Genomic DNA, 114115 nt, shown 5'->3' with positions numbered 1-114115 from the left:
GGGCTGAAGTGGTGGGGAGGGGTGGGGGAAAAGGCAGAAAACTGTACTTGAAAGACAATTAAAAAAATTGTAAATAAATAAATAAATAAATAAATTAAAAAATTATTCTTATTAAGGCGAAACTCCACTTGTACTTTAATATTATAGTTCACAGGAAGAGATGCAGGGTGAATGCAAAGTCATTTAGAAACAAATTCCTACTTTGCCAAATGGCAAAAATTCAGCACAACAAAGTATCTCTAAACCAATATACAGCAAGAATCACTTACAGGGTGAGACAGCATTAGAATATATATGAAGGGAAATATCCAAAATAAAAAAAAATTTTAAAGATTTTATTTATTTAATTTTAGAGAAAGGGGATGGGATGGAGAAAGAGAAAAAGTGAAACATCAATGTGAGAGACAAACATTGATCAGTCACTTCTCATACAGTCCCTGACTGGGGACCTAGCCTGCAACCCAGGCATGTGCCCTGAGCCAGAATAGAACTGGCAACCTTTCACTTTGTGGGACAACACCCAGTCAACTGAGCTACACTGGTCAGGACACAAAATAGAGTTTTTAAAAGGAAGGCTTATAATGATAAAATCAGGGAAGGAAAGGGAGAAAGGAAGATGCACCAATGAACACACAATTTAATTCATTAACATAGATTTGCACTTTATTGTAATTTTGCATCCTGAGATAATAAAATTTTATATCTGACAAGTAAATGATGACAGAAGCAGCAGTGAAAGTTTCAGAGAGGCAGGTATTCTTCAATTTGGCACAGCTGTATATAGGTTGAGTTCTTGCTTGGGGGTTACTCCAGAACTCAAAGAAGAAAAATGAATTCATTCCACAGGCTATGTAACAATACAAGAGATGCACTAAAGTTCTTGGTTTTCATGGACATAGCCACTTTTATTCTTTTCTAATAACGTTGTCCCAACAGGAATCCTCTATCAAAAAGTAGAAATCCTAGGTTTTTCAAACTGTTGTTTTCATCAATGCCTGCTTCCTGGCTACCAGGATTTCTTGTTTTTGCAGCCTAGACTCATATTTACATGTGGTTAGTCCAAGAATGGCAAAGTAGCTTGTAGATTATATAATTTCAAACATTTCTAACTTGTTTCAAAGTCCAGGCATTAAAACAATTTTATACTACTTGCTTACTAGAAAAATGGCAAATTAATAAAAAGCCAAGGTAAATGCAAAGAAAATAAGCAGGAATAAAAGGAATTTTGAGAAACTATTGTTGTGACACATCACACTGAGTTTATACACAGAACTACTTTGAGACTCAGAAATTGATATTTACTCTAATGCTAGAACATGACATTTTAACATTTTGCACATTTGCAATCCTGTGTGTGTGTATGCTTTACAAATACACACCCGAATACATTAGCTTGATTATAGAATCCTGAAATAAACAAACAAACAAAAACCTGAAGGCAAATTCTAACACGAAGTTATATAGTCCAATCTAGCCAAAGTACATGAATGCATACAATCTAGCATTTCATTATTTAGGGATTAGGGTAAGCAACCTGTGGAGTCAAATAATCTTAGTTCCTTTATAAAAGTGGCTCCCAACATTTCACCATAAGAATTCTTTTACTATTCCTCCCTCATTTTTCAAGTATTTTGTTTACTAAATTGCATGTAACAGGTTTTCTCATTTTTTATTAATCAAAATCATAACTGCCATTCACAGCTTCAGATCAGTGTGTGATAACTAGTATTAGACAGAACTGAAAAAATACACATAAAATATGTGGAAATTCATGTTGTAGTTGGCCTGTGCAACAGAAATATTCTGAGTAAATATGATTTCTAGTATACTTTTGAAATATTGAAAAAAGTTCAAGGATGCCTTTACTATTGTCTTCATCTACCTCAAGTTGGGAACCACTAGTTTATAACTACCTGCTTTTCTTCCCTAAATCGAGTGTTAACCCAACCTAATATAACATAACATATAATTACCCATGTTAACACATAGGGGATTGACAAAAGTCACTACTGAAAAACAGATGAATTGTAACACTCATTTTGTAGAGTTTGACTGAGAAAGAAAACATATAACATAGATTTAAAGCAATATATTTTAAAATTACAAAATTATGATATCCAGTATATTTTCCAGTGAACTTCAAAATGCACATTAATATATGAAAATATCCTCAATTCCTCTGTGAGGTAGGTCCAGATTATTGTCCCCACTTACACAAGGAGGACATGAGATACAGAGGAATTAAGCAGCATACTAAGAATTGAACCAACCAGAAGTGACTTGGGTTTAATTCCACACCACTTTCCTTTCTAATATTATCAATTTGTTCCAATGGATCTTTGTGAGGATATGGAGCTTATTAAGTCTCTGAAACAATATTGTATAAGATATGAAACTGTTTTTACATTAATGTCAAAGTAGATCCTTCCATATCTCCACTGTTGTTACAGTTATAATTCTTGTCTGGATACCAACTACATAGTCAGATTCCATATAGGCAAAGACCACAGACCTCAGTCCTCAGTTCCTGTGGAATTACATTCATTCTCACTACCATATAGGGCTGAGGTCTAGCAGGCATCAGGTTCTTTAAGTCTGTGTGATATAACTAACATATCAGCTAGGAGCCAGTTGGTGAATCAAACTTTTACTGTGTGCAAGGCACTGTGAGAGATCCTACCAAAGGTAGTAGATCTGAAAAAATCATTCTGAGATTCTATAGGGTAAAAATTTCCTAAGGATTCTTAGAATCACAAAATGTGATTAGGTAATTTTTAATTTTCTGTCCACCTCTAGGTTCAACCCCATGATTCTATAGACAAAGAGGTTGGCGTGGAATTTAAGTGACTTTCCTGGAGCCCATAAGATTAGATTATTTCTTCATATAGTATGAATCTGACAGAGTCCACAGAAAATGAAACATATTCTCAGGTTGCCATTATCAAAATGAAAAGGCAGGCTCTGAATCACAAAAGAGAAATTTGGGGCAAGATGAGAATATCTGTCTATCTCTCAACCAATCAATCATTTATTTCTATCCTTATTTTTAGTTCATGTATTACATAGACAGGTAATGTTAACAAACCCATTTCTTTTCTGTGGAAAATTTCCCTGCAGTTCACCATTTAAAGGAATATGGATAATTTGAAAACTGTTGCAAAATGGATTTTTAAATAAGAATTTTATAGGCATAAGATGACCTAATTTCAATAAATTTGAACATTTTACCACCAAATTAGCAAAAAAATATACCACTGTTTGAAACTCTTCCCATTAAATGTGTGTGTGTATGTATATAATTTCTACATCCTCTCAGTCAAAGTCAATTCTAATGAAATATTGTTTAAGTAGTGAGATTGGATTTTTGTAAATGGTGCTTTACTTGTAAACAAAATCAAAATGCTAATGATGTTTAAAACTCATACATTTTTAAAAAGCCTATTTATTCAAATGCTTAGAACTTCACTCCAATTACTAAAAAAACACATAAATTTCATTGGAAGTGGTAGAGTACTAATATTAATACAGTTTAAGTGAACAGACATTAGTGTTTATAGTTCATAATAATAAGAATAGTATGTCTATTAAATACTTAGGTGGGTTTTGGTGGGGCTTCAATCCAAGACCATTGTTACTTGAGAACCATGTTAAATTATATCTTTTTTTTTACATTTTATTTATTTATCTTTAGAGAGGAAGGGAAGGAGAGGAGGAGAGAAATATCAATGTATGGTTGCCTCTCATGAGTCCCCTGCTGGGAACTGGCCCGCAACCCAGGCATGTGCCCTGACTGGGAATCAAACCGCGATCATGTGGTTCGCAGGCCCGTGCTCAATCCACTGAGCTACACCACCCAAGGCTAAATTATATCTTTTTTAAAAAAATATTTATTTATTTATTTTTAGAGAGAGGGGAAGGGAAGGAGAAAGACTGGGAGAGAGACATCAGTGTGTGGTTGCCTCTAATGTGTCCCCCACTGGGGACCCGGCCTGCAACCCAGGCATGTGCCCTGACTGGGAATTGAACCGGGAACCCTTTGCTTCACAGGCCCGTGCTCAATCCACTGAGCCACACCAGCCAAGGCAAATTATATCTTTACTAGCATTAGAATTAAACTAGTTTTGAAAGTGACTGATAGTCTTGTTCTGTAATATGCTGTCACTAATAGATCACATGACTGGGGAAAACAAGGAAAAGGGGATTTAGGTAAGAAGAAGAAATATAATGTGTCAGTGAAATATACTTAGTTGAAAAGATGGTATTTTAAATCTAATGTTTATCATTTCATCCATTATGCTTCCTTCCACATAAAATTGTTATATTTGTTCAAAAAAGACAAGGCACTTCTCCATCTATTTCTAACATTTGACTACAATGGTCTCTGTCCTAAATTAACATGAAGGGTTAAAAGGGAACAAACAATAGCTGAAGAAGATTCAAGCTTATTTCATTTTATATACAATTTGGGTGTTTAAAAGGGTAATGGAGTGGAGATGCATAAGGGAAATTTAGAGAAGAGCCAGTTTTAGCGTGCAACCTTAAAGCTTTATGAAATTTGTATGCTTTGGCAAATACGTGTTATTTTCTCTGGAAATGACCATAGCAGATTTCGTAAAGGACTATGCAGCAAAGAAAATCAAAATTACTTTCTTCAAAAACAACTTTCACAAAAATATTTTACTAACTTGATGAAAACATATGAGTATATACTATCCCTAGGATAAAAGAAAAAGAGGTCGATAGGGGAGGAATTAATGACCACACAGCATGGTGTGTCATTTCAGCATTCACTTTTGCCAATTTCATTGAAAAGAAAACAGCCCCCTACAAGGCACTCCCAAACACACAAATGTTAATCAGCCTTGTCCAGAGGCAAATAGTTTGAAAAAGGAGTCATACAAGAAAGTAAAAAAGAACCCTGGATATTTTTGGAGTAGTTCAAGAAAATAAGATGAGTCAACCAGCATAATGATCAATAAAATAATAAATTTAAGAGCGATTAGAGGTTTTAAAATTAAGTTTATATATACTGGCGCATAGTTTTGATAACAAATACTACTGTCACTTGAATTATACTCTGTCACCTCCAGATGCATTTTATTCCTGTCTCAATATTTATATCATGGAAAGCCAATTCACTACTTTCTGCTATTCTTTGAGTAAAACCAAGTGTTTTACTCATGTATTAATATACATGGTAGGAAAATTACTATGACCATCACATGACTAATTTCTAAGTTCATAGGAAAAAATAAGATTTTATGGGTTGACACATAAAAGTATCGCTTGACACATTCTATATTTAGAAATTAGTGATAATTTGAAATTTTGTATTATTTTGCAAATCAATTTTGGTATTAAACTGTGACAGTTTGAAACATAAACCTGATGATATTAGCTGGAACATAAAGCATAGATACAATTTTTCCCTGACCTTAGCTATAAAATAAGACATTTGGTATGCATTTTCAGAGGTTTCCACCTTGTCTATAAAAATACACCTTCAATTGTGCAGCAGAGAGACAGATGATATTTGCAGGCACACGCAACATATGAAAAGTTAGATTCTCTGTGGCCAGGTGTCATGGCAATGGGACTCTGCAGAGGGAAGTGAAAATGTGTTTATGAAAAAATTATAGTCACACATTAAACAGGGTTTCTTTTCCCTCTTCTATTACTGGTATAAAACTGTCACTACCAAAGTGGGCATAAATTTTACATGGTTTTAAAAGGCCTGACTTTGTACGAAGAAATGATTCTTCTTTTCACTGGGAAAAATGTTTGCTCAAAAAAACTTTACTAAAAGCAGTAAGAGTAAGTTGATAAATAAAATATTATAATTTTATTTTTAGCACTAGGAATTACAAATAATGCCTACATATAGGCAGTCATTTGCAATTGAATTAACACAATTTAGAGCTTTTTTATTATGTTAAAAACTCAAATTCTAGAAGAATTGGTGTAATGCTCTCATTTATCCTTTTAAAAAAGATTTTATTTATTTATTTTTAGAGAGGGGAAGGGATGGAGAGAAGGAGAGAAACATCAATGTGTGGTTGACTCCCATGCACCCCCTACTGGGGACCTGACAACCCAGGCATGTGCCCTGACTAGGAATCGAACCAGCAACCCTTTGGTTTGCAGGCTGGCACTCAACTCACTGAACCACACCAGCCAGGGCTGACATTCTTTTCAAAAAATATTTTCTTTCTTTATCTTTAAAGAAAGGGGAAGGGAGGGAGGAAGAGAGGGAGAGAAATATTGATAAGAAAGAGAAACATCAATTGTTGCCACTCACAGCTGGGGACCTGGCTGGCAACCTAGGCAACCTAGGCATGTGCCCTGACTGGAAATCTAACTGGTGGCCCTTTGGTTTGCAGGACAACACCCAAACCACTGAGCCACATCACTTATCTTAATTGTGAGGAGAAATAGAGACATATGCACATACCAATGAAAAGCTTACATGTGGGGTGAATTTATAAACTAAAATATTTTCATCTATATACTTATCTTTCCTTCATGGACACAGACAACAGTATGGTAATTACCCGAGAGAAGGGGGTTGGGGGGAGGTAGAAGAGGGTAAAGGGGGATGAATGGTGATAGAAGGAGACTGGACTCTAGGTGATAAACAGTACAATATACAGATGATGTATTGTAGAATTATTACAAGTACTTGCCTTTCCTTATTAATAATATCCAAATATTTAAAAAATCCTCAAAAATAAGATTAAGAATATTGTATTAATTGTGATTTACCCACCACATACATATTCTTTAGGTACAACTTTTCAATGGGCTTTCTCTTTCCCAAAGTAGAATATTAGAACCCCAGAAGGGCATTAGCAGTGGCTTTCATGGGGGTCTAGACACCATCTAAGCCATTTGAAATTTCGAAACACTCCTTACAGCTGACAATTGCGTGTATTTTCAAATGCAGAAAAGGAAACATTAAGGAAAATAAATGAGAATAGTGAGGCTGTAAAATGTGTCAGATGCCAAATGAATTCTTTTGGGGGTGGGAATGGAGGACAAAATGGGAATTACCGAATTAAATGGAAAAAAATCAGGGTCTTGGTTTCAGGTGCAATGCAGAGTATCTTAGACAGTGATTTCAGTTTTAATCAACTCATTGCAAAGGGCAACCCTGTCTTACAGTTGAAATTTTTCGCATACTTATTATGGCTTTGCCATACAACAGCATGTTAACAATCTGTACATTTAAAAGGATGCTTACGAACTTCATTCATATTAAAATCTATGCAGAATTGTTGGCAATACAGTAAGAATAATATTAAATTCTGTAAACCATGGCATATCACATTTTACATTATGCAAAGAGACAATATTTACAAGTCTTTAGGAGTTTAAATATTTTATCCACTAACATAAATGATAATTTAGCTAAATGCAGGACAAAACCAGTGCTATTAATTGCATGTCCTTTGAAAGCAGATAAGAATAAAACCATTTCTAAAAGCTACCAAAAGCTTCTTTATGTTTGTTCAATAAGGGATTACAGAGCATTAAAGTAGCCTAGAAAAATGATGCGTATTTAGAAACAGTGAGTATGAAAATTATAAGGCAGCATGCTCAAAACAAGTTTTCGTTTTTTTTAAAGCCAGTATTAATGACTTATCTTTAATAACAACTATACATATTCACATGTGTGTATTTACTTAAAAACTGAGAGTGCAAAACACAAGCTTCGTTTAACAAAAAAAAAAGATGTGCAAATTTTCTCTTTAAACTAACACAAATAAAAGAGTGAGGAGACTATTCTACCATTCTAAAGAAAAAGTTGGAGAGAGCAATGAGACCATCTTCATTCCAAGATCACCTACAAGGCACTAAGGGTAGGAAATGACAGGTAACACAGAAGTGACTGATTAAAATTCCTCAGTCAGGTCGGAATATGGGATATTTTGGTAAGAATTCTATTAGTATTACCTGCAAAATAAAAGCAGACAACAACATATTGACAAAATAATTTTCATTTACTATAACTTATATATAACCCAGAAAGTCTATAATCATTTTTCTTGTACAATAAAGTATGTGAAATATATAAAACAGTTATAAAAAGAATTTGCCACACATTTTCATTAGATAATAAATTAAATAAAAAACGTTGCACCATAGCAACAGTTTTTATTATCTGATTTACAATAACTATTTTTTAGGTACAAAAAAGTAAACCCCATTACATTATTATGTCCTTCCATACCTTCTCTGCACCCCGACTTTTTTTTTTAGCAAAGTGGAATGGATTAAAATTGTGCTATCCAGATTAGAAAAATTCCTTTATCTATATTACAACTATATATTTTTCAGTTAAAGCTGCTATTTGGTTGAGTATTACTATCTTTTGCAAGTCGTTAATAAAAAATAATAGTGTCCAAATGGATTGATTAAAATATGTTAATTAAAGGTTTGAAAATATAATTATGAAAACCTAAGATATTTATGAACGTTTATAAATTTAACACATAATTTTATAATAGTAGATTTTAGGGTTGTGGTCCTTTGTACATTTTCTCCGCAAAATTATGAAAAGTGGGGAAAGATATCATAATAATCATTATTTAGGAAATGAAAATGCAATATTTATTATTAAATATATACTACATGGCAGCAACTTGAAATGAATAAATTTCATATTCTTTTCGATGTTAATAATGCAGAATTTGTCACATTGGTTATATATGAATTTATGTTTTATGATTAAGATGCATAGCTTTCAGTAAAAAAAAATACAGGGCCCAGCACAAATAATGCTCCTTTTTATTACGTAAAAATCTCTTATTGCAAAATCATAAGCATGTGATTCTGGAACATAGCAATATCACATTCAAGCACATCATATGACAAAATGTTCAAATTGTTGTCCATCTCTTGTGAGACATTCATGGACCCTACCAACCACATTCAGCCAAGCCTTACTTCTGCCAGATCCTGTATAGAAACTAAGGCTTCTTCACTAAAAGTTAAATATAAGCTAAGTTAAAAGAAAGTCAGAAAAATAAATACAGAATTCAGAAGTCAGTTCCTATGTTATACAAGTTTTGACAAGGTTACATTTAGAAATATTTTGTTCAACACTAGCTGTGCCCATCACCGTATGCAACAGTTTGCACCTATGTTGAAAGATTAAGGTTGTGCAATATTTTCATCTGAGCACATTAGCTGAGATTTTTCTAAGATCTAAATAGTTGCTAGCTTTCAAGATATTTTATGTTGGCTACAAATATAAAGAAGGTGAAAGAAAATCCTCTATATCCCAACTGACAAAAGTTCAGGATGAGGAGAAAAACAGTAGAAAGATGATTTGACAAATGATAAACAAGGCAAAATGTAACAATTAGAATGGGATCCAAAAAAATTAAATTAAAAACAACTGCATACTTACATACTCCATCATATTGCTAGTTTCACATTTCCTTTTAGTCAACTTCCAGTGTAAAGCAAGCTAGGAAAGTACAGTTTGTTAAGAATTTTGATATTAAGTTATACTAATAATTACCTTTACATTTAAATAAATTCCAGAAAACAATCTAGGAATAAGTATAAGATCTAAATCATAGCATTTTAAATTACTTGGTAAAGAATATACACTAAACATTCAGTATTCTCTAATTCATTCTTTTGTGGCCTGAGAAATTCCCACTTTTTCAATTTAATAATACAAATAAATGAATGGGGCACTTATTTGTTTAAACTTCTTACCTTGTGATATAATCTGTTATTTTCCCACTCTAACAACTTCTGAATTGATCTTCTGGTCTGAGAGAAAGAATCAAGACTTTGTTATGAGATGACTTGAGCAGCTTTGTAAACTATGTGTACCTATATTTTTCTGTTTACTTGTAAGATCCCATTATTTTCTCCTCTTGTTTTTCTTATTAGAAATCAGAAACAAAACAAAACAATGTAACTGGCAGAAACTGCCAAAAGAGGAGCAATATTTTGAGTCGTTATACTATTATAATAAGATTGTCCTTTCTCCCTCTCATATACAGGGTCCAACACAAGTAATGCCCCTATTTTATTACACGAAAATCTTTCATTACAGTTCTGGCTGGTGTGGCTCAGTGGATTGAGCACTGGCCTGGGAACCAAGGGGTCACCGGTTTGATTCCCAGTGTGGGCACATGTCTGGGTTGTGACCCAGGTCCCCAGTAGAGGGTGCCTGAGGCAAGCACCCATGAATATTTTTCTCCCTTTCTTTCTCCTTCCTTTCCCCTCTCAATAAACTAACAAACAAATAAACAAATAAATAAAATCTTTAAAAACTCTTTTATTACAAAATTATAAGCATGGAATTCTATAACAGAACAATATCACACTCAAGCACACCATATGACATTTTAGGTGAAACATTTGAATTGCTGTCCACTTCACGAGAGACATTCACGTACCACCAACTACATTCAAGCCTTACTTCTGCCAGGCCTTGCATAAAAACACACACATACACGAATATGTGAAATTTGAATATATGCATTTAAAAATGGAATATGTACAAATTAGTGAATTATGAGTTCATTCACTAAATTATTGTGAAAACATTACTAATACTGCTAGAAGTCCATTTATAGATTTAATCTACATTTTCATGTACTTTTTCACAGGGCTACTTTTTCAATATGCATGCAGTATGCCAAGTTAATCCAGTTTCTCACAGAAAAACTTCCTATCAGATCTCCTGGCACAATGTCTGGCATACAGCAGTTAGTCAGGGTCTACAGGTTCAATAAAAGCAAGTCAATATATATATCAAAATTTCTGAAAAGAACATGTTAAAAACTGCCAGTCAGAAACTTGTATTGAGAGGGAAAAACATAAACAAAAGAAGCAGCACTGTAGTAAACAGAAGGACAGAGGCTAAGTTTCCCCATTTGGAGTGCATATATTTTGTAAGGAGAAAGAAAAGTTTTCAAAATACTTGAAAACATTAAAGTACAATATTACTAGGCATTTTTATTCTTATTTGAAGAGTTTTATAAAGTTCCTGGTAAAAAGGTCAGTAGGCATTGTTAAATTTTAAAACTACTCCCTAAAATTAAATGATTTACAAATCAGACTATATCTGAGGTGATTTCCAAAGCACCAACACAAGAAATTATTCTAACTGTTCACCTATATAAGTTAACAATCAATGGCAACAATACCAGCTAGAGTTTTACCATGGGGACTTTGTACTTGACAGAATCTCTTTAAACAAAATCAAATAGTTAACAAAAAAAAGAGATTAAATTAGTAATTATAAATCTTTCCACCAAGTAAAACCCAAGCCCAGATGGCTTCAATGAGGTATTATCCTAGGTAAAGAAGAAATAGTACTATGAATATAAATACAAAATTCTCAACAAAACACCAGCAAACTGAATCTACCAACATGTGAAAAAGATTATATGTCTGGACCAAGTGGAATTTATCCAAGGAACAAAAAATTACGTTGATATAGTTCATTATGTTAACAGCATAAAGGACAAAAACCACATGACCATACTTATTAAGATTTAGAAAGCTCATCAAGATTTAGAAAAACCACTGGACAGAAATGCTATATCCACTCATAATAAAAATCCTAAAAAACAGAAATAAAAGGAAACTTCGTCAACCTGATAAAGGGCATCTATGAAAAATCTACAGCTAACATTCATTCTTAACAGAAGGAGACTAAATGTTTTCCTCCTAAGATTAGTAACAAGATGTCTCCTCCCACTAATTTTTTTCAACATTGTACCAGAAGTTATAGTCACAGTAACTACACAAATACAAAAAATAAAAAGAATCTAGATAGGAAAAGAACAGTGAAATCTTCATCTGCAAACAACATGATCTTTTATTAAAAAAACCCTTAAGGCATCCACTAAAACACTACTAGAACTAGTAAGTTCAGCAAGTTTGCAAGAAATAACATTGGTATAGGTAGAAATATGGATCCAATAATCTTCACGCCATGAAGTTAACACCTGAAAATATGTTATATTACATTGCAAAGAGGCCTTAGGAGGCGTAATTAAAATTACTAATAGTTTGATTTTAAAATAGAGAGATTACCCTGGATTGTTTTGGCAGACCTAATGTAATTCTATGAGTCCATAAAAGCAGGTAATTTTTTTCTGGCCGATGGAAGGATAGTCAGACAGGTTTAAAGCATAAGAAAAACTTGAATCACCATTGCTGGCTTTAAGATGATAAGGGCCATATAGAATATATAAGAAATGGTTCCTGCCAAAACCTGAATGAGCTGAGAAGCAAATTCTTTTAAAGAATATCCAGAAAGGAATGCAGCCCTGCCAATAACTTTATTTTGGCCTTGTGAGATCCTAGTAAGAGAACCCAATTGAGCTACACTATGTCTAGACTTTTGACTGTTAAATAGTAAAAGGGTGTTGTTTTAAGCCATTAAGTTTGTAGACACTGGTTACACTAGATGGAAAAGTAATACAAGGGTCAACATACAAAAATCCATTGTATTTCTTTACACTTAGGAAAGAACAATCTCAAAGCAAAAGCAAAAAGGCAATGCAATTCACAATAGAATTAAGAATAAACTATTTATGAATACATTTAACAAAAAGTGTAAAATCTGTGCACTGAAAACTAAAAAAAAATTGCTAAGATGAATTAAAGAGTACATAAATAAATAGAAAGATATTTCATGTTCATGAATCAAAAACATTTACAACGAATGGTGCTGGTAGAATTAAATATCCAAAAGAAAAATGATAACTCAGAACTCTACCTCATACCATTCACAAAAATTAACTCAAAATGGACCAAAGACCTAATTGTAAGAGGTGAAACTTTAAAACAAATAGGAGTAAATCTTTGTGATAAGTCAGGCAAAGTTTTCTTAGATGTGATATAAAAAGCACAAAAAATTTAAAAGTAAGAAATTTTACTTAATTAAAATGCAAAACATGTGTGTGTAAGATATACCATCAAGAAAGTGCGACCTCTTCCCCATGGCTATGTGAAGACCTTTCACAAAAGAAATTAAGAAAACAATTACATTTCCAACAGCATCAAAAAATAAAATAATAATAAATTGAGGTAAGCAGGTAAAAAACATACACAAAAAAGTATACAACACTGATAAAGACATAAATAACTGCAAAGACAACTTGTATTCGTGGATTGGAAAATTTAATGTTGTTAAGATAACAGTATTATCCAAAATGGAATGCCAAGATTGCAGAAGATTAGAATTTTTCTTTTTTTAAAACATATTTTGTTGATTATGCAATTAAAGTTGCCCCATTCCCCCACCCTTTAGTCCCTACCGCCCTGAACACTCCCTCATCCACATTCCCCCCTCTTTAGTTCAAGTCCATGGGTCATACATGTAAGTTCTTTGGCTTCTACTTTTCCTATATTATTTTTTTTAAAATTTTATTTATTTATCTTAGAGGGGAAGGAGAGAGAGAAAGAAATATCAATGTATGGTTGCCTCTCGTGCGTCCCCCGCTAGGAACCAGGAACTGGCCTGCAACCCAGGCATGTGCCCTGACTGGGAATCGAACCGCGATCATGTGGTTCGCAGGCCCGCGCTCAATCCACTGAGCTACGCCAGCCAGGGCTTCCTATATTATTCTTAACTTCCCCTGTCTATTTTCTACCTACCATCTATGCTACTTATTCTCTGTACCTTTTCCGCCTCTCTCCTCCTCCCACTCCATGTTGATAACCCTCCATGTGATCTCCATTTCTGTGGATCTGTTCCTGTTCTAGTTGTTTGCTCAGTTTGCTTTTGTTTTTGTTTTAGGTGTGGTTGTTTTTTTAAAAATATATTTTATTGATTATACCATTACAGTTGTTCTATTCCCCCTTCATTCCCCTCCACTCTGCACACCCCCTCCCTCCTCTACTTTATGACGTCTCTCAAGTTCTTTAGATTCTGTATTTCCCCTACTATTCTTGCCCTCCCCCCATCTATTTTTTTACCTATAGTCTATACTACTTATTTTCTGTATCTTCTCCCCACTTATCCTCCTCCCACTTCCCTGTTGCTAAACCTCCATGTTTTCTTCATTTCTATGGTTCCACTCCTGATCTAGCTGTCCTCTTGGTTTGCTTTTGTTTTAGGTGTGGTTGTTAGTAACTGTGAGTTTGCTGTCCTTTCACTGTTCATATTTTTTAGCTTCTTTTTCTTAGATAAGTCCCTTTAACATTTCCTATAATAAGAGCTTGGTGATGATGAACTCCTTGAATTTGATTTTATCTGAGAAGCACTTTATCTGCCCTTCCATTCTAAATGAAAGCTTTGCTGGATAGAGCAATCTTGGCTGTAGGTCTTTGGATTTCATGACTTGGAATACTTCTTTCCAGCTCCTTCTTGCCTGTAAGGTCTCTTTTGAGAAATCCGCTGACAGTCTGATGGGAACTCCTTTGTAGGTGACTGTCCCCTTATCCCTTGCTGCTTCTAGGATTCTCTCCTTCATTTTAATCTTGGCTAATGTAATTATGATGTGCCTTGGTGTGATCCTTCTTGGGTCCAACTTCTTTGGGACTCTCTGAGCTTCCTGGATTTCCTGGATATGTATTTCCTTTGCCAGACTGGGGAAGTTCTCCTTTATGATTTGTTCCAATACATTTTCCACTCATGGCTGTTTCTTTCCCCCTTCTGGTACCCCTATAATTGGGGTGTTGGAACATTTAAGGATGTCCTGGAGGTTCCTAAGCCTCTCCTCATTTTTTTGAATTCTCATTTCTTCATTCCTTTCTGGTGGGATGTTTTGTTCTTCCTTCTGGTCCATTCCATTGATTTGAGTCCCAGTTTCCTTTCCATCACTATTGGTTTCCTGTGCATCTCCCTTCATTTCAATTAGTTTAGCCTTCATATGTTCCTCTAATTTGTGACTATGTTCCTCTAATTTGTGACTATAATCTACCAGTTCTGTGAGCATCCTGATAAATAGTGTCTTGAATTGCACTTCTGAGAGGCTGGCAATTTCTCGGTCGCTTAGAGTTATTGGCTCTGGGACTTTGAGTTCTTCTTGCACCATCTTTTGGGCTGTTCGTGCCTGTTCCATAGCAGGATCGGAGCCCTAAAGTGTTCACTAGAACAGGGCAACTAGGTCGCTGGGTTGTGATGCTGTATGTGGGGGCAGGGTCAAAGAGGGACTATGGCGTCCTGTCTGCTGCCTGCCGTCGCGGCCCTCACTGGTGCCGCAGTTGCTGCCATCACCGGGCCCACGCGTTTCGTCCCACTGCACGCGAGTGTGCCACTGCCGTCAGCCCTCACCCCCTGTGGCCTGCGTGACTGTCTCACTGTGCGCGAATGTGCGACCTCGGTCAGTCTGCCCCGCACCCCAACTGGTTCTGGGCTGCCTGTGCGCCTGGGTCGGAGGACCTGTCCTGCCCGACCCTGCTCGCTGCTGGCTCCGCCCCTCTCACCGTTCCCGTTGAACAGTTAGATGTAGTCGGACTTCCGTATAATTCAATTTTCTGTCCTTTGGTTGTGTCTTTGTTTCTCCAAACCTTTGTTGTATTCAAACTTGGTTGTGGGAGAAGGCACAGTGTTTCCACCTATGCCTCCATCTTGGTGGAAGTCCTTGATTACCTGTGTTTTGAACTGTGTATCTGATAGGTTGGCTATCTCTTCTTTGCTAAGTTGTCTTTTTTCTGTAGCTTTGAACTGTTCTTTTATTTGGACCATTTTTTGGTCTCGGCTTGCCTGCTGTGTAGTTGGGGGTGGAGCCTTAGATGTTCACCAGGGCGGGGCATACCTCATTGCTGCCTTGTGACACTGTATGAGGTGGGGGTCCGAGAGGGAACAATGGTACTTGCTAAGCTCTCTGCCAGATTTCAGTCACTTCCCCTATTACCCACAAACAAATTGGTCCCTTCTGGTGCTGATTCCTGGTAGAGATGGCTTGTGTACATTTTAGGAGCCCATGGGTCTCTCCAATGAACTGTCCTGCAAGGCTGGGAGTTTCTCCTGCCACCACAACCCTCACAGGTGTTTTCAATGAGTGGCATGAGGCTTTCTTTCCCTGCGCTGGAACCCCGCGTTGTGGGTCTGATTCGCACCAATTGTTTCTTCTGTTTATCTGCATGCGAATGTTGGACCACTGGCTCCACTAGTTACTGACTTGCGGGCCAGGCACTGCCTTGTGCACCCTGACCCTCCAGCTGCTGCACTGCGTGCCATGGTCCGCCAGCCACTGCCTTGCTGTGAGTCCTCTCTGCTCGCCTGAGTGTCTCTGCCCTTCCTACTGGTCTGGATGAATGTTTATTCTTTAACTTCTTGGTTGTTGGACTTCCATACAGTTCGATTTTCTGTCAGTTCTGGTTGTTTTTTTTTTGTTTTTGAATTGTTGTCCTTCTTTTGGTTGTGTGAGGAGGCACAGTGTGTTTACCTATGCCTCAATCTTGGCCGGAAGTCTCTAATGTGGATTTGCCTTAGACTGCCTTCCAGAACCAAACTGAAAATAAAAATAGGAAGATCCAAGATGGCAGAGGAGTAACTACAAGCTACACTATCTCCACTCTGGACCAATCTAGAATTATATCTAGGTTGTAGAGAAAGTATCCTGAATAACCAACTGAACACTAGTTGGAGAAAAGCCTTATAAGGACAGACAACAGAATCCATTACACCACAGCCTGACTTGTAGGGAGTTGGTGGAGGCACGAGAGGTCTAGTTGGGCACCCATGGGTGGCAGCTGAAATTCCAGAAGGATACTTCAGTAGCTGGGGAGCTCCCCGTGAGAAGTGTAGAGTCTAAAGCTCAAGCTGGGTTCCCTAAGCTACAGCACTAGAGCCAGAAAGGAACGTAGATAATATCCAGCTGTGAAAAGTAGCAGGGTTTGTATCTGTCAGGGAGAAATGACTGTATGTAAACAGCCTCTTAAAGGGCCAATGCACAAAATTTCATTTGTAGCCACTTACCCTGGGCTCCAGAAGAAGGAGAGAAGAGTGGATTAGAGACATGTGAGGACAGTGTGTGGTTGGTGGCACTGGGGAGGGAACTGAAGAAACAGCCTCCAGGATCCCTGTGCTGAGTCATTCTCCATAGTGCAGAAGCTACCTTTCTCAGGCAGAGCACTCCCCTCCAAGTAGAATCAGCCTGAGTGGAAGCAGGAGCTTTGCCTACAGGAATTACTCTGCCCTACCCTGTGGAGCTTAATTGGGGCTGCTGATTACAGCTTAAGGCTATATCACTGATAAATTCAACAACTAAGGCAGAAAATACAAAGCAGCAGCCAAAATCGGAAGACAAAGAAACAGATTCCAAATGAAAGAACAACAGAATTCTCCAGAAGAAGAACTAGATGAAATGGAGGCAACCAATTCATCACATAGAGAGTTTAGAGTGATGATTATAAGGAAACACAATATCATGAAAAAAAGACATAGAAACCATAGAAAGGCCAGTCAGAAATAAAGAACACGATATCTGAAATAAATAATACACTGGAAGGAATAAACAATAGGTTACATGAAGGAGAGGATCAAATCAGTGATTTGGAAGACAAGGTACAAAAAAACACCCAAGCAGAGCAGCAAAAAGAAAAAAGAATTTAATTCGGTTGAGAGCCCACTGTAGTAACCATAAATGCCATAGGACCCCACAGAAAAAAAAAGAATTTTAAAAAATGAGGAGAGTTTAAAAAACATTTTGGACAACATTGAAGTATAACAACATCCACATGATGGGACTACAAGAAAGACAAGAGTGCAAACAAGGGATCAAAAACCTATTTGCAGAAATAATGACCCAACACTTTCTTAATCTGGTGAAGAGATAAGACACACAAATCCAGGAAGCTCAGAGAGTCCCAAACAAGTTGGACCCAAAGAGGACTACATTGAGACACATCATAATTAAATTGGCAATGCTTAAAGACAAGGTGACATTCCTAAAAGCTGTAAGAAAAAAAAACAAGTAGTTACATACAAGGGGATACCAATTAGACTGCCATCTGATTTCTCAACAGAAACTTTCAGGCCAGAAGGGAGTGGTGTGAAATATTCAAGGTGATGAAAAGCAAGGACCTACAACCAAGACTACTTTACCCAGGAGGGCTATAATTTAAAATCGAAAGAGAAATAAGGAGCTTCCCAGAAAAGAAAAAGCTCAAGAAGTTAACACCAAACCAGTACTGCAACAAATGTTAGAGGGCTTGCTTGAAGAAGAATTAAAAGAGAAAGAAAAAGAAAGGAAAATAGTCTAACAATAAAATGGCACTAAACATGTATCTATAAATAACACTTCAAATGTAAATGACTGAAACTTTAATTAAAAGAAACAGGGTATCTGAATGTATAAGAAAACAAAACCCAAATATATGCTGCCTCCAAGAGACTAATCTCAGATCAAAAGATACACACAGACTAAAAGTAACAGAATGGGAAAAGATATTTCATGCAAATGGAAAAGGAAAAAGAAGCTGGGGTAGCAGTACTTATACATGACAAGATAGACTTTAAAACTAAGGCTAGTAAGAGAAAGAAGGACACAACATAACAAAGGGAACAACCAACAAAAGGATATAAACCCTAGTAAACATTTAGGCACCCACCATAGGAGCACCTAAATATGTAAAGCAAATCTTTTTTTTGTTTTTATTTTATTTTATTTTTTTAATTTTTTTCTAGACTTTATTTATTTATCTTTAGAGGGGAAAGGAAGGAGAAAGAGAGAGAGAGACATCAATGTATGGTTGCCTCTGGTGTGTCCCCTGCCGGGAACTGGCCCGCAACCCAGGCATGTGCCCTGACTAGGAATCGAACCTCGATCATGTGGTTCGCAGGCCCGCGCTCAATCCACTGAACAGGGCTGTAAAGCAAATCTTAAGGGACATAAGGCAGAGAACAACAGAAATACAGTCACAGTTGGAGATTTTAAGACTCTATTGACTACAATGGATAGATCTTCCAGACAAAAAATCAACAAGGAGTCAGCAGCCTCATCTACACTCTAGATCAAATGAATTTAATTGGTATCTTCAGAGCATTTTACCCCAAAGCAGCAGAATGTCATACTTCTCAAGTGCACATGGAATGTTTTCTAGGAGAGACCACATACTAGGACCCAAAACAAGTCTCAATGATTTCAACACGATTGAAATCATGTCAAACATCTTTTTGGCTACAATGTTATGAAACTAGAAATCAATCACAAGCACACTGAAAAACATGCAAAGACATGGAAGCCAAATAACATGCTACTTAACAATGAATAGGTCAACAAAAAGATTAAGGAAGAAATCAAAAGATACCTTGAAACAAATGAAAACAAGGACACAGCAATCCAAAATCTGTGGGACACTGGGAAAACAATCCTCAGAGGAAAATTTATAACATTATATGCCTACCTCAACAAAACAAAACAAAACAAAACACAAGAAAAAGCTCAAATAAACAATCTAACTTTACACTTCAAGGAACTTGAAAAAAAGAACTGGAGAATTCTGGCCAAGATGGAAGCGTAGGTATAAACCCTTCACTTCCTCTCAAAACCAAAGGGAGGATAACAACCAATCTAAAATCAAGAAACAACCAGAAGCACCAGAACATCAAACTGCATGGAACTCCGACAACCCTGGAATTAAAGAAAAAATCAACCAGAACAACCAGATTGGTAAGGCAGATCCCACTGGGTGGGTGACTTAGAAAAACTGTAGCAAGGTGGCTGAGAGGTGGGGCTGACTGCCAAGCTTGGTGGAGCCTCGCAGAAGGGACTGACTTAAGGGGGAGAGTGAGACTCAGAGCTGACTGTGGGCTATGGTTGGAGTTGCAGCAGTGGGAGATACTTCCAATCTGACTCAAGATTCTGTTGGAAAGTGCGCTAGAGATGAGCAGGCGAGCTGCATTGCTTCCTCTCTGGCCCTTCCCCCGCAGGCAGTATAGCAAAGAGGGTTGCCCCGTCTGGGTAAATACCTAAGGCCCCACCCCTTACAACTTAGCAGGTGTGCCAAGACAAAGAAATATGGCCCAAATGAAAGAACACAGAAAAACCTCATAACTAAGCAATGAGGATATTGCCAACCTATCTGATGGAGAATTTAAAACCCTGGTTATAAAAATACTCACAGAACTGATTGAGCTTGGTTGAAAAATGAAAGATACCCAAAATGAAATAAAGCAAAATATTCAGGGAACCAACAGTGACAAGAAGGAAACCAGGATTCAAAGCAATGATCTGGAACAAGAGGAAGAAATAAAAACCCAACTGGATCAGAATGAAGAAACAAGAATCCAAAAAAATGAAGAGAGGCTGAGGACTCTCTGGGACAACCTGAAACATTGCAATAGCTGAATTATAGGGGTACCAGAACGAGAAAAGCAACAGCAAGAAATTAAAAACTTATTTGAACAAACAATGAAGGAAAATTCCCCCAATCTGGCAAAGGAAATGGACTTCTAGGAAGTCCAGGAAGCTCAGAGAGTCCCAAAGAAGTTGGACGCAAAGAGGAACACACCAAGGCACATCATAATTACATTACCCAAGTTTAAAGATAAGGAGAGAATTCTAAGAGCGGCAAGAGAAAAGGAGACAGTTATCTACAAAGGAGTTCCCATAAGGCTATCAGCTGATTTCTCAAAAGAAGCCTGACAGGCAAGAAGGGGCTGGAAAGAAGTATACCAAGTCATGAAAGGCAAGGACCTACCTCCAAGATTGCTCTCTCCAGCAAAGCTTTCATTTAAAATGGAAGGGCAGATAAAGTGCTTCTCAGATAAGCTCAAGTTCAAGGAGGTCATCATCACCAAGCCCTTATTATAGGAAATGTTAAAGGGACTTACCTAAGAAAAAGGAAGATAAAAAATATGAATAAAATGACAACAAACTCATAACTATCAACAAATAAACCTAAAAGAAAAGAAAAACATCGAAAACAAAAACTAAGCAAACAGCCAGAAGAGGAACAGGATCAGAGAAACAGACATCACACACAGGGAGTTCAGAGGGGAGTGGGAAGGAAGGAATAGGGGGGAAAAGGTACAGGGAAGAAGAAGCATAATTAGTAGGCATAAAATAGATGTGGAAAGATAAAAATGGTATAGGAAACAGAGGACTCGAAGAGCTTATATTTACAACCCATGGACATGAACTAATGGGGGTGGAATGCTGGAGGGTTGGGGGGCAGGCTGGAGGGGGGATAAAGGGGAAAAATCAGGAAAACTGTAATAGCATAATCAATACAAAATACTTGAAAAAAACAAAAAACAATCAAAGCCTAAAGTGAGTAGAAGGAAGGAAATAATGAAGATCAGAGAAGAAATAAATTAAATAGAGTCTAAAGAAATGATAGAAAATTTCAATGAATCCAAGAGCTGGTTCTTTGAAAAGATAAGCAAAATTGAAAAACCTTTAACCTGACTCATCAGAAAAAAGAAGAAGGAGGACCCAAATAAATAAAATCAGAAATGAAAGAGGAGAAATAGTAACTGACACCAAATAAATACAAAAGATTGTAAGAAAATATTGAAACAAATACATGCCAAGAAACTCGACAACCTGGACAAAATGGATAAATTTCTAGAAACATAAAATCTTCCCAAACTAAATCAGGAAGAATCAGAGAACCTGAATAGACAGATAATACCTAGTGAAATTGAAGCAGTGATTAAAAAAAAAAACCTCCCAAGAAACAAAAACCCTAGACTGGATGGCTTCACAGGCCAATTTTACCAAACATTCTGAGAAGAACTAACACCTCTACTTCTCAAAATATTTCATAAAATTCACAGGAGGACAGGCTCCCAAATTCATTTTATGAGACCAACACTATCCTAATTCCGAAACCAGATAAAGACACTACGAAGAAAGAAAATTATAGGCCAATATCCCTGATGAACAGACACCAAAATCCTCAGCAAAATATTAGCAAACCAAATGCGGTAATGCACTAAACAGATCATACACCATGATCAAGTGGGATTTATTCTGGGAATGCAAGGTTGGTACAACACTCACAAATCAACAATTGTGATAGACCACATAAACAAAATGAAGGATACTAACCACATGATCCTATCAGTTGATACAGAAAAAACTTTTGACAGAATCCAGCACCCATTTATGATAAAAACTCTCAGCAAAGTGGGACTAGAGGGAACATACGTAAATATAATAAAGGCCATATATAATATACCTACTGATGGCATCATACTCAATGGGCAAAAACTACAAGCGTTTCCAGTATCAACTCTTGCCTCAAAGAGCTCCCTGCCCCAGAGGAACTTTGAGGAAAAAAAACCAAAACAACTGCAAGCATTCCCATTAAGATTGGGAACAAGACAGGGATGTCCATTTTCAATGGGCAAAAACTACAAGCGTTTCCAGTATCAACTCTTGCCTCAAAGAGCTCCCTGCCCCAGAGGAACTTTGAGGGAAAAAACAAAACAAAACAACTGCAAGCATTCCCGTTAAGATTGGGAACAAGACAGGGATGTCCATTTTCACCTCTCTTATTTGACACAGTACTGGAAATTCTGGGCAAGCAATCAGACAAGAAGAAGTAAAAAAAAATCATCCTAATTGGAACAGAAGAAGTAAAAGAGTCATTACTTGCAGGTGACATGATACTGTACATATAGAATCCCAGAGATTTCACCAAGAAACTACTAGAACTGATAAATAAATTCAGCAAAGTAGCAGGATACAAAATTAATATCCAGAAATCAGTTCCATTTTCATATGCCAATAATGAACTAACAGAAATGGAAATTAAGAAAACCTATTTACACTTGCTTAAAAAAGAATGTAATACCTAGGTATAAACCTAACCAAGAATGTAAAAGACCTGTACTCATAACATTGTAAGACACTGAAGAAAGAAACTGAAGAAGATACAAATAAGTGGAAGTACACACCATGTTCATGGATAGAAATAATTAACATCATTAAAATATCCATATTCCACAAAGCAATCTATAGAGTCAATGTAATTCCTATGAAGATTACAATCATGTATTTTACAGAACTAGAACAAATATTTCAGAAATTTATACAGAACCACAAAAGGCCCTACAAAGGCCTTTTTGTGATCCTGAGAAAGAAGAACAAAGTTGGAGGAATCATGCTGCCTAATATCAAGCATTACTAAAGGGCAACAGTAAACAAAATAGCATGGTACTGGCATAAAAATAGACACATAGATCAATAAAACAGAATAGAGAGCCCAGAAATAAACCCACCCTTTATAATCAATTAATATTTGACAGACAAAGCAAACACATACTATGGGATAAAGATTGTTTATTCAATAGATGGTTTGGGGAAAATTTGATAGATAATGTGCAGTAATATGAAACTTGACCACTGTCTTATACCACACACAAGAATAAACTCAAACTGGATGAAAGGCTTAAATGTTAGGCCCCAAACCATAAAAATCATAGAAGTAAACATAGGCTTTAAAATCTCAGACATTGCTTGTAGCAATATTTTATTGAGTATGTCTTCCTTGGCAAGGGATACAAAAGAAAAAATAAACAAATGGGACTACATCAAACTGAAAATTTTTTGCACAGCAAAGGAAATCAACAAAATGAAAATATAACCCACTGAATGGGAGAACACATTCGATGATATATCTGATAAGGGGTTAATATCCAAAATTTATAAAGTACTTACAAAATTCAACACCCCCCTAAAACAAACAATTTAATTAAAATATGGGCAAAGGACCTGAATAGACACTTCTCCAAAGAGGACATACAGATGGCCAACAGATATATGAAAAGATGCTCAACAGCACTAACCATCAGAGAAGTGCAAACTGAAACCACAATGAGATACCACGTCACATCTGTCAGAATGGCTATTATCAATAAATCAACAAACAAGTGCTGTCGAAGATGTGGAAAGAGGGGAATCCTTTTGCACTGTTGGTGGAAATGCAGACTGGTATAGCCACTGTGGAAAGTGGTATGGAGATACCTCAAAAAATTAAAGATGGATCTGTCATTTGACCCAGTGATTCCACTTCTGGTAATATATCTGAAGGAACCCAAAACACTAATATGAAAAAACATAAGCACCCCTATGTTCATTGCAGCATTATTTTTAATTGCCAAGACAGGGAAACTGCTCGTGTCCACCAGTAGATGAGTGGATGAAACATCTATGGGACATTTACACAATGGAATACTACCCAGCCATAAAAAAGAAAATTTTACCCTGTGACAGTATGGATGGACTTGGAAAACATTATGCTAAAGGGAAATAAGCCAGTCATACAAAGAGAAATATATGATTTCACTCATATGTGGAATTGAATGAATAATATGAACTAACAAGGAAAATGGGGACAGACTCATAGATGGAGAGAGAGCAGGATGACAGCTAGTGGTAGGTGGAGGTTAGGGTGTGGAGGGATTGAGCAAAAAGGAAAAAGGACTCATGGACATGGACAACTGTGGTGACTGTTGGGGGGAAATATAAGGGAACTAAATGGTAATGGGAAAAATCAATCAAGGTTAAATAAAAAAAGAAAAAAAGGCAAACATCCACCTGAAATAAACAACTGAAGACTACCTGGGGAGGAGACACTTAACCAAGGATGGGTAGAAACCACCTCAAGACTGGTAGAAAGAGCAGGGATGCAAAAAAGCACTGGGATTGCTCTTGTGGCAGTGGGCTGAGTTGGCCAAATGGTTGCGGCAGTTTCTCTCAGAGAGATTGAGCCTGGTCCTCAGACTGGGCTCTCAAACACGTATCACCAATGTTGGGAATCAACCCCCATGCAGCATCCAGCAGTGAAAAGCCCTAAAATTTGTGCCCACTGGAGAGAGGGAGCCCTCTGGACAAAAAGCCACCTTTTTAGTTTTTCTTTTTTCCTCTCTTATGTTATAAGGAGCCAATGCACAGGTTTTTTGTTCCCAGCCACTCATCTTTGGCACGGGTGAAGGAACAGCAGTACAGTCTCGAGCCACATGAGGAGAGTCTAGAGTGGGAGGCTTGGGGGAGAGGTATGGGGAAACAACTGCTGGGTTCAGGTGCTAAGACATACCTCCATACCACAGCAGTCATTTTTCTTGAAAAGAGCAAGCCCCTCCCAGGGGAAAGACAATTACCCCACTTTGTAGAAATTCAAGCCCCTGGATTCCTCCAAGCCCCATCCTCTGGAATTCCACTCACCACACCCTCTGGAATCCTGCTTGTCCACCTTGCATCTTTTTTTAAAAAATCAAAAACAAATTTTTCTTGTCATCCCCCAACCTGTATCTTATCTCCTAAGATATCTCCTGTATCTTATTGCCTTCTGAGGCAATAGTAACATAGGTGGACTTAGGGGTGTTAGACTGGCTTTAGGGTATGGTCATCCCATATACTTTTCAAGGAACCAGGGTGGTGCTTCCCTTCATGAGAGAGCCTAGGAACACCCTCTGGGCTCTGGAGGCCCCACTTGCATTCTTACTAGGGGCTTGGCTTTGATGAGTTCAGGGAAATAGTAAGGGACAGACTCAGATGTGTGGTGCAGGGATTGGGGCACACTCCCACCAGCTTCCTTGAAGTCTACAGGGTACCCTCCATCAGAGATGAAGAGTTCTCATCCTCCCAATCCCATAAGAGGCCTTTGCAGAAATAAACGAGTCACTGGCTAGACTAAGACTAAAGGCAGGACCACAGGCAGAAGCAGGTGGATTTGGTTCCTTTAGTTCTCTGGGTCATTAGTTGACCTACCCCTGGGCCTTGTGCTGATAAAAAGCCAGCCTTGCAGAGCAGCAAGGCCCATCCTAGATGCAGCAAAGCCCAAAGGAGACAGCTACAAACTGTGGATTGCTTGTATCTTCAAACGGGCTGGTGAGGACTAAATGTAGACAGCATCTAACATTGGCTTACAGCAGCTTCAAACAACCTCAGAGTAGTATCCAGAGGGAGAACCCAGCAGACAAGCACTAAACTCTGCTGAGACAAATTCCATTTCGTTCTTTTTCATCATTTTTCTTTTGCATAGCTTTGTATCATTTTTCTCTTTTAAAAAAATTTTTATTATTCCATTATTGTTGTCTCCATTTTCACCCCTCCACGCCTTTCCCACCCCTCCCATCCCTGCCTCCCACCTTCAAACCTACCCTCATTGGCTTTGTCCATGTGTCCTTTATACATGTTCCTTGATGACCCTTTCCTTATTTTCCCCCATTATCCCTCTCCCCAATCCCTTCTGGTTACTGTCAGTTTGTTCTTTACTTCAACATCTCTGGTTATTTGCTTATTTTTTTTCTTATTTTCTCTAATTCTGTAGTTTTAAATGTATGCTATTCTTCCCTTTTCTTACTTCATTTTGCCTTTTTCCTTCCTTATGTTTTTAAATTTTTCTTTTTTCTCTTTCTTTGATCTTTAGTGGAGATTCCCTGTTTCTATTCCTTATTCTTTTTTATGGTTGTTTTACAACATTATTTCTCTTAAATATATCATGTGTACCTTTCCATGCACATCTTACCTCATTTAACTTTGTACATTGTTTTTGTGATATGACTATCTACGTTTTATTTACTTTTAATAATTTTATTGATTATGCTATTACCTTTGTCCCATTTTCCCCCCTTCACTCCCCTCCACCCTTCACACCCTCTCCCACCCACATCCCCCCACTTTAGTTCATGTCCATGTGTCATAAGTTCTTTAGCTTCTACATTTCCCATACTATTCTTGCCCTCCCCCTGTCTATTTTCTACCTACCATCTATGCTACTTATTCTCTGTACCTTCTCCCCTCTTCTCCTCCTCCCACTCCCCTGTTGCTAACCCTCCATGTGATCTCCATTTCTATGGTTCTGCTCCTGATCTAGCTGTCCTCTTGGTTTGCTTTTGTTTTAGGTGTGGTTGTTAGTAACTGTGAGTTTGCTGCCCTTTCACTGTTGATATTTTTCATCATCTTTTTCTTATATAAGTCCCTTTAGCATTTCATATAATAAGGGCTTGGTGATGATGAACTCCTTGAACTTGAGCTTATCTGAGAAGCACTTTATCTGCCCTTCCATTTTAAATGAAAGCTTTGCTGGAGAGAGCAATCTTGGAGGTAGGTCCTTGCCTTTCATGACTTGGTATACTTCTTTCCAGCCCCTTCTTGCCTGTCAGGTTTCTTTTGAGAAATCAGCTGATAGCCTTATGGGAACTCCTTTGTAGGTAACTGTCTCCTTTTCTCTTGCTGCTCTTAGGATTCTCTGCTTCTCTTTAAATTTGGGTAATGTAATTATGATGTGCCTTGGTGTGATCCTTCTTGCGTCCAACTTCTTTGGGACTCTCTGAGCTTCCTGGACTTCCTAGAAGTCTATTTCCTTTGCCAGATTGGGGGAATTTTCCTTCATTGTTTGTTCAAATAAGTTTTTCACTTGTTGCTCTTCCTTTTCCCCTTCTGGTACCCCTATAATTCAGATGTTGGAACATTTAAAGATGTCCTGGTGGTTCCTAAGCCTCTCCTCATTTTTTTTGATTTCTTGTTTCTTCATTCTTTTCTGATTGGATGTTTCTTTCTTCCTTCTGGTCTACTCCATTGGTTTGAGTCCCAGTTTCCTTCCAATCACTATTGGTTCCATGTACATTTTCCTTTATTTTACTTAGCGTAGCCTTCATTTGTTTATCTAATTTGTGACCAAATTCAACCAATTCTGTGAGCATCCTGATCACCAGTATTTTGAACTGTGCATCTAATAGGTTAGCTATCTCTTGCTGGCTTACATGTATTGGCTCTGGGGGCTTTGATCTGTTCTTCCATTGAGCCATTTTGGGGGTGTCTGGTCTCACCTGTTATGTAGTGAGGGGCAGAGCTTTAAGTGTTCACCAGGAGCCCTAGCTGGTGTAGCTAAGTGGATTGAGTGCGGGCCTGCGAACCAGAGGATCGTGGTTCGATTCCCAGTCAGGGCACATGCCTGGGTTGCAGGCTGGTTCCCTGCAGGCCAACTCCCAGCAGGGGATGCAAGAAAGGCAACCATACATTGATGTTTCTCTCCCTCTCCTTCCCCTCTAAAGATAAATAAATAAATAAAATCTTAAAAAAAAAGTGTTCACCAGGGGGGTGCAATCCACGTCCACTGGGTTGTGACACTGTATGTGGGGGCGGGGTCAGAGAGGGAACAATGGCATTTGCTCTGCTCTGTCTCAGATTTCAGTCTCTTCTGCCACTTCCCCCAAACAAATTGGCCCTCCTAGTGCTAATTTCCATGTGGATGGGCTTGTGTATGTTCTAGGACCCTTTGGGTATCTCCAACGAACTCTCCTGTGAGGCTGGGAGTCTCTTCCACTGCCTCAACCTCCACAGGTGTTTTCAATTGGTGTTTTGAGGTTTTATTTCCCTGTGGTGGGGCCCTGGATTGCATGGTCTGTCTCTCCAGTTTCACCTGGTTTATCTGCACGCTGCCGGGTCAGCCAGGCACCCTTTGCACATCTCTGGGTCTGCCAGCTGCTGCCTGCAGGGTCTGCCCACTGCTGTCTTGCGTGCCCAGGTCCATCAGCTGCTCCTTTGCATGCCCAGGGCCCACAAGCCACTGCTTTTTTTGCCGTGACCCTTCTCCGCCTGGCCACCTGACTCTGCCCTTCCTATGGGTCTGGATGAATGTGTCTATTTTAACTCTTTGGTTTTTGGACTTCTGTACAGTTCCATTTTCTGTCAGTTCTGGTTGTTTTTTTGTTTCTAAACTTTTGTTGTCCTTAGTTTGGTTGTGCGAGGAAGCACAGTGTGTCTACCTACACCTCCATCTTGGCCGGAATTTCTACTCCTTATTCTTATTGTCTCCTTCCTCTACCCATTCAAAATCATTTTTTCTTTCCTTTGGTCATCTCATATTCTTTTTTTCTTATAATATTCTTAGTGTTCTTCCACCTTCATTGTTCTTTGCTCTTTTGTCATTGATTTTGCTGTTGTTATTGGGGTTTTTTTTTTTTTGCTTTCATGGGTTTTGTTTTCTGTGCTATTTTGTTTTGTTCTGTAAGCACCTTTACAACAGTGTACAAGACGTGTTGGGGACTGAGCCTCTCAGACAGCCAGATGGTGGGGAGAATGCACCAACAAATGGGCCAACAACAATCAAGAACTAAGTATAACAGGAGAGCACACATAAACCACATAAAGGGCATTCCTAGAGCATCCAGCTCAAGAGATCAAGGAGACTACATTACTGAGTCCCATGGACTCCTATCACATGAGGTCACTCCCCAAAGACAGGGAGTCATAACAGATCTATCTAATAAGCAGAAACAAACAAAAAGAGTCAGCTAAAATGGGGAGACAAAGAAACAACTCCCAAACTAAAGGAAAGGAGCTAATTGAAATTGAGGCAAGCAATTTATCAGACATAGACTTCAAAGTAATGGTAATAAGGATGCTCAAGAAACTTAGTGAGAATTACAAGGAAATTAGTGGGAGCTACATCAGACTGAAAAGGGCCCTGGCTGGTGTAGCTCAGTGGATTGAGCATGGGCCTGCGAACCAGACAATCATGGTTCGATTCCCAGTCAGGGCACATGCCTGGGTTGCAGACCAGTTCCCAGCAGGGGACACATGAGAAGCAACCGTACATTGATATTTCTCTCCCTCTCTCCTTCCCTTCCCCTCTAAAGATAAGTAAATAAAATTTAAAAAAAAAGAAAAGGGACACAGACACCATAAAAAGAACCAGCTGGAAGTGTAGAGTGAAATATCTGAAATGAAGAATACACTAGAAGGAATTCAAAGCAAGCTACATGAAACAAAAGATCAAATCAACGATTTGGAGGACAAAGTAGAAAAAAACACCCAGTCAGAGCAACAAAACAAAACAAAAAAGACTTAAAAAGGATGATGATGGCATAAGGGAACTTTGGGACAACATGAAACATAATAATATTCACATAATAGGGATACTAGAAAGAGAAGAAAGTGAAGAGGGATAGAAAATCTGTTTGAAGAAATAATAAAAGAAAACTTCCCTAACCTGTACAAGAGGCAGCCACACAACTGATGTTTCTCTCCCTCTCTTTCTCCCTCCCTTCTTGTGTCTCTGAAAATAAAGAAATTTTAAAAATTCAAAAAATCAAGTGGAATTCTGGAGTTGAGGAGTACAATAACTGAAAATAAGCAACTCAGTATAAGGGTACAAAAGTATATTTGAACAGGAGCAATAATCAATGAAGAGAGACCAAAAGATAAGCAATATCAACAATACAAAGAAAACAGAAATGGTAAATATCATTAAGTGTACCAAAGGGGAGTGTATATTGAGAGTACAGCATCAAGACAAGAGCAAGAATAAAATAAAAGAAATATTTAATAAGTCTTGGCTGGTGTGGCTCAATGGATTGCGTACTGGCCTGTGAAGTGAAAGGTCCCTAGTTGAAAGCATGTAAGAGACAACCAATTGGTGTTTCTCTTACACCTCCATGTTTCTCTTCCTCTCTTCCTCCCTCCCTTTCCTTCTCTCTAAAAAACAGAAATAAAAATTTAAAAAAGATTTAATTAAATGATGACAGAAAATTTCCCAAATTTAATGAAATATATTTATCTACACATCCAAGGAGCTCAAGAAAGTCCAAGTAGGAGAAATACAAGATGATTCATAGCAGAAACATTATGGTAATATGTTGAAAACCAAGAAAAAATAGAAAATCTTAAAAACAGAAAGATGTAAAAGACATTACTTATAAGGAATCTACAATATAATTAATTGTTGACTTTTCAGTAGAAATAATGTAGGGCACAGAGAGTGAAAAACCAAACTGAAAATGATGAAAGAAAGAAGTCTATCAACCAAGAATCCTATATGCATCAAATTAACTTAAAAATGAAGGTAATAACATTTAGCCATGTAAAGAGCGTGGAAGTTGTGTCTCCTGTCCACACATCAAGAAAAAAGAACCTGAGCCCTGGCTGGCGTAGCTCAGTGGATTGAGCACGAGCCTGCGAACCAGAAGATCGCGGTTCAATTCCCAGTCAGGGCACATGCCTGGGTTGCAGGCTGGTTCCCTGCAGGCCAACTCCCAGCAGGGGATGCACGAAAGGCAACCATACATTGATGTTTCTCTTCCTCTCTCCTTCCCCTCTAAAGATAAATAAATAAATAAATAAATAATCTAAAAAATTAAAAAAAAAAAGAAAGTGCCTTAGAGGTTCCTTTAAAAAAGAAAAAAGAACCTGAACATCAAAATCAACAACTTCTCTCAGATAGAGAAGTGAGGGCATAGGACACAACAGTGATCCCTGAATTGAAGAGATGGACAGATGGATACGAAGAGGCACAATTTATCAGAGTAGAAATGGAGGAAAGGAAAACTGTGAGAACCAGGTCTAGGGTAGAAGAATCTGAACTTTAATTGATGAATTGCTGGAAGTTCAGCAAGGAAAAGCTTGAGAATTAAAAATTCCAAGAGGGCCCAGTCTTGGAGGAGACTCCCACACCTTTATGAGTTTTATTACCTGGAGCCCTATCAGGTTCTCATAGCGACTTGAGAAAAATGCCACTGTCTTTCCACTTTTAAATATGTCCAGAATATTCTCTTAATGAAGCCTGCTCTCAAGGTAAACTATTGTAGCTACTGGGGTTTCACCAATGCCTAACCAATCTTGGGAAAGTAAAATATACAACTCCATCACCTTCTAGCTTTCTTGACCCACCTAAAGGGGAAAACAAAACAAAAGAGAATTAAGACGCACTTGTGAAGGTCACAGCTCACTAAAAAACTTAAGCCAAATCATAGTACTATCCAGTTCCCCAACACATCACCAAAACATCAATAAGGGTATTTTATAATACAACCGAAAGAACTGTGGATCTCAAATGAGATCTCTAGGGAAATCTGAAAAAAAAAAGGAAGAAAGAAACAGAAACAGAACAAAAAAAGGCCAGATAAAAACAAGGATATCAGGGAAACTTTAGCTTCCAACACTGACAGCTATACTAAATAGTAAACACAGCCAAACTCCTAGCCAGACAAACACAAAATCTTATTTTAAAAGCCTATTTACTTCAGTACATTATGTGTAGCTTTCAAACAAAAATGACAAGTCATACTAAAAGACAAAAGAAAGCAGCCTTGACCAATGTGGCTCATTTGGTTGGGCATCATCCTGCAAAGTGAAGGGTCACCATTTTGGTTCCCAGTAAGGTCACATGCTTGGGTTGTGGCCTGGTCCCCAGCTGGAGCAAGTATGACAGGTAACAGATAGATTTTTCTCTCATGCATCTATGTTCCTCTCCCTCTCTTTCTCCCTCCCTTCCCATCTCTTTAAAAATAAATAAAATCTTAAAAAATAAAGGCAAAAGGAACCATCTGTAAACAAAGAGGAAGCATCAGAACCAGGCTCAGAAATGGCGAAGATGTTAAAATGATCAGACTGGAGATATAGATCAACTAAAACTAATATGCTATACACTCTAATGTAAAAAGTGGACAATATGAAAGAAGAGATAATGTTAGCAGAAACACGGAAACTATAAAGAAAATGAAAGGAAAATGGCAGAAAATTTAAATATCATAACAGAAATAAAGAATGCCTTTGATGGGTCCATCTACAGATTGAACATGGCCAAGAAAACTATTAGTGAAGGTTGAAGATATATCAATAGAAATGTCCAAAACTAAAATAAGAGTAAAAAACAGAAAAATGAATAGAATATCCAAGAACTATGATAAAATTACAGAAGGAGCAATAGATAAATGACAGAAATACCAGAAAGTAAAGAGAAAAGACCAGAAGAAATATTTAAATCAATAAGAGAATTTCTCAAAATAAATAAAAGGCAACAAACCGTAGATAGAGGAAGCTTAGAAAATACAAAGCTGGATAAATAACTCCAAATCTACACCAACTGATCTTAATATTCCAAGTGAAGAAAATCAAGGAAAAACCTTGAAAGAAGGCAAAGGGGAAAAATACCTTACATACAAAGGAGCACGGATAAGTTACATTGAGCATCTCTTTAGAAATCAGGCAAGCCAAGAAGAGAGTGGAATGACGTACAGTCATATGCCACACAACAACATTTTGGTCAATGATGGACTGCATATATGACAATAGTAGACCATATAGCCTAGGTATGTAGTAGGCATACACCACTCTAGGTTTGTGTAAGTGCACTCTATGGTGTTTGCAGAACCAAGTTACCTAATAACACATTTCTCAGAGTATATCTCCATCGTTAACAACACATAACTGCATTTAAGTGTTAAAAGTAACACTGATGTAATAAGGTACTTGCACTAACTGAAAAGTAGTATTGTGTTACTTGAAACTGGATCTGGATTGCTTATAAACATATGTGTACTGTAAAATCAAATCACTTATAGTGGGCAAACATTTAAAAAAAGATAAAAAAGCTCTGGCCAGTGTGGCTCAGTTGCTTAGGCACCATCCCTGCAGGGTGAAAAGTTGCCAGTTCAATTCCTAGTCAGGGCACATGTGTGGGTTGCAGTTTGGTCTCAGTTGGGATGTGTGCAAGAAGCAACTGACAGACACTATCTCTCACATCGATGTTTCTCTCCTGTTTCTCTGTCCCCTCCCTTCTCTCTAAAAATAAATAAAATCGTTAAAAATAAATAAATAAAAAGATAAAAATGTAGGATTACTGATATGCTAAGGTAGTATAATAGATAATATCATATGAAATACTCAACTGATCCAGAGAAGGTCGAAAAAGACTAGAAGCCAAAAATATAAACAAAAGCCAAGATAAAAGAATAGAAAAAAACAGACATGGCAATTATTTCCCAAGTTTATCAATAATCACAATATTTCAATTAAAAGACAGAGACTGTCAGAGTGGACCCCAAAATAAGACTCAACTATGTGTTGTCTACAAGAAACCCATTTTGAAAGTAAAGACAAAATAGACTAGACTGTCAGTATAGATGGCAGTGTAGGCAAACATGGCTCGCCTCTTTGCACAACAACATAAAAATTACAACTAAAATATAGAACTATCAGTAAGAATAGTCAGAAACCAAGTAAAATCGAAGTCTGACAATTACAGAATTAAAGAAACCACACCCACTCAGATTGGTAAGAGTGGTGCAGATGTGGATTGGGCTGGTCCCACATCCACACGTGGTGAATAAAAATTTGGCAGAGATATCTTGGGAGTGAGGGTTCCCAGCCCCACACCAGGGCTCCCAGCTCAGGGTTCCAGTGCCATGGAGATAAGTCCCCACAACTTCCTGCTGCACAAACCAGGGGGAATTGAGTTGGTGGAAGAAACTGCTGGAGCCCTAAGCAGTTCCTCTTAAAGAACCCACACACAGATTCACCTACTCAGACTCACTCCCTCTGTGCTCCAGCACTGGAGTGGCAGCTTGAGGGGCACCAGAGGCATGTAGGAGGAAGCTGAGTTATCTGGCATCAAGACCAGCACAGCCATTGTCCCTTTTCTGGGCAATCTCCCACAGAGCTGGCAGGCTGATGCCCATCTGAGACTCCATCAACCTGACTAACACTGTTTGACCCACTTTGGAGATCCCCAGAGATGCTGCCCCACACAGTGTAACAGGCCCACCCAAGCTGCTTTTCCATATGAACATAATAGCTGGTCTTGGCTCATGCTTTATACTTCCTAAATCCTCTCAAAAAAGAAGCGATTGCCCTCAGTGAGCCCCAGGCCCAGCAGCAGCAGCTGCCAGCCTAGATTCACTGCTTCGCTTTGCCTGGGAATCTACAAGTCCAGCGCAAGTAGCGACCATCTCAGATTGCATTATAGCTCAGGCAGGGTGGCCGGGGGCAGAACACAGCTGGGGGCTGACCTCAGCTTGCACCACCCAGGGAAACCCCAGGGGGGGTGCACCCAGTGGACAGCTACAGACATTGGAACACCAACACCCTGCCCCTGTGGGACATTCACAGCATTCTGGGTCATAAAACATGTCTTAACATATTGCAAAAATAGAAATCATACAATACATGTTCTCAAACCACATTGGAAGTAAAATAGAAACCAATAACAGAAAGATAGCTGGAGAATTTCAAAACACTTGGTGCTTAAATAGCATACTTCTAAGTAATACATGGTGCAGGAAGAAATCTCAAGAAAAAAATTAAAAATAATTTGAATTAGCCCTGACTAGTGTGGCTCAGTGGGGTGGGTATCCTTCCACAAACAAAAAGGTTGCCAGTTCGATGTCCAGTCAGGGCACATGCCTGGGTTGTAGGCCAGGTCCCTGGTTGCAAGAGGCAATCGATTGATGCTTCCCTCATTCGATGTTTCTCTTCTCTTTCACCCTCCCTTCCCTCCTCTCTCTAAAAATAAAAAAATTGTTACAAAATTAAAAACAGAACTGTGTTATGACCCACTGATTCTAACTTCTGGGGATTTATCTGAAGAACCCCAAAACAATAATTTGAAAGAATATGTGCACCCTTATGTTCACTGCAGCATTACTTACAGTAACCATGATATGAAAGCAACCAAAGTGCCCATCAGCAAATGAGTAGATAAAAAAGCAGTGGTACATACACACAATGGAATATTACTCAGCCATGAAAATGAATGAAATCTTACCATTTGTAACAGTATGGATGGACCTAGAAGTTATTTATGCTCAGTGAAATAAATCAGCCAGGGAGACAAATACCATATGCTTTCACCTACACGTGGAATGAAGGAACAAAATAAAGGAATGAAACAGAAACACACTCGTAGATACAGAGAGAGAACTGGTGGTTGCCAGAGGGGAGGGGATGTTGGGACATTGGGTGAAAGAGGTACGGGAACTAAGAAGCACAAATTTCTAGCTACAAAATAGTCATGGGGAAGTAAGTAAAGCATGAGAAATATAGTTTGATATTGTGATAAATATGTAAGGTGGTAGTCAGGATACTGGAAACATCAAGGGGAACACTTTATAAAGTATATGATTGTATAATCACTAAGGTGTACACCTGAAACCAATTCATAATAAAAATATAAAGACTCCACCAAGAAACTACTAGAACTGGTCAATGACTTCAGTAAAGTATCAGAATACAAGATAAATATTCAGCAATCATTTCTATTTTATACACTAATAATAAACTATCAGAAAGAGACATTAAGAAAACAATCCTATTTAAAACTTCATTAAAAATAAAATACTGAGGAATAAATTTAACTTAGGTGGTAAATGACCTGTACTAGGAAAAGTATAAATATATGACATTAACGAAGGAAATTAAACAAGATACAAATAAATGGAAGCATATACTCTGCTCAAGGAAAAAGAATTAACTTTGTTAACATGTCTATACTACCCAAAGCAATCTACAGATTCAGTGCAATCCCTATCAAAATACCAATAGTGTTTTTCACAGAACTAGAATAAGTATTCCAAAGTTTATACAGAACCACAAAAGACTGCAAATAGTCACAAAAACCTTAATAAAGAACAAGTTTGGAGGTATCACAGTACTTTTTAATCAAACTGTACTATAATGCTATAGTAATCGAAAGGGCATCGAAGTGCCATAAAAAAGACATATAGATCAATATACCAAAATAGAGAATTTAGAAAGATGCCCGCACTTTTATGTTCAACTACTATATGACAACAGAAGCAAGAACATATATTGGTGTAAAAACAGTCTACTCAAAATGGTGATGGAAAAACCGGGAAGGTATGTGAAAAAAAAAAACTACACTAAAACTTAAGTGTAAGACTTGAAATAGAAGAAAATATAGGCTGTATATTTCTTTTTAAAGTATATTTTATTGATTATGCTATTACATTGTCCCATTAGTTGTCCCATTTTTTTCTCCCCTTTATTCCCCTCCGCCCTGCACCACTCCTCCTACCATCATTACTATCTCTCTTTAGCTCATATCCATGGGTCGAATATATAAGTTCTTTGGCTTCTCCATTTCCTATACTACTTTTAACCTCCGCTGTCTATTTTATAGCTACTATTTATGCTTCTATTCCTGGTACCTTTCCCCACATTCTCCCCTCTCTCCGTCCCTGCTGATAACCCTCCATGTGATCACCATTTATGTGATTCTGTTCCTGTTCTAGTTTTTGCTCAGTTTTTTTGTTTTTGTTTTAAGTTCAGTTGTTGACAGCTGTGAGTTTGTTGTCATTTTAGTGTTCATATTTTTGATCATCTTTTTTTCTTAGATAAGTCCCTTTAACATTTCATATAATAAGGGCGAGGACTTCCGGCCCAGATGGAGGTGTAAGTAGAAACACTGTGCCCTCTCCCACAACTAAATTTAAAGACAGCAAAGTTTTAGAAACAAAAACACAGCCAAAACAGTCATAACTGAACTGTACAGAAGTCTGACAACAATGAACCACCCAGCCAGACCGGTAAGAGGGGTGGAGTCAGCGGGGGAGCGGGGTTGGGCTAAAAAGATCATTCTGTCCTACCGACCCAAGAGCGAAGGCAGCAGAGTCGGTTGGTGGATCCCAGGCGTGGGGTGGCAATGGGAAGACCCAGTGAGGGCGTAGGGTGGCTGGCTGACTGTGGTCACACATTTGCGCACAGATAAACCAAGCAAAGGAGCGAACAGTGAGACAGATCCCTCAGGCTAGGGCCCCAGCGACGGGAATTAGAGCCTGAAAGCACCAACTGGAAAGACTTTCTCGGGGTCGAGGGGCCGGGAGAGGCTCCCAGGCTCAGAGAGTTCATTGGAGAGACCCATAGGGTCCTGGAGAGTACATGGGCCCACACAGAGGGGCCCAATTTGTTTGTGGGAAGCTGCAGAGGGGACAGAAATCTGAGAGAGTGAAGCAGAGCAAAGCGCCATTTTTCCCCCTCTCTGACCCGGCCCCCACATACAGCATCACAACCCATCAACTGGGTCGCCTGGCCCTGGTGAACGCCTACGGCTCCGCCTCTCATACATAACAGGTACGAACAGAACAAACATTATGACTCAAGAACAGCTCAAAGCCCCAGAGCCTGTAATTCTAAGTGACCAAGAAATAGCCAGCCTTTCAGATGTACAGTTCAAAACACTGGTGATCAGGATGCTCACAGAATTGGTTGGCTAATTTTAGCCACAAATTAGAGGAACATATGAAGGCTAAACTAATTGAAATGAAGGGAAATGCACAGGAAACCAATACTGATGGAAAGGAAACTGGGACTCAGATCAAGGGAGTGGACCAGAAGAAAGAAAAAATGACCAAACAGAAAAGAAGGAAGAAACAAGAATTCAAAAAAATGAGGAGAGGCTTAGGAACCTCCAGGACATCTTTAAACGTTCCAATATCCGAATTATAGGGGTACCAGAAAGGGAAGAGGAACAGCCATAAGTGGAAAACTTATTTGAATAAATAATAAAAGAGAACTTCCCTAGTCTGTAAAAGGCAATAGACTTACAGAAAATCCAGGAAGGTCAGAGCGTCCCAAAGAAGTTGGACCCAAGAAGGAACACGCCAAGGCACATCATAATTACATTAGCCAAGATTAAAATGAAGGAGAGAATCCTAGAAGCAGCAAGAGATAAGGGGACAGTCACCTACAAAGGATTTCCCATCAAACTGTCAGATGATTTCTCAAAAGAGACCTTACAGGCAAGAAGGGGCTGGAAAGAAGTATTCCAAGCCATGAAATCCAAAGACCTACAGCCAAGATTGCTCTGTCCAGCAAAGCTCTCATTTAGAATGGAAGGGCAGATAAAGTGCTTCTCAGATAAGGTCAAATTCAAAGAGTTCAGCATCACCAAGCCCTTATCATATGAAATGTTAAAGGGACTTACCTAAGAAAAAGAAGATAAAAAATATGAACAGTGAAAGGACAGCAATCTCACAGTTACTAACAATCACACCTAAAACAAAAGCAAACCAAGAGGACAGCTAGATCAGGAGCAAAACATAGAAATGGAGATCACAAGGAGGGTTAGCAACAGGGGAGTGGGAAGAGGAGAAGGGGGGAGAAGTTACAGAGAATAAGTAGCATAGATGGTAGGTAGAAAATAGACAGGGGGAGGGCAGGAATACTATGGGAAATACAGAATCTAAAGAACTTGTGACACATGGACATGAACAAAAGGGGGGAATGGTGGGGGAAGGATGTGTAGGGTGGAGGGGAGTGAAGGGGGGAATGGGAAAGCTGTAATGGCATAATCAATAAAATATATTAAACAAACAAACAAAAATGTCAAAACCATTTCATATAGTAAGGGCTTGGTGATGATGAACTCCTTTAACTTGACCTTATCTGGGAAGCACTTTATCTGCCCTTCCATTCTGAATGAAAGCTTTGCTGGATAGAGCAGTCTTGGATGTAGGTCTTTGGATTTCATGAGTTGGAATACTTCTTTCTAGCCCCTTCTTGCCTGCAAGTTTTCTCTTGAGAAATCCGCTGACAGTCTGATGGGAACTCCTTTGTAGGTGACTGTCCCCTTACCTCTTGCTGCTTCTAGGATTCTCTCCTTCATTTTCATCTTGGGTAATGTAATTATGATGTGCCTTCGTGTGTTCCTCTTTGTGCCTAACTTCTTTGGGACTCTCTGGGCTTCCTGGACTTCCTAGAAGTCTATTTCCTTTGCCAGACTGGGGAAGTTCTCCCTTATTTGTTCAAATATGTTTTCCACTTGTTTCTCTTCCTTTTCCCCTTCTGGGACCCCTATAATTTGGATGTTGGAATGTTCAAAGACGTCCTGGAGGTTCCTAAGCTTATCTTTTTTTTTTTTTTTTGGAATTCTTGTTTCTTCATTCTTTTCTGTTTGGTTGTTTTTTCTTCCTTCTGGTCCACTCCACTGATTTGAGTCCCAGTTTCCTTTCCATCACTATAGGTTTCCTGTGCATTTCCCTTCATTTCAATTAGTTTAGCCTTCATTTGTTCCTCTAATTTGTGACTAAAATGAACCCATTCTGTGAGAATCCTGATTACCAGTGTTTTGAACTGTGTATCTGATAGGTTGGCTATCTCTTCGTTGCTAAGTTGTATTTTTTCTAGGGCTTTGAACTGTTCTTTCATTTCGACCATATTTTTGTCTTGACGCGCCTGTTATGTAGTGAGGGGAGGAGCCTTAGGTGTTCACCAGGGCGGAGCCACCCAAGTTGCTGGGTTGTGATGCTGTATGTTGGGCAGGGGTCCGAGAGGGAGCAATGGCGCTTGCTACGCTCTCTGCCATATTTCATTCCCTTCTGCCGCTTCCCGCAAGCAAATTGGGCCCTTCTGGTGCTGATTCCCATGTGGGTGGGTTTGTGTATTTCTAGGACCCTGTGAGTCTCTCCAACCAACTCTTCTGTGAGCTGGAAGTTTCTCCCAACACCTCGACCCCCCACAGGTGTTTTCAATCAGTGTTTTGAGGCTTTGTTTCCTGGACCTGGGGCCCTGGACTGTGAGGTCAGTCTTGCTCCCCAGTTTCCCTTGGTTTATATGTGTGCAAATGTGGTACTACTTGGTCCACCAGCCACCTTGTGTGCCCTGCCCCTGCACAACCTGCCACCTGGCTGGGTCTTCCAGCTGCCACCTACATGCCTGGGGTCCACCAGCTGCTGCCTTGTGCACCCAGGGTCTGCCATCCACCCTACTGCGAGCCATTTCCTTCCTGGCTACCCTCCTGCTGGTCTGGATGAATGTGTCTATTTTAACTTCTTGGTTGTTAGACTTCCGTACAGTTCAATTTTCTGTCAGTACTAGTTGTTTTTTGTTTGTAAGTTGTTGTTGTCCTTATTTTGGTTATACAAGGAGGCACAATGTGTCTATCTACGCCCTCATCTTGGCCAGAAGTCCTAATGTTCGTCTTGTAGGATGTGTGGAGTGACAAGACACTGAATCCTGGGAGCATTGGTCTTAGGTTTCTCTTTTAAAATATTTTATTTATTTATTTTTAGAGAAAGGGGAAGAGAGGATGAAAAAATGTGAGAGAAACATTGATTGGTTGCCTGTCACATGACCTCAGCTGAGGACCTGGCCCACAACCCAGGAATGTTCCTTGACGGCGAAGTAAACCAGCAACCTTTTAGTTCGTAGGTTAGCATTCACTGAACCACACCAGCCAGGGCAGTCCTAGGTTTCTTACCATCTTTGTTGAGGGGCTTTCTTACAATACATTGGTAGACATCATATTTTGAGAGTTTAAAAAGTTTGTGGATTCTGCTAGCTCTTTCGAGCCCCAGGTGATATTGCAAAGTAGTATTTATGAGACTAGAAATATCTTCCCCCCTCTTTTCTATAGTGCTGAAGTTTGAGAACACTGAGATTGGCATTCACACTGCAACTCTGAACAGATCTGAGCTTTCTCTCTCTAGTCCTCCTTGATCTATAACAGGAATGCCCCTTAGCAGCAGATGGATACAGCCAGGGGTCAAGATATCCTGCTTCATGGGGAAAACTTGTTTGTCATTCCCATCACTGATTAGAACCATATAACCCTTCCGTTCTTCACCCAAAGCATCAGCAACTTCTGTGGCCATATACTTCTCATAAAAGGTATGAAGTTTGCATCATAGTCCACTTCAATAAGTTTCTTGCAGCCATTGGCTGGAAAAGAGATGTTCAGCTTCATCCTGAAGCAGCAGACGACCTCCAAGACTCCATGAAAAAGGGCATAACCTTCTTTTTAATGGAAGAATTTGTGATTTAAGAATATACTGATACCTCAACATCAATATGAATTCTTCATTAACCAAAGTAATGGGTAATAGGGAGAAATCACAGCACCAGTATCAATTTCATTTTCCATTGAATATTCTATCAGAAGTACTACTAATAAAATCACATGATTAAAAAAATAGCTTCTCTTTAGTTCAGGCCTTGTGAAGAAAGTATTAATAAACACACAAAGAGTAAGCAGTTCACCAGAAAAAAAGATAGATCCTGGATAATATTAAAATGGAAAAAATCAGTTCTTAAGTAATTGAAATGGACTATATTTGTGTGATGAAACATCCAAATATAATTAATGTATATTGAAGCATTATTTTTAATGCATATTAAAATAATGGGGGTGGATAGGAGTTATTGATTTGTAACTTTAAAAGATATGAAAATTTGGGGAAAAATTTATGTTGTCATTTTTTAACTTATAGAAAGAAAGTATTTTGAGAATATTGTACATGCTTTGACAAACAAAAGACTAAGCTATATTTAAAGTAAAGCTCCGACCTAGTAATACTTACCAAGTGAATTAATAAAATGTTTAATTTTTCCATTCAAAAAGCTATAGGTGTGAGAGTATTTTATTATTTTTTAAAGTAGTCATTCAAAATAGCAGGAGAAAGATGGAAAGGAAGAAATGAGTACATCTTTGGAATTTTTTGGCCTTTATGAAATAACTGCACCACTAATTAATTATACCCCCAAGAGGTGCTGTGATTTTAAATATAGTTCAGTAGGTTAATTGTTATTTAAAAGTTTAAATAAAAATCATCATTGTGGTACTGGGAAAAGAAATTTAATCAAAATGAATTAATTTTCCTCACTGGAGTCAATTAAAAAGTTCAAAGATATTTACCTACTGGGGAAAAACATTATAAGACTATAGTAAAATGGTAAGAAGATGAGATTAAGATAGTAGCCTTAAACTGTGACAAAACTAGCAATGTCATATTGAATGTTGTTTTAACATGTTCGAAACTAAGCAGATTCCAACCCCCCACAAACTTTTTAGTTTGCTCTCACTTCCAGCATCCTTCAGATCAGAAGAATTTCTCCCATTTACATGTAGCTTGGAAATGCTTTAAATTACAGTTTGGGGTTTTGTGAAAAGAACAAGTAGCCTAATTATGTATATTTATTTAAGTACTCCACTAACATTACTCTTATTTAAAATGATAGGAACTCATATGAAGTGACAAAGCATTGATAAAGACTAGTCAAATTTCTTAATCTCTCTGTTCCAGAGCTTATCTCTCAAATGAGGATAGAACTGTTGTCAGAATTAAATAAATCATACAACATACTTGGCATATAGCTAGTGTTCAACAAAGATCAGTTTTTATCATTATTGTACAATAAATGGTTACTCACTCTTTTGTTGAGACAAATAACAGGCCACAGGCTGCAACCCAGTGTGCAACAACAGCAGAGACAGCCACATAGCAGCCATTTCACATTGATTGGGAGAGCCTTTTTCAAACACGCATTCACACGGCCAATGCTGGTCTTAAACTCTTCCGGGGCAACCTATAACAAAGGTACAATCTTAAAAGGTTGTGGGAAACTTTCCACTATTTATATCTAAACCTAAAGAAAATGTTTGTCTTATTACAAATATTTTAAGGAATTACAGGTTCAAATATATTTCTTCTCTACCTTCCCCAATAAATATATATTACATACTCCTCCTGGATGACATGAGAAAGCAAAAACAATACAATTTCATGTTTACAGAATTTATTCTGATGTTCGAAAACAATCTTCTGAAATTACCAACAATAAAATGACAACAATAAAATCGGTGGTAAAGGATACTCATCAAGCAGTTTTCTTACCAAATATTCTCAATATTAAGGCAATATTATTTACAGTTTCCAATCACTCTGACTAGCAATTGAGTAAGAGCATAACCTATATACTACCAGAGGAAATGGAATTAAAATTAGACTCAGCAATATTCTTGGATAAAGATTAAAAAGACAACTCTCAAACCTTTTCACCCTGGCAAATTTGCAACATAATAATTTTAACACTTCACATTATTTCCATTGTTTGTAGGTAAAAGCTACACTAATAAAAGTCTGAGGTGATTACATGCAAGGACTGTCCTAAGACATAGCTGGGTTACTCTCGGTCAGCCAGTCAGAGGAAAGGACCCACCAAAGAATGATCCAAACCCAATTACAACCAGAGAGCCAACAAAAACAGCAGTCACTGTATATAGGGCACCCCAAGAGCATCATGATCAGGAGATCAAGGAGACTGCACCACTGTATCATACAGGTTTCCTACTATGGAAGTCTACACCGTGAAAACAGGGCGTTAAAGCAAATCAATCTAACACACAGAAACAAATAAGAGTCCCCCCCTAAAATGGGGAGACAAAGAAAGAATTCTCAATAGAAAGGAAAGGAGGAGTCTCCAGAAAGAGTGCTAAATGAAATAGAGGCAAGTAAGCTACAAAACACTGAGTACAAAATAATGGTTATAAGGAAGTTTAATGAGCTCAGTGAGAATTACAAAGAACTCCAGGAAAGCTACAAAGAGCTTACTGTGAACTATACCAGCATGCAAAGGGGCATAGAAACTCTCAACAAGAGCCAGGAGGAAATGAAGAATACAATTTCTTAATTGAAGAACACAGTAGAAGGAATTAAGAGCAGGCTAGATGAAGCAGAGGACTGAATCAGTGAGCTGCAGGACAAGGTCCAAAAAAAATTCACAGAGCAACAAAATGAAAAAAAAAAGAATGAAAGCGGTTTAAGAGAGATGCAGGACAACATAAAACACAATAATATCCATATCACAGGAATAACAGAAGGAGAAGAAGAGGAAGGGATAGGAAACCTATTTGAAAAAGTAATCACAGAAAACTTCCATAATGTGATGAGAGAAAAAGTCACGCAAGCCCAGGAAGCACAGAGGATCCCAATCAAGATGAATCTGAAGAAGCCATGTCATATTAAGACATGTCATAATTCAAATGGCAAAATTTAAGACTAAGAGAGAATATTAAAGGCAACAAGGGAGAAAGAGTCAGTAACATACAAGGGAGACCCAATTAGGCTATCAGCTGATTATTCACCAGAAACACTACAAGCCAGAATGGAATGGCAATAAATATTCCAAGTAATAAGTAAAGGCCTGCAACCAAGACTACTCTACCTAGCAAGACTCTCATTTAAAATGGAAGGCAATAAAAAAGGAGCTCTCCAGATTGAAAAAAAAAGACTAAAAGAACACACAGCCTCCAAACCACATTGCAAGACAGGCACAAGGAATGGTTTTAAAAAAGATGAAAACAGAGAGAGGGAGAGGAATGCAAGAACAAAGGGAAAATGGCAATGAATAAGTATCTAACAATAATAACCTTAAATGTAAATGGATTGAGCGCTCCAATCAAAAGACACAGTTGAATGGATAAGAAAACATGACCTGCTATATGCTGTCTACAAGAGAATGACCTCAAAATAAAAAACCTACAAGACTGAAAGTGAAGTGATGGAAAAAAATATTCCAAACAAACAGTCCTGAAAAAAAAAGGTGGGGTAGCAATATTTATATCAGACAAAATAGACTTCAAAACAAAGGCCATAAAAAGAGACAAAGGATGACACTACATAATGCTCAAGGGAATACTCCATCAAGAAGATATAAACTTTCTAAACATATATGCATCCAACACAGGAGCACCAAAATATATAAGGAAAACTTGGACGACATAAAGAAAGATATTCATAGCAACACACTCATCATAGGGGATTTTAATATCCTATTGTCAACAATGGATAGATCTTCCAAGCAAGGAATCAGCAAGGATATTGTAGCATTGAACAACACTCTAGATCAAATGGACTTACTTGATATATACAGAACATTTCACCCCCCCCAAAATCAAAATGTACATTCTTTTCAAATGCACATGGAATATTTTCAAACATAGACCACATCATAGGACACAAAACAGCCTCAACAAATTCAAGAAAATTGAATTCACATGAAGCATCTTCTAGATGACAATGGCTTGAAACCAGAATCCAACATCAAGGAAAAAACCCAAAACATTAAAATTCATGGAGACCAAATAACATGCTATAACATAATGAACGTGTTAACAATCAGGGAAGAAATCAAAACTTTCTGGAAACAAATGAAAATAAACACACAACAGTTCAAAACCTATGCACACAGTGAAGGAGGTCCTGAGAGGGAAGTTCATAGCATTACAGGCCTACCTAAAAAAGATAGAAGCATTTAAAATAAACAACATAACCTTAAATCTACAAGAACTACAGGAGCAACAACAGAGCGAGTAGAAGGAAGGAAATAACAAAGATCAGAGAAGAATTAAATGACATAGAGACTAAAAGTACAATTCTAAGGATCAATAAATCCAGAATCCAAACAATCAAGGATTCTTTGAAGAGATAAACAAAACTGACAATCCTTTAAGCAGACTCATCAAGAAAAAAGAGAGGGGCCAAATAAATAAAATCAGAAACAAAAGAGGAGAAATTACAACCAATACCACAGAAATACAAAGGATTGTAAGAAATTACTAAGAAAAACTATATGCCAAGAAATTTGTGAACCTGGCCAAAATGGACAAATTTCTAGAAACATATGATCTTCCAAAACTGAATCAAGAAGAAACAGAAAGATTCTTGGGAAGATGGCGGCGGAGTAGGACAAAGGATTTTGCTTCCCCCCACGCACCAGAGAAAAACTGGGCTAATCTTCGGAGGAGCGCAGTGGACAGCCAAAAGGGACCCAGCATATAGGAAGGTAGGACTCCAGAAATTGGAAAGGACTCTGAATGACCAGATGGTGAGGAGAGGAGATGACTGCAGGTCAACAAGATCTGAGGGAAGAGTGAAGAGGCTGCAGGCCCTCCTCCGGGCTGCACCATGGCCTGGGCCAGTCTACTTCGGTCTCTGGGAACCGAGCACTGGCAGCAAGGACCTTGGGAGAGAGCCAGTCATCAGCTCCCTCCCTACATGGCCTGGTGCAGTTTGAAAAACGCCAGGAGACATCTGTTTGCCTGGAGTGTCAGAGAGAAGAGTGGGCATTAAGAAGCAAACCAGAGAGCTTTGATCACCCATTGAGTCAGTCTGTGGTCACCAGCTTGGGAGAATTGAGAGTCTACCATGCGTTCTCCCATAGCACTGGGAAAGGTTCGCACCCAAGCCTGTGAGATCAGGGAAGCCTGGCCGGGAGTGTGCATCCAAACCCCAGGCCAGGACCGTGAAATCTGGGGAAAAATCAGCTCTCAGTGGGATGCTGGGGAGAGGCACCAGTCTGGATCTTGGGAGAGCACTGGGGAGACCGGCTGAGTTCACTGAGAAGGGAGAAAGGCCACACCAATCGCCTCTCAGACTGCTGCAGCTAGTGTGACCAGAAGAAAGGGTTTGACCAGCTGGAAACCAAAAGAGGTTTTTTTTCTTTTTTAAAGAAATGATCTTATACAGAGGATCCAGAGACATTATGAAAAGATGCTCGATATCGCTAGCTATCAGAGAGATGCAAATTAAAACTACAATGAGATACCACTTAACACCAGTCAGAATGGCTATCAGAAAGAAAGAAACAAACAACAAGTCCTGGAGAGGTTGTGGGGAAAAGGGGACTCTGGTTCACTGTTGGTGGGATTGCAGACTGGTACAACCACTATGGAAAATAGTACGGAATTTTCTAAGAAAACGAAAAATGGACATGCCTTTTGACCCAGCAATTCCACTCTTGGGAGTATATCCCAAGAACCCTGAAACACCAATCCAAAAGAACCTATGCACCCCGATGTTCATAGCAGCACAATTCACGATAGCCAAGAGTTGGAAGCAACCTAGATGCCCATCGGTAAATGACTGGATCAAAAAACTATGGTACATTTACACAATGGAATTCTATGCTGCAGAAAGGAAGAAGGAACTACTACCCTTTGCAACATCATGGATGGAATTGGAAAGCATTATGCTGAGCGAAATAAGCCAGGCAGTGAAAGACAAATATCATATGATCTCACCGTTAACAGGAATCTAAACAAACCAAACAAGCAAGCAAAATATGACCAATGACACTCAAATATGGAACAGACTGTCAGGGTCCAGAGGGGAGAGGGGAGAGAATCATAGGGGAAAGGGGAATGGACTCACATGAACAAGTATAAAGGACACATGGACAATAACTAAGGGTGGGGGGCGGAAAGGGGAGGGAGGTGGGGAGCATGGGGTGGGGGGCGGGCAGGGTTGGGAATATAAGACAGAAACCTGTACTTGAACAAGAATTAAATAAAAATTATATTAAAAAAAGAAATGATCTTTTATTATTTTAACTTCATTATTATTTTACCTTTCAATACCTTTACCTTCTTTCATCTTATTTTTTTTATTCCTTCTTCCTTTCTTTCCAAACCTAACAGTTTTTCCTCCATTCTCTGCCCTTTTTTTCTCCTTTCTTTTTGTCCCCCTCCCCCACCAAGTGAGACAAAAGACTTGGAATGGTGAAAAGACCAGAGCTGCACTCAAAGAGGGGGCATCCCAACAGTAGAGACAGAAAGACAAAATTTATTTGCTATAACAGGAAAACTACAAGTTACTACATATTTGTATTTTTTCATTATTTTTACATCTTTTATTTTAATAGTATCTCTGTATTCCTTCTCTTTCTGTATAGTCATCTTTACCTTGGCTGGATATACTGCATCACTTGACAGGTTTCCCCTGTCCCATCAATCATAGTGTATTGCTAATTTACTGTCCTTTACTTCCCCTTGCCCAGTTAGCACAGTATTGAAGGTCCAATACTTCCCAATCTTGGTAAATCATAGATTCTGTCATATGATTGTTGCTCTAACACTACTGTAAATAATAGTTGTTACATACGAGTGTAAATACTACACAACACCCCCCCAGATCTTAGCCCATTTCATTGTTGCCTGAACTATAATACTGTAGTGGTTAACTCTATTCTCTCTCACACTACACCTATTTACCATCCTTTATTCTCACCTTTCCTCAGAATCTGACCTCCCTCAGCCTTGCTCCTTTCTAGATCCAAACCACAAACCTTCCTTCCCCAACAAGAGCCTTATCTTCCTTCTATCCTTTCTAAAAAGTGGCTAGCTGGGTTGAAGATTACAGTAATTGCTGTACAAGTCAGGGGATCACCTATGTCTTCTCTACTGGCTGCTACTGTAAATATCATAGAATACTCTCCTGCTGTCATAAACAAGTTTACCTTCCCCTCCAACTGATCTAAAAAAAAAGCGTAGGTGAAAGCGGTGAACACCAGGATACCCAAAGGAAGAGGAAAACCAAAAACAAAGGAACCATCAACAGATCAGAGGAAGGGGAAGGAGGGAGTGGAAACCACAAAAACCTCAACCCAAGACCTATTGGGAAATACAACTAAACAGCAGAGAAACTACCCAAGGCAAACAACTGAAAAAGAGCAAAAGAGAATCCTCAAAACCCTGTACACACAGAAGAACTAGTTTCAATGCAAACCGCCCTCACCAGCACAGCAAACTAAAATGGGTAGTGGACAGAGGGACCATCAGTTCACTAGCTGGTGGGAAGGACCCACAAAAAAGACTCAGAAACAACAAAAACCCAAAGACAAACTCAGAGCAACCATAAAGGACAGCCCCAAACCAGCAAGCTGGGGACATCAAGGAGACTACACCACTGAATCTCACAGGAATTATACCACAGAAGTTCACACCATAAATCCAAGAAGTCAAAACAAATCAATTTAAGAGCTGAAGCTAACAAGAAGAGTCTCACAAATCATGGGAAGACAAAGAAACAACCTCCCCCAATGAAAGAAAGGGAGGAAGCCTCAAAAAGAATGTTAGATGAAATAGAGGCAAGTCAGATACCAGATATTGAATTCAAAGCACCGGTTATCAGGAAGTTCAAAGAGCTCACAATGAACTACTAGAAACTACAGGGGAGCTACAATGAACTCACCGCAAACTATATTAACATGAAAAAGGAAATAGAAACAATCAGAAAGGGCCAAGAGGAAATGAAGAATACAATTTCTGAACTGAAGAACATAGTGGAAGGAATCAAAAGCAGGATCGATGAAGCAGAAGATAGGATCAGCGAGTTGGAGGACAAAGTAGAAAAGAACTCCCAGAGAGAGCAAGAAAAGGAAAAAGGGATCAGAAAGAATGAAGTAGAATTAAGAGAAATGCAAGACAATATGAAATGTAATAATATCAGAATAATAGGGATACCAGAGCAAAGGATAGAAAACCCATTTGAAAAAGTAATGATGGAAAACTTCCCTAATTTAATGAGAGAAAGTCACACAAATCCAGGAAACACAGAGAGTTCCAATCAAGAGGAAACCAAAGAGGCCCACTTCAACCCACATCATCATTAAAACAGCAAAATTCCAAGAAAAAGAGAGAATCTTAAAGGCAGCAAGGGAGAAAATAGAAGTAACATTCAAGACAGCCCCAATAAGGTTAGCTACTGACTTCTCAATGGAAACGCTCCAAGACAAAAGAGAATGGCAAGAAATATTCCAAGTAATAACAAACAGAGTCCTCCAACCAAGGTTGCTTTATCCAGGAAGCATAGATATCTTCAATCAAGACAGAAAGTCAAATAAAGAGCTTCCAGGACAAAAGAAGTTTAAAAGAATAAACCTCCACCAAACCAGCTCTGCAAGAAATACTGAAAGGTCTGTTTTCAGGAAAGGAAGGAAAAGAGAGAGACAATGAGAAGCACAGGTATAAAAATGAAAATGAATAAGCACCTATCAATAATAACCTTAAACATAATTAGAATAAATGCTCCAATCCAGACGTAAAATAGCTGAATGGATAAGAAAGCATGACCCACACATTTGCTGCCTACAGGAGGCCCACCTGAGGACAAAAGACCTACACAAACTAAAAGTGAGGGGCTGGAAACAAATTTCCCAAGCAAACGGACAGGAAAAAAATCTGGGGCAGCAAGACTCTTATCAGACAAAATAGACTTCAAAAAAGGGCCATAAAAAGAGACTCAGGTCACTTCATAATACTCAAGGGAAGAATGCACCAAGAAGACATACACATTGTAAATATATATGTATCCAACGTAGGAGCACACAAACATATAAAGAAAATCTTAGAGGACTTCAAGAAAGATATAGACAGCAACACAATTATAGTTGGGAATTTCAACACCCCACAGTCAAAAATGGACAGATCTTCCAAACAAAATATCAACAAAGATATTGCAGCATTAAATGACACCCTAGATGAAATGGACTTATCTGATATATATAGAACCCTTCATCCCAAAGAAGCTAAATACACATTCTTTTGAAATGCACATGGAACATACTCAAAGATAGCCCAATGTTAGGACACAAAACAAGCCTCAACAAATACAAGAAAATTGAAATCATCGCAAGCATTTTCTCCGATCACGAGGGACTGAAACTGGAAACCAACTCCAAAAGACCCAAAACAATCAAAGTCATGGAGATTGAATAGCATGCTATTAAACAACGAATGGGTCAAGAATGAAATTAGGGAAGAAATCAAAAAGTTTCTGGAAACAAATGAAAACGAACTCACGACAACCGAAAACTTATAAGACACAGCAAAGGCAGTCCTGAGAGGGAAGTTCATAGCAATACAGGCCTACCTAAAAAAGATAGCAATATTTCAAACAAACAACCTAACCCTACATCTACAAGAACTTGAGAAACAACAACAAAGACAGCCCAGAGCAAGTAGAAGGAAGGAAATAACCAAGATCAGAGCAGAATTAAATGACATAGAGACTAAAAGCACAATTCTAAGGATCAATGAATCCAGGAGCTGGTTTTTTGAAAAGAGAAACAAAAGAGACAAGCCTTTAAGTAGGCTCATCAAGAAAAAAAGGAGAAAGAACTCAAATAAACACAATCAGAAATTAAAGAGGAGAGATTACAGGTGACACAACAGAAACAAAAGGGTTGTAAGAAATTACTATGAAGAACTGTATGCCAAGAAATTTGAAAACTTAGGTGAAATGCACAAATCTCTAGAAAAATACAGTGTACTAAAATCTAATGAAGAAGAAGCAGAAAGCCTGAATAGACCAAAAACAGCAAATGAAATTGAAGCAGTAATCAAAAATCTCCCGAAGCACAAAAGCCCTGGACCAGATGGTATCACAGGAGAATTCTACAAAGCATTTAAGGAAGAGCTAACCCCTAATTTTCACAGGCTATTCCAAAAAATAAAAAAATGATGGAAGACTCCCAAACTCTTTTTATGAAGCCAGCATCAACCTTGTACAGGAAAATGGCGGCGGAGTAGGATGGTGGGACTCCAGTTCTCGTACTCCTGGGAGAAAGTCCTGGCAGATCTACTGAGGAACAGCGTAATCAATTCCCCAACCAACAATTCCCCAGCATTTGTGAAAATAAGAGACCAGAGATAGTGACGGACCAGACAGCTACAGGTTGGTGGGGTCTCAAGGACGTCAGCAACGACGAGGCGGCCGGGCCCAGAGCCCTGGGCTGGCCAGTAAAGACCTCAGAGCTGCTGCTGCCACAGCAGTCGGGTCCCAGAGGCTTCCATCTGCCCCCAGCGACTGGCGTCTGCCACAGAGTACGCATCGGGACCCTGGCACCTGTGAGTAAAGACAAAAGCGGCAGCGGCAGGGCCGAAGGCCCTCGGCCAGCCCGTAATGGCCTCAGAGCCGCCGCTGCTGCCGACTTAGGGGTGTAGAGGCTTCCGTCTGTGGCCAGCGTCGAGGCCATCTGCCACGTAGGACTCATCGGGAGCCTGGCACCCAGTGGAGCCTTGGGCCGGCTGCGGGGTGCTTGGAAGACAGCTGGCTCCCTCCCTCCCCATCTAGGTGGGGCTGGGTGGCCGAGACCTGTCTGCCTAGGTTTGCAGGTAGGGTGGCAAGGACAGGGGGCCATGTTCACTTGAGATCTCTGTTGCCCCCAGCCCGACATCCCGTCAGCCCACCAGCCGGGGAAATTTGAGAGGAGCATTGTCCTAACCGGTCGAGTTGGTGATTCGGCTGGACTAAGAGGCAGGCTTTCTGAAGAAGTTTTTATTGCAAAGTGGACTGAGGTGTTCTCTTGCAAAGGCAGCTTGACTTGCTTCTCACCCAGCCACAGGACTGGGAAGGACCAGTACCAGATCCGGTGGTACCCAGGCAGCCTGTGGGGTGGGCGGGCGCCTGCATTCCAGTTTGGCAGCCTGGCTGGTGCACGGGTGTCCAACTGGGCGTACAACCCAGCCCACAAAGGGGTCCTGCTGAACCCAGAAAAACCAGATTGGAAGGGTTGAAACCAACAAGGGAGGGTTTTTTTCTTCTTTTTTAAAAAATATATTTTATTGATTATTCCATTACAGTTGTTGTTTTATTCCCCCCTCCCCTTCATTCTCCTCCACCTGGCACACCCCCTCCCCCACCATTCCCCTCCTTTAGTTTATGACCACGTGTATCATATATATTTTTTAATTTTATTGTTGCTGTATCTTTCAGTACTTTTCCTCTCCTTTCTTTTTTCCTGTTTTAGTCCTTCTTCCTTTCACCCCAAACTTATTGCTTTTTCCTCACTTCTCCTGCCCTTTTTTTGGTGTTTGTTTGTTTCTTGCTTTCTATACCACTGTAAATACTCCTCAACACATCTCTCAGGTCTGAGGCGACTATACAGGTTCCTGAATTCTATTACTGTAGGGATTAACTGTATTTGCTCACATGCTATGCCTATTTACTATTCCTTACTCTCACCTTACCTCAAAATCTGACCACCCGCAACCTCACTGCTTTCTGGATACAACTCACAAGCCTTCCCTCCCCAACAAGAGACTTATCTTTGGTCTATCCTTTCTTAAAAGTGGCAAATTGGGTTGAAGATTACGCTTAACACTATATATAGCCTAAATATCTTCTATCTCTTCTCTACCGGCTGTGACTGTGAATATCATTAAATACACTCCTGCCGTCATAAACCATTTTACCTCCCCCTCCAACTGATCACACACACACAAAGAAAGGAGTAGGTGGAAGAGGAGAACATCAAGATACCTGCAGGAGACTGCACCACTGAATTTCTACTACACAACAGGTATTCTACCACAGAAGTTCACGCCATAAACCTAGGGAGTCAGAACAGATCAATTTAAGAAGCTGAATCTGACAAGAAGAGTCTCATAAGCAATGGGAAGACAAAGAAACAATGCCCAAATGAAAGAAAAGTTGTAAGTCTCAGAAATAATGTCAGATGAAAGAGAGGCAAGTCAGCTATCAGATATTGAATTCAAAGCACTAGTTATCAGGAAATTCAAATAGCTCACAATGAGCTACCAGAAACCAGAGGGGAGCTACCAGAAACTAGAGGGGAGCTAAAATGAGCTCTCCGCAAACAATATCAACATGAAAAAGGAAATAGAAAATATCAGCAAGGGACAAGAGGAAATGAAGAATACAATTTTGGAACTGAAGAACACAGTAGAAGGAATGAAAAGCAGGATCCATGAGGCAGAAGATCAGATCAGCGAGTTGGAGGGCACAGTAGAAAGAATCTCCCAGAAAGAGCAAGAAAGGGAAAAGAGGCTCAAAAAGAATGAAGATGGACTAAGAGAAATGCAAGATAATATGAAACGTAATAATATCCGAATAATCGAAATACTAGAAGGAGAAGAAGAACAAGGGATAGAAAACCTATTTGAAAGAGTAATGATGGAGAATTTTCCTAATTTGATGAGAGAAAAAGTTACACAAATCCAGGAATCACAGAGAGTCCCATTCAAGAAGAACCCAAAGAGGCCCACTTCAAGACACATCATCATTAAAATGGCAAAATTCCAAGACAAAAAGAGAATCTTCAAGGCAGCAAGGGAGAAAAAGGAAGTAACATATAAGGGAGCCCCAATAAGGTTAGCTACTGACTTCTCAATGGAAACACTCCAAGCAAGAAGAGAATGGCAAGAACGATTTCAAGTAATGAGAACCAGAGGCCTACAACCAAGGCTACTTTACCCAGCAAAGCTCTCAATCAAGATAGAAGGCCAAATGAAGAGCTTCCAAGACAAAAGAAGTCTAAAAGAATATGCCTCCACCAAACCAGCTCTACAAGAAATACTAAAAGGACTGCTTAAAAAAAAGGAACGAAAAGAGAGTGACAGAGAGGAACTCTGGTACAAAAATGGCAATGAATAAGTACCTATCAATAATAACCATAAATGTAAATGGATTAAATGCTCCAATCAAAAGACATACAATAGCTGAATGGAGAAGAAAGCATGACCCACACATATGCTGCCTACAAGAGACCCACCTCACATCAAAAGACCATCACATACTAAAAGTGAAAGGCTGGAAAGAAATTTTCCAAGCAAATGGACAAGAAAAAAAAGCCGGGGTAGCAATTCTCATATCAGACAAAATAGATTCCAAACAAAGGGCCATAAAGAGAGGCCCAGAAGGTCCCTTCATAATACTCAAGGGAAGAATTCACCAAGAAGACATTAACATTGTAAGTATATATGCACCCAACATAGGGGCACCCCAATATATAAGGAAAATCCTAGAGGACTTCAAGAAAGATATTGACAGCAACACAATTATAGTAGGAGATTTTAATACCCCACTGTCAAAAATGGACAGATCTTCCAAACAAAATATCAACAAAGATATAGCTGCACTAAACAACACGCTAGATGAAATGGACTTGACTGATATATATATATAGAGCCCTTCATCCCAAAGAAGCTGAATACACATTCTTTTCAAATGCACATGGAACATTTTCAAAGATAGACCACATGACAGGACACAAAACGAGCCTCAACAAATTCAAGAAAATTGAAATCATACCAAGCATGTTCTCTCACCACAAGGGACTGAAATTAGAAACCAACCCCACAGGAAAAAACCCTAAACACCCCAAAGCATGGAGACTGAATGGTATGCTATTAAACAACGACTGGGTCAAGATTGAAATTAGGGAAGAAATCAAAAAGTTTCTGGAAACAAATGAAAATGGACTCAAGACAACCCAAAACTTATGGGACATGGCCAAGGCAGTCCTGAGAGGGAAGTTCACAGCAATACAGGCTTACCTAAAGAAAATAGAAACATTTCAAACAAACAACCTAATCTGATGCCTGCAAGAACTCGAGGAACAACAATAAAGACAGCCCAGAGTAAGTAGAATGAAGGAAATAACCAAGATCAGAGCAGAATTAAATGACATAGAGACTAAAAGCACAATTCTAAGGATCAATGAATCCAGGAGTTGGTTTTTTAAAAAGATAAACAAAATAGACAAGCCTTTAAGTGGGCTCATTAAGAAAAGAAGAGAGAGGACCCAAATAAACACAATAAGAAATGAAAGAGATTACAACTGATACCACAGAAACAGAAGGGATTGTAAGAAATTACTATGAAGAAATGTTTGCCAAGAAATTTGAAGACCTAGGTGAAATGGACAAATTTCTCGAAAAATATAATCTTCCAAAACTCAATGAAGAAGAAGTAGAAAGCCTGAACAGACCAATAACAGCTGATGAAATTGAAGCAGTGATCAAAAAACTCCCATCACAGAAAATCCCTGGACCAGATGGTTTCACAGGAGAATTCTACAAAAGTTTTAAGGAAGAGTTATCCCCTATTCTTTACAGACTATTCCAAAAAATCCAAAATGATGGGAAACTCCCAAACTCTTTTTATGAAGCCAGCATCATCCTAATTTCAAAACCAGACAGAGAGACAACAAAGAAAGAAAATTTTAGGCCAGTATCGCTGATGAACATAGTTGCTAAAATCCTCAACAAAATATTGGCAAACCGCATCCAACAATACATTAAAAAGATCATTCACCATGACCAAGTGGGATTCATCCCAGGGATGCAAGGATGGTTCAATATTCACAAATCAGTAAATGTAATGCATCACATAAAGAAAAGCAAAGACAAAAATCACATGATCGTATCAGTAGATGCAGAAAAAGTTTTTGATAAGGTACAACACCCATTCATGATAAAAACATTCAGCAAAGTGGGAACAGAGGAAGCATTCCTCAATGTAATAAAGGCCATATATGAGAGACTTAAAGCCAACATCATATTCAACGGGCAAAAATTAAAAGCTTTTCTGCTAAGATCAGGAAAAAGACAACGTTGTCCACTTTCACCATTTCTATTCAATACAGTATTGGAAGTTTTAGCCACAGTGATGAGAAAAGAAAAGAAAAGAAAAGAAAAGAAAAGAAAAGAAAAGAAAAGAAAAGAAAAGAAAAGAAAAGAAAAGAAAAGAAAAGAAAAGGCATCCAAATCAGAAAGGAGGAAACAAAACTGTCATTGTTTGCATATGACATGATAGTGTACATGGAAAATCCTATAGACTCTACCAAAAAACTGCTCAAACTAATGAATGAATTTGGCAAAACAGCGGGTTACAAAGTCAATATCCAGAAATCAAAGGCATTTTTGTATACTAATAATGAATCAGCTAAAGCAGAAATCAAGAAAAAAATCCCATTCGATATAGCCAAAACAAAAGTAAAATACCTAGGAATAAAGCTAAGCAAGGGGATAAAAGACCTGTATGCAAAAAACTACACAACACTGAAGAAAGAAACCAAGGAAGACATAAACAAATGGAAACATATACCATGTTCATGGATTGGAAGAATTAACATCATCAAAATGTCCATGGTACCCAAAGCAATTTTCAGATTCAATGCAATAGCTGTTAGAATACCAATGACATACTTCACAGACATAGAGCAAACACTTCAAAACTGTATATGGAACCATAAATGACCCCAAATAGCAGCTGCAATTTTGAGAAAGAAGAACAAAGTAGGAGGGATCACAATACCTGACACCAAACTCTATTACAAGGCCACTGTAATCAAAACAGCCTTGTAATGGCATAAAAACAAGCACATAGACCAATGGAACAGAACTGAGAGCCCAGAAATAAACCCAAATCTCTATGACCAATTAATATTTGACAAAGGGGAAAGCAACATAAAATAGACTAATAATAGCCTCTTCAACAAATGGTGTTGGGAGAACTGGACAGCTGCATGCAAAAAAATGAAACTCGAGCACCAACTTACACCATAAACCAAAATTAATTCAAGGTGGATAAAAGACTTAAATATAAGCAGTGTCACCATTAAAATCCTAGCGAACATTGGCAAGAAATCTTATATATTTCATGCAGCAACATTTTTACTGGTATGCCCCTAGGGCAAGGGATATGAAGGAAAGAATTAACAAATGGAATTCATCAAAATTAAAAGCTTTTGCACAAATAAAGAAAACAGTATTAAAATAAAAAGAGAACCAACTGTATAAGAAAACATATTTGCCAATGACACCTCAGACAAGGGTTTAATCTCCAAAATATACAAATAACTTACACGACTCCCCTCCAAGAAGACAGGCAACCCAATTAAAAAGTGGGCAAAGTACTTGAACAGACATTTCTCCAAGGAGGACATACAGAGGATCCAGAGACACATGAAAAGATGGTCGATATCGCTAGCTATCAGAGAGATGCGAATTAAAACCACAATGAGATACCAGTTTATACCGGTCAGAATGGCCATCATAAACAAAGCAACAAACAAATGTTGGAGAGGTTGTGGAGAAGAGGGGACCCTAATCCATTGTTGGTGGGATTGCAGACTGGTACAACCACTTTGGAAAGCAGTATGGAATTCCCTCAGAAAACTAAAAATGGACCTGCCTTTTGACGCAGCAATTCCACTGCTGGGAGTATATCCTAAGAACCCTGAAACACCAATCCAAAAGAACCTATGCACCCCAATGTTCAGAGAAGCACAATCTACAATAGCCAAAGGCTGGAAGCAACCTAGGTTCCTGTCAGTAAATGAATGGATCAAAAAATTATGGTACATATACACAATGGAATTCCATGCAGCAGAAAGAAACGAGCTCATACCCTTTGCAACATCATGGATGGAACTGGAAAGCATTATGCTGAGTGAAATAAGCCAGGTGCTCAAAGACAAATACAATATAATCTCACATTTAACAGGAAGCTAAACAACAAAACAAACAAGCAAGCAAAATAAAAACAGAAACACTGAAATAGAGAACAGGGCGACAGTGACCAGAGTGGAGAATGGAGGGAATTTGAAGAGGAAAAGGTGAAGAATTTAGAGGAACTAGTATAAAGGACACATTGACAACAACTAAGGGGTGTGGAAATGGGAAGGATGTGGGGAGCACTTGGGGGGTGGGCTCAGATGGGAGTAAAAGACTGAAAACTGTAACTAAACAATAATTAAATTAAAAGAATTAAAAAACCCCAAAATATTAGTACAGAACTTAGGGTGAGAGGATGTTCAGGCGTGGGGACTCAAGGTAATGGAAGTTCAGCACCATGTAGGCCATGACTACAGTTTTGATTTTAAGGTTGGGTAGTGGATCAATGATGTTAATAATATCTTAAAAAAAAGGAAAGAAACAGAAAGCGTGCATACTCCAATAACAATTAGTGGAATTAAAGTAGTAATAAAAAAACTCCTAGCACACAAAATCCCTGGATCAGATGGCTTCAGAGGCAAATTTAACCAAATACTTAGGGAAGAGCTAACACCTATCTTTCTCAAACTATTCCAAAAAAAATTCAAGAAGCAGGAAGACTGTTTAACTTTTTTTATGAGGCTAGTATTATCCTAACTCCAAAATCAGGTAAAGACCCAACAAAGAGAGAAAACTACAGGCCAATATCACTGATCAACATAATGCTAAAATTCTCAACAAAATATTAGGAAACCACATGCAGCAAAACATGAAAAAGATCATCCATGACTAAGTGGGATTCATCCCAGGGATTCAAGGATGGTATAATATTCATAAATCAATAGGTATAGTATAGAACACAAAGTAAAAGCAAAATACACATGATCATATCAATAAGTGCTGAAAAGAATTTGATAGAGTATGGCATGCATTTATGATAAAAACACTCAGAAAAGTGGGAGTAGAGGGAGCACACTGCAACACAATAAAGGTCATCTATGAGAAACCTACAGCCAACATCATATCCAATGGGCAAAAAGTAAAACCTTTTCCACTAAGATCAGGAACAAGACAAGGATGTCTGCTTTCATCACTTCTTTTTTAAAAAATTTTTAAAAATATATTTTATTGATTATGAGATTACATTTGTTCTATTCCCCCCTTCATTCCCCTTCACCCCTTCACACGCTCCCCCACCATACCCCCCTTTAGTTTATGACCACGTGCCTCAAGTTCTTTAGATTATACATTTCCCCTACTATTCTTGCCCTCCACCCTGTTTTCTACCTACCGTCTATGCTACTTATTTTTTTATTAAATATATTATTTATTTATTTTTAGAGGAGAAGGGAAGGAGAGAAGGAGAGAAATATCAATATATGGTTGCCTCTCATGAGTCCCCTGCTGGGAACTGGCCAGCAACCCAGGCATGTGCCCTGACTGGGAATCGAACCGCGATCGTATGGTTCACAGGCCCGCGCTCAATCCACTGAGCTACACCAGCCAGGGTATGCTACTTATTTTCTGTACCTTCTTCCTCCTTCTCCTCCTCCCACTCCCCTGTTGCTAACCCTCCATGTGATCTTCATTTCTATGGTTCTGCTCCTGATCTAGCTGTCCTCTTAAGTTTGCTTTTGTTTTAGGTGTGGTTGTTAATAACTGAGTTTGCTGTGCTTTCACTGTTCATATTTTTCATCTTTTTTTATATAAGTCCACTTAGAATTTCATATAATAAGGGCTTGGTGATGATGAACTCCTTGAACTTGACCTTATGTCAGAAGCGCTTTATCTGTCCTTCCATTCTAAATGAAAACTTTGCTAGATAAAGCAATCTTGGCTGTAGGTCTTTGGATTTCCTGGCTTGGAATACTTCTTTCCAGCCCCTTCTTGCCTGTAAGGTCTCTTTTGAGAAATCCGCTGACAGTCTGATTGGTACTCCTTTGTAGGTGACTGTCCCCTTATTCCCTTGCTGCTTCTAGGATTCTCTCCTTCATTTTGGTCTTGGCTAATGTAATTATGATGTGCCTTGGTGTGTTCCTTCTTGGGTCCAACTTCTTTGGCACTCTCTGAGCTTCCTGGATTTCCTGGAAGTCTATTTCCTTTGCCAGACTGGGGAAGTTCTCCTTTATGATTTGTTCAAATAAGTTTTCCACTCGTGGCTGTTTCTTTCCCCCTTCTGGTACCCCTATAATTCGGGTGTTGGAATGTTTAAAGATGTCCTGGAGGTTCCTAGGCCTCTCCTCATTGTTTTGAATTCTCATTTCTTACATTCTTTTCTGGTTGGATGTTTTGCTCTTCCTTCTGGTCTATTCCATTGATTTGAGTCCCACTTTTCTTCCCATCACTATTGGTTTCCTGTGCATTTCCCTTCATTTCAATTAGTTTAGCCTTCATATGTCGCTCTAAATTGTGACTATAATCAACCAGTTCTGTGAGCATCCTGATGAACAGTGTTTTGAACTGTGCATTTGAGAGGCTGGCTATTTCCTGTGCGCTTAGAATTATAGGCTCTGGGGCTTTGAGTTCTTCTTGAGACATCATTTGCACTGTTCATGCCTGTTACGTATCAGGATCGGAGCTGTAGGTCTTCACCAGAGCTCAGCAATTCAGTCGCTCAGTTGTGATGCTGTACGTGGGGGCGGGGTCAAAGAGGAGCAAGGGCGGTCCCTTCTGCCGCCTCCCGTCGCTGTGGCTGCAGGCAGCTGCCACCGCCACTAGGGCCCACTCGTTTCGTCTCACTGCATGCAAATGTGCCACCACCGTCAGCCCTCCACCACTGGGGCCTGTGCGGTCCGTCTCACTGTGCATGAATGTGCGACCGAGGTCAGTCTGCCCTGCACCTCGACTGGGTCCGCGCTGACTGCATGCCTGGGTCGGGGGATCTTTCTGGCCCGACCCTGCTCCGCTGCTGGCTCCGCCCCTCTTACGGATCTCGGTTGAATGGTAGTTTTTTTCGGATTTCCATATAGTTCAATTTTCTGTATTTTGGCTGCATTTTTGTTTACTAAAACTTTGCTGTCTTTAAACTTGGTTGTAGGAGAAGGCACAGTGTTTCCACCTATGCCTCCATGTTGGTAGAAGTCTGCTTTCATAATTTCTATTCAATATAGTATTGGATGTCCTAGCCCATAGTGATTATACAAGGAAAATAAATAAAAGGCATCCAGACTTGAAAGGGGGAAGTAAAACTAATTATTTGAAGATAACACGATGCTGTACATAGATCCTACAGGTTCCACGAAAAAACTAGTCCATCTAAAAAGTGAGTTTGGCAAAATTTAGGGTAGAATGTCAGTATTCAGAACTCTGAGGCATTTTTGTATACCAAAAATGAAGTATCAGAAACAGAAACTAGGAAAAGAATCCCATTTACTATAGCAATAAGAAAAATATTCAACCAAGGAGGCAAAAGACCTGTACTCAAAAAACTATGGAACACTAAAGAAAGAAATTGGGACTTCCGACAAGATGGAGGCATAGGTGGAAACACTGTGCCTTCTCCCACAACCAAGTTTGAATACAACAAAGGTTTGGAGAAACAAAGACACAACCAAAGGACAGAAAATTGAATTATACGGAAGTCTGACTACATCTAACCGTTCAACGGGACGGTAAGAGGGGCGGAGCCAGCAGCGAGCAGGGTCGGGCAGGATAGGTCCCCCGACCCAGGTGCGCAGGCACCCGGAATCAGTTGGGGTGTGGGGCAGAGTGACCACGGTCGCACATTCGCGCACAGTGAGACAGACCACACAGGCCCCAGGGGGCGAGGGCTGACGGCGGTGGCACACTCGTGTGCAGTGGGACGAAATGCGTGGGCCCAGTGACGGCAGCAGCTGCGGCACCGGTGAGGGCCGAGGCGGCAGGCGGCAGACAGGACGCCATAGTCCCTCTTTGACCCCGCCCCCACATACAGCGTCACAACCCAGCAACCTAGTTGCCCTGCGCTAGTGAACACCTTAGGGCTCCGATCCTGCTAGGGAACAGGCACGAACAGCCCAAAAGATGGCGCAAGAAGAACTCAAAGTCCCAGAGCCAATAACTCTCAGCGACCGAGAAATTGCCAGCCTCTCAGAAGCACAATTCAAGACACTATTTATCAGGATGCTCACAGAACTGGTAGATTATAGTCACAAATTAGAGGAACATAGTCACAAATTAGAGGAACATATGAAGGCTAAACTAATTGAAATGAAGGGAGATGTCCAGGAAACCAATAGCGATGGAAAGGAAACTGGGACTCAAATCAATGGAATGGACCAGAAGGAAGAACAAAACATCCCACCAGAAAGGAATGAAGAAATGAGAATTCAAAAAAATGAGGAGAGGCTTAGGAACCTCCAGGACATCTTTAAACGTTCCAACATCCGGATTATAGGGGTACCAGAAGGGGGAAAGAAACAGCCACGAGTGGAAAACTTATTTGAACAAATAATAAAGGAGAACTTCCCCAGTCTGGCAAAGGAAATAGACTTCCAGGAAATCCAGGAAGCTCAGAGAGTGCCAAAGAAGTTGGACCCAAGAAGGAACACACCAAGGCACATCATAATTACATTAGCCAAGACTAAAATGAAGGAGAGAATCCTAGAAGCAGCAAGGGATAAGGGGACAGTCACCTACAAAGGAGTACCCATCAGACTGTCAGCGGATTTCTCAAAAGAGACCTTACAGGCAAGAAGGGGCTGGAAAGAAGTATTCCAAGTCATGAAATCCAAAGACCTACAGCCAAGATTGCTTTATCCAGCAAAACTTTCATTTAGAATGGAAGGACAGATAAAGTGCTTCTCAGATAAGGTCAAGTTCAAGGAGTTCATCATCACCAAGCCCTTATTATATGAAATGCTAAAGGGACTTATATAAGAAAAAGAAGATGAAAAATATGAACAGTGAAAGGACAGCAAACACACAGTTATTAACAACCACACCTAAAACAAAAGCAAACCAAGAGGACAGCTAGATCAGGAGTGGAACCATAGAAATGAAGAACACATGGAGGGTTAGAAACGGGGGGTGGGAGGGGGAGAAGGGGGGAGAAGGCACAGAAAATAGCATAGATGGTAGGTAGAAAATAGACAGGGGGGAGGGCGAGAATAGTGGGGGAAATATAGAATCTAAAGAACTTGATACACGTGGTTATAAACTAAGGGGGGGGAGAATGGTGGGGGAGGGAGTGGGCGGGTGGAGGGGAATGAAGGGGGGAATAGAACAACTTTAATGGTATAATCAATAAAATATATTTAAAAAAAGAAACAAATTAAGGAAGGTAGAAATAAATAGAAGCATGTACTGTGTTGATGGATGGGAAGAAAAAGTCATTAAAATGTCCATACTACCCAAAACAATCTATAGATTCAATGTAATTCCTATTAAAATACCAATGACATGTTTCACATATTTAGAACAAGTATTGGAAAACTTTGTATGGAAACAAAAATGACCCTGAACAGCTGCAGCAATGTTACCAAAGAAAAACAAAGTAGGAGGGATTACAATACCTGTTATCAAACTATACTACAAGGCCACTGTAATCAAAACAGTCTGGTACTGGCATTAGAACAGACACAGAGATCAACGGAACAAAATAGAGAGCCCAGAAATAAAACCATGTGTCTATGGTCAATTAATATTTGACAAAGTGTAAAGAAGCATAAAATGGAGAAAAACAGCCTCTTTAACAAATGGTGCTGGGAAAACTGGAATAGTACATGCAAAAAAGAAAGAAAGAAAAGAAAGAAACGGGACCACCTACTTATACTATACATCAAAATAAACTCAAAATGGACAAAAGACTTAAATATAAGCTGTGACATTATAAAAGTCCTGGAGGAAAACACAGGCAGTAAAATTTCAGATATCCCATGTAGCAATATTTTCACTGATACATCCTCTCAGGTAAGGGAAATAAAGGAAAGAATTAACAAATGGGACTACATCAAAATAAAAAGCTTCTGCATGGCTAAAGAAAACATTACCAAAATGAATAGGAACGAACTGTATGTGAAAACATATTTGCCAACGATACCTCAGACAGGGTTTGATCTCCAAAATACATAAAGAACTCATATGACTCAGGAACACCAGAAAAAAAATCCAATTAAAACATGGGCAAAGGACCTGAACAGACACTTCTCCAAGGAGGACATACAGAGGGACCAGAGACATATGAAAGGATGCTCAGCATCAGTGGCCATCAGAGAGATGTCAATTAAAACCACAATGAAATACCACTTCACACCAGTCAGAATGGCCATTATTAACAAATCAACAAACAAATGCTGGCAAGGATGCAAAGAAAAGGAAACCCAAGTGTAATGTTGGTGGGAATGCAGACTGGTGCAGCCACTGTGGAAAACAGTATGAAATTTCCTCAGAAAACTAAAAATACAACTGCTTTTTGACCCGGTGATCCCACTGCTGGGATTATACCCTAAGAATCCTGAAACACCAATTTAAAAGAACCTATACACCCCAATGTTCATAGCAGCACAATTTACAATAGCCAAGTGCTGGAAGCAGCCTAAGTGTCCATCAGCAAATGAGTGGATCAAAAAAACTATGGTACATTTACACAATAGAATTATATGCAGCTGAAAGAAAGAAGGAGCTCCTACCTTTTGTGACAGAATGGATGGAACTGGAGAACATTATGCTAGAAGTCTAACATAATAAAGAAAACAAACAAATGAACAAAATAGAACCAGAGGCATGGAAACAAGGAAGACAGTGACAGGGATATTGGGGAGGGGGATAAGGGAAGAAAGAAGGAGACAGGCCTACTTAAAGAAGAAGTATTATTGACCTGTGGACTTGGAGAACAGGGTGGGGATTAACTGTGGAAGTTGGGGTGGGGTGTGTATAGAGCAAGGGAGAGCAACAGGAGAAAATTAAGAAAACTGTAATAGAACAACTTAAAAAAAGAACTGGTCTGCCCTGGCTGGTGTAGCTCAGTGGATTGAGCATGGGCCTGTGAACCACACAATTGAGGTTTGATTCCCAGTCAGGGCACATGCCTGGGTTGTAGGCCAGTTCCCAGCAGGGGACGCATGAGAAGCAACCACACATTGATGTTTCTCTCCTTCTCTCCTTCCCTTCCCCTCTAAAAATAAATAAAAATGAATTTAAAAAATAAGTAAATAAAGAACTGGTCTAAAAAAAAAGGACTGGTCTTAGGACTCAGCATAAAATGGCTTCACGATTGATGTAAAATCTGAAAAGTCACTATATGAATTTAGTATTTTTTTGTTAAATCCTCACCCAAGTATATCTTTATTTATTTTCTTTTAATTTCTAAATGTATTTTATTGATTATGCCATTACAGTTGTCCCATTTCCCCCCTTCATTCCCCTCCACCCTGCACCCTCCTTGCCCATCATTTCCCCCCTTTAGTTTATGTCCATGTGCCACAAGTTCTTTAGATTTTATATTTCCCCTACTATTCTTGCCCCCCATCTATTTTGCTCCTGCCATCTATGCCAATTATTCTTTGCACCTTCTCCCCCTTCTCCTCCTCCCACTCCCCTGTTGCTAACCCTCCATGTGATCTCCATTTCTATGGTTCCACTCCTGATGTAGCTGTCCTCTTAGTTTGCTTTTGTTTTAGGTGTGATTAATAACTGTGAGTTTGCTGTCCTTTCACTGTTCATATTTTTTATCTTCTTTTTCTTAGGTAAGTCCCTTTAACATTTCATATGAAAAGGGCTTGGTGATGTTGAACTCCTTGAATTTGACCTTATCTGAGAAGCACTTTATCTGCCTTTTTATTCTAAATGAAAGCTTTGCTGGTTACAGCAATCTTGGATGTAGGTCCTTGCCTTTCATGACTTGGAATACTTCTTTCGAGCCTTCTTTCCTGTAAGGTCTCTTTTGAGAAATCAGCTGACAGTCTGATGGGAACTCCTTTGTAGGTGACTGTTCCCTTACCTCTTGCTGCTTGTAGGATTCTCTCTTTCATTTCAATCACCGTAATGTAATTATGGTGTGCCTTGGTGTGTTCCTTCTTGGGTCCAACTTCTTTGGGATTCTCTGAGGTTCCTGGATTTCCTGGAAGTCTAGGTCCTTTGCCAGATTGGGGAAGTTCTCCTTTATTATTTGTTCAAATAAGTTTTCCACTTGTTGCTGTTACTCTTCCCCTTCGGGTACCCCTATAATTCGGGTGTTGGAATGTTTAAAGATGTCCTGAAGGTTCCTAGCCTCTCTTTATTTTTTTGAATTCTTGTTTCTTCATTCTTTTCTGTTTGGCCATTTTTTCTTCCTTCTGGTCCACTCCATTGACTTGAGTCCATTTCCTTTCCATCACTATTGGTTTCCTGTGCATTTCCCTTCATTTCACTTCGTTTAGCCTTCATTTGTTCCTCTAATTTGTAACTAAAATCGAGCAGTTCTGTGAGCATCCTGATCACCAGTGGTTTGAACTGTTCATCTGATAGGTTAGCTATCTCTTGCTGGCTTAGAAGTACTGGCTCTGGGGCTTTGAGCTGTTCTTCTGGTTGAGCCATAATGTTTTGGTCTTTTCGTGCCTGTTAAGTATGAGGAGCGGAGCCGTAGGTGTTCACCAGGGTGGGGCGACCCAGTCACTGGGTTGTAATGCAGTATGTGGGGCAAGGTCAGATAGGCGCAATGATGTTTGTTCCACGCTCTTTCTTGGATTTTGGTCCCCTCTGCTGCTTTCCGCAAGGAAATTGGGCCACTTTGGTGCTGGTTCCAGGATATGTGGGCTTGTACCCCTTCTAGGACCCTGTGGGTCTCTCTAATGAACTCTCTGTGAGCCTGGGAGCCTCTCCCGGCACTTCGACCCCTGAAAGTTTTTCCAATTGGTGCTTTTAGGCTTTAATTCCTGGCCCTGGGGCCCTGGTTTGTGCAGTCTGTGTCCTGCTCACTCCTTTGCCTGGTTTATCTGTGACTGTGGTCAGCCAGCTGCCTTGCGCCCTCACTGGGTCTGACCATTGCCACCCATGCCTGGGATCTGCCTACCACCACCTGCATGGCTGGGTCGGTGTGGCTACTTTTTCCTGCTCGACCCCGCTCCGCCAGCCACTGACTCCACCCCTCTTTCTGGTCTGGATGAATGGTTCGTTGTTGTCAGACTTCCATACAGTTCAATTTTCTGTCTCTTGGTTGAGTTTTTGTTACTAAAACTTTGTTGTCTCTAAACTTGGTTGTGCGAGGATGCACAGTGTTTCCACCTATGTCTCCATCTTGGCCAGAAGGAAGTGTCTGAATTTAGTATTTTTAATTGCTACCCCCATTCCTGGTAGTAGCTGCTTGTGCTTCTTTGTAAACAATGACAAAGTAAGTTCAAAGGCAAGAGCATAAGGCATAATTATATTTACACCAAAAATTGTGTTGGAAGGTTACAGAGTTCAAAAGTATACTAAAGATAGTTTGATTTCAGTGAAATCATATTTTTAAATCACAAAATTATTCCCTTTGATTTAGGAAGCTGTCAGACATGGAAAACAGTATGGACTTTCCTCAGAAAACTAAAGAAGGTTAATCTGCCTTTTGACCTGGCAATTTCACTGCTAGGATTATATCCTAAGAACCCTGAAACACAAGTCCAGGAGAAGCTCGCGTCCATCTGCGGGAATGGGTAAATTTAAGGTCCATCGAGTTCGCTGCTTATGTTCCATCAGGGATCCACTGTGTGGCTTACAATAACCAGTCAAACAGATTGGTTGTTTCAAGAACAGATGGTACTGTGGAAATTTTAACTTGTCACCAAACTACTCTCAGGAGAAATTTTTCCCAGGTCACGAGTCTCGAGCTACAGAAGTTCTGTGTTGGGCAAAAGGACAGCGACTCCAGTGCTGGACTCTATGGAGATATTATCGAGTATGATTTACAGGCATTAAACATCAAGCATTCCATGGATGCCTTTGGAGGACCCATCTGGAGCATGGCTGCCAGCCCCAGTGGCTCTCAACTTTTGGTTGGCTGTGAGGATGGATCTGTGAAACTGTTTCATGTCATCCCAGACAAGATCCAGTTTGAAAGGAATTTTGATCGGCAGAAAAGTCGCATCCTGAGTCTCAGCTGGCATCCCTCTGGTACCCACATTGCAGCTGGCTGCATAGACTACATTAGTGTGTTTGATGTCAAATCAGGGAGTGTAAGTGAAAGTGTATCAAATGGGGTGTGACCTTTTTGTCCGATGGCACTGTCGCAAGTGTGGACTCTGCCGGGAGGGTGCAGTTCTGGGACTCAGCCACTGGGATACTTATGAAGAGTCATCTCATCGTAAATGCTGATGTGCAGTCCATCACCGTATCCGATCAAGAAGACAGTATTGTGGTGGGCACAGCCGAGGGGACAGTATTCCATTTTCAGCTGGTCTCTGTGACTTCCAACAGCAATGAGAAGCAGTGGGTGTGGACAAAGCCATTCCAGCATCACACTCACAACGTGCGAACCATGGCCCACAGCCCACAGCACTGGTATCTTGAGGCACTGCCACCCACTTGGTCATTCGTCCTCTCATGGAGAAAGTGGAGGTAAAGAATTATGATGCTGCTCTCCAAAAATCACTTTCCCCCATCGACGTCTCATTTCCTGTTCAAAAAAGAAGCAGCTTCTCCTCTTCCAGTTTTCTCATCACTTGGATCTCTGGCGATTGGGATCTACAGTTGCAACAAGAAAGCATGGGGATACCCTTCCACTCTCTAAAGATGCAGATCATTTACTGCACCTCAAGACAAAGGGTCCCAAGAGTATTATTTGCAGCTGTATCTCCCCATGTGGAAGTTGGATAGCCTATTCTACAGCTTCACGTTTTTTTTCTCTGTCAGTTGCATTATGAACATGACAACATAAGCCTCCAAAGGATTTCCAAAATGCCAGTGTTCCTTCACTCTGCTGTTCATATTTTGTTTTCTGAAGATTCAACAAAGCTCTTTGTGGCTTTAAACCAAGGGTCTTTGCCTGTCATTCGGCTGTTGGAAGGAAGCTTTAAGCACCTGCATACTTTTCAGGCTCAGTCAGGGACAGTGGAATCCATGTGTCTTTTGGCAGTTAGTCCAGATGGCAGTTGGTTGGCTGCATCAGGCACCAGTGCTGGAGTCTATGTCTACAGCCTAAAACGTCTAAACCTTCACTGCACAGTTCCTACTTATAACTTCCCTGTGACTGCCATGGCCATTGCCCCTAATAACAACAACCTTGTCATTGCTCATTCTGACCAGCAGATATTTGAATATAGCATCCCAGACAAACAGTATACACAGTGGAGCCAGACTGTCCAGAAGCAGGGGTTTCATCACCTTTGGCTCCAAAGAGATACTCCCATCATGCACATCAGTTTTCATCCCAAGAGACCAATGCACATTCTTCTCCACAATGCCTACATGTTCTGCATCATTGACAAGTCATTACCTCTTCCAAATGACAAAACCTTGCTGTACAATTCACTTTCTACCATGAATGAGTCAGATGTCATCAGGAGGTGCACAGCCCATGCCTTTAAAATTTCTAAGATATATAAGCCTCTACTCTTCATGGATCTTTTGGATGAAAGAACACTCGTCGCAGTAGAACGGCCCCTGGATGACATCATCGCTCAACTGCCACCACCCATCAAAAAGAAGAAATTTGGGGCCTAAAACAGGGCACTCTCTGTGCCCTTCCTTGAACTGTTCTGCCCTATTTCTTTTTGCCAGTCACACTAATAAAACAAAGTTATTCTTGAAAAAAACCCACCAGTCCAAAAGAACCTATGCACCCCAATGTTCTTGGCAGCACAATTTACAATAGCCAAGTGCTGGAAGCAACCGGAGTGTCCATCAGTAAATTAATGGATCCCAAAACTATGGTACATTTACACAATGGAATTCTATGCAGCAGAAAGAAAGAAGGAGCCCCCACCCTTTGCGATAGCATAGATGGAACTGGAGAGCATTATGCTAAGTGAAATTAGCCAGGCGGTGAAAGATAAATACCATATAATCTCACTTTTAACTGGAACCTAATCAACAAAACAAGCAAGCAAGCAAAATATAACCAAAGACACTGAAATTAAGAACAAACTGACAGTAACCAGAGGGAGAGGGGATGGGAAAATGGAGGAAAAGGGTGAAAGGTTTACAGGAACAACTATAAAGGGCACATGGACAAAACTAAGTGGGGGTGGAAACAAGGGAGGGAGGTGGGGATCATTGGAGTAGTGGGGAGGGGTGGGGTGAAAAGGCAGAAAACTGTACTGAACAACAATAAAATTCAAAAGCATTTAATAAAAAAAGAGAAAGAAAATACATTAAAAAAGAAAGCTATCAGACAGTAAAATCTAGGAGAAAAAAATCCAGCATCTGATTGTGGAAGCAAAACTTATGAAACTGTTAGGAAAAAGAAGCTGTTGTAAAATAAATCCCCAATTAGTATGTTTGGTATAAAAAATAGTTTTACAATTCTTCTAAGTAAAAGTATACTATAGGAGTCAATTTATTATATTTTTATCTTTTAATCAAACCTATAAAACATATACCTATTAGCAGATGTTGGAAAGATGTATGACTACAGAACTGAGCAGTATCATGATTAAAATGTCAATTGCATTAGTTTTATTGGAATCATTTGTGCCACCCAATAAGATTAATTGCTTAACTTATAAATTTAATTTTCTTCCTACTATGTTAACTAACATTTGTGAAATTGTGAGGCTCAAGGTTTGTATTTACATGGGTAAATTAATTTTGTATTCCATGTAGATGGTTGGCAATATGACACAGAGTTAATGAGTAAAAAGAATTCCAATTAAAAGACTAAATTTCCAAGGTAGATATGAAAATAAATTCAGAGAACTATGACTTATTACTGAAAATATTTTTTTAATCTATTTAACTTTTGTTCAAGTACAGTTTTCTTTCTTGTATTCCCAGCCCTGCACCCCCCCAGTGCTCCCCACCCCCCTCCCATTTCCGCCCCCCACCTTAGTTATTGTCCATGTGTCTTTCATACTTATTCATGTGAGTCCATCCCCTTTTACTCTGTGCTTCTCTCCCCTCTACCCTCTGGTCCCTGTCAGCCTATTCTGAATTTCAGTGTCTTTGGTTACATTTTGCTTGCTTGTTTGTTTTGTTGTTTACATTCCTGTTAAAGGTGATATCATATGGTATTTGCCTTTCACCGCCTGGCTTATTTCGCTCAGCATAATGCTTTCCAGCTCCATCCATGATGTTGCAAAGGGTAGGAGCTCCTTCTTCCTTTCTGTAGCATAGAATTCCATTGTGTAAATGTACCATAGTTTTTGGATCCAGTCATCGACCGATGGGCATTTAGGTTGCTTCCAACTCTTGGCTATTGTACATTGTGCTGCTATGAACATCGGGGTGCATAGGTTCTTTTGGATTGGTGTTTCAGGGTTCTTAGGATATACTCCTAGCAGTGGAATTGCTGGGTCAAAAGGCACGTCCATTTTTAGTTTTCTTAGAAAATTCCATCCTGCTTTCCATAGTGGTTGTACCAGTCTGCAATCCCACCAACAGTGGACTAGGGTCCCCTTTTCCCCACAACCTCTCCAGCACTTGTTATTTGTTTCTTTGTTTATGATAGCCATTCTGACTGGTGTTAAGTGGTATCTCATTGTGGTTTTAATTTGCATCTCTCTGATAGCTAGAGATATTGAGCATCTTTTCATGTGTCTCTGGATCTTCTGTATGTCCTCCTTGGAGAAATGTCTGTTCAAGTCCTCTGCCCATTTTTTAATCGGGTTGCTTGTCTTCTTTGAGTGGAGTCGAGTGAGTTCTTTGTATATTTTGGAGATTAAACCTTTGTCTGAGGTATCATTGGCAAATATGTTTTCCCAAACAGTTGCTTCTCTTTGTATCTTGATACTGTTTTCCTTAGCCATGCAGAAGCTTTTAATTTTGATGAGATCCCATTTGTGTATTCTTTCCTTTATATCCCTTGCTCTAGGGGACGTATCAGTAAAAATATTGCTGCGTGGAATGTCTGAGATTTTCCTGCCAATGCTCTCCTCTAGGACTTTAATGGTTTCCCGGCTTATATTTAAGTCTTTTATCCACCTTGAATTTATTTTGGTGTATGGTGTAAGTTGGTGCTCGAGTTTCATTTTTTTGCATGTGGCTGTCCAGTTTTCCCAACACCATTTGTTGAAGAGGCTATCTTTACTCCATTTTATGTTACTGCCCCCTTTGTCGAATATTAATTGACTGTAGAGGTTTGGGTTTATTTCTGGGCTCTCTGTTCTATTCCATTGGTCTATGTGCCTGTTTTTATGCCAGTACCAGGCTGTTTTGATTACAGTGGCCTTGTAGTACAGTTTGATATCAGGTATTGTAATCCCTCCTACTTTGCTTTTCTTTCTCAAAATTGCAGCTGCTATTCGTGTTATTACTGAAAATATTAAACATTAGAAGGCTAACCACATTAGACAATAAATCCAGAGTTTTACTAACTTATTAGTTATGACAAATTTTAGGCAAGTTCATTGAATTTTTCTGAGTTTTAGTTTTCCATCTATATAAAAGGAGAATAATAGTCTTTGTTTTACATACCTCACAGGGAATGGAAATTGTACTTGAGAAAGAACCTCCTGACAGAAAGTTTGAAAAAGGAAGTCAGTGAATCCTATCTCTGGCTAGATTTAGAGAAAGAAAAGCAAAGTTCTTTTGCATGAAGTTTCACTCAAACAACTTGGCTACACATTTAATTACAAACAAAAGGATAATCTGCTACATTTTTAATTCAACTACAATGCTGTTCAGTTCTTCAAGTCTTCAGAGCAAAAAGGATATTCTTTTTATTTTATTTCAAAGCAATTTTTATAAAAGTTTCAGTTTATTTGACCCAAACTGAGGACATGCTATGAAGCAAGATGCTCTTAAAAGATGTTCTTTTTAACAATTTTAAAAATTTAGTTTTAGAGAGGGGAAAGGAGGGAGAAAGAGAGGAAGAGAAACATCAATGTGTGGTTGCCTCCTATGTTCCCCACACTGGGGACCTGGTCCATGACCCAGGCATGTGCCCTGACTGGGAATCAAATTGGTGACTCTTCGGTTTGCAGGCTGGTACTCAATCAATCCACTGTGCCACACGAGCCAGGGCTAAATTAATCAAATAAATATATTAAAATGGAAACTTACTAAAATTTCAAACTATAATCTGCATTTTGACTTTTAAAAAGAAGCCAGGAATGTCTTTGGAAAAAAATCTATTTGAGTAACAGTAAAGTCATAAAACAAAGATCAAGGTATAGGAAATATGAACTGGTTAACTACTGATTTTAAACAATGTAAAAGAAATGTTTAGTTAACTGTGTGGAATCAGAGTTAATAAAATATCACTCACTTACTTCCATATTATTGAATATCTTTAGTAGTGAAGGTTAAATGGATGCCCTTTACTTTCTAGCCAAAAGGTGGATGTAAACATTTAATTCCTTTTGACATTCTTAGAAAGAGAAAAGAAAACCACATCATAAAGGTGGAGAAAGCATCATAATATATATTTTTATTTTTATTTTATTTTAGAGAGGGGAAAGGAGGGAGAAGGAGAGGGAGAAAAACAACAATGTGAGAGAGAAACATTAATTGGCTGCCTTCGGTATGCACACCGACTAGGGACTGAACCTGCAATCTAGGCATGTGCCCTGACCAGGAATCAAACTGGTGATCTTTTTGCTTTGAGCATTGATGTGCAACCAACTGAGCCACACTAGCCAGGGCAGGGTCACGATATTTTATAATATAATACAAAAAACTGCAAAAAGAAGAAAATGTAAGCAAAACCCAGCAGGACAGATTTGTTTCCTTCAATCAAGAAGGGCATAATCCTATGACTCAGCTGTCATACTGGATGACAAAAGTAAAGGTTGATTTTATGGCTTATAGCTCCTAATACTGCATGCTAATCTCCCCATAACACCATTTAATGGTTTAAGCTGAGGATCAGAAAAAATTTAAATTTGTATTTATTTAGTTTTAGAGAGGCAGGAAGAGATGGAGAAAGAGAGGAAGAGAAACATCTGTGTGTGGTTGCCTCTTGCACTCTCCCTACTAGGAATCTGGCCTGCATCCCAGGCATGTTCCCTGACTGGGAATCGAACTGGCCACCCTTTGGTTTGCAGGCCCACGCTCAATCCACTGAACTAGACCAGCCAGGAGAAACTTCCATTTCTTTTCTAAAATTCCATGTATCTTTCATTTTCTGGTCAACAGAAATCTGTATATATACACCTCCTTGATATGTCCTAACATGATGGGAGGACTTATCTTTAGTGAAATGATGGAAAGAATCTTTTCTGCATTTAATGTAAGAGTTTATCTTATTATCTTTATTATTTTTATGCTTGCATAATAATGTATTTATTTTTAAAATTTTTTATTGTATTTTTTCTATTACCATTTAGCCTCCTTATACTCCATCCCCTCAATTACCACACTGTTGTCCATGTCCAGCTTTATTTATATTTAAAGTATTAACACACCAACACAAAATTAATTCTGAACCACAGAGCTTGTCATAGTGTGTTTTTTTTTTTGTTTTCAGAATGCACTTTAGGTAATTTTGCTTAGTTGAGGCATAAAAGCTATTTAGAATCTGATTCATGTTGAAAGACACATTTTGTAAATGGTAGATTCATTTTTCAACTTTAGCTAATGCATTTATTCATTTTTACATATTTTTACATGAAGGTTGCTATATCTGGAATTCAGACCTTCTTTTTCTTTTAGGTTTTTTTTCTGGTACATGTAAATTCTTTTTTCCTCTTCCCTCAGTTATCAGAGAAGCATTTTTGTAATAAAAAATAACCTATACATGCCCTGGCTGGTGTAGCTCAGTGGATTGCCCGTCTGATTCCCAGTCAGGGCACATGCCTGGGTTGCAGGCCAGGTCCCCAGTGGGGGACACATGAGAGGCAACCACACATTGATGTTTCTCTCCCTCTCTTTCTCCTTCCCGTCCCCTCTCTCTAAAAATAAATAAATAAAATATTTTTGAAAAATAACCTATACAAATGAAACAATGCCTACTGGAGAAAAATTATTTCATTAAAGAGAATATGAATAAAGCTAATGTTACCACCACGACTTTTAAAAATCAGACTTATTCACTTTGGTGCTCTTAAAAAAAATCACCAAACACTAAAATAAGAAAAACATTATGGTATCATTTATGCCTTGTCCAATATATGAAAAATTGTGTGCACTTTAAATAATGCACAGTAGAATACAATATCCAGTCATTATGATATGCGCTACAAAAATGGTTACCTGAAAAGAATGAATGTCTTTAAGAACAGCTCACGTCCAGATCATTTAAGTTGTCTGCAAGCATACTAAAACAGCTTGAAAGTCTTACTCCTCTAGTTTAGAAAAACTGTACTTTTGGGCTGGTAAGTTTTTAATTTTAGAAGGCTTGGAAAGAAACAAAGAGTTGTGAGCACACATAGCTGGCTTATTTCAAAAATAGGTAATTCTTATGCCTGGGAACTCTCTTCTGTGACACACTTTTCTGATTATTCATTTTTCCAGAATTTCTTAAATTTGTAACTCAAACTTTTAAACAAACTAAACTAGTAATGAAGTTGGATATTACTGCCCAAACAACACATGCAGACAGCATCAAGGAAACATAAAGAACAAATTTCCCACTGGAAATGTTTTAATTCACATCCTCTTTAATTTTGAATGTGCTATCTTTCTGCAAACATCATTATTCAAGAGATTTTTGTAACAATTTCTTTCATTTGAAGAAAACATTCATGATTAATTCATATAAAACAAGATAAGTCTGAACTGCTACTTTAATTGAATTATTCTAAATGATCAGGATAGGAAGGTAGAACATAGTAAAGAGTGAGGTCAAAATCTCACACCAAACAGTTCTCTGTATCCTAAAAAGTTACATGGTCACATATTTTCTAATGTCAAATTAGCCAAGGACTATCTCTACCCACTTATTATTATATAGAATGCTTTGTTGTTATAGTTCAGGAATGATATAAAAGGTCCAAAATCAAGAGGGCAAATTGTTGGTGGGATCAGAGAATAAACCATTACTTGGATGAAAAATATAAAAGTAGCAAAAGCAATTAAAAATTCAAAGCTGGTACACAGAGAAAATTGGGTAAACCATCATGGTGAAACTGAGATACAATGACGTACAATGGTCACCAGCAACCACAAACTTACACTGGGAAGCTGTAAATACCTGATAATATACTAGAAATTTTACATATGCTCTCTCATTTAATCTTTACAACAAAAAGTCAAGTACTATTATCATCATCCCTATTTTTCACATATGAACAGAGGCTCAGAGAAGTAGCTTGCCTAAGGCCACAAAGCCAGTAAATGACAAACTGTATTACAACCCAGATCTGACTTCAAAGCTTGTTGAATTACTCTATCCTGTCTCAAGCTAGCTCCCATTTTTCAGGGGGAGAAAATAAAGCAAATAAAGTATAAAAACTTTTTTTTGAGGACACAATCCACATTTTATTTATATTTTAAGACTAACTTTAATCCCAAAAATCACATATCCATACATTTATTTCCTTTTTGCCGATTTCACTTAAACTTAAATGTATGTTTGTCAAAGACTGTAAACAAATATCTGTCATGTCTGTTACATGTAACGTAGTACAGAAATAGCTTTTAACAGAAATTCATCAACCTCCCCCATGACATTTTTTATTATAAATGCAGGTATCAAAACAATCCTTAACATATATTTTTTTAAAGATTTTATTTAGTTATTTATCTTTAGAGGGGAAGGAAAGACGGAGAGAAACATCAATGTATGGTTGCCTTTTGTGCATCCCCTGCTGGTAGTTAGCCTGCAAGGAACCAGCCTGCAACCCAGGCATGTGCCCTGACTGGGAATCGAACCGTGATCGTCTGGTTCACATCTTAACATATTTTTGATACTATTGGCAGTCAGCATTCACACTACTTTGAAAATTAAAACAATCATGACAATATTCATTGTACCTGCGACTTCAGATAATTTAAACTGACGCTCTTTTCACTAAGCAAGATGGATAAAGCATGCCATTTCTTTTCCCTTCTTGAGATTTTTAGAAACACACATGCTTCCACCACAGCTCTGACACTTCTCACCACACTTTCATTTTATAAACCTGAATTCTATTTTGAGTACTCCAGGTTTATGTTTACACGACAGCGCCTTAAAAACAAATGTGCTGCATTTTTCCTTCTGTTACCTGAAAACATAATGCATATACATATATTAAATATATTCTTACAACTGTCCAGGTCATGTTTACCAGATGGAATTCTTTTACTTAATATGTGGGTATTTTGCATTGTGATATTTAATCAAGACATTAACACAAATAGAAGATTGTTGATTTAAGACAAGTTTGAGATCCACTAAAATTAATTGATATATGTTTGTCCTTCTGGTGGCTGTGGAAGCTTCATATTCTCTTTGGATATCATTAGACGTCTTAGTTCTTGAAGTACAACTTTAATGCTATATGAATTTTGCCATTTTGTTAATACTGGTATGCTCCATGCATCTACCATTCCACTGGAATTATTTATTCCATTCATATTAATTTTGGTTACAAATCTAACTGATGGAGGAGCTTCTAGGTATTTAGGTACACATTCTACTTTCAGGCTATATATTCTGTTTTCATAATTTGTCCTTGGTGGTCCAATAATCATGCCTGTCCACCTCGTAAGTGTCATGTCTTCATCGTCTTCAAGGCCCCAGCTAACTGTACCATCGCCTACTCCTTTTTGTCCTTCTTCAAGTTCTTCCAACAAGCGAAAATTACGAGGAACTTTAACTCCTGTGGAGACCGCCATCTTCTCCTGCACCCGGACGCAGTCGTCTTCCAAAACTTTTGAAGGTTAAATTAAATAAAATTTATTATGATCTCAGTGATAACCTTTGGGAAAAAAACAGGTTTGTTCTGTCCCCCTCTCCCCCATGAGGCTGGGGAGGAAGATTGGGAATAGATCAAGAGTGAGGAGAATAAGCAATTGGATAATTTATCTTGACAAAAAAGAGCCACTATTAATAGAAGTATTTTATCCCATTCTCAAAGAGTTTAGACTAAGAGAACAAATTGAAAGTAAATTAAGGTTTAACAGAGGGAAAGAGGGGTAGAAGAGGGGGAAGGGGATAAATGGTGATGGAAAGAGACTTGGCTTTGGGTGGTAAACACACAATACAATATACAGGTGATGTATGACAGAACTGTACACTTGAAACCCATATAATTTTTATTTTATTTATTTATTATTTTTTTATTTTTTAAATTTAATTCTTATTCAAGTACAGTTTTCTGTTTTATATTCCCTGCCCTGCCCCCCCAGAAACCCATATAATTTTATTAACCAATGTTACTCCAATAAATTCAATCAAAATTTTAAAAAGTAAATTAAGGTCTAAATAAGCACTATAGTCACATGGTTCAAAAATCAAAATAATACTGAAAGATATTCAGAAATGGTTTCATCCTTACCCTTGCCTCCCACAATACCTTGACTACCCTAAGCCCAGAGAATGTGACCACAAAGGCAAGTGGTAGTGCTCTGCAGTAAACAGCCAGTCTCATTCTCTTATACATCTCTATTGTTTTTTATTGTTGTTCAGGTACAGTCGTTTCCATTCCCCGCACCAATTCAAAAGAACCTATGCACCCCAATGTTCACAGCAAAACAATTTACAATAGCCAAGTGCTGGAAGGAACCTACATCTCTGTTATTGAGACTCGGCCAGGAAACATCTATATTTCCCCACCTTCTAAACCCAATCCAAATGGCATCTAGACATTCAGTGTGACAAGGAAAAAACAAGTCTTCATTGATTCTGCTAATTCCACAACTAATTTTATCGACACAGAAAATGTTGAGTATCTCCAATATTTTTATTACAGGCCTTTTTATTGTGGTAAAACATATATAACAAAATTTACTATTTTAACCATTTTTGGCTGATGATTCCCAATTTGATTGGTTTGAAGAACATGAGCAGGGTTTGATTAGGTGATGAATGCTAATGTTAAATCTGCTGGAGTTTCGTGTAAAGATGAAGAAACATCTAAAATTGATTCAGAGATGATTTCCTTAAATGTGGATTAAGAAGTATGGACACATAAAACCTACCCTGAAGATGAATAGATTTTATCTTACCTAGAGATAAAGGATGGGATTTGGAACAGAGTCATTTTTCATTTGGTTCATTAAGGCTACAAGGCCACAAAACAGGTAATGCAAAAAGCTTCCATGGTTCTACTTATATGTACATTAGAAGAGACTTCCAGGTATTCCTGTAAATCCTCAGTGTATTGCTTTACATTACTCATTTAATGCCTATATAACTCTAGATATCTAAAGTTTTACATTGTTAAGCTATTACTGTTTTCTTGGATACTGAATTCTTTCCTCTGAGGCTTTGTGTTTGACATTGCATTTGACTTTTTATGTAGTAATTGATATGTGCCAGGACAATGATGAATTGGAATCTACCCCAAATCCAAACATAATAAATTAATTTTGCCTATATACTTATCCCATATTCCTATTCAACAAGAATGCCAGATTCATTTTACCTAACTAGTTCCAAAGGGTAGAAGACCTTTTTATTTCTGCATATATTGAATACTTTTTACAATTAAAAATAATTTGTTTTTTAAATATTTTATTTATTTATCTTTAGACGGGAAGGGAAAGAGAGAGGGAGAGAAATATTAATGTGTGGTTGCCTCTCATGTGTCCCCTGCTGGGAACTGGCCTGCAACCCAGGCATGTGCCCTGACTGGGAATTGAACCACGGTTGTTTGGTTTGCAGGCCCGCACTCAATCCACTGAGCCACACCGGCCAGGGCTAAAAATGATTTGTTTTAAAGGTAAAATAGAAAAATCTTAAAATGGAAAAAGCAAATATGTGAGGGAGTCAAAACTATAAATAAGGTATTTGGGAAGCAAAGACTGGAAGCTTACCCACATTAAATTAAAAAAACTTTTAGACTTTTTCTATACATACTTTATTTTTAAAACTATGAATCCGAATAGCCACATTTGGCACATTTTCTATTATTGGTCAATATTTTCAGATAGTTAGAACCTTATCCTAAACCTAATGTGGACTTGATTCTGGAAAGTAAATCTTTTCACAACTGCCTGGATGCACAGAAACCTTTTAACATTAGATACTCCCTAAAGTCTCATTCTCATGGTCACACACTGATGCTTAAGTGTTCCAGTATGTAATATGGCCACAGTAGTATGGCCACAGTAGTTTTGATAACCAAAGTCACTCTTTTCTATCTTTGGAAACCTACCCAGGAAAACCACATCCAACAAATCTCAAGCTGTGTGTATATGAATGAACATTCCCCTTTTTTTATTTTTTTATTTTATATATTTATTTATCTTTAGAGGGTAAGGGAAGGAGAGAGGAAGAGAAACATCAATGTATGGTTGCTTCTCGTGCATCCCCTGCTGGGAACTGCCCCTGCTGGGAACTGGCCTGCAACCCAGGCATGTGCCCTGACTGGGAATCGAACCACGATCATCTGGTTCGCAGGCCCGCACTCAATCCACTGAGCTACACCAGCCAGGGCCATTCCCTTTTGTTTCATAACTGAATGCTATACATCTATTTTGGATTATATATTGTGTTTGTGCACTTATGCTTTCATAGTAACTTCTCATATTATTTACAAAGTGTAAATAAAAAGAAATGGCTAAAAAAGCAAAAAATTAAAATAAAACATGAGAAATTACTAACCTAAATGAAAACAGTTTTATCAATGGCTACCAGGGCTGAAAAATAGGAAAACTATAAAAACTGAACAAATAACTAAATAATAGCTGGCATTAATGGACAGTGAACAAAATAACTGGTCATAGGTATAACCTTTAGTCACAAATGACATGGCCTCCAGCTATCCTGGCCTCTTGTAATTAAATTCCATTATCAGCGAGTCAAACATTTGTCATAACACTGAATAAGCCATAAAACAACATTTTTAGAATTGAAAAGTTCAAAGCAAACTGTCACTTACCTTTCCTGTTAGAACGGAAGGAAATTCAGTATCAAACTTGTTGCTCAAGCCAAACCTTAAAAACAAAGACAGAACAAAATATATTCTACCCAGCATATTTAACTATTTTTTTAAAGTTACAAAGCCATGCATTTTTCTTTTGATGTTGTGATTTTAAAATGCATCCTAAAATAATTTTATGATATTTATAGAAAATAAGCCTTTGACTACTAATTCAAACTAATACTAAAAGGACTAACTAATCCATGATATGGAATTAAAAATAATAAATTAAATACTAATATATAACTAGAAATAAAAATTTTTTAAAGATTTTATCTCATTATTTTTGGAGAGGAAAGGGAGGGAAACATTAATGTGTGGTTGCCTCTCAAGTGCCCCCTACTGGAGGCCTGGCCCACAACCCAGGCATTTACCCTGACTGGGAATTGAACCAGTGACCCTTGGGTTTGCAGGCCAGTGATCAATCCACTGAGCCACACTAGCTGGGGCTGGAAGTATAATTTTTGACTGCAATGTTTCTCTTAAAACCCATTTTAGTTGATAACTCTTGGGATTTGCTGATGGGTAGTATGTGAGAGTGGATTTTACTACTCTTTCTACTTTTGTGTATGTATGAAAATTTTCCGGTTCCGGCCAAGATGGAGGTGTAGGTAGATGCACTGTGCCTCCTCGCGCAAACAAAATTAAGGACAATAAAAATTTAGAAACCAAAAAACCACCAGAACTGACAGAACATTGAACTGTACAGAATTTTTTAAAATATATTTTATTGATTATGCCATTACAGTTGTTCTAATTACCCCCTTCATTCCCCTCCACCCTGCACACCCCCTCCCCCACCATACTCCCCTTTAGTCTATGTCCACGTGTCTCAAATTCTTTAGATTCTATATTTCCCCTACTATTCTTGCCCTCGCCCCTATCTATTTTCTACCTACCATCTATGCTACTTATTTTCTGTACCTTCTCCTCCCTTCTCCTCCTCCCACTCCCCTGTTGCTAACCCTCCATGTGATCTTCACTTCTATGGTTCTGCTCCTGATCTAGCTGTCCTCATAGTTTGCTTTTGTTTTAGGTGTGGTTGTTAATAACTCTGAGTTTGCTGTCCTTTCACTGTTCATATTTTCTAGCTTCTTTTTCTTAGATAAGTCCCTTTAACATTTCATATGATAAGGGCTTGGTGATGCTGAACTCTTTGAATTTGACCTTATCCGAGAAGCACTTTACCTGCCCTTCCATCCTAAGTGATAGCCTTGTTGGATGGAGCGATCTTGGTTGTAGGTCTTTGAATTTCATGACTCGGAATACTTCTTTCCAGCCCCTTCTTGCCTGTAAGGTCTCTTTTGAGAAATCCGCTGACAGTCTGATGGGAACTCCTTTGTAGGTGACTATTCCCTTATCTCTTGCTGCTTCTAGGATTCTCTCCTTCATTTTAATCTTGGATAATGTGATTATGACGTGCCTTGGTGTGTTCCTTCTTGGGTCCAACTTCTTTGGGATTCTCTGAGCTTCCTGGATTTCCTGGAAGTCTATTTCCTTTGCCAGATTGGGGAAGTTCTCCTTTATAGTTTGTTCAAATAAGTTTTCCACTTGCTCTTCCTCTTCCCTTTCTGGTACCCATATAATTCAGATGTTAGAGTGTTTCAAGATATCCTGGAGGTTCCTAAGCCTCTCCTCATTTTTTTAAATTCTTGTTTCTTCATATTTTTCTGTTTGGTCATTTTTTCTTCCTTCTGGTCCACTCCCTTGATTTGAGTCCCAGTTTCCTTCCCATCACTATTAGTTTCCTGTGCATTTCCCTTCATTTCACTTCGTTTAGCCTTCATTTATTCCTCTAATTTGTGACTAAAATCGACCAGTTCTGTGAGCATCCTGATCACCAGTGTTTTGAACTGTGCATCTGAGAGGTTGGCTATTTCTTGGTCACTTAGAGTTATTGGCTCTGGGGCTTTGAGTTCTTCTTGAGCCATATTTTGGTCTGTTTGCACCTGTTAGGTATGAGGAGCGGAGCCCTAGGTGTTCACCAGGGCAGGGCAAGTCAGTTGCTGGGTTGTGATGCTTTATGTGGGGGCGGGGTCAGAGAGGGGCAATGGCGGTCCCCTCTGCTGCTTCCCATTGCTCAGGCCTGCTCGGTCTGTCTCACCACTCGCTCCTTCACTGGTTTATCTGCGGGCAAATGTGTGACCTCGGTCAGCCTGCCGCCTTACACCCTCACTGGGTCTGCCTGTTGCTACCCCACACCTGGGATCCGCGTAAGGCTGCCTGTGCACCTGGGTTGGGAGATCTTTCTTGCTCCACCTGGCTCTGCTGCTGGCTCAGCCCCTCTTACTGGTCTGGTTGAAACAATGGTTCATTGTTGTCAGACTTTCATATAGTTCAATTTTCTGTGTTTTGGTTACTGAATCTTTGTTGACTTTAAAACTTGGTTGTGAGAGGAGGCACAGTGTTTCCATCTACGCCTCCATCTTGGCGGAAGTCCTGAACTGTACAGAATTCTGACAACCATTCATTCAGATTGTTAAGAAGGGCAGAGTTGGTGGCAGGCGGAGAGGGGTCATGGCAGGAAAAAGCTGTGGCTGGTGGACCTAGGTGCAGGGTGGCAATGAGCAGACCCAGTGAGGCGTGCAAGGCAGCTGGCTGACCTCGGTCACACATTTGTGCACAGATCAACCAGATGAAAACCGGCAGTGAGACACACCACACAACCCAAGGCCCCAGCCCCAGGAAATAAAGCCTAAAAGCACTGATTGAAAACACTTATGGGGGTTGAGGTGCCAGGAGAGACTCCCAGCCTCACAAGCGAGTTTGTTGGAGAGACCCAAAGGGTCCTAGATTGTACACAAGCCCACCCACCCAGGAACCAGCACCAGAAGGGCCCAATTTGCTTGTGGAAAGCAGCAGAAGGGACTGAAATCCGAGAGAGAGCGGAGCAAGCACCATTGTCCCTCTCTGATCCCGCCTCCACAGACAGCATCACAACCCAGCTATTGGTTGCCATGCCCTGGTGAACACCTAAGGCTCTGCCCCTCACTACATAACAGGTGCAACCAGACCTCCCCCCAAAATGGCTCAAATGGAAGAACAGATCAAAGCCCCAGAGCCAATACATCTATGTCACCAAGATATCACCAACCTATCAGATGCACAGTTCAAGGCACAGGCAATCAGGATGCTCACAGAATTGGTTGAATTTGGTTTCAAATTAGATGAAAAAATGAAGGCTACGCTAAGTGAAATGAAGGAAAATGCACAGGGAACCAATAGTGATGTGAAGGAAACTGGGACTCAAATCAATGGAGTAGACCAGAAGGAAGAAAGAAACACCCAACCAGAAAAGAATGAAGAAACAAGAATTCAAAAAAATGAGGGGAGGCTTAGGAACCTCCAGGATGTTTAAATGTTCTAGCATCTGAATTATAGGGGCACCAGAAGGGGAAGAGGAAGAGCAATAAGTGGAAAATTTAATTGAACAAATAGTGAAGGAGAACTTCCCCAATCTGGCAAAGGAAATAGACTTCCAGGAAGTCCAGGAAGCTTAGAGAGTCCCAAAGAGGTTGTACGCAAAGAGGAACACACCAAGGCACATCATAATTACATTACCCAAGAGAATTCTCAAAACAGTAAGAGATAAGGGGAGTCACCTACGAAAGAGTTCCCATCATCCTGTCAGCTTAGTTCTCAGAAGAGACCTTTCAGGCAAGATGGGGCTGGAAAGAAATATTCCAAGTCATAAAAAGCAAGTACCTACAACCTAGATTGCTCTGTCCAGCAAAGCTATCGTTTAGAATGGAAGGGCAGATAAAGTGCTTCTCAGATAAGGTCAAGTTAAAAGAGTTCACCATTATCAAGCCATTATTCTATGAAATGTAAAAGGGACTTATCTAAGAAAAAGAATATCTAAAACTATGACCAATAAAATGACAACAAACTTATAACTACCAGTAACTAAACCTAAATAACAATAAAAACTAAGCAAACAACTAGAATAGGAACAGAATCTGAAATGGAGATCATATGGAAGCTCATCAGTGGGGAGACAGAGAGGAGAATGGCAGGGAAGGTAAAAGGAATAAGAAGCATAATTGGTAGGCATAAAACAGAGGGGGGAAGGTTAATAATAGTATAGAAAACAGAGAAGCCAAATAACTTATATGTACAACCCATGGACATGAACTAAGAGGGACGAGGAGGGCAGCGGTATGCTGGGCAGAGGGGGGATAAAGGGGGAAAAATTGGGGCAACTGTGATGACATGATAAAATATACTTGAAAATAAATAAACAGAATTGGATTTTTTAAAAAGAAAATTCTCCTAATAAAAACCAATAAGACCTTTGGAATCATAGATGTCGACAACTAATGATCAATAGTTGCTATTGAGGAACTCAAAGGTTGATCATTATGAATGGCTTTTATGTATATGTTCAACCCATTTTAAGAAAACAGATGCCAGCCTTGAAAGCTCTGAATTTCTTCAAGTATGCTCATTGAAATCTGTAGTAGGAAGTCAAAACAAATTTTATAAGCCTTCCTTCACATACTTGTCAATTTCAGAAGGCATAACAAAGTCACTTCCTGCATGCTAGATGATACACCATAGTGAGTACAATTTTATGTTAGTGATTAATGGGTTGTAAGCAAAAAGGAAAAGATACTAACATTTATCGTTAACCTTTTGTGAGGTAGGCAATAATAGTTAACAGTTACTAGTAACTATGGATTTACCAGGGGTTAGATATGCTGCTAGGTCAATACACTACTACTTCTAGATTTTACAACTCTGCAAGAGAGGTATTGTTATCCTAGTTTTACAGACAAGGAAGCTGACACTCAATTTTTTTTCAAAAACTACTTAATTAAATGACTTGCCCAAAGTTACATAGCTAGCTAATTTTGGTACACACATAGCTAGTGTGTACCAAAATACAACTGCCAATCTTTCAAGTTCTTCTTGCCCTGTATTAAGCTCTTGGAAAACAAAAACTACTGTTTATTTTGCTATCTTCCATTATGCTTAGAGGGTATTTAATAAAAGTCTGTTGAATAATAGCCTACTATATACTGCTTGATTTAACTGATTTATGGCACTTTGGTCTTAGGATCACTTTAAAGATGTTAAGAATCCAAAGTCCTATTAAAACTCTATGTAGGAATGTTATATTCTCCTTATATTAATATGGTAATAGCTTCTTCTCAAGGACAGAAGCTAGTCTTAAAAACAAAAACTCTACCTTCAGGATCTAGTATAGTAGCAAGGCACATATCTGTGCGTGAATATACCATACATGTACATTTAAATGTATTTTACAACAAATTCTATTGATTTACTTTTAAATAGTTGAAAAAAATTAATTAGCAATTGAAAACAGAACTTGACTTTATTAAAAAATATTTCATTACTTCCCCAGATGTCAGAACAGTATGCAATGAGAACATAATATTCTCATAATAACATTCCCTTTATATTTATACATAGATATAAAGGAAGGAAAACTTAAAAAACAAGTTTTTAAGAGCAGAGCCAAACTTAAAAAACAAGATAGTATACCCTGTACATGAATTTTTATGGAATTTAATATACTGTTTAAGAAACTAACATTCTAGTATTAAATATATATTTTCAATTATGTACTAACTCAGCGATCAATAATAATATCACAAATATTTAATAGAGCAAGAAACATATTTCATTTAAATCATGTTTAGCTAAATAACAACTTTATCACTAGTCAAAAGGTATAATTCATTATTCCACAAGGAGTAAATTCATATTGTGGAATATATACAGGTTTCACTTTCAGAAAGTAGACATGATACACTTAGAAGTAGAGCTCTATTTCCTTTATCTTGTTTAAATGCTTCTTAGGTGCAATGTCAATAACATGTTCCTACCTCCATTAGATTGCTGCCATTTTAACTTTTCCTAGATGCCATTCTTTTACTAGATATCAAATATGTAGAAGATATACATCTGTCTTCCAAAGTGTGTCAAATATTTCTATTATTTTAAAAATTCTTAGCTTTACTATTCTCTCTTTGCATTTATCACAAGGCAAATGAACCTTCTTTTCCACTGTTTTCATTTCCTTAATATCCCCCTTTCTTATTTCTTAGCCTTTTGAAATTTTGACTTGTGGTGTTGTCACTTTACGGAAAACAACCTTTTATTCATTCAGAACAAGTTCATCTTTTCTTATTTGTTGCTAAATTCAATGTCCTTTTCTCAGAACTTTACCCTTGACTTTGCAGCTTGTGATACTGTTGATCACACCTTTCCTAACACTCTTCCATTTTTCACTTTCCTGTAACACTTCTGCCTTTTCCCCAAATTTAGCTTTTAGTCATCTGCTTTTTCTAAGGAAGCTACAACAGTTTATCTATATTTAATAGTTTTTACAATTACTTTTATGCTGATGACCCATCAAATCCGTATCTCTAGTATTATATTTTCTAACATGCTATAGTGTCTAATCTCTAATTGCATACTGAAAGTTTCCATTTGGATATATTGCTACAAAATGGTAATACCACAAGTCAAACATGTCTAAAATTAAATGTTGTCTTTTATCACAACTGGCTGCCTTTTTCAAATTCCTCATCTCCATCAATGGCACATTGATTGTCTTTAACCTAGACTATGGTATTGTTTTTTGCATGTTACTTGTATTCAGGTAGTTCCAACTCCTGTTATTTGTTCCTTTGAAATCATTCTCATAATGATTCCTTCCTTTCCAGTGGCACTTCTATGTTGGCTCTCACCTTTGTTCATGTGATTCCTCTTGCTTCCTCTCCCTAGTTTAAATCCTGCGCAGACTTCAAGGCTCAAGTCAAGTTCCAATGCCTTGAATGCTCAAACCTTTATGGATTCTCTCCTTTTCTGAACATTCACAGCCACTTCTGATATGTACCATACAATTCAACAATTAATAAATTTACTTTTATTTTGGTGTTCCACATCAATATCTTTTTTATTTTAATATATTTAATATATTTTTATTTAATTGTTGTTCAAGTACAGTTTTCTGTCTTTTACTCTCATCCCAGCCAACCCACCCCAGCCTTCCCGATCTCTGTCCCATTTCCACCCACCTTCAGTTTTTGTCCATGTGTCCTTTATACTTATTCCTGTATACACATCGATATCTTAAAGGCAATTTTCCTATTAGCTTTGTAAAACAAAGCTTGTACTATGTTTCTTTGTATTCTTCACAGTGCTTAGCCCAGCACTCAAGTTCTCAAGAAATGCTTGCTATAGTCACACTACCAATTTTCTACTCTAGTATAAAAAGAGATTGTTTTTTCTAAAATATAAAAAGTATATTAGAAATGGTAAGAAAAGTATCATTTTACTTTTAAAATATTCCTTTATGGGCTACATATATCTACTTCAAAAAGGTATAAAGATAGGCAAAGTAGGCCCAATACACTTTCATAATTTTGGTTAAAAGCAGCAGTAATCTTGTTCTTGCCTACTAGGGATTTCCTCCTTGACTTTCTTTATTAGATACTCAGCACTTAAAAAGACTACTTAACTCGAATAACCTTAAGCATAACATTTCACTTAGTCACTATTAAAAAAGGTTGAACTGGCTGCTGCTGAATAAAAACCTCAGCTATTCCATTAACAAACCATTAAGTTAAGAACATAGAGGTCGGATGAGTGCATCTACCCATTACTGATTAGTGACAGGTATTAGCCAAGATGCGGGGTCTTCAGCATGAGGCAAACAGGCATTTGGGAACTGCTCATACTGTCATTTTATTGGCTTCATTAAATATACAGCCTATTATGTGTTTGAGGCAGTCCCAGCTAGTGGCTCCTAATGACTGTATTTTATTTGTCAAATGTCTTCAATGCTCCAAATTTTAATTTCTTAGACAATTCTTTAGAGTAAAGGAAATTAAAGCAAAGAAGGATGGGTCCTCTTAGCTCTCCTTCCCTCCCTCCCTATACCCCTCACTGTTTTTAATCCTTTTGAAAATGCCTATACAGCAGTTTTTGAAAACCTTGCACTAATTAAAGTTCATGTGTTCTGGTTGTTTAAGAAAAGAAATCAAGGCATAGTAAAATTCTGCTAACAACAAATATGATTTAACTGGAAAACTATGCACTTATAGTAACACTGATTGTGAAGCATGTGTACTGAACTTTATTTACTATACCAAAGAAAATAAAAATTTATTTCGTATGATTCAGAAAATTTCAGAAAGTACTGTTAAATCTGATGTCTCATATGGAAACAATCATGTCTTGCCACATTGTAAAATGGAAAGTGTTACCACAGTGTCAGTATTCTCAAAGTCTAAACTGTTATAAAATATTTACATTATACAAGCACAAATTAACAATGTATCACTGTAATTCCTCAGAGAGAGCTATTAACAGAGAAGGCATTCCATTAGTGCTAAGTTTTTGCAGAAATGTACTGTTTGGCAAATTTGGCCCTTTTCAATTCTATATTTAATCACTTCATCTCTTTTAGATTAACTTTAATGAGACAATTTTTATAAATATCTGAGAATTGGTAAACTATCATCTCTAACTTCTACCCAGAGATATACTATCAAGGGCAAATATCTATATATTTAAGTAATATAAAGAGTATGGTAATGCTTACAAATAGGGAAAAAATTCATGATAAAGAATTTTCTTTTTGTTTCAATACATTGGATCCAAATATTACCTTAAAATATCAAGAAGAAAAGTGATAGTTACTAAATTACATTATTCAGAAACACTTCATACTCCCAAGAAACATTTCATTATTTCTGTTTCTAGAACCTCAAATTTGTGGGAGTTAATTTAACCATACTTTTGGGGGGGATTTGGAAAAAGACCCCTAAATTTCCATTTATGATCATCATCTCAGAACTGGAATTACAATGAGTGTGGTTAGGTCATTCTACTTCTTAAGAAATTATAATTAATTGTATGTTAAAAGATTAGCATCTTGTTAAAGTGACTAGAATGCCAATATATTAGCAAGATACAAGTAGATGGGTATTCTGGTACATAAGGGCTAGCTTAACAAAACCTTCAGAAGTAAAGTCACTCCATACCATCCCATCACTGGTGATATTATTGTATCCATATATAACTATGCTCAAAAACACAAATACTTTCCATAGCATGATTCAATTAACTAGTATTTGTTGAGGGCCTATAATACAGTATGCACTATCATGTTAGTAAAGTGAATCAATATGGAGTGCTACTGAAGTGAACCAATATTCATTCAACTCATTTTTATTGAAAGGCTACTCCAGGGCAGGTGCTGAGGATTCAGAGGGAAGCAGAAATGTTCCTGCCATTGTAGCTTACAATTTAGTGGAGGCGACGAAGACTTGCAGGAGTTGGAAACATATGGAAAACTGGGGTTAGGACAGTGGGTACTAGAATACTAGATGAAGGCCCCATTTAGAGGCAAAGAGATAAGAAATAGCGTGCCATGAATAGGAAAACATAAGCAGTAAACGGGAATGTCAGATTAGGCTCTTAGATCAGCAAGGTTCAGTTCAATATGCCATGTCACAGAGCTTAGATTCTATCCTACAATTAAAAGGAAAACAGAATAGTCAAGCAGGAAAGTGGTGTCTTAGTCTGGCAGCAGGCTGGGGATGGATATGAATGTGACAAAGATGAAGGCAAGATGACTAGTTAGTGTGATGAAAGAGGTATGAATCAGGGAAGTGGTGGTACAGAGAATAATAGTTTCAGTCAGATATTGTTGACACTTCCTGATTGTCTGGTTGTGAAAACTGTGAGTGAGAAAGAAAAGCCAAGGATGAATAATGAGATCAACGGAGGTATATTTAGTTGAGATGGAGAATACAGAAATATTAGGGGTTTTTTCTGAGGGGCTGGAATAGGTATGTGTTTGTGTGGGGAAAATGAGTTCTGCATTGACCGTGTTGAGTTTAAGATCACGGTGGGCCACAAGGTGGGGAAAATCAGATAAGAGTCTGAGCAGAGTCTGGTACAGAGATACATATTTGGGAGATATCGGATAATTGAAACCATGAGAGTCAAGATAAAACTATCTAGGGAGAGTAAGGAATGAGAAGAATAGAAGGCTGAGAACAAAATGCTAGAGATCACTAGTATTCAAGGGGCAAGAGAGGAAGAGAAGCCCATGAACGAGACAGGTATAGTCAGAAAAATACAAGGAGAACAAGGAGAGTGAAGTGGGCAAGGAATTCCTGGATTTGTTTGGCTAGAAAAAATGTTTTCTTTTTTAATTGGAATTTAAATACTTTTAGGCAAAGCATATTTTCCAGTTCAAGTAAGGCCCCACCATTACTCATGCTGCATCATTTTCTGTGACCTATCTTGCTTCTGAAAGCCTGTGTGTTTGTGACCCCTAGAATAGAAGCCTCCAAGAAAGAGGAAGTCATTATAAGTGTCATATGCAGCCACGAGGACCAGAAAGATAGGGAATAAAATTTGCCCATTAATTTAGCAACAAGAGGGTCATGGTGATCTTAAGGTCAGTTCATCTGTGGTCATAGTAGTAGAATCCAGATTACAGAGGGAAGAAGAGAAAATAGATAAGGTGAGTGTAGCCAGTCTTAAGAAATTTGGCCCTGGCCAGCATGGCTCAGTGGATTGAACGCTGGGCTGCGAAGCAAAGGGTCACCGGTTCGATTCCCAGTCAGGGTACATGCCTGGGTTGTGGGCTGGGCCTGCAGTAGGGGGCGCACGAGAGGTAACCACATTTTGATGTTTCTCTCCCTCTCTTTCTCCCTCCCTTCCCTTATGTCCAAAAATAAATAAATAAATAGATAAATAAATAAATAAATAAATAAAACCTTTAAAACATAAATCTGGAGAAGGAAGGGAGACTAGACAGTAGCTAGAAGGGAATGTAGGTCTAGGAAACCTTTTGTTTTATTTTGTTTTTTCAAAATTAGACTCTTAATGTGTTTACAAGCTGAGCCAGTAGAGAGGCTTAGAGTCATAATATTAGAGAGACAGGGTCTTCCTGATGGAACAAAATCTGGGAGAAGCCTGCAAGAGAAAGGCATGAATGGCATAAGTGGAGGGAAGAGATTTGGACAAGTGGAGAGACTCCTTAACTTTTGAGTTTGGAGGAAGAGAGCACAGGAATTCAGACCTAATTAAGATCCAATGCAGGTTTTTCAGCAGGAAAATGACATGATTAAACTGTGTTTTAAGAAAATTAGTTTGGAATAAAAACAATTTTTAAAGCAAAAAAATTAGTTTGGCACAAGCATGCAGAATAGATTGGAATGGGGACAGGTGGCAGTCTCTGGCAATAATTCAAGCAGAAGATGATGACAACCCAAACTAGAGTGGTGCCAATAGAATGGATAAAATAAAATATCTAACAGACATTTCAAAATGCATGATGACATAATTCTGGAACTGACTGGCATAGGACAATTCAAGGAGGAGGAAGAGTTAAAATGACATAAGGATTTGGTGGTATCAGGGTCAGAAATGGGGCAACTGGATTACACAGCCAATATGAGGAGGGGAAATGCTGGGTTTAAGATACAATGAAGTTTAAAGTGATTGTTTCTTTTCAAAGTTTAAATTTGAGAGCCAAGAGTCATCAAAAAATAGATGACTACACAAAGAATGGCAAAGAAGGAGGTGGGAGAGAATAAGAAATATTTCATTTAGATAGGGGAACTCTAACACTCCCGTGCCAGAAAAAAATTAAACAGAAGCTGATATTTTAGATGTCTCAGAATTAGATCAATTACTTCCTAAGGGTCTTACTTTACCTGATATAAAGAAGGTTTTCCTGCCACTGACAGAATTTCAGATCAATTTAAATATTCTCCTAAACATTTCATTGTTTTCAAACCCCAGACATTTGACATCAAATGGTGAGAGAATGTGTACAATACAAAATAATTTTCCAAACTATATGCATTAGTTAACAATTCCATTACTGGTGTGCTGCTTTTCAGGTTTTGGCTTCAATTAATACCAACAGTTTCTACCAGCACCACTACTTCACACCCCTAATTCTGGATTTAAAAAATAAATTAGAGAGAGGGGAAGGGAGGGAGAAAGAGGAGAGAAACATTAATGTGTGGTTGCCTCTCATGTGTCCCCTACTGGGGACCTGGCCCACAACCCAGGCATGTGCCCTGACTGGGAATCAAACTAGCCATTCTTTGCTTTGCAGTCCAGTACTCAATCCACTGAGCCACACCAGCCAGGGCCCAATTCCAGAATTTTTAAGCTGGGAGGGACATTATACCTATGACAAGGTCCTGGGCATGGCAAGCGTCAGTGCTTTCCTTTTCATTACAAATAGGTTGGTAAGTACTTTACCATGGCTGTTTGAAGAGTAGAATGGAACCACAAATAAGTTTCAAAGAACTAAAATTCTGTTTCCTTGCTCCTTGTCTGTTCTCCAAATTTTAAAAAAATCATGAAGGGGAGGAGTGCTAGAATATAAAATATGGCTTGGAATAAAAACCCTTCTTCTGTTCAGTAGTGTGAAATAATATGCACGAAATAAAACTTTGTGCCAGAATCATAATTATTTTGAGTAAAAAGGTGTTTCTTTAGTGATAAAAGGTATGAAAAAAGGTATGAAAGTAAAAACATTTCAGAAAGCTGGCATCTAGTAATCGTAGTTTGTCAATAACATTCTTGGACAAAAACAAAAACAAAAACAAAACCCTGTTGAAATTGCCTAACAAAAAAGCAGATCTAAAAATGGCCCCCAATTCTTCCACAATTTAAAAATTTTTCTTTTTTATGCAAATATCACAAAAGTATTGCAATCAAAACACTGAACATGTTAAAATTAAAAGCTAACATGAAAGGGGGAGGTGGTGCATATTATGACAAACTATTTGAGATAATATAAATTCAGCTGAAAGTCAAAGGGGCTAGGGGAGCCGTTATCAAAATTAGAGTCAGTATGACCTGATAGTAAAAATATAGCTCTATTTTGAGGATGCAGTAGAAGATAGCATAGTTAAGAGGATGAACATAACACAATATCGAAATTTTCAAGTATTTACTGCCCAAGCACATAAAAATGAGAAAGCAGTCTCCAAAGCCCAGAGAATCACTAAAATTTTCTTTTGCTTTGCAACTACTAGGCTTTGAGGTCCCCCCTTTTATTTTCTCAAACATTATTCAAGATTTCAATCTTTTAAAAAGTCACTCTGCATAAGTTTTCAAGAAGTCATCTTTGGCTTTTGTGGGACTAATTTCCATATACACTTAATGTCTTAATACTTAATGTTTAGACATACACAAATCTCTAGCAAGTATCTTAAATTATCTCAGAGCTGAAAGGCTTTAGAAACCATCTATCCCAAATCCCTAATTTTACAGATGGAGAGAAAAAGCTCAGAAATGGGAAGTAACCTGACCAAGGTCATAGGGCCAGAAAAAAGCAAAGCTTGGACTAAGACCCAAGAGTCCTCATTTTCAGTCCATTACTCTCTCTACTTTTCGTGCTGATGTTCCACCTGAACTTGTAATTGTGTGATATTTACAGAAAGTCAGAGTGAGGGTAATGAAGATGTGGAAAGGATAACTGTACTCATTCATATAAGGACTGGATAGGAAGAATGGGTGGATGAATACGTCGGTGAGTGGGAATTCTGTATTATTCACAAAATATATCATATTTCTGTTTTGAAGAAACCAGGTCACATGTCACAGCCATCACCGTATTCCACCAGACACCAATCTTAGCAGCAAAGACTCTTCTGATATATCCTGCAGTTGAAAGAGTATTCACTTGCCAGCATACACAGAGAAGCAAGGAGACTCACCCTTAGTCTAATCCTTCTGTCTCCCAAACTCATCACTTCCCTGTCCTATGTTCACTCGTTACCAGGCGTTGGTGCATTACATTTGCATTCTCACTTCATTTACACCTGTCTCCCTCTATTTCTCCATTTACAGCAGGTGCCCTTTGCTAACTGTATGCTTCAGTAAGCCCTCCCCCACTCCACTAACCACTTGATCATCTTCTCATTTCTGTCTCCAAATCTCAGTCTTTTAAAACCCCACGATCCCCACTCGCTTACACGGTGATGTGGCCGGCGCCCCGCACCAACACAGGGTCAGGGGCATATCTCCGCAGATGCTCCTCACTCACTACGCGAGGCGGCGGCGGTGTCTCCTCCTCTTGCTCCTTCTCTTCTTCTTCCTCCTCCTCTTCCTCCTCATCTTCTTCGTCATCTTCGGGCCCCGATACAGACGACGACGACGACTGCGACGATGACGACGTTGTCGCTTCTTCCTCCTCCTCTTCCTCCTCCTCCAGTTCCGAGATGGTGTCGAACTCCGCCATGTTGGGAAGCAGGATGCTCATCACGTGACGTCTCGATCGCCCGCCACCCTTACGTAGAAGAGTCTGAACCTGCTGAAATGCTAGAAGAGGAGGGGGAACGAAATGAAGAGAAGGAGGAGTATGGTAGGGATAGGACTTGAGGAGATGCGCCTGCGTATTGGGGCAGACAGGATGGGGGTTTCAGTGTACGCTTGCGCGGCTCTAAGTGAAGAGGGACGTTAGAGGTGAATTCCAAAGAATGCTGGTCTTAATACTGTTCTGTGGTCTTCTGCCGCTTTTATCTTGGGGTGCTTATGTTATGGTTTTACTTCCTTCTAATTAATAGTGACTATTATTATCCACACTCACCCCTCAGTGTAGGGAAGGTGTATTCTATAAAAGTAAGATTTGAACTTTGCCCCAAATATCTAAACATGTATACCAATTTTTACATTTGTTCCTCATTACATTTTAAAATACTTTAGCATCATAACTTCATCACACTCTAGAAAGCATTTTTATTAACATTTTACTGAAAGGGAAACTCTCCATCACTACTTTTATTCCTACCTTGTAATACAGAGGACTTTCTAAGTGAAGCACTTGAATGTATGTATCTCTTTTAATTCTTCGTAACCTTATGAAATATGTACCATGATTATCTCATTTCACAGGTGGAAAACCTAGGTGCAGAGAGGCTAAGTAACTTGTCCAACGTCATGGAGTTACTACATGGCAGTTCTGATTTTAAACTTCGAGATCTCTTTTGATGCCAAAGTCTAGTAGTTGAACAGAAGACTGAAGTCGTTTGGATAGGCTTTGAAGAGTGGTGACTTTTGGGTGGTTTCTTGAAAGATCTTTGAATTTTGGACATTTTGGGGGTGGTGGTGGAGGAGAATGGGGTGGGGAGCATTCCAGCCTAAGTAAATATTAATTAACATCATTCATTTTCCAGAGACTGAGCTATATTCCTTCACATACAGTATCTCAGTTAATCGTTAAACAATACTTTGAGGTAGGCATCTCCTTTATAGGTGGCACAACAAGTCTCAGAAAGTTTAAGTAAGTTATCAAGGTCTATGGTTACCTTTTGTCCAAAGTATTTTTTATTTCAAATACTTTATTTTCACATCCACTAAAATGGTGTAGACAATACATATTTTGAATTTCCAATCCATGTATGAAACAATTTAATAACCTCATGTCATAATTCAGGAATCATTAATATAAGAGAGTCACACATCTGTTAAGTAATAAAACAAATATTGTAATACAGGTATTCACTACAGACTTCACTGCTCTTTGTGCTGTACTACAGCTGCATCCCAATTAGCTGGTGACATAGCCACACTTTAAGAGGAGCTTTAAATTAGCATTATAAACAAAGCATTTAGGATGTATGAGAGAGGAAGAAATTAGTTCTATAAGAGGTGTTGATCAAACCATCATCATTACTGAGGAGTTTGTTATTAAATGAAAAAACTTATACTCAAAAGCTTGATTATTTAAGAACTTTAAAAATAAGTTGTACACTATCAATAAGCAACAAAATTTACTTTTTTATTGTATTTTATCTACTAACCAGAAATTATAACTAAAGATGGAACGTTAAAATACTTTATAATAGCTTTTTGGCCAGACATACACAATATATTTGCCTTTCTTACATATTAATAAAAAACATGTCATATGTCATTTAGAGGACTCGCATACCTTAGACTTAAGATCAAATTAACATTCTACAGCAGTTCTTTTCTTTCAAAAAACAAAACAAGCCATAAGTTGTACTCAAATTTTTCCAAAAATATTATTATCCATAAATATCCACTAAATTAATGTCTAGAGTGAATATTTTGCTGGTTACTACTTAAATGATAGCTTTACCTGTTCACCATTCTGGATTATACTAGGAAGAGATAACTTAAAAGAAAGAAAAAGAAGAGATAAAGGGGTGGACTTGTGATTAGGTACTGGAACTATGGTAAAAGTGAAAAAAATGATGTGTGCGGGAGTTGGAGGGAAGGCCAAGAAGGGGAAAATTCCACTGCCAAAATGGAAAGAAGCTCATGACATTTAGCCAAATGTTTAAAGGACAAAGCAGTTCGGGTGGGGGGGCTGCTGTGCTGGAAGGAACTCCCACATATAGTGAAATCTTCTCATCTGTTTTCTTGCATATTCAGTGTACTAAAAAGGCATATGTGATTCCAAAAGTAATTTGTTTTCCTGAACTATATGAGAATTTGGAATTGGGCAAGCTGAGAAAAATACATTTTGTCAGTAAACACACTAAAAAACATGATTTTCAAATGATAATTAAACACTCTGGTTTCTCTTCAGATCGTATAAATCTTTTGCCTTTTACTAAAATGATAATTTAGTGACTTTCAAGAATAGTAAAACTAGGAGTGGCTGTAAAATAAAGTAGGCTATGTAACTTCCTGCATGATGTGCTAAGGGGGGGGGGGGCGTAAGGCTTTCCTTCTGATTCATGGGGGCTTGAGCCAAGAGGNAAGGGAATAGTCACCTACAAAGGAGTTCCCATCAGACTGTCAGCGGATTTCTCAGAAGAGACCTTACAGGCAAGAAGGGGCTGGAAAGAAGTATTCCAAGTCATGAAATCCAAAGACCTACATCCAAGATTGATCTATTCAACAAAGCTTTCATTTAGAATGGAAGGGCAGGTAAAGTGATTCTCAGATAAGTCAAATTCAAGGAGTTCATCATCGCCAAGCCTTTATTATATGAAATGTTAAAGGGACTTATCTAAGGAAAAGAAAAAAAATATGAACAGTGAAAGGACAGCAAACTCACAGTTACTAACAACCACACCTAAAACAAAAGCAAACTTAAGAGGACAGCTATGGGGCGTAAGGCTTTCCTTCTGATTCATGGGGGCTTGAGCCAAGAGGTCACAGATTTAATCATCAAGGGTGTTTCAATTTTAACATAAATAAAAGGAAGTATAACTTTTTTAAAAGATTTTATTTATTTATTTATATTTAGAGGGGAAGGAGAGAGGGAGAGAAACATCAATGTATGGTTGCCTTTCGTGCGTCCCCTGCTGGTAGTTAGCCTACAAGGAACCGGCCTGCAACCCAGGCATGTGCCCTGACTGGGAATCGAACCGCGATCATGTGGTTTGCAGGCCCGCGCTCAATCCACTGAGCTACACCAGCCAGGGTTCTTTTAACTTTTATTTTTGATTTTAGAGAGAGGGGATGGGAGGCAGAAAGAGAGAGAAAGAAACGTCAATGTGAGAGAGAAACAGTGATTGGTAGCTTTGGCTCCCTGACTGGAAACATAACCCAGGAATTGGACTGGTGACCTTTTGGTTTGTGGGACAATGCTCAACCAACTGAGCCACTCCAGCCAGGGTTCACAGCAAACTAATTTTTACACATATTTGTCACACCCAGAAGAAATCACTGTCCCATTTCAGTCATTCTGCACTCTCACCCCTAGACCCAGGCAATAATTAATCTACTTTCTGTCTCTACAGATTTATTTTCTGCATATTTCACATAACTTGTATCATACAATAGGTGGTCTTCTGCAACCTCCTTCTTTCTCTTAATGTGATGTTTTTGCAGTTCATCCATGCTGTGCCTTGTATGAGTACTTCATTTCTTTTTTTAAACATTTTAAATCTATTGAGATGACATTAGTTAATAAAATGGTTCCAAGTGTACTATTCTATAATGTATCATCTGTATATTTAGTTGTGTGTTTACTACTCAAAGTAAAATCTTCCATCACCATATATATGACCCCCTTCCTGCTTTACTATGTCCCCCCACCCCTCTTTCCCGCTGGTAACCACCATATTGTTGTTGGTGTGTATGAATTTTTGTACTTAATTTCTTTTTATTGATAATACAATGCCATTTTAAGGATATATCACATTTTGTTTATGCATTCATCAATTGGTAACATTTTGCATTGCTTCCATCTTTTGCATATTATGACAATGTTACTATGAAAATTATCTACATATCCTTTTGTGAACATGTGTTTTAACTTCTCTAGGGGAGATACCTATGTGTGGAATTGCTGGGTCATATGGTAAGACTATGTTAAATTTAAGAAACTACCAAACTGTTTCCAAAGGGGTTCAATCAGTTCACATTTCCACCAGCAATGTATGAAGGTTCTATTTTCTCCACATCCTCCAACATTTGTTTGTCTATCTTTGTGATTATACCTATTCTTATAGTTTTACTTTGCATTTCCCTAATGGCTAATACTGTTGAACATCCTTTAATGTGCTTGTTATCCATTTGTATACCTTCTTTTTTTTTCGTTTACTCTGAAACAAATATTACACTTTAATAAAAGCACCGTATTTTCTAGTATATTGGCAAAGACACAGAAGAGCAATTTAAAACATGGCTTAAAAAAACAAAACATGGATTCAAACTTCTGTTTTTTTAAATATATTTTATTGATTATGCCATTACAGTTGTTCTAATTCTCCCCTTCATTACCCTCCACCTTGCACACCCCTGCCCCACCATTCCGCCCTTTAGTTTATGTCCATGTGTCTCAAGTTCTTTAGTTTCTATATTTCCCCTACTATTCATGCCCTCCCCCCTGTCTATTTTCTACCTAGCATCTATGCTACTTATTTTCTGTACCTTCTCCCCCCTTCTCCTCCTCCGACTCCCATTGCTAACCCTCCATGTGATATTCATTTCTGTGGTTCTGCTCCTTATTTGACGTTTCTTTCTCTCTCTTTCTGCCTCCCAACCCCTCTCTCTAATATCAAAAATAAAAGTTAAAAGAGCCCTGGCTGGTGTAGCTCAGTGGATTGAGCGCGGGCCTGCAAACCACATGATCGCGGTTCGATTCCCAGTCAGGGCACATGCCTGGGTTGCAGGCTGGTTCCTTGCAGGCTAACTACCAGCAGGGGATGCACGAAAGGCAACCATACATTGATGTTTCTCTCCCTCTCTCCTTCCCCTCTAAATATAAATAAATAAATAAAATCTTTTAAAAAAGTTATACTTCCTTTTATTTATGTTAAAATTGAAACACCCTTGATGATTAAATCTGTGACCTCTTGGCTCAAGCCCCCATGAATCAGAAGGAAAGCCTTACGCCCCATAGCTGTCCTCTTAAGTTTGCTTTTGTTTTAGGTGTGGTTGTTAGTAACTGTGAGTTTGCTGTCCTTTCACTGTTCATATTTTTTTTCTTTTCCTTAGATAAGTCCCTTTAACATTTCATATAATAAAGGCTTGGCGATGATGAACTCCTTGAATTTGACTTATCTGAGAATCACTTTACCTGCCCTTCCATTCTAAATGAAAGCTTTGTTGAATAGATCAATCTTGGATGTAGGTCTTTGGATTTCATGACTTGGAATACTTCTTTCCAGCCCCTTCTTGCCTGTAAGGTCTCTTCTGAGAAATCCGCTGACAGTCTGATGGGAACTCCTTTGTAGGTGACTATTCCCTTATCTCTTGCTGCTTCTAGGATTCTCTCCTTCATTTTAATCTTGGCTAATGTGATTATGACGTGCCTTGGTGTGTTCCTTCTTGGGTCCAACTTCTTTGGCACTCTCTGAGCTTCTTGGACTTCCTGGAAGTCTAGTTCCTTTGCCAGATTGGGGAAGTTCTCCTTTATGAGTTGTTCAAATAAGTTTTCCACTTGCTCTTCCTCTTCCCCTTCTGGTACCCCTATAATTCAGATGTTAGAGTGTTTCAAGATATCCTGGAGGTTCCTAAGCCTCTCCTCATTTTTTTTAATTCTTGTTTCTTCATATTTTTCTGTTTGGTCATTTTTTTCTTCCTTCTGGTCCACTCCCTTGATTTGAGTCCCAGTTTCCTTCCCATCACTATTAGTTTCCTGTGCATTTCCCTTCATTTCACTTCGTTTAGCCTTCATTTATTCCTCTAATTTGTGACTAAAATCGACCAGTTCTGTGAGCATCCTGATCACCAGTGTTTTGAACTGTGCATCTGAGAGGTTGGCTATTTCTTGGTCACTTAGAGTTATTGGCTCTGGGGCTTTGAGTTCTTCTTGAGCCATATTTTGGTCTGTTTGCACCTGTTAGGTATGAGGAGCGGAGCCCTAGGTGTTCACCAGGGCAGGGCAAGTCAGTTGCTGGGTTGTGATGCTTTATGTGGGGGCGGGGTCAGAGAGGGGCAATGGCGGTCCCCTCTGCTGCTTCCCATTGCTCAGGCCTGCTCGGTCTGTCTCACTGCTCGCTCCTTCACTGGTTTATCTGCGGGCAAATGTGTGACCTCGGTCAGCCTGCCGCCTTACACCCTCACTGGGTCTGCCTGTTGCTACCCCACACCTGGGATCTGTGTAAGGCTGCCTGTGCACCTGGGTTGGGAGATCTTTCTTGCTCCACCCGGCTCTGCTGCTGGCTCAGCCCCTCTTACTGGTCTGGTTGAAACAATGGTTCATTGTTGTCGAACTTCCGGATAGTTCAATTTTCTGTGTTTTGGCTGCATTTTTGTTACTGAAACCTTGTTGACTTTAAACTTGGTTATGAGAGGAGGTACAGTGTTTCCACCTATGCCTCCATCTTGGCCAAAGTCCTCAAACTTCTGTTCTTACACACAAAAACATACATCAGAATAACTTGTGAGGAGTTTAAACACATTTAAGTTGAGGCCTCATGCTTGGAGAAAGTTGTGACAGGACCTGGGTATTTTTCAAAAGCTTTCCAGGCAGCTCTGATGTTTCCTCCTGGTTCAGTCACTGACTTTAGGTTGAGTATATCACTTTGGTTTTGGGGGGGACATTGTTTGGTGGTGTTGGGAGCTTTCCTTGCAGATTTATTACCTGTAGTGAAGTATCTGGCCTCTGGCTTTTTGGGCGTCTATCTTGGGTCATTTTTCACCAACTGAGAGTTTCTCTCCTTCTCCACCTCTTCTTTGATTCTTGGCTTCTTCCATGGGCTTTTACCTGGACTCTTAAGATCTGCTACTTTTGGTGTCTCCAAACTGGAATGGACTTTCTCTTCTTCCAACAAAATGTGTTGAAACCTGGACTCTCTTTTGGAGACTTCTTTCTTGTGGCATGTTTTGTATTTTTACTTTTTCTTTGGCAGGAGTTTTTCCTATTGGAACCACTAATGGAATTTCTTCTTCAAATTTGTCTTGCACTTTATTTTGGGCTTTTACTCTGCAGGGCTCTTTCATACCAAGCATGGAGTTCTCTTTCTTCTGGGGTCCAGGGTTCTTTACTGGACCACCACTAGTTTTAGAGGCCACCTTCTTTGTGGTTAGGGTGATGTAGCCTTCTAGCCTGTTTCATAAGCCTTCTTTTCTTCTTCTTTCATTATATTCTCTCTGCTTTTGTATTTTCTTTTCTTCTTTTTTTCTTCTGATTGGGAGTGTACACTCCTTTGGCTTCATCCCAACTGCTGACAAATGAAGAAAAGATGCGAAAGGCAACTGATCTCTCAGTTTTCACATACAAGAGTTTCACACTCTCTCATATCTCTGGCAGTTTCTGTGAAAGCATTTTTATGACAGCAACAATGTTTTCAGTGATGTGTTGAGCCTGTGTTCCAGTATGACCAATGTGTAGAATGCTGCAAGAATCACTTTTAGAGATGTTTAAGACAGTTCCACCTATCAATGTGTTGATCTCTTTGGAAGGATTCTTGGCTTTAAGGTTTACAGGTACTGGAACTTTCTCTTATAGAAATGTCTCCCAAGGGTAAGATCCTCCTGATTCTTGTATCAGTAAGGAAGAGGCCTTACTCAAATCACTCCTAGTCCCGGTTTCCTTCCCTTCACTGTTGGTTCACTATATATTTTTCTTTATTTCACTTTGCATAGCCTTCCCTTTTTTGACTCTTCCATTCTCAACCATTTCTGTGAACATCCTGGTTACCAGTGTTTTGAACTCTGCATCTCATAGGTTGGCTATCTCTTCATCACTTAGTTGTGTTTTTGGAGTTTTGATCTGTTCTTTCATTTGAGCCATGTATTTTTTCATGTCAGCACACCTGTTATGTTGTAAGGGGTGGATCCTTAGGTATTCTTCAGGGTAGGGCAACCCACATCTCTGTGTTGTGGCGCTGTATGTGGTAGAGAGGTCCAAGAGGGAACAATGCCTCTTGCTTGGCTCTTGGCCAGCTTTCAGTCACTTCCCTACTACCCACAAGCAAACTGGGCCCTTCTGGTTTTGATTCCTGGGTGGGTGGGTTTGTGTACATTCTAGGACCCTGTGAGTCTCTCCATCAAACTCTCCTGTGAGGCTGGGAGTTTCTCTCACTGCCACAACCTCCACAGGTTTTGAGGCTTTATTTACCCACACCGGAACCCTGGGTAGTGTGATCTGTCTCACTCCCCATTGTATCTCCCATTTTATCTGCATGCAAATGTGGGACCACATGGTCTGCCAGCTGCCGCCTCACCCACCCAGTCCTCCAGCCACAGCCTTACCCTGTGTCCTCTCCATCCTGGCTGTCCATCTCCGCCCCTCCTACCGGTCTGAATGAATGTTTCTTCTTTAATTCCTTGGCTGTTGTACTTACATACAGTTCAATTTTCTGGTAGTACCGGTTATTTTTTGTTTTTAAATTTGTTGTTGTCCTCTTTTTGGTTATGCAAGTAGGTAAAGTGTATTTACCTATTCCTCCATCTTGCCTGGAAGTCAATAAAATTGTTTTGAATGAAGTTAAAGACAACTCAGTGTCACTAGAGCCACCTCACAGAAAAAAACAGATGAACTTTATGGCCAATCCAATATTATGCTACCTGATATCAAACTATACTACAAAGCTATAGTTATCACAAAAGTGGAAAGAGATCAGAGAAAAAGAATAGACTGTTTAGAAATAAATCCACACCTATATTGTCAAATTAACCTATGACAAAGGAGACAAGAACATGCAATGGGCCCTGGCTGGTGCGGCTCAGTGGATTGAGTTCATGCCTGCAAACCAAAGGGTCACAGGTACATTTCCCAGTCAAGGCACATGCCTGGGTTGCAGGCCAGGTCCCCAGTTAGGGGGCACATGAGAGACAACCACACATTGACATTTGTCTCCCTCTCTTTCTATTTTCCTTCCCCTCTGTCAAAATAAAATCTTTTAAAATTTTTCTAACATTTTATTTTTATTTATCTTTAGAGGGGAAGGAAAGGAGAGAGGGAGAGAAATATCAATGTATGGTTGCCTCTTGTGCATCCCCTGCTGGGAACTGGACTGCAACCCAGGCATGTACCCTGACTGGGAATCGAACCATGATCCTTTAGTTCACAGGCTCACATGCAATCCACTGAGCTACACCAGCCAGGGCTAAAATAAATAAGATCTTTTTAAAAAAGAATATACAATGGGGTAAATACATACAGTGGTTTGGGAAATTGGACAGATATATGCAAAAAAACTACACAGCATTCTTACACCATATGTAAGAATAAATGCAAATGCATTAAATACTTAAATGTAAGAACTGAACCCATAAAACTTCTAGAGGAAAACGTAGGCAAGTATACTCTCTGGTATTGCTCTTAGGAATATTTTTTCTGATATATCTTCTCAGGCAAGTGAAAGAGAAGGAACAATAAACAAATAGGACAGCATCAAATTAAAAAATTTTTGCACAGGAAAGGAAACCATCAACAAATTAAAGACAGGCTACTGAATGGGAAAATATATCAGCCAATGACACATCTGATAAGGAGTTAATACCCAACATAACACCAACAAACAGACAAACAAACCAATAAAAAAAGGACAGATGACCTGAATACTTGCTTCTCCAAAGTGGACATATGGGTGGCCAATAGACATATGAAAAGATGTGCAACATCACTAATTGTCAGAGAAATGCAAATTGAAACCACAGTGAGATATCAGCTCAGATACTGTGATATTTGTAAGAATGTCTTTTGTTAATAAATCAATATACTAAAAGTTTTGGTGAAGACTGGAGGAAGGGTAATCCTGGTGTACTGCTAATGAGAATGCAGGCTGGTGTAGCCACTATGGAAAACAGTACGGAAGTTCCTCAAAAAATTAAAAATGGAACTGCCTCATAACCCAGCAATTCCAGTTTTGGGTATATATTTGAAGAAACTCAAAACACTAATTCAATCGAATATATGCACCTTTATGTCCATTGCAGCATTATTTATAATAGCCAAGATATGGAGGCAACCCAAGTGCCCATCAATAGGTGAGTGAATAAAAATAGTGGTGGTACATATATACAGCAGAGTTCTACTCAGCCATAGAAAAGAAGAAAATTCTACCATTTGTGACAAAATGGATGGACCTAATGGTATTAAGCCAAGTGAAGTCAGTCAGAGAAAGAGATTTGACTCATATGTAGAATCTAAAGAGCAAAACAAACTAACAGAAACAGACTCACAGATACATAGTTCAAATTGATGGTTGCCAGAGAGCAGTGTTGGGGGCTGGGTAAAAACGGTAAAGGAATTAGGAACTACAAGTTGGTAGTCAACAAATAGTCATAGGGATGTAAAGTACAGCATAGGCAATATAGTGAACAATATTACAAGAACTTAAGTATGATGCCAGGTGGAAATATTATGGAAACACTTTGTAAAGTATATGACTGTCTAACCATTATGCTGTACATCTGAATCTAATGCAAAATAATATTGAATGTCAACTGTAATTGAAATAAAAACCCAATAAAATATTTAGGAATAAGTTGAACCAAGTAAGTGAAACCTTTGTGCAAGAAAACTACAAGACTTTGATTAAAGAAACTGAAGAATACATAAGCAAATGACAAAATAAACTGTGACCGTGAATTGGAAGAATTAATATTGTTAAAATGCCCATACTACCAAAGCCATCTATTGATTGAATGCAATCCTCATGAAAATTTCAATGGCAGATTTCATGGAAATGGAAGAAATAATCTTAAAATGTATATGTAAACAAAAACAACAAAGCAATCTTGAGAAAGAATGAGTATGGAGGCATCATACTTTTTGATTTCAAACTATACTACAAACCTATAGCAAGCAAAACATTGTGGTTGTGGCATATAAGTAAATACATGAACCAATGGAATATAATCAAGTGCTCAGGAGTAAATCCTCACATATACAGTCAACTAATATATGACAAAGGAGCCAAGAATACTCAAGGGGGAAAAGGTCATCTCTTCAATAAATTGTGTTGAGAAAACTGGATATAAACGTATGTAGAAAAATGAAATCAGACTCCTAGCTTAAAGAATAATTGTGGTATTATTTATAATAACCAAGATATTGAAGCTACCCAAGTGTCCATCAATAGAGAATGGATTTTTTAAAAAGTGGTAGTACACCTATACAATGGAATATTCCTTGGCCATAAAAAAGAATGAAATCTTAGTGGGGTCCAAATCTACAACCCAGACATGTGGCTTGACTGGGAATTAAACTTGTGACCCTTCAGTTTAAGGGACAATGCTCCAATCAACTGACCCACACCAGCCAGGGCTACCACAGCTCTTTTTATCCACTCATCTACTGATGGGCATCTGGGCTGTTTCTAGATCTTGGCTTTCCAGGTTCCTTCTCTGTGTCGAGTCTTTCCCACAGCTCCTGGCCATTCCTGGAATTTGTCAGTTTCTCCAGAACAGCAACGAATTGCCCAACATCATTAACGTCTTGTCCCATGACTGGGATCAACACATGAATATCAGTATTCCATACTAGGTATTGTGGAGTAGACTGTAGCATATTTGTTTTCATTCCTGCAGTGAATGTAGCCAGATCTGGGTCTTCAAAGATGGACATACGGACAACCTGACAACACAGCCAGAGATGAAATCCAGCTTCCTCATATTTCTTGAACCAGCATATCCCCGAGTGTTGCAAATGCAGTAATACAGACACACAGTGCTCAGACAAGAAGACAATGGATTTTTGTTCAAGATATACTTCCAGTTCAGCATGCTTGTGAGTTGAACAAACCACAAACTTTTTCAGAGTGATGCACACTAATTTTAGGAGGACAAGGCTCATTTTTGGAAAGGATTCAGTTATCCCTGCTTTTAAATGACATACAGTTAATATTCCTGAGCAAATATGGGGCCTTTGGTATTAAACAGAACATGCAATTGCTGCCCTTGAAGAGCTTTCCATCAAATGAAGGCACTGCTCCAAGGAAAACATGCCAACCACCTTAAAACAATTCTGAGGACTAACTTGACTTTCTGGCCTCTCTTTTCAGTTTACAGACATTACCCTAAACACCATAACTTTCTTTAAAATGTTATGAAATTTTAATATAAATACAACATCCTTTAAAAAAGATGGACATACATAGCTTGTTTCATTCTCAACCCGTAATAATTTGTGTCTCCTCTATAGATTTCCAGTGTTCTCCAGGCCCAAGGAGATTTCCCCTTATTGGGCCAAGCATCCCTGTAAAATAAAATAATCCAATCTATAGAACTTCCTGAGTGCCATAAAATGTCATTGCACCCCCTTTCCATCCCTTAACCTCATTAACCATGCCTGGATAATCTCCTTAGCCTTTTGCTGGAGCTTGGCAGCTATATCAGGAGGCGCAGCAGGAGTATATTCTCTCATTGTGAATGTTTCCTGAATTGCGGGCTACCCCTCTGGCTGCAGTTGTTGCTGTGTTTTGCTCTCCTTTGTATTAGGGGCCAAGCAACAGTGGGCGTTTTGTCCAATTCACTGTCATTTACCACAGCATCTTCCTCTTCACTCTTCTCACTTTCCCAATGGATTCTACCACCTAATGCCCCAATCATGCTTTGCCACAGCACTCAGACCTTAATTTGTGGCAGTTTGTACTCTCCTAGCTTTGCATTTATTACCCTTCTTTCCCTACTTTTCTGTCTGCTCTGAAAGCTAGCACAGTAGTGGACAACCACTGATCATACTCTAACCTTAGCTATTCTCCCAACTTTCTAACTCACACTTCAGCCTCTACTTGGGCATTGGTGGCCAGCCAAACTGTCCACAATAGAGGCCACCCCAATACAGCAGCCATTCAGTTTTCTTCTTGGCTGCAGTGCTCTATGTGCAGTTCCTCAAACAAGTGCCTGAAGTCAGCCATCATTTTGAGGGCATCCTTGTACTTACATTGCAGTTGACAAGCAACTAACATATGGGCCACCCCTTCCCACATTGAAGTCAATGACCAACTTGGGATTTCCCCCACAGATGCTTCATTCCCAAGACCCGATTTCTCAGGTGTTCTGGCTGGCTCACCAAGAGGCAGATCACTTCAGATTGGTATACGGCAGTTTTAATAAACAGGGAAATTTACCTATGAGGCTAGTCTTGGGTGGCTGCAAGTTTAGATCTCTATACATGTCTGCTAGAATTGTTAAAGTTTGTATAGAGGTCTTAACTGAGTTCAAGTTCAGTCATCTACACCATCCAGATGGGCTCAACAGCACATTCCTTTCTCAAGGCTGTGTTGTTTTTAAAATATATTTTATTGATTATGCCATTACAGTTGTCCTAATTTTTCCCTCTTTGCCCCCCTCTACCTAGTACTCCCTGTTCCCTCCTCCATCCCCCCCTAGTTCATGTCCATGAGTCATACATATAAGTTATTTGGTTACTACATTTAAGTTATTTGGCTACTACATTTCCTATATGGATCTTAAGATCCCCTTGCCTATTCTGCACCTACCAATTTTTACTTCTTTTAAAAATATTTATTTATTTTATATACAGAGGGGAAGGGAGGAAGAGAGGGAGAGAAACATCAATGTGTGGTTGCTTCTCATGTGCCCCCTACCGGGGACCTGGCTCACAACCCAGGTATGTGTCCTGACTCAGAATCGAACCAGTGACCCCTTGTTTCCCAGGCTGGCACTTAGTCCACTGAGCCAGGGACCAATTTGTACTTCTTAATCCTTGTACCTTTTTCCTCATTCTCCCCCTTCCCCCTCCCAACTGGATAGTAACCATTCAAATAATCCCCATATTTATGATTCTGTTTTTATGTGCTTGTTCGCTTAGTTTGTTTTTTAGATTCAATTGTTGATAGTTGTGAATTCATTGCCATTTTAATGTTTATAGTTTTGATCTTCTTTTTCTTAAATAAGTTGGTGATTCCTTTAACATTTCATATAATAATGGCTTGGTGATGATGAACTCCTTTAGTTTTACCTTGTCTTGGAAGCAGTTTATCTGTCCTGTTCTAAATGATAGCTTTGCTGGATAGAGTAATCTAGGTTGTAGGTCCTTGCTTTTCATCACTTGGAATATTTCTTGCCTGCCTCTTCTAGCCTGCAAAATTTCTTTTGAGAAAACAGCTGATAATCTTATGGGAACTCCTGTGTAGGTAACTGTCTCCTTTTCTCTTGCTGCTTTTAAGATGCTCTCTTTGTCTTTAACTGTTGGCATTTTGCTTATGATGTACCTTGGTGTGTTCCTCTTTGCATCCAACTTGTTTGGGACTCTCTGTGCTTCCTGACTTGTATGTCCATTTTCTTCACCAAATTAGGGAAGCTTTCTTTTATTATTTTTTCAAGTAAGTTTTCAGTTTCTTGCTCCTTCTCCTTCTGGCACCCCTGTGATTTGAATGTTGGTACGCTTGAAGTTATCCCAGAGGCTCCTTGCCCTATCCTCATTTGGGGGTTCTTTTTTCTTCTTGCTGTTCTGATTGAGTTTTTCTTACTTGTGTTCCAAAAAATTCATTTGATTTTCAGCTCCATCCACTTCACTGTTGATTTCCTGTATTTTTAAATTTCACTTAGTATAACCTTTATTTCTCCCTGGGTCTTTTTTATGTTGTTGAAGTACCCAATGAATTCCTTGAGCATCCTAATAACCAGTGTTTTGAACTCTGCATCTGAAAGGTTCCTTATTTCCACTTCATTTAGTTTTTTTCTGGAGTTTTGATCTGTTCTTTCATTTGGGTCATGTTTCTTTGTCTCCTCATTTGTCTCCCTGTGTTTGTTTCTATGTATTAGGTAGATCTGCTTTGACTGTGTGCCTTGGTAGCATGGCCTAATGTAAAAAAATGCACCTGAAAGTTGGATGGGGTGGAGCCTGATGAAATTACTAGGGTAGGGCAACCAATGTGAACAAAGTTGTTGGAGTCTCAGATATGGTGCCATCTGCTCTGTATCTCTGTGTCGGGGGAGGGCTCAGAAAAGGGACAATAGCTGCTGCCTGGTCTCTGAAGTTTTGTCTGGGAGGAAAATGTCCCCTGGTACTTCTTCTGATGCCAGACACTTCAGTTTCTCCCCATATGCCACTGGTGCTCTTCCAGCTGCTGCCCCAGTGCTGGAGCCCAGAGGGAGTGAGTCTGTGTAAGTACTAGGTTGGTTATGGACCCTTTAAGAAGAGACACTTGAGAATCCTGTTTTCTTCCACTGTCCTAACCCCTACTGATTTTTACCATCAGAAGTTATGGGGACTTAACTTCCTGGCACTTAACTTCCTGGACTTGAACCCTGGGCTAGGTAGTCTGGTATGGAGCTGGGATCCCTCACTCCCAAGATATTCCTCTAAATTTTTTATCCACTACACGTAGATGTGGGACTGCCTGCTCCACATCTGCATCTCTGTCCCTGCTACCAGTCTGAATGAATGGGACTTCTTTAATTCTTTGGTTGTTGGACTTCCATACAGCTCAATTTTCTGACAATTCTGGGTGATAGTTGTTTTGTAGTTTAGTTGTAATTTTTGCTGTTGTTATTCAAGGATGCAAGCTGTATTTACCCATGCCTCCATCTTGACTGGAAGTCCTCAAGGCTATGTTTTTGAAAACAGCTCCCATTGATGGAACATTGGGCAGAATATATGTTCCAAAGACTGCAGTGGGGGTGAGAAGCCTCTGATAGATCAAGTCCAGCTTGCTGGTCAATTGAAAGTTATATTCTCACTGTAGAGGTTCTGGAAAATGGCGGCGGAGTAGGACGGAGTGACTCCAGTTCTCGTACGCCTGGGAGAAAATCCTGGCAGATCTACTGAGGAACAGCGCAATCAATTCCAAAACCAACAATTCCCCAGCATTTATGAAAATAAGAGACCAGAGATAGTGACGGATCAGACAGCTACAGGTCGGCGCGGTCTCAGGGACGTGAGTAAAGACGCAGGCAGCCGGGTCGGCGGCAGCCCTGGGCCGGTGCATAACGGCCCTGAGCCGTGGCTGCCACAGCAGTTGGGACCCAGAGGCTTCTGTCTGCACCCAGTGAGAGGGGCGTCTGCCATGGAGGACTCATTGGGAGCCCAGCACCCCTGAGTAAAGCCAAAAGCAGCAGCGGCGGGAGCAGCAGCGACGGGACCAGCAGCCCTCCTCCGGCGCCTAACGGCCTTGGAGCTGCTGCTGCCACAGCTTTCAGGGCCCAGAGGCTTCCATCTTCGGCCAGCTTTGGGGCATCTGCCACAGAGGACTCATTGGGAACCCGGCACCTGTGAGTAAAGACAAAAGCGGCAGCGGCAGGGCCAGCTGCCCTCGGCCAGCCCATAACACCTCGGAGCCACTGCTGCTGCTGCATTAGGAGTATAGAGGCTTCCATCTGCAGACAGTGCCATGGAGGACTCATTGGGAGCCCGGCACCCATTGGAGCCTTAGGCTAGCGGAGGGGTCCTTGGAAGAGAGCTGGCTCCCTCCCTCACCATGTAGGCGGGTCTGGGTGGCAGAGACCTGTCTGCCTAGGTTTGCAGGGAGGGTGGCAAGGACAGGGGGCTGTGTTCAGTTGCGATCTCTGTGGTCACCAGCCCACCGGCCCGCCAGCCCAGGAAATTTGAGAGGATCATTGTCCTAACCAGTTGGGTCGGGGATTGGGTTGGGCTGAGAAGCAGGCTTTCTGGAGAAGTTTTTATTGGAAAGTGGACTGAGGTGTTCTCCTGTGAAGACAGCTTGACTTGCTTCTCACCCAGGCACAGGACTGGGAAGGACCAGTACCAGATCCCGTGGGACCCAGGCAACCTGTTGGGTGGGCGGGCGCCCGCACCCCAGTCTGGTAGCCTGGCTGTCGTGCAGGAGTGCGACTGGGCCTACAACCCAGCCCACAGAGAAGTTCTGCTGAAACCAGAAAAACCGGATTGGACAGTTTGAAAACGAAAAGAGAGGGTTTTTTTTTAACTACTTTTTTTTTTACTTTTTTTGTACTTTGTTTAAACTTTTTTTCAGTAATCATATATTTTTTAAATTTTATTGTTGCTGCACCTTTCAGTACTTTGTTCCTCTCCTTTCTATTTTCCTGTTTTAGTCCTTTTTCCTTTCACCCCAAACTTATTGCTTTTTCCTCACATTTCCTGCCCTTTTTTTCTGTTTGTTTGTTTGTTTGTTCCTTTCTATACCACTGTAAATACTTCACAACACATCTCTTGGGTCTTAGCCCACTTTACAGGTTCCTGAATTCCATTACTGTAGTGACTAACTCTACTTGCTCACACCCTACGCCTATCTACTATTCTTTACTCTCACCTTACCTCAGAATCTGACCACCTGCAACCTCACTGCTTTCTAGATACAACTCACAAGCCTTCCCTCCCCAACAAGAGACTTATCTTTGGTCTATCCTTTCTTTTTTTTTAAATCATGTAGCTTATTTTATTTTATTTTTTTAAATATAATTTTTATTTAATTCTTGTTCAAGTACAGGTTTCTGTCTTATATTCCCAACCCTGCCCGCCCCCCACCCCATGCTCCCCACCTCCCTCCCCTTTCCGCCCCCCACCCTTAGTTATTGTCCATGTGTCCTTTATACTTGTTCATGTGAGTCCATTCCCTTTCCCCCTATGATTCTCTCCCCTCTCCCCTCTGGACCCTGACAGCCTGTTCCATATTTGAGTGTCATTGGTCATATTTTCCTTGCTTGTTTGGTTTGTTTAGATTCCTGTTAACGGTGAGATCATATGATATTTGTCTTTCACCGCCTGGCTTATTTCGCTCAGCATAATGCTTTCCAGTTCCATCCATGATGTTGCAAAGGGTAGTAGTTCCTTCTTCCTTTCTGCAGCATAGAATTCCATTGTGTAAATGTACCATAGTTTTTGGATCCAGTTATTTATTGATGGGCATCTAGGTTGCTTCCAACTCTTGGCTATCGTGAATTGTGCTACTATGAACTTCGGGGTGCATAGGTTCTTTTGGTGGTCTATCCTCTCTTAAAAGTGGCAAATTGGGTTGAAGATTACACTTAACACTATATAGAGCCCAAAGATCTTCTATCTCTTCTCTACCGGCTGTGACTGTAAATATCATAAACTACTCTCCGGCTGTCATAAACCATTTTGCTCCCCCTCCAACTGATCAAACACGCACAAAGAAACGAGTAGGTGGAAGTGGAGAACATCAAAATACCTGCAGGAGACTGCACCACTGAATTTCTACTACACAGCAGGTATTCTACCACAGAAGTTCACACCATAAACCTGGGGAGTCAGAACAGATCAATTTAAGAAGCTGAGGCTAACAAGA

General features: G+C 39.0%; 2 protein-coding genes and 2 pseudogenes across 2 annotated transcripts; 1 reads left to right on the top strand and 3 right to left on the bottom strand.

The window, feature by feature from the left end:
- Positions 1–6715: 6715 nt before the first annotated feature.
- CHIC1 (cysteine rich hydrophobic domain 1) lies at positions 6716–95886 on the bottom strand. The gene is made up of 6 exons (XM_037051108.1): positions 95516–95886; positions 81480–81534; positions 42834–42989; positions 9730–9786; positions 9413–9472; positions 6716–7953 (listed from the first exon to the last, which is right to left on the bottom strand). The coding sequence occupies exons 1-6, from the start codon at positions 95800–95802 to the stop codon at positions 7903–7905; spliced, it is 666 nt and encodes a 221-aa protein (XP_036907003.1). The 5' UTR covers positions 95803–95886; the 3' UTR covers positions 6716–7902.
- Positions 68066–70125, top strand: LOC118990504 (U3 small nucleolar RNA-associated protein 4 homolog; annotated as a pseudogene).
- On the bottom strand, positions 77497–78301 carry LOC118990506 (ubiquitin-conjugating enzyme E2 variant 2-like). The gene has a single exon (XM_037051109.1). The coding sequence runs from the start codon at positions 78268–78270 to the stop codon at positions 77833–77835; it is 438 nt and encodes a 145-aa protein (XP_036907004.1). The 5' UTR covers positions 78271–78301; the 3' UTR covers positions 77497–77832.
- A 6484-nt stretch (positions 95887–102370) lies between the features above and the next one.
- LOC118990500 (ribosomal L1 domain-containing protein 1-like) lies at positions 102371–104181 on the bottom strand (annotated as a pseudogene).
- Between the last annotated feature and the right edge of the window lie 9934 nt (positions 104182–114115).

The sequence above is a fragment of the Sturnira hondurensis genome, unplaced genomic scaffold (assembly GCF_014824575.4).
Source record: "Sturnira hondurensis isolate 20B ecotype Veracruz unplaced genomic scaffold, ASM1482457v3 Scaffold0007187, whole genome shotgun sequence".
NCBI lineage: Eukaryota > Metazoa > Chordata > Mammalia > Chiroptera > Phyllostomidae > Sturnira > Sturnira hondurensis.
The sequence above is the reverse complement of the archived record's forward strand: the minus strand, read 5'-3'. Positions and strand labels throughout refer to the sequence as shown.

Coding starts and splice junctions, on each gene's coding strand:
- LOC118990506 (XM_037051109.1), bottom strand. CDS start 78,270: ATGGCGGTCTCCACAGGAGTTAAAGTTCCTCGTAATTTTCGCTTGTTG.
- CHIC1 (XM_037051108.1), bottom strand. CDS start 95,802: ATGAGCATCCTGCTTCCCAACATGGCGGAGTTCGACACCATCTCGGAA. Junction 9,473..9,729: donor ATAACAGATTATATCACAAG/GTAAGAAGTTTA, acceptor GTACTTTCCTAG/CTTGCTTTACACTGGAAGTT. Junction 7,954..9,412: donor CTAGCAATATGATGGAGTAT/GTAAGTATGCAG, acceptor TTTATTTTGCAG/GTAATACTAATAGAATTCTT.